We start from the raw sequence: 144,179 nt of genomic DNA on the forward strand, positions 1-144,179 counted from the left end.
AATTTTCCCAGAATCAAACATTTGCGCTGGTTTGAAAATGCAGCACCGTAAACTGGGGTGAATAGGGACAACTTTTTCAGTTTTTCCTATATAGGCCTATCTTAGCAATAAATAACTTAGTACTGAAAGTTATATTTTTATATTTTGTAATGTCCCGTAGTGTGTTCATAACATATAACATAAATCTGCTTTTCTCTTCCCCTGAACATATATATTCATGTCCCTATTCACCCCAAGGTTGGGGTGAAAAGGGACAGGTGTTTATTTTTATTGTAATCCCTATTCAGCCACACAGAGGGGTGAATAGGGACATCATTTACCTCTTTAAAAATAAGTTGTTAACATTTATTACAAAATTAAAAACACAAATATTAATTTTAAACCTTTTGCCATCATTTTAATGGCACCAAGACACAAATTACCGTACAAATTCTAAAAGGACGACTGACCTAAAATTAAAAAAAAAAAAAAAGATTTTCCGAATAAAGCAGTCACTTTGAAAGTTGGTTTGGCTTGAAGTGTAATGTTCTCTTCGCACAGTTGGTGGCTTTAAAAAAGCAAGTTCATCAGCTTTTGAGAATTCGTATTCATCACGCACATCAGGGAACATGAAGACATCTGGACATTTGGTTGAGTGGCGACGAAAAGTCCCAATGCATTTGTCCTTTTCCTTTTAAAGTTCTTGTAGAAGCATTCCAATTAATATCTTCAAACCCTTATCATAAGAAAATTGGACCTTGACCCAGTCTCCTTCCTTCATATCGTTTATTCCTTCACTTGCCTTCTCACCTTCACTTGTTTTCTCCACTTCACAATCTTGTCCTCCATCACTCGAGTCTACTTCATTTCGAACAGATTCTTGTTGTTCTGGATAATCTTCATTAGCTTCCTCAAAATCACCTAGTCACACCTAAATTTTCAGATAAACGTATTAATTTTGTGCATTTTTTATCTGGTCCCTATTCACCCCAATTTAATGGAAAAAATATGCCTTCAACAAAAAAGTAAACAGCTGATTTCAAACTAACGGTACATTAACATCTATTATGTGAAAATACTCACTAAAACACACCCAAATGAGAATAGTATTGCAGTAACATATCAGTCTAGCCACAAGCTGATATCAGACAACATTTTACACAGTATGGAAATTCTAAGGAAATTAACATCCCATTAGCGGGTCTGCCGACACAAAAAATGAAACATTACAATTTTGGTGCCAAAACATATTGTAAACAACAGATTATCCATCTTAAGTGCACTGGTACCATCACCATAGACCAAAACGCAAGCGAGCTGCTTAATTCAATTTAATTTTCCCAGTTTTTGTCCCCATTCACCCCGTGTCTCTATTCACCCCAGTTTATGGCACACTAAAATAACGAGTAGGCTATAGTCAAGAATATTCTTGAGTAAATATTTATACACAGTGGTTTAGTCGAACCGGAACGGGCCGGAACGCCGTTCCGGAAAATATTTTCCCGCTTAAGAATGACGTAACATTTTTACATTGAGTAAGAAAATCTTATAATCTATACATAGCGCTGAAACGTCATGGGTGTACTCTAGCGGACTAATATCGACCCTTAGGGTTTTATGTTCATAAGATACGGTCGCTTTTACACTCCTGGGCGGTTTTCTGGTTCTCTAAGGTTGGCTACACTGCTACTGGATTCGAAGAGCGGGAAGTGAGCACAACTTTCTTCCACTCGTTATGTTTGTGTGAATTCAAGTTTTATTTTATGTTATGCTCAATGTGTTGCTATGAAGCAGATATTATGGAATCTCTCTGCAGTTAATGAACATCAGTAGCCCCGTAGTTCCTTCCAAGTTTTCAGTGGCTGTGAAAGTGAGTTGTGAGTGTGACCTTAAGTTTACCGAAGTGGCTGGGTTCAAAAAGCGTACTGGGGATGAAGATGAAGAATCAAAGAATTCTAAAAACGGTGTGTGATGGCTCAAGTAAAAACGAAACTGAATGGAGTTCCGAGAACATTAGTTTCATTAAAGACGTGAGTTAAATGTTGCTGAAACGTGTGATGCAGATTCAAGGGAGAATCCAGGTTATGGTTCTACACGTTCTACCATCGACTGTGAAATTCAAGGACACAACTACCGAAAACACGATTTTCCAGACTGTTGGAACGATTCTCAGTACCGTTATTTTTTTTTGTCAGAGAACAAGTGATTATTTGCAGAAAATAAAAATTTAGGCTGCAATATATGTTAAGAGGAAAGTAAATTAGGATTAGGAGTTTCTAAAGGGGCGGAACTTAAGCTCATGAAAGTAGGCCTATGGGTAGAATGCGAGGTTCATCCCAACGGAAATAATGTCCGACTCGTTGGCTGAATGGTCGGCGTACTGGCCTTCGGTTTAGAGGGTTCTGGGTTCGATTCCCGGGTGAGCCGGGGATTTTAACCTTAATCGGTTAATTCCAATGGCTCGGGGGATTGCTGTGTGTGGCGAATTCAACATTAGAAATCATCCTAGGTAGACATGTAGGTCGCCTAATAGGCCGTCTACTAGATAAAGACCTGCACCAGGCCTCTCCGGAGGTCATACGCCATTATTATTTATAACGGAAATAATATTAATCAACAACAAACAGGCCTTCGGAAAAAATATTTGAGCAAAAAATTTAGAATCTCACAAAAAACCTATGTTAAAAAATCAGAATCTAATAAAAAGATATTTGAAAGTTGCTTGGACACTATGAATGTCAGACACCGTTCGAGTATTTCGAACAGCATACTTAATTGTGAAGAGAAACAGACCCTTCGTATACCTACAGGCTTATGTTGAACTTCAGCAATTACATGGTTTAGATATGGATGAGTTCTTCATACAAATTTCAGTTGTGCTAATATTATCAAACGCGTTTCACAGGAAATTAGAAATAAAATAGCAAAATCAATAACAGAAAATCAGAGGAGAATCGGTATTATGTCTGACGAATCAACAACAGTTAGTGTAAAATCTGTTTTGGTATTATGTTTGAGATGTGCTCTTTCAGATAATTCTGAAGTTGTTTCCTTTTTCTGGGACTTGATAGAACTTGAATCACCTACAGCAGATGATATTACTCGAGGGATATTGAAGAATCTTTCTTCTTATGGGATGAATGAAAACTAGCATGGTCTAGCATGTGATGGGGCGCCTGTAATGTTAGGTAGAAAAAATGGAGTTGGAGCACAGTTTCAAAAGTTATTTTCAGATATAGTAATCTGGCACTGTTTAAGCCATCGCTTGGAATTGGCCGTTTCCGATACAAGAAATGAAGTTACAGGTGTTAACCATTTCCATTCTTTCTTTGACAAATTGAATTTTTTTATACAGCATGTCTCCCAAAAATCAAAGGGAACTCAATATTTGTGCTGCTTCACTGGAACAAAGAGTTAAGAATATTGGGAAAATATTTGCAATAAGGTGGATAGCATCAAGCCAGAGAACTGTAAAAGCTGTCTGGGAAAACTGTAGTGCACTAGTAAAACATTTTAGTGAGGCCAAAAATGACCACCAGAGTGACTCCAAGGAAAGGGAAAAATTCCAAGGTCTAGAAAACATTTTAACATGTGTAGAATTTCTAGAAAATATTGCAATTATGTATGATGCTCTTGTTGAGTTAGCTGATTTGTCATTAGAGTTGCAGAAAAGAGAGACAAGTCTGACAGAGGCTCAAACTGCAATCAAGTGCACTATAAAAGTGTTTAAATCTGTGTGTAACTCAGCTTCTGTGGAATACAACAGAACAGTTATTAAAGCAGCAGAAAACAAAACGTTTAGGAACATAGTATTACGTGATTCTAAAAAAGGTGTAAAAATTGACAGAAAGCAGTTTTTCAGAAGACTTGCGAACAATTTAAATAACAGGCTTATGGAAAATGTGTCCACATCATCTCATCTTGGTTTCAGCTCTAGTCAGCAGAGACATGAGAGAATGACAAAAGTTATCAGTGATTCAAAGGTATTATACAAAAATAATTGGCCCTCCACTTCTACTTTGGATATCTGCTATGGTGATGAGAGTGTTGGCAACTTTTGTGACATTTTCCACATGTCAGACAAGAGGAGGTACATAAATGCTTTTAGAAAGTATGTCGAGACCAAGGAAATTCCAGTGGAGCTGATGCCTTTAATCAAGACTTTACAGACCATTCCCGTCTCTTCAGCAGAAGCTGAAAGAGCTTTCTGTACCATGAAAGAGATTCACACCGAAAAGAGAAATAGCCTGCTGGTTGCAAGATCAAGCGTACTTATTTTCATAAGCAGCGTTGGACCTCCTGTGCATATATTTAACCCACAACCGTACGTCAAGTCATAGCAACGAAAGGGGAGACGTTCAGCTGATGAAACAACTTGTCGGAAATATGAGGTCGCTGATTTTGACACCCAGTACGAATCCATCTGGAAATTGCTGAATTAATAATGTGAGTTCCTGTAAATATTTTGTTCAAACGAAATCACTGTTTATACATATCCAGACCAGTGCAGAACTAAAATCAAACTATTTTTCTGATTTTTCTGTGTTGGTAGACGAAAGCTGTAGGCTTACAATGGAAAATCTGTATATTAAGGGAGAACGACATGCAATATGGACAAGAAATCAGTCAGGAAAGCAATGGCTAGAGAAGCATTTTCTAGGAGTGTTGCTTTATAGGGGAAGAAAGCTGAACGACGAGGAAAGAGGATGAGAGAAAAATCAAGCATTTAAGATGTGGATGTGGCGAAAAATGGAAAAGATCAATTGAACCTATAAACTGAGGTGTGAAGAGGAGGTGTTAAAGAGAGAGTATTTTTTTTATTTGCTACTTGTTTAACGTCGCACTAACACATCGAACGTTTTCGGCGACGGGAGGATGGGAAAGGGCTACAATTGAGAAGGTAGCGGCCATGGCCTTAGTTAAAGTACAGCCCCAGCATTTGTCTTATGTGAAAATGGGAAACAGCGGAAAACCATTTTCAGGGTTGCCGATGGTGGGATTCGAACCCACTATTTCCCGAATACAAGCTCACAGTTGCGCGACCCTAACCCTAAAGAGAGTTGGGGAGGAAAGAAGCTTGTTACAGATCGTGAAGAATAGAAATAAAAGAAAAGGAAGTGGATAGGACACAATTTAAGATGGGAATGCTAGCTAGTGGAGGTACTCGAAGGATTGGTACCTACTGGGAAAGAGTCAGAGGAAGATATCAGATGTTAGAAGATATAATCAGAACAGAAGGAGTCTATGGACGAATGAAGAGAAAGGCGGAAGATAGAAGAATGGAGGGCGATAAAGTGGAAACCTTCCGCTAGGCAGAACACTAAATTATGATGACTGTTTATTTCAATAGCTCATAATTTCTTCACCTTGTCCCAGTTATTTTTGAGGTAGCTGGAACCACCCAGGCTCATTTTTGGTTATTGCAGGTAGCCCTTCCTGACGCCACATGAATTTGGAGATGAAAATCTCAACCCAGAATCGACTGGATTTCGAAGCCCAGGCTTTCGGGTGAGAAGCTAGCAGCTAAGCCACTGAGCTAATCATTTCCCCCCGTTTGTTTAAATAGCTGGATGTGCACAATATCTTAACCATGTTCACATATTAGGTTAGGTTATTTCAAATTAGGACATGGTGATATAATATCAGAGTTGTGCCTATAATCACCTATGGTCTACAATTCGTCTGGGAATACCTAAACATTAATAGTCTTAAAATTTTAATTTCGTGTGGCTATTTCTAGCCGGGTGCAGCCCTTGTAAGGCGGACCCTCCGATGAGGGTGGGCGGCATCTGCCATGTGTAGGTAACTGCGTGTTATTGTGGTGGAGGATAGTGTTATGTGTGGTGTGTGAGTTGCAGGGATGTTGAAGACAGCACAAACACCCAGCCCCCGGGCTATTGGAATTAACCAATTAAGGTTAATATCCCCGACCCGGCTGGGAATCGAACCCGGGACCCTCTGAACCGAAGGCCAGTACGCTGACCATTCAGCCAACGAGTCACATTAATAGTCTACGACGAATAGAAAAAGTCAAGGCCGCATACTTTAAGAGAGTTCTGGTGCTTTCGAAGTATACACTATCTCGACTTGTGTATGTTCTGACGAGGGAATCTTTCCTGACAATGAGCTACGCTTCAAAATGTTACTACCAACGAGCTGTCCTCTTTCTAGCTCGTTGGTTACTACCATCCACGACAAATTACGATCGACTACTTGCGGAACTGAAGCAGAAAAGAGAAGGCATTTGGTTAGATTTCTATGCAACGGATGCTATGACAACGCGGGGATGGATGGAAGCGAACTACGAATTAAGACATATTGTAATTAGATTGGCTGTTCATGGTTTTCACTTTAAGCTTTGCAAAACCAAAACATTTCATGAACCTGAATTCGGATGCATGTGTAAATTGTGCGATCGTGAATGTGATAGTTACCACGTCTTAACATGTCCTAGAGGAAAAGCTCTTCTGCAAAGAACACAAGCCAAAAATTTGCACTAGGCTGCAAGACAGAACTGGAGTAAGTATACCACGCCGGAACACTTTACTTGGACAAAGAAATCTAAGTTGTCTAGGACCACGGATATACAATGCATTACCTGTGGACGTGATCAGTGGCAATCAGAATACACTGAAGAAAAGGATATTCACATGGCTCATTAACAATTATTACAAAGTAGATCAACTTATAAATTTCCATTATAATATTTAAATCAACTTGCACACTATTCCTCTACTAAGAAACCAACCTTCTCCTTAACCCATGCCCCTCCTTTCCAGCTTCCTGTTTAGGCCTATTACACCAAATGCAGAAAAGCAGTTCATAAAATTACTCTAATTAAATATCACTAAAATGTTAATGGAGTAAATGATATTCACTAGATGCCATGATGTACATAATCTAGCTATTGTATTTTTGAAGCCCACACACAAGTTTACCTTATGTGGGATTCACATTGTATCTTATACTACCTCTGTATGTATATGTAAGATACCGTACTGATTGTGAATAAAAATGTATGTATGTAAAAAATTAAGTTCTGTTCAGAAGAATGAGACGTATGTGGCTTGAAAATGTTAAAATTAATGTACTTTCATGGCCATTTGGCTGTAATAAAACTATTATTAATATCAGAGTTTACACTTAATGCCCATAAAAAAACAACAACAAACAAACACACGTACTAAAATTCAAAGTAGGGGAAAATATAAAATAGTAAGGAAAACGTAGGGACAACTTTTATTGCTCATCTGGCAATACTGATTGATACTTAAGCGACAAGCTGTAAAAAATACAGGACGTCACTATAGCATGAATCCATCCTAGAATAGCATCACTCATATTACAAGTCAACTTGATATTGCCAAAGATCATACCGAGACACATCGACGAAAGTAACAGACGTATTTTAATCTAGGCTTTAACCCGTCAGAAATGGATATGGGCTTACAGAACATATCACAGAAATCTATGGAGCATGCGCTAAATCCAAATTTCATGTCTCATCGAAGGCGCGTATCATTTTGAAAACTTTATTTTGTGTTTTGTCATAATCTATTTACGCACCAGGGTGACATTATGAAATGTGTTCGGAGTTCATATGCTGGATAAGAGCAGTGTATTGCAACAACCAAATAAATATCCCTCTTCATCGCTGAAAGAGATTGCGAATGTTTTCTTTACCTACAATCCGCGAAATCGATGATAATGCTTCCTGAAGCCACAAAAGTAATTTTACCATGCCTTATTGAAGTGACTGTGGATAATTAAACACATTACTAACAGTTCAGAAAAGCCTAACATGAATGACATGAGTATTATATTGGATTGGGGACAAAAAAAAAAAAAAAAAAAAAAAAAAAAGACCGCGCTGGTTGCCAATCTTCCCAGCTGATGCAAAAACAAATGAGGGCATTCGGGAGATAAGAGAAAGTGTGCGTTGATATCCCAATGCATAGCTCAGGCACAGTACTGTTTGTTGTTAAAGCAATGGGATAGTGCAGAGAACCGATACTTTGAAGATTTAATATAAATATATCGGCTGTGATGAGCATTTTGGCTTGGCAGCATTTTTGTATATCAGTCAGAAAGGGATGGCGTTCGCTTTGCGATAGTTTACATGTGAGAAGTGTGTATTTCTCTGTATTACTTTCTCAGTGTACTTGCATGTTGTTTTCAGGGAGCTATACTTATTATTTGACAAGTTGGCTATTGAAGAGGGTTCGTTTCTTTGTTGTTAAGAGCGCAAACGTCACATTCATTGATATTAATTGAAAGCGTGGTTCGTGTGTTCCACATCATGAGCGCTACTGGTGTAGTGATGGGTCGTTCATGAACGAACTGACTCTTTTGAACGACTCATTGGAGAGAGCTAGCTCAGAGCTAGCTCTCTCAATGAGAGTCGACTCTTGTAAGAGCTAGCTCCCTCCTTGCTCCTTGAGAGCTAGCACGAGCCGACTCTTTTATCAACAGCTAGTCGTTCAATTACGAGTCGACTCTTGTATGAGCTAGCTCCCTCCTTGCTCCCTGAGAGCTAGCACGAGCCGACTCTTTTATCAGCAGCGACTCCAAGAAAGAGCTAGCTCGTCACATCGACTCTCGTTCATTTCTAGCCAATGCCATGCCTCAGATAATCACGTGACGTACTGAAGCAGCTTTCTTTTTTATAGGCTGCCCAGTGTAGCCTCTTCCCGCATTCAGTCAGTGCTCTGGCTCTGAGTGCAGTGGTTGTGGGCTGTTTGTTAGGTACGTTTTTGTGCCATGGTTCTGGCAACTTGCAACGTAACGAAACAATGAAATGAAATAAACAACATGTTATTGAGCAATACTTACCTGTTCACTTCCTGTATGCACTCATAATCTATGAAGGATTTAGGGCCTAGTATAGATCCAGTAGGTTAGGAGCAAATAAACGACACGAAGTTCGGGTTAACTAACCTCAACTACGCACGAACGAACAGTCGCTATCCAGAATACTGAATATACCACTCGGCAAGTAGAAACGGCGTAGTTTTATTCTGTCTGAAATAATTAAGAAATACTCTGATAAATCCTCATCTGTTTCTTAAATGAGTTCGTAGTTATGAATTAACATATTGCCAAAATCTTTCGGTTTTACGGTACAGTGGATAAAATAATATACCGTAGTTTTAAATCGAATTAAGGCAAATAGAAACTAGTTTTGGCTTTAACATATAGGCTAAATAACTCATACCAATGTGTATACCGCAGTACATTTTCAAATAATTATTTATTGACGTGTAAGAAGTCCGACTCCTTAGCTGGATGGTCAGCATTGAGGCCCTCGCTGCAGAGGGTCCCGGATTCGATTCTCGGCCAAGTCGGGAATGTAATTCTTCTGGCTCGGGAACTGGGTATTTGTGTTTGTCCCAACACTTTCCTCTTCATATTCAGACAACACACCACAATACCAACCACCATAGAAACACGCAATATTGATTACATCCCTCCGCATAAGGTTAGCGTCAGGAAGGACATCCGGTCATAAAACAGGGCCAGCCGGGCTGAGTGACTCAAACGGTTGAGGCGCTGGCCTACTGACACCAACTTGGCAGGTTCGATCCTGGCTCAGTCCGGTGGTATTTGAAGGTGCTCAAATACGTCAGCCTTGTGTCGGTAGATTTACTGTCACGTAAAAGAACCCCTGCGGGGCTAAATTCTGGCACCTCGGCGTCTCCGAAAACCGTAAATGTAGTTGGTGGGACGTAAAGCCAGTAACATTATTACTTATTATAAAACAGGGCCAAATCCACATTTGCGGAACAGTTCGCACCCGCGAACCCACAAGTGTGGGAAAAGAAGAAGAAGAAGTAAGTTTAGATAGTGTAAGGAATGCCAATATATTGAACATATACGACTCATACGGTTTAATCGTTCTTAAAAAAAAAAAAAAAATAGAAGAGAGTGTGACGATACTGTACACGAAAAATAGGCAAAATGCTATGCGTACTGTAGTATACTTGGTTATATGTACATTTATGCTGATAGTAGTTTCCATTATTTTCGTTAAAGATCGCGTTTAATCAGCTATGTTTCCTACGCTGCATTAATGAATGAAAGAATCTGTTGTCCCAACGCGGAGTGTCAAGTGAAAAAATTTCTGCAGCTCCAGTCGAAAGAGGATATTCTGATGACATCTTTTGAGTGAAATGTAAACTACGTGCACAGGAATAGGAATTCTTCTTATGCTTATCTGGATTGCCGGGGTGGAACGGAAGTATTGCCAATATCTCGAACATACGTCCCGTACGGTGCATTCAATCTTGAAAGACATCATTTTAAGGAGAATGGAAGTTAGGCAAAGTAATATTAGATGTCATCAATCAACACTATATTTGTGACACGTTTCTTCGTTACTGTGTATAAAACTTTATCATCGGATTAATTGCAAATTTTGGCAGCAATGTATACAATGTATACATTTGTTTTATTCCAAGAGTAGCGTACCAAACTGACAAGCGTCTCGGTATAACACTGCGATAATACGACCTGGCCAATCACAACACATTCTCAGAGTCTGTGGCCCTGGCCGCTTTTTATTCCCATAATTCCTTGCTTTGGTGATGGCGACTTCGCGATTAGTTTGTTTACGATGATCAGCTGATCGTCAGTGATCGAATCCAGCCTATTTATGCCACTATATACGTTTGTCTGATAACCTAAAACAGAAGAATTAAATTTAACACACTAATAATTAAAACTCGAATACGAAAGGATACGATTCTTTTTTCGATTTACTATGAATGATTTCAGGTCGAGTTGCTCAGAAAACCGATGCAGTGTTTTTATAGTCCTCGTTAATAATTATGGAATTATTTCAGGTTGTTACACAGAAATCCAAGTTTAGACTTACGTAACCGATAGTTTTGCATAAGGTATTCGACATTTCAAGCTATGTTAGCAGAAAAAAACGAGGTTAGGGGTGTTTCTTATACATGATAATATAACTGATGAATTATGAAGGGTTCTATTAAGCCCATGGTGAATGATCTGCATTTAGAGCTGTAGCCCAATTGGAAGATTCCCTATCATTTTACCTAGTATTTTCTTCAATGATTTCAAAGAACTCGGAAATCTATCAAACATTTCCCATGATAAATTGATCCAATCCTTAACTCGTCGTCTTATAAATTATTTGCCCTAATTTGTCCTCTTGAATTCCAACGTTATCCTCATATTATGATCTATCCTACCTTTAAAAGCTCCTCTCCAAGCTTATTTGTCTACTAATGCCATTACACTCCAGTAGCAGATCAACTTATGGGAGGGGGCTTAAAGTTGCAAAATTATGATAGAACATAATTAAGGTGCTTGTGCATGCTTGAGTGTCATCATAAAGACATTAATACAAATGAATTATGTTGATATTCAGATTGCAGTACACTACAGAATCTTACATTAAAATACAGAAAAAACAATACGATCAAGCTCAGCAGTTTTACAGCGAATGGCATGTTCAGTTTAAATCTAAAATTCAACTTTCGAGGCTTCTTAGAAGACATATTCAAGATATCTGTTGGTTTTACAATTATGTATCTATGATTGTTAAAAAGAGCCACCCCATTGAGTCGACTTTCACGTGTTTACAATCAGTTTCCGTTTATTTTCTTTTATAAAATTTCCATGGGGTTTCTAACCACCAGTAAACCCGTCCCATATGGCTACGCCTGTCACATGCCATCTCTCTGCTGACAGCTCAGAGCATGCCGCTTAGTCGAGCATCTCGTCTCCTTACTCCCAGGTCTTTTCTTTCCAACATATTCAAAAACTACTCCTTTGTCGGAAATCACCAGAAGAAATTATGCTGCTTTCCTCTGGATCTTCTCCAGTTTTTGTATCAAGTAATCCTGGTGGGAGTCTCACACAGTGAAACCATCCTCTGATTGGGGGTGTTACCAGAGACTTATTGTATATGCCCTCTGTTTTACCTCCTTACTATAACCCTTAAATACCCTCATGTGTAACCTTTATGTACTATCTCATTCATGAATGAAGATCTTTCCTTATATTAAGACCTAGACCGTGATCCCCATGAGGTACTGTCACCTGATCAACAGAGTAATTAAATCTGAGAGGACTTTTCCTCTTTGTGAAAATTACAACCAGACTTTTCATCCCATTTACCATCATACCCTTGTCTCCTGTCCATCTCACAACATTGTTGATCTCCTTTTGTAGTCGCTTACAAACCTGCAGCTTATTTAATACATACAGTGTAACGTCATTAGCAAAAAAAGCCTTATCTTTGATTCCAGATAGCCATTTCAGGATCAGGTAATGCTTCAACTACTCTAATTCTGTGAGTTCTTTCTAGAAATTTAGCCACCCATTCAACCACTCTTTTGTCCATTAGCCATCATTTTCGTCAGTAATCTCTAATGATCTACCCTGTCAAAACCCTTGAATCAATACCTCCTGTGGGTGGGGGCAATAGAATGCACCCATGGCATCCCCTGCCTGCCATAAGAGGCAATTAAAAGGAGCCCAGGAACTCTAAACTTGCAAGCACGGGTTGACAACCATGGGGACTTTGGCTGAGTTCTGGCATTGCTTCCCTTTACTTACACACCAAGTTCTTCCCTTTCATTTATCCTATCCAATCTCCCTTGGTCATTTCTTGTTCTTTTCTGACCCAGTGGTATTAGGTTTTTGAGGTCTAGAGAGACTTTCACTTTACCAGTCTTCATGGCCCTCACCTTCCTTTGGCCGCTACCTTCTTTTTTCGAAGTGTCGAATCTCTTCCCTCTGATTCGTGTTAATAGAGGATGGTTGCCCAGTTCCTCTTAAAACAATAAACACCACGACCACGGATGGATACATATAGTCCATTCTACCTGAATCTAAATTATCTGCTATATCATGTTGGAATCCTACAAGTTGAGCCTCACTGGAATAACTTTTCCTAAACGTGTACAGCCTTCTATCAAACCAGAGCTTATATGCAACACATGTTAAGCAGGCCGGCCTGTAATTATCTGCCTTATGTTCATCACCCTTTTCTTTATACAGTGGGGCCAGAACTCCTTCTTACAAACAGTAAACAAATATTTCCGATATGGCAGCATATTTCTAGTAATTACCCTGAATTCTTAATAAAGCCAGCTGCTTTTTTTTTTATTTATTTAGCTTTTGTACCTTTTTTGAAAATGTCTTTATTATAATAGGTAAATTCCACTACTTTGCCTGTATTAGTCACCTCCTCAACCTGGAAATTAATCTTACATCCAACTATCTTTGCATATTGCTAACTGAATTCTTATGCTTTCTCCTAGTTCATTAATTTTCCCTGGAATGTCCATCCTGGAACTTGTGTCTGCCTTAAAGTACCTATACATACCCATCCATTACGGTATGGTACTCACTAAAATTCATATGGCTGTCAATTATGCTTGTCATCATGTTAACCTTAGCTGACTTTTCTTGCTAAATTAAATTTCCTAGTAAGTTCTTTCAGTCTCTCCTTACTTCCTCATATATTCCTATTTCTTTCTAACCTGCACCTCTGTTATAATACAGTGTGTCTATACCATTACTTACCACTTTAGAAAAATACCATACCTGTTTTCAAACTCCCCAACAATTAGTTAAACCCATCCCATAGTCCGTTTATATTTTCATTCACCATTTTTAACTGTTCATAATTTTTTTTTTAACTCCCCTCTGTCTCTCTTATCAACCTTATGATATTGCCTAATAGTCTTGCAGCATTCTATTCTCTCACATTTATTTTCAACTACAACAGAAATGATCTTCATGATCAGTTTTTCTATAGTGCTCATCTGGTTTTATTAGCACTATGTCTAGAATATTTTTCCCTCTATATGGTTTGTTACATCACTTTCTGATTCAGTTGTCCTTCTCAGATTAACTTATTCACCATTTGTCGGTCATGTTTTCTGTCATTCACATCAGTCACCACTGATCTGCATTTAGGGCAGTTGCCCAGGTGGCAGATACTTTGTCTGTTGTTTACTCATCTTCTCTTCAAGAAATACAAAGAATTTTTAAATTTATTAAACATCTCCCATGGTAAATTATTCCAATCACTAACTCCTCTTCTTATAAAATAATATTTGTCCTAGTTTGCCTTCTTGAATTTCAACTTTATCTTCATATTTTGATCTCAAACTTATTCGATTACCAATGTCATTCCACACTATCTCTCCGCTGACAGCTCAGAAAGTACCACTTAGTCTCCTTACACCCAAGTCTTCCCATCCCAAATTCTGCAACATTTTTGTAATGCATCTCTTCTGTCAGAAATCACCCAGAAGAAACCGAGCTGCTTTTCTTTGGATTTCTTCCATTTCTCGAGTCGAGTAATCATGTTGAAGGTCCCATACACTGGAAACTTACTCTTAATTGGGGTAATACCAGACTTATATGCCCTCTCCTTTACATCCTTACTGCAACCCCTCACAACCATGTGCAGAAATCCGTACCCTTTACTTACAATCACATTTATGTGATTACCCCAATGAAGATCTTTACTTATATCAACACGTACATACTTACAATGATCCCCATGAGGAACTTTCACCCCATCAATGCAGTAATGAAAACTGAGTGGACTTTTCCTATTAGTGAAACTCACAACCTGACTTCACACCGTTTATCATGTCCATCTTGCAACATTTTCAGTCTTTTTGCAGTAGCTTACAATCTTGTAACTTATTTATTACTCTATACAGTATGACATCATCTGCAAAAAGCCTTATCTCAGATTCCAGTTGTTTACTCATATTACTGAAGGTCCAATAATATTGCCTTGAGGAATTTCCCTTTTAATGATTGCAGGATCATTATCAGCATTGAAACACTAACTGCATTTTACAGTAATATGTAGGAATTATTTTTTCAATAAATGTCAACTCATTATTTTTATGTACATTCATTTATTAAAATAGTAATACAATGCTACATGAGAAAACACGTAAAAATGATACACTCCTCATCTTGCAGCCATTAAGAACTCATTGGTACTGTTTTACATTAAAGCTAAGCAGGGTATTTCGGAAGGCAAAGAAAGCTACAATGCTATTAAATAATTATGTAGAAGACACATTGAAAAATGAAAAATAATTGCCAACGACAAATTCATTAGTTCCAAAAATAAATGCATGGCAGCTTGTGCTGAAATAATGAAATAGCTAGGAAGGTAACAAAGGAGCCTGTAGCCATTGTGCCAAATATACTGAATGATTCATTTTAAAATACTGTAAAAAACATGTCTAAACTGGAAAATAATCTTGACTCACTCAAGGAGAATGAAGATACATTTACAGATATGTAGAGTAAACTATAAACTACCATGAAAAAGTGAAATAAAATATACATGGTATGAAGTTGCACCTAGGGAAAATTTTCAAAATAATTAAAGAACTCAGGAATTCCAGGACAGATGAGTACAATAGGCTCTCCTCAAAACCAAATGAATATGTTTGTATATTGTAGCTGCAAAGAATAGTCACAGCATGTACATGGATACTGATGAATACATATTTTATATTCAGAGCAAATCAATGGACAGCAGAATGAATGACCTGTTACACATTCTTTCCTGACACTATAAAACTCATCTGTCCTCCTGCTTTCAACCTTACATGAAGTGGAACTTTCCACTGTCACATCATCAATACACATTTGTGGACTGTTTTTGTGTCTCTGCCTTATATGTTGCACAGCTTTGCTAAGTTTTCCTTTATTTACTTTTAGCAACCTATCAAACACTTTGTGTTTTACCACTGACATCACAGCATTTATGCTCTTATCCATCCTACTGACTCGAAGACCTTTCATTACCACTTGTTTCAGGACTTGGTGGAAGACTTCTAAATGCATACTGGTATTAATGTGCATTTCTAATCGGTAACAATAGGCCTACTAGTATATTCCTTTTCGAAGTACACACCAAACTCTCTACATGTGTCATTATTTTCACAAGCATCTAGGAAGTTGTTGAGCTCACTGTGGAATTCAACTACGTTTTCACACTGCAACAACGTCCTTAGGTGTTTGTTACACAATTGCTTTGAATGCCTATGTACCATGAATTTTAAAGGAAATGTTCTTTCTCTAAGCCCTATACATATGCCACATGCATAGAAGTTTCTTCAAAGGGGCACCCGTGACTTCAACCCATGCATTAGAGAATGAAGCCTAATTATCAGTTATCAGTGTCTGCACAGGAAAATCAATTGCAGATATTGATTATTTGACAACATACCAAAAAAAAAACCATTTCAGCACATTGCAGTCTGTTCGATTAGAGTAACAGAATGCAACAGAGAATCTCTCACTGTATTCATCTAACATCAATAATGTTGTAAGTGAGAAGTCACAAGCATTTGTCCCATGAGTACTGTCCATACAAATGATTTATTTCCCAAACTCCACAAGCATTACTTTCTGCATATCAGTCATAATTATTAATACAAAATCATTCTCTGTCAATCCGTATTCTGGGTTGGAAATCCCTTGTAATTTACCAAACCGGACATACTCATTACCTTGTTCTTTTAACCTATCCATCCCAGTGCACACACTTTCTGACTCTGTTTATCACTATCTAATCTAAAATCACAAACAATATTACTCAGGTCATGTCTTTGCAGAAGGTGTAGCCTGGTAATCTGCTTAGTATCTAAATTGTCTGTGATATTTTTCAGAACAGTGTTAAAGGGAATATTCTGAGCCAACTGGCCAGCAATCTGCTCTCTCTCTCTCTTCTTTTGACAGCAGGATATGCCCAACTCCTCTGCAATGTCCAAAATGTACATTATTGTAAATAACATACACACTCGATTTATTTATTTTACACGAACCCTGAAATTTCATATGCCGTATTCCCTTTCCTCTTCTTTTGACCAATCCACTGCGATGACAGAAATAAGTAGATCCTTCAAGGGCTGTAGTGTCGTGGGGTTTGGTTTGGTAGTTGTCGATGTCCTCTTATGTCTTGGTGGACTAGTTAGAAAATATCTGGATTGAGTGGCTTTTTTTCCTTTGATTTCCATACCTTAAATTCTTGAAAAGAATAGAAAAATTGAATTACTAGTTATTAACATTAATAAACTTATTGCACAGCTCAACTTGTATTATGGTAAGGGTCATTACATAAAAACTCACAAACTACAACAAATTAGACATTTACTTTTTTTATTACTAAACTTGTTTGTAGAGTACTCGTTCCCGCCTGGTGTCCATAATTGTTAAGGCGTTGAAGTCTGCATGGTCTAACACCGTGGTTAGCCGGTTCAAGTCCCCTTGATCGAAAACATTTTGGCCATCAGAATCTTTGGCCACCAGGGTAGAGGAGGTGGTGATATACAATTTCTAATCACTAGATTGCGTGCCAAAATCCTGGAATAAATTCCAAACCTCTCCGCAGTGCTCATATAGAGTGAGGGCATATGACGCTGTTGATGGTGATTCGTCCATTGGTTGGAGATGTTAAGCCTTGAGCAGACCCCTTGGTGCTATTCGTCAGGAGTAGGCTATATGTTGGCACAGGGTTTCACCCTCTCCCTTTCTACTATCATATATCACGTCATTCATTTCATCTCATTAACTCCTCTGATGAGGCTGACGCCAGGAAGGGCATCCGGTCATAAAAACCCACCACGACTGATTCATCTCACCGTATTCCTGACCCCGTAGATAAAACGGAACAAGGTTTGGACATTGTTTGTAGAGTACTGTTTTGGTGATCTAATGTTTATTGTAGATAAAACGGAACAAGGTTTGGACATTGTTTGTAGAGTACTGTTTTGGTGATCTAATGTTTATTGTAGATAAAACGGAACAAGGTTTGGACATTGTTTGTAGAGTACTGTTTTGGTGATCTAATGTTTATTGTTGTTTGGCCAACCCTTGTCCCGTTTCTGTACGGGGTCGGGTATGAGGTGAGGTGAGATGAATCTGTCGTGGCGGGTGTTTATGACTGGATGCCCTTCCTGACGTCAACCTCATCAGAGGAGTTAATGAGATGAAATTAATGATGTGATATATGATACTAGGAAGGGAGAGGGTGAAACCCATGCCGGCACGTAGCCTACTCCTGTCGAATAGCACCAAGAGGTCTGCTCAAGGCTTAACGTCCCCGTCCGACGGACAAATCACTATCAACCGCGTCATATGCCCTCACTCCATATGAGCATTGCAGAGAGGTTTGGAATTTAATCCAGGCTTTTGACAAGCAATCTAGTGGTTATAAATTGAATACCACCCCCTCCCCTACCCTGCCAGCCAACATTCTGATGGTGAAATTTTTTTTGACCAACGGGACTCGAACTGGCTAACCTCGGTGTCAGACAGTTTAGACTTCAACGCCTTAATGATCATGGCCACCAGGCAGGCCGATCTAATGTTCATTGTTGTATTTTAAAAATGACTATCTCAACATAAAAATGTGATTTCCGTGCATACTTCTATAAATAAACTTTGAACTTGAGAATTTTAAGTGAGCTTCAGATAATTTTGATAAATACCTCTAAGTATGGTCTGTCTGTTAAGTTGGATCCTCAAAAAGCACCATTAAATTCAAGTACCACTGGACTGGGCTAGGACTGAACATACCAACTTGAGCTCAGAAAGCCAGTGCTCTACTGCCCTAGCTACCCAGCCCAGCCTGAACAGCTGATCAGTATATCCAAGCACTGAATTACTCAGAAAAAAAATACTGGAAATCACTCCCGAGTATGAATATCCACAGCCTGTTTCCAGTCATTCAACCGGGTCAGGAATGGAACACGTGAAGCCCCATCTAGTGGTGAGGATAGGACCTGTGCCGGCTGCCGAAGCCTGTTGCACTTCTCTGGGGCAATGATTAATAACTGACAGATGAAATGATACTGGAAAGTATTGCTGGAATAAAAGATGACAGGGAAAACCGGAGTACCTGGAGAAAACCTCTCCTGCCTCCTTTTTTGTCCAACACAAATCTCCCATGGAGTAACTGGGATTTGAAACACGGAATCCAGCGGTGAGAGGCTGGCGCACTGCCGCCTGAGCCATGGAGGCTAGAAATCACTCTTCAAGTGCTACTATTGACTCCACTCACCAAGACTTGTGCAACTTGATCCAACAACAGGTTTATTTCTTTGGAAAAAAAAAGTAGTGGTTATATATTATTTTCTGGAAAACTATACTTCTATTTTTCAAAATGCAATTCTTTACATCTGGAACAAACCAGTCGCTATTTAATTTCCTTTTCCAGAGTTTCAAGTAAGCTTACTGTATGACAACATAGTAGACATGATGCTGTATAGGCTTTTGGACATATGCCGTGTGAAGAAAATAAGGTGAAATTCTTAACGTTTCGCAGAAAACTGTGCTCTGCATCCTCAGAAGAAATCTCGACTGACCACGAGAAAGGCTTCTTAAACAATGACAATTTCTTTGCAGTTACCTCAAAAGATATTAAAGTACCGTATAAATTTTTTCAGAGAAAGTTCATGAATTACATGAGGATGTAACAAATATTATTTCATAAATTTAGGTAAATACCTCGCAGATTCTGGCAAAGAGATGAGCACTTTTCTTGCACTTCAGAAAGACAAAGATTTAATGGTATCGGTGGTGCTGTCAATGTTTTCTTTGAATCTAAAAGTTGATAAAACAGATCTTTAACTGTCACAGGAACCATATTTGTGGACAAAATAGATTATAGAAGATGTAGCCTAAACATCCAGTTTGTCAAGAACTGTGGAATGGAGAAAATAAGGACAGATTATAGACAAGATTAAGGAAAGTAGGTATTCAATCTTACTATGCAAACATTCCCATCTCTAAGTTATTCCTGAAAATTAAAAATAATTACTTTATCTAAGAATGAAAATAATGATGAAATATTACATAAAATGCAGGTTTCCGTTAGATCAATCGGTGTGACATCAACACACTGACTTCCTATGCTAATTCTAAAATGGAAATCAGAATTCACTCCGGCCACTTCAGCCTTGCAACAATTATATTTCACAGGGGAAAGTAATCATCATGCCTTTGCTGGCGAGATGTAGTGTTTACAGTGCACTATGTCTTCTGGTATGGGCTATATCAAAATTGTTACTTTCATTGACCTGTCTCAGTCTCATCCTTGGCTTTGACAATATGAAAGTGACTGAGGTATGGGTGATGCTAGTAATACCATTGTTTATGCAGCCAGTCCCTGTTATGAATGGTGTGAAAATATCACTCATAGGGTCGGTTGGTGCATGCATTTCAGTAGGCTTGGCAGACTGATATGTAATAGCAACGGCTGGCACGGTCAGGAAAGCAACGGGAAACTACCTCACTCCTCATTTCCCTAGTACGCCTTTTCAGTGACGCCTAGGCCATTTATGACAGCTATTGGCAGAGCTGGAGAGGATCAAACCAGCCTTCAGGCTGAATACCCAACATACAAGTACAAGTAATCATCCTGTATTCAAAACAGACATATAATTTAAAATGTAGGGTTGCATCATGGATTAATATGTTCGGAATTTTGTGCACATTCTTTCCAAGGATATAATGCTGTAACTGCTAGAACTAGATAAGTCTTAACAAAATTTCTTAAAATAATACTTTAACGAATTCAGCAAGAACCACAGGTACCCTTCTTGAGATTTCAAAGAATGGTAAAATGTAGTTAGTGCCAGTATAACAATTTTAATGAAATCTGAGATTTCACCCTCATGCAAATAACTTATTTCAAATAAATACTGAAAATATTAAGGAAAATCTTTCTGAAAGCATGAATTTTGGTTGCGAGTACATTTCGAGCATCATTAGGCCTAATGGAGCTATTAATAGGAACAGAAAATTATACTGATTTAAAGAATATTGGTACTGGTATTTAATGAACATGTGAGGAAAATACATTTTGTGAAGAGCTTGTAGCAGATTGTGATATTTCATGGAATAGGCCTACCCTTAATAAACTTTAATGAACATTTATGCATTCAACTATCTCCATACGGATTGCCTAACTAGATACAGTGAACAAAAATACGAATATGAAGATCCGTTGCATAACTATTATGATACAATGGTTGAACATTCTTCCCACCTTTCTTGTTACTGAAGACATTCCTGTGATAGAACATCCTTCAAGAATTAATTCACTGTGGTCATGCAACACATGCTGACTCAACTCTTGGTGATTCGCAGTGATATACGGACAATTCACCACTGAAATGAAAAAAACAGGCTTTTGAGTAAGAACATACTAATCCATTACCTCTAACCTATTCAACTACTAATATGGAAATCGTCAGCACTTACCAGGACAGTCTATATGAATTTTGAATCTTCTCGCTGACTGTATGACGCTCATATGTCCCCGTAACTCTCGTTCGCTGGATGTGTCCCAGCTACAAAATTTACAAGTAAATCCAGTTTCATTAAGCCGCCCACGCTTTAGTGATTAAGATGACAACTTGTGTAGGCTACTTGTAATTTATGTCTCTTTAATTTTGCATCGTGTAGATAGCAGAAATTATCCGAATGAACGTATTAACCACACTAGAAATGATCCAAATGAACTTATTGACCATGTGTTGACGCAATTCAAACAAATATTAAAAATTATTCACCCGAACGTATTGGCCACATGCTAAACACAATTCAAACAACAACTTTTCCCTCCACTTACGCAAAAACAATTGTTAATCAATTTTCATATTTACTACGATTCATACCAGATGGCAGCACTTTCGTAAAAGGCTGAGGCCACCAGCGGCCATACTTTTCAAGAATGCATTCTGATTGGCCAGGTCGTATTATCGCAGTGTTATACCGAGACGCTTGTCCAAACTGTACATTGTGTTGCTATCTGTTGTGTAAAAGGTGAACTATCTCGCATCATCTCGCTCCTTCAAATAAAGACGGGAGTCATGATTAATCTAGAAGATGTAAAATCACGCTATTTTGGGCGCTTATGAATAAAAAACTCATGGCTTAGTGTATACTATAGTAACTTACATCCCATTACATTCTTAAACAATTATTTATTAACGTGTAAGTATTGCCAATATCATGAACATACGTCTCGTCACGGTGCATTCAGTCTTGAAAAGCATCATTTTAAGAAGAAAGGAACATGGGCAAAGTAATATTAGATGTTATCCATTAATACTGCATATTTGTTAAACATTTCTTCGTTACTGTATATAAAGCTTTATCGTTAGATTATTTGCCAATGTTGCCAGGAGTGCATTTGTTTATTTGTTTTATTTCAAGAGAAGCTTTCTGAACTAGACGTTGTGCTGCCATCTGTTGTGGAAAATATGAACTATTTGCGCTATATCGTTCGTTCCCGGAAGTCATACAGAGCGACCGGAAGTCATAAAGAGCCGTCTGCCCTAAACCGGATGAACGAATGAACGAACGAACCTGGAGCGGAGAGCGGCCTCTGACTTCCTGGCTCGCTCCTACCTTCCCGCTCCCAAGAGTCGACTCTTTTGAACGACTCTCAGTTAGGAGCGGGAGCGAATGAGCTAGCTCCCTCAAAAGAGCTAGTTCGACCCATCACTATACTGGTGTGTTGTAGTAGAAGGTTAAAGGTGTATCGTTTTCGTACATTTCGGGTTTATTTTCTTCCCGAATAAAATGCCAAGTGATGTTCTTTCACAGTTTACGTGTAAGTTATCAGTGGAATCTAAATCACTTGTTAGGATTGTTAGTTTATATGTATGTTGATTAAGTTCATCACGTCTTTGTGTTGTTACAGGAAGGCTGCTGTCAGATAATGCCCGTCAGATTTAGAATGGGAACATATATCATTACGAGATTATGATGGAATCACGTGTGCCTTTTTAGTATATTATTGGAAGATATGTTCAGTTAACATTTAGTTCTACATCTATCATGTGTGAACACTTCTGGGAGCCACTAGCTGAAGTACATCTTGGCTTGACAGGCCATCCTAATGAAGGAAATATTTATTGCCTCTGTAGCAGAGTATTTATACGGTAACAATACAGATAATTTATTCATGAATTAAACGATTGTTTTTTCGAGTTTGCCTTGCGATTAATAAGGTCATAAGTGATTTATTCTGTAATTTTCCCTCAGTAATGGTGAGCAGCTGTATGGGGGAATGGGTGAGAAGGCAGATGGCAGTGAGGAGGAAAATACTTACCTGGAAACCATTCCAACAGAGAAAACTGATTTTCAGTTGTACAGTCCCATTTCTGAGCCACCACCTGTGAAGACTGTTGGAAGACATGATGTGAGTTTAAGGTTCTGCACAGTTGTAGTACACTACCCCTATTTTCTGTCTGTGTGTCAAGTAATTTTGTAATTTATGAATGGATATTGTTTCAGACGTGTTGCAGTTTTCTTTGGTTAAACTGTCAGATTATGTCTTACAAAGGGATTGCATAGGTTATGTATGTTTGTCCCACTATGAAATTTAAATCGTTAACAAATATTTTTCTAGATTGGATTATTTTGAAAATATGGCCTGAATTTCATGTTTGTCAACAAAAAATTCCTAACATTATGTCAATTTTTGTAGTGAATGCTTCAAAAAATTGTATTAATTTAGAGAGATTTGATGCTGAAGCATTTCAGTCTTTTGAAAGTAAATGTGTGATTGTGTTTCATTGCTAGATGTATCAAGACAATTCCACAAAAGTTGTGTCCAACTATTCACAACTTCTCTTAAACGTCATGGTCATACTGCCAGCTAGTTTTAGAAAATTAGTATAAAAATTCCAACATGATAGGCCTACCTAACTGTATTGCCCAATGTTAATATCAGGTGGGTTGAATGGCATATTGTTGTTGATAATCATTCAAGTACTTAGATGATCACATGTATAACTTGTGCATGTCCACATCTTTTGCTGCTTAATTGAAGCATTTTTAGTACCTACAGTTTTGTATCAAATCAAATTAAAAGTTAAAATATATATGTTGTGCCATTGCACATGATCCTTTGAAACAGTTGATAATGTGGAACACACTTGCTGCTCAGCTGTTGATTATGTAAGATTGCACTGTAATTTGATAGTACTTCCGTTGACCCTTCACAGGTTAAAAAGCATACACAAATTATGTGAAACGATACTGGAAGTAGCGTAGAGGAGTGATCTTTCCTTTATGCTTCCCAGGGATCCACCACCCGCCCCTAGAAGCACTCTTACTTATATAGAGGAATTAAGACGAGTGACTGGAAATCTAAGATTTGCGAACATTTTGTGTGTTGCTATTGGCCGGCTCGGGTTAGCTTTCATAAAGACAAGTTTTCCATTGTCTCTGATTAGCTTGCATAATGTGTTTCTGCAAGGCTGCCACCTTAGTTGAAAATAAGAATACCGTGCAGTTTCAGATTGTCACAATGTGCGCCCTTAACTTTACTTTTAGTTACATTTTAGCAGAACTCCAGAGGATACTATTATCTGCGCACTTTTTAGCGATAGATTTACACCCTAGTGCTGAATTGGTCGACTTAAGTTATCTTCAAGATTCGTATTGGCAACCTTTGAAACACAAACTAAGAAACTCTTATGATCGCTGTGCGACATCTGGCGTACACTTTACGTACTTGTACTGTTGTTGTTTACACAGCAAACCCAAACTATAGAATTCATGCTAGGAGCACGTTTCGCATCGAGAAATGTTATATAGTATTATTTATTGTGTGTGTGACACAGTTGTTGGCATAAGATGATAAAGGTTTAGAAAATTCATATCGATCGATCATATTATCGATTCCATTCTGATTTCATTTCCATTCAGTTGGCAGTATTACCGGAACTGGCAGTGCTCCCCCCTTACTCCTCAACCCAGTACAAAAATCTATCACTAAGAAGTGCGCGTACAGTAGAGACCTATTGGCCACTTCGTAACCCTAACCTCTGGCTTACCCCTCCAGCCCTCCTTTGCTTGTCTTCAGCCCAATGGTCTTGTCACTAACCAGGCCTAACCAATCCAGCCGAATGGTCATGCCACTAGACAGACTTAACCAATCTAAACCAATGGTATCCTTCATTAGTGTGCTGTGACGTCTAAACTGCACCATGTTGGATCGGTAACCTGTCTTTCGCGAAGGGTCGGTGGAAGCTTTACCATTCATTTCATACTCTGCCAGCCTTTGGCTAGCACTACATGAAGTATCTTAGTAGGTTAGAGTTCTTAATTACTTCAAACTTCATGATTTAGTGTTATTCTGTTCATGAAATTTTAAGCCTTCTTTCCATATTATTGAGATTGGATTTAAAAAAGAGTTAGTATTCTTGATGGGCCAATGACCTAACTGTTAGGCCCCTTTAAACAGCATGCATCATCATCATCATCATCATCATCGATATTCCTGATGCCAAAGTTTGAGCAGAAGTTGGCAGGTTCAATCCTAGCTTGGTCCATTGTTACTCGAGGGTGCTCAGATAATCGGTTTTGTGTCTATAGATTTATCAGCATGCAAAAGAACATCTTTCCTTGATGTCTCTGATAACCATAACATAAAGCCAATAATATCATTATTCAAATTTTATGGCCTTCAGTGGGCCATTTTAGTCAATTTTATAACAATTTTTTTTTTTTCATTTTCCTGTCAGCCCAGTACTTCTTCATTCTCTCGGATCTCAACTATTTTTCTGAAATCGCCCGTCCCATTGTCTGTCTGTTGATCTTGGTTTGTGGACTGGTTTGTCTGCGAGTCGTGATTGTCTGTTTTGTTTTTAAAATTATTTATTGTAATTTCTAGTTCCATCACATCTTCTTTGATTTCTGTAATCCATCTAATGTTGTCTTACTGTTCCGTAATTTTTCGGTAATTCTCCTGGTGATCCTGTGTGTTCTGGTGTTCTGAGTAGATGTCCAAAAAATGTATTATTCTTTTCTTTCTGATTGTGCCCATTGCTGGTTCCATTTCCTTGCTAGTTTCCAGTGTCCATTTTCTCAGTATTTTTTGTTTATGCACCAACTTGGGTATACTGTCTATTTCTGCAGTGTTGGTTGTTTTGAAAATGGTTTTACTTGCATATGTTATTTCTGGTTGTGTAAGCGTTATGTAATTTTAAATTGTGGCTGTAGAGAGTCCTTTTTTATTGTATTGTTCTTGGTGATATAACGTGCTCTGGTCATTTTTTAAAATTCTGTTATGCCATGTCTGTTTTTCGTTGAGGTTATGTTATTATTTCACCTAATTATTTAAATTTGTTTATGATTTTGATTTCCTGTTCATCTGTTGTGATTTTATTTACGGATGGTGGGTCAGTTAACATGATTTCTGTCTCTTCGAAGGATATTCTGCTGACTGCAATTCCTCATACGTCGGGCAAACAGGACGCAGTTTCATCACTAGATATTCAGAGCACGTCAACGCTATAAGATACAATAGGTTTTCAGCAATAGGTCAACACATCTCTGACTCCAACCACAAGTTTACCGACATTGAACACGATTTAGAGATCCTTCAAATGGCCAATAAAGGGCCTCTCATGAACATAATCGAAAATTGTTTCATCCATTTCGATCAATACTTTAATCCTAACTTCAACTTAAATGAAATCTCTGACAAGCCTAATATCCTTTTCGATTTCTTAATTAACTTGTTTAAAAATATCAGATTTCCAAACACTAGCGCTATCTTTCAAGCCATGTGCAATCCACATCCCCGTCACTTACCCACACTACTTCATCCCTCTGCCCCACCATAGCCGTACTCTTCAGCTTTAGCTCCTCCTTTTCCCCCTTCCCCTCCCCTCACTCTCCCTTCCCTTCCGCTACTCGGCCTCCATTATAGCTCTATTCATTAGCCCAGCTCCCCTCCTTTCAACATCTATGCCATCATGCTACTCAAGGTGAGTTCGCCTCCTTTCCCTTATATTTCTTTTGGCTATGTACGTTTATATGACGCCTAATTTGGCTTTCAATCTTTTCGTCAGGTCTCCACGTTTCCATACTGAACTGGGAAACGTGACATTAATTCAAATTATGATCTTCACAAGACCACATTGTTGGCTTCAAAACCACCTGAATTAAGCCTGTTAATTACTGCAACTTTAGAGAACAAGATTATTCTTCCCACTGATAACATGAGGCCTTATGTTCTACAAACCTCAAGCTGGACTACTTTCTCGTGTATCATACCCTAACTATTGTTACCTTCTCCGTTTTGATTTCATTGTTTTAACTTTTGACAATTTAGCTTTCAACATTAATCCTTATATTTGCTGTCATGTGTTTTATATTTCAACTAGTCGTAGTTTAACATTTGTCTTGTAGGTGCTATCATGTGTTATATATTGCTATTCGATAAGTTGCATTTTGCTCAATTGATTTGTTGGCTGATGATGACGCGCAATGAGCGTCGAAACTAGTACCAACCTTCTCTAGACGTTATGTGATATATATTCACATCAATAAACATTCATGGTATTGAAAAGGTGGACCTTTAACATTTTCATTTTACTGTAACCCCAGTTCAATACGGAACAAAATGAAGTTTCTAACTTTCAAGGATATTCTGCTGTCGATTTTCTGTGCTATTTCCTGTAGTGATTTAACTTGTCAGGCTTCCTGAATGTTGCTGGACAGGAGAGCAAGATCATCAGTGAATCCCAGGCAGTTTAAACTTATGCTGTCTTCCAATTTTGATATTCATCAGGTTATCCTTGTACCATATTCCAAGGCACCGAACGGTGATGATGAGAGGCAATCTTCCTGTCTTAAATCTGTTTTCTTGTGAAGAATGGCTCAGAAAATTCCCCTCTGAAACTTTACTTGAAACTTTGTGTTGGTTAAGGTGAGTTTTATCAGTTTATTGTCCGGCTCCATGGCTAAATGGTTAGCGTACTGGCCTTTGGTCACAGGGGTCCTGGGTTCAATTCCCGGCAGGGTCGGGAATTTTAACCATCATTGGTTAATTTCCCTGGCATGGGGGCTGGGTGTATGTGTTGTCTTAATCATCATTTCATCCTCATCACGCCTATGGGCGTCACATCAAAAGACCTGCACCTGGCGAGCCGAACCCATCCTGCAATCTCCCGGTACTAAAAGCCATACACCATTTCATTTCATCAGTTTATTAACTTAGTTTGATTTTATTACCATAATTTTGGGTGAGAGTCCAAAATTTCTTAAGATTTTCAATATTGAAGATCTATCGATGGATAGTCATAAGCCTTCTTAAGTGTTAAGAGGCTTGTTTTGTTTCCTGAATATGCCATGACTAATTTTAAAATGATGAGAAGCCAAGTGAACATAGACGGAGAACAGTTAGAGAATGTAGAACACTTTACATATCTGGGTAGCATTATTAATGGAAGTAATGAAATCAACCGTGAAATTAACTAAGTAAAGGTACAACATTTTATCCTCAAGTCAGAGAGGTTTTATGGGATGACAAAATACTCAAGAGAAGGAAATTAACATTATATAAACAGTATTTCATACCAATTGTAACATACGGACTAGAAATGCTGGTAACAACTAATAAGAGACAAGATAGTAAGATCCAAGCAGTAGAAATGAAATTTTTAAGAACATTGGTTAAAAGGACAAGAAGAGATAGAATTCAAAATATTAAAATCAAAGAAGAGCTAAATATAGAATCGTTAGGACAACATACAGAAAGCAAGACTGAGATGGTTCGGACATGTAAAAAGAATGGAAAACGAACGGGTAGCAAGAAGGGAATTGGAAAGAGACCAGTTGGAAGACCGAGAAGAAGGTGGATGGATGAGATTTGGAAGGACATTAGAAAAGCTGGATTGGAAGTGGCGGAAGTAATGGAGCAGGAAAAGTGGAAGGACGGAAAGAAGTGGAGGAGGCTGGTTAAACACCCCGGGTGACTGGAGTGGGACATTGATGATGATGATGATGATGATGATGATGATAATGATTTTACCGAGTGAGTTGGCGGTGTGGTTAGAGGTGCGCAGCCGTGATCTTGCATTCGGGATGTAGTGGGTTTGAACCCCAATGTCAGTAGCCCTGAAGCTGGTTTTCTTTGGTTTCCCATTTTCACATCAAGCAAATCCTGGGGCTGTACCTAAATTAAGGCCATGGCCGTTTCCTTCCCACTCCTAGCCCTTTCCCAAACCATCATCGCCATAAGACCTATCTGTGTTGCTGCGACGTAAAGCAAATTGTACAAAAAAAAAAAAAAAATCCTTAGGTTCCTTGCAGTTTAAAAGTACTGTATATTGAAACTTTTGCCATGATTTTGGCATCTTCCTTGTTACTTTGTGCCATTTTTTTTCCATCCACTCACTTTTCAGCGTTAACATAAGCTCACCAAACAAAAAAATTAGTCACCCCTGGAGAAATCATTACAAGCATCATTTAATACCGTGTAATTCCGCCTTTGGACTTGATAACCTCCTGGATTCGGTTAGGAAGTGGGTCCACAAGGTTGTGCTGGTACATCGCATCCAGATTAAGCCACTGGCTGAGGATTTGGTCAAACAATTCCACCAAATTGTGGGGAAGCTGGTGTCAGCATTTTACTTGCTGCTCCAACTGGTCCCACAGATTTTCAATGGGGTTCAGGTCAGGTTCTTTTGCAGGTCATTTGAGAAGTAATAGGTTGAGGGAGTGTTCATAAAACCAGTCACATATGTGTCCAGCTCGATGAACTTTGCTGTTGTCATTTTGAAAAATCCGAGTTTGTTTTGTTTGTCCACTCCTTGTTCCGTTGCTCTACGGGGTCTGGTATGAGGTGAGATGAATCTGTCGTGGCAGGTTTTTATGACCGGATGCCCTTCCTGATGTCAGCCACATCAGAGGAAGTTAATGAGATGAAATGAATAACATGATATATGATAGTAGGAAGAGAGAGGGGGAAACCCAGTGCCGGCACATAGCCTACTCCTCTCAAATAGAACCAAGGGGTCTGTTCAAGGCTTAACGTCTCCGTCCGATGGACGAATCACCGTCAACAGCATCATAGGCCCTCACTCCATATGAGCACTGCAGTGAGGTTTGGAATTTAATCCAGGCTTCTGGCATTCAATCTAGTTATTGGAAATTGTTTAACACCACCTCCCCTACACTGCCAGCCAATATTCTGATGGTGAAATTTTTTTTGACCAACGGGAGTCGAACTGGCTAATCTCGGTGTCAGACCGTTTAGACTTCGATGCCTTAATGATCATGGCCACCAGGCGGGCATTGAAAAATCAGAGTATGAATAGCATATTCATCAAGCAGATGTTGACTGAAAGGCAACATCTGATCATCCAGAATGTTTAAATAAACGTGCTGGTTCATGTTAGTGGTCACTTCAGTGAGCAGGTCCAATCCATGGTACGAAAAACATCACCAAAACATCACAGACCCACATCTGGCTTGAACCTGACTTTGCACACATCCAGGATGAAATGCTTCATTTGTCCATCAGTGCATTCAACGACGTGCATCATTGGAATCCAGGTAGAAACTTAATTCGTCAGACCACATTATGTTCTGCCAGTCAGCTACTGTCCATGTTCTATGATTTCTAGCCCATTGAAGACTTGCAGCTTTATGTGCCTGTGTGAGCAATGGTCTCTTGTGAGGTGACAGACTCCAAATGTCCATTGCATGGCCTCTGTTTGATTCATGGCCAATGAATGTGAGATTTTTGAAATTAAAAGCCATGTCCCTGTGTGTCAGATTCCACACAACACTGCAGGTCCTATGGCTATGATCACAGTGATGTTCACAGTCACATAAAACTACAGGCGTATTTTCCATGCGACTTTGGGCAAGGAGTTAGACCTTCGGAATTGGTGCCATCTAAGTGGCGTACCTGTCAGTTTTGACATTCTGGTTGTGCTGTTGTTCCTTGAGAATGAAACTGGAATATATGGTAGCATGAGTTCTGAGAACTAATAATAATAATAATAATAATAATAATAATAATATGGTCTTGGCTCACAGAGTTGCAGGACTTCTGAAGTGGTGCTATCTAGATGACTGGCTTACCACTTTTGAGATTCTGATTGTGTTGCTATCCAGCAGAGAAAGTGGAACTCCTCTCGATGGTTCCTATAGCTGTGTTAATTTGTTGGCTATTGCCGAATACACCACCAGAGGTCTTTAACTTGCCAGCAACAGTGACATAGTGCCAAAAGTTTTGCCTTCCTGTAAAAAATAAGAGTACCTTGGCTGTTCAAACCCAGGATCTTGTGATTAACAAATTGGACACTCCACCTTCGATCTACTGAGGCAGTCTGAACACAATAAGCTCATATAGATCCAGTAATTTCACGTTTTCTTCCTAACCCCAAAAGGTTTACAAGTAGGCTTGCAGAGTGTAGGAAATCTTATTTTCCTACCTTTCATAGTCCTTCCTTTCTTTTATGGGACTATTCTTAATGTGTTAAATCAATCAACACACTCATCTTATTCTCTGAGTTTGCAGTTCATGGCACTTCATGGCATGTTACAATACATTGCTAATATTCTTTTATTATTTGTCAGCTTAATTTTTTTTCTGTGTGGTTTTCAATTTGTGTTTTCTTTTTCAGGAGGAAAGTGTTAGCTGTTACTGCAGCGCCTCACATACTGACAACAACTATTCAACAGATGAACACGACAGCATTCGAGAAGGACCTGGGGGGGGTGGTGGCGGAGGGATTGGTATACCTCGAGGAGGCCTCCATCTTAGTGACAGTGGAGCTGATCTGTCAGAGTGTGGTGGTGACACACGACATGCGGAATGGGAGCGCTATTGGGCAACCAATGGTGAGAGGCTTATTTGGGAAAGCTGGATTGCTAAATATGGTGAATATATCAATCCAGCATACCTGGAGAATGCTGGTGATCACCGAAACCAAGGCAGTGAGGGTCAGGCTGAGATAACAGAAGATGTTGTCCCACTCTTGCAGGAAAAGGACACATCCAATTCGGCCTCATTATCAAGTCCATTTTTTCCTATTTCTGAAGAGAAAAATAGCTCTGTAGTAAGTGAACGATTAATTTCTTCTAATGAAGAACTTTTGTTATTCCAAAGTCGTTTAGATAGTACCTCAAACAGCACATACCAGAACACGTACGAAAATGTTCAATTGCGATGTGCTAAGAAAGTATCACGCACTCACTTTAGATTCAGTAGTGATGATTCTCCTTGTGCTACCAGTGATGATGTCTTTGTTCAGCAGAGCTCCTGTGATTCTGTTGAGAGATCAAGCTTTAAAGGTGTGAGCTCTGCCTCAGGTGGAATTTCTTTAAGTGGCAAATTAGACGAATGTGAAGAGAAAATGTGTAAACCATCTAGAATTATTTTTGAGGACTCTACAACAAATGATTCCTCACAGTCAGGGCTGATATCTAGTGATAATGTGCTATCGCCTTTAAGCACTGATGAATCTTCGACTGACGGTAGTGTTGAGGGACGGTTTGTTGGCAGTCGCTGTGATTCTATGAACAGCAGTGTAGCCAATACCGCTGTCACTACAGATTCCATGACTAATGTAACAAGGATTACAATCTCATCTTTGGACTTCAGTTGTGATACTGATTCATTACGCAGCAGTACTTTCTCAAGTTCAGAAGACAGCGGAGGAAGTAGTAATGAGGGTGTAGCTGTGACTGAAACTGATCTCTATTGGCAGGAGTTATGGAAACAACATTTCCAGGAACAGTACCAGTTTCACTACAATGCCTTTGTCGCAGTCCGTCACCAAGATGTAGTGGAAGAGGAAAGTGAGAGCAAGTCTTCCAGTAAAGTTGAGATTGAAGTTTGTATGGAAACGCAGGGTTTCCAGGAAGCCCTGCCTGAAATGGAACCATTCCTTGATACTTTTTCTAGTGATCTTACAAAGACTGAAATAAATTTCTGCTCTGAAAATGAGAAATTGGAATCCAGTATTGCTTCAAATCTTCTATATAGATGCGTTGAGGAGATGGAATCTGATGATACCCAGAGTATTGAAAGGAATGCAACACAATCAGGGAAAGATAAAATGGGTTGCGAAGAGGAAAATTCTTCATTTAATATTAGTGAGAGTGATGAGACTGTTCTAACTACAAAGAATTTTGACAGCGAATGTGAAATGTTGTCTCCATGCAAACACCCTAGACATGAAGGAGTAGATAGTTCTGAGTTAGCAGAAAGTGATTCAACTTTTGATGAATCAGATGCCCGAACTGTTCTTTCTAAAGTGTCTTGTTTTGATCTGAAGGTGAGGAGACTGAATGAGTTAATTCAAGAATCATGTAGCAGTGAAGATTCTCTTATTAAATTTAGTAATAGTGGAACAGCTAGTGATGAGTCAATGCTGAACAATGACGTGCCTATTAATGGGTTAATTAAAGTGAAGAATACTCAACCAAGAGCTAGACGCCGGAAAGAAAGGTAGGTTTCTCTTGCCCTTTTATAAATCATCGTGTCAGTTAAACATAGCTAGACCTTGTGAGGGTGTTGTATACAGTATCTGAAAAGTGCATATTTGCCAATTGTATACATTGCTATTATATCGCATAGCTCCCTCTGTGGATCATTGGTTGAGTGTTTGCCTCCAGATCCCAAGATCATGGGCTCAAACCCGGCAGAGGTAGTCGGATTTTTGAATGGCGAAATATAGTCCACTTGGCACTCTTAACGTCATATGATGTCAGCATGTAAAAGATCTCTAGTGACACATCTGGTGTTTTCGTGATAAAGTAAATTAAAAGTTTGTCATAAGTCGCCCAGGGCATATCTGTTTCTCTGTCATTCAATGGAGTAAAACAGAATGTTGAAATGACATGCAGGCAGGCCGGCTGAATAACATTGTATCAAAATACCTGCATACTGGAACTGAGGCCATATTGTTATTATTATTATTATTATTATTATTATTATTATTATTATTATTATTATTATTATTATTATATCAGATTTACTCAATTCATGTACTTTTTTTATTGGATGAGGTACTGCCGGACGTTTCGTGTTCGTCTTTTGTGACTGATAGGTCAAAGTAAGTATGTAAACTATGCAAAATATTCTAGTCAAGAGATATGTCTGATGTAAATTTATTTGAAACACAATACTCACTGTACGACATAGAAAATAAGTGTCGTGAGCTCTATAAGTATTCATCAGTTTGGATAAAAAATATGTTCAACTTTTGGTAACATGCCTGTATAAGGCCTCAAACAGCTGTAAAAGATTGCTGGTTTCTTAGTGTACTATTCTCCTTCAATTTATTTTTGTTACTTGACAACAAACAATATGTCCCCATCTAGGGATTGCCATAAAACAAAGCCTACTGAACACTATAATTTCATAATTAAAACTAGGAGGGTTTGAAAGAAATTAAAAATATATATATATATTTTAGGGTCCATTGAAGTGATTGCATGAGATTGCAGTTGAGCCTTTTAGAGCAGCAATTGCTGTTCTTAGAGAAAAGGCATTGTTCAGATGGAAGTCCTTGCAGAACTTTGTGAAGAAGCTTGGAATTGTACCTCTTGCACCGATCATTAAACCGATATCCTGAAGTTAGCCAAGTTGGTACTTTGATTTGTAATATGGAATGGTAAGAGCATAGGTGGAGCATTTCTCGGTGTGAACATCAGATGGTTGTTCGAGGTATGAGTGTTCTTACAGTTGTGTCTATCTCTTGGATACTGAAAACTTGCACTACGTTGCTCTTTCAGTGCTTCTTGGTGTAATTGATTGCCACAAGTTTGCATGGCCCAGTATCCTAGTACTTGCTTATTAGAGATTTACAAAAATCTCATAAATAGGGCTGGCATATATTGGTTTTGGTTTACATCTATACTTGGCAACTTTCTTGCAACCATTAAAGGCGTTCCAAGTTAAAAGCACAAGTACTGATGGCGATAATCAAAATAATGTAATAATAAACATCTTCTGGCTTCATCTACCTCATTGCAGACCTTCTGCAGTAGGGCCATTAAGATAGCCTGCCTAACAATTTCGACATTCCGACTAGCAAGGAAAGTGGAATTCTTCTGGATGGTTCCTGTGGCTGAGTTAATTTTTATTTTCTCAGATGATGCAGAGGATGCCACCAGAGTTCCTTAACATGTTAGCAACCTCATGGAATGCCAAGATTTTTCACCATCCTTTAAAAATCAAATCTGTGAACTGGGTGTGATGGGTAAGACAATCTACCACTGATCAACCGAGGCAACTTTAAGTTACTGTTAATACAATATACCGTATTTACTCGTGCATTACATACTCCCCCTGGCTTTTCGAGACGAAGAGAATGAAAAAAAAATAAATCTTGCATACAAGACCCCCCCCCCCCCCCCAATGTATTTCGTCAGAGAAGAACAGCGATTCCGCTTTGAAGCGGGTGCAAGCCTTACTGCAGCTCTGATGACACTGCATAAATTTCTGAATATAGTTTCGTACCGTATGACCCACGCAATGAAAACACTCGTCGAAGTTATGCGGTACATCTGTGTTTTGTATTTAAGAAATGTCCACCTCTGTAGCATAGGCCTACTGCAGCTCTGATGGCATCCCACAAATGGGTGAATAGTTTTGTTTCCTACCCGTGCATTGCAAGCACACATCATTCAAGTATATGTGTCTGTGTTTTGTAGTTAAGAATGTTCACCAACATAATGGTTAGCACAATTAGCTGCCGTTCTCGGGAGCCTGAGTTCGATTTCCAGTACCTTATTGCCAGAGATTTACGAAAGGCAGGAAGATTGACATGTGGTAAAAATGGTACATGCAACTCCCTTCCACTGGAGGCCTGTCTAAAAAGAGTTGCACCACCTCGGGATGAGGAAATTAGTTTAGTTACGAAATATTTACTTTTGTTGCTATTAACCCATTAGCACCTGAATTAATTTTTTTCTGAGATTTACATATTTATTGTGTTTTGCCACATGTTTGCTACCAAAATAAACTAATGAAACAAGTTTCCGAATTTTGGGACCACTAGGTCATAAGATATTTGATGTTGCCATATGGCAACACTAGGCGCTTACACTACCTATTTTTTAATGATTACTTTTGGAAGTCGAATTTAGGTAGCAAAGTGTTTTTTTTTTGTTTTTGTACAATGTCAGTGTTTAAGTATGTTGGCATTATTTATTGTAAGAATATGGAATATCCATTTTTATTCAAATCATAGCAAAAAAAAAAAAAAAAGAATTATTGAACAAAGGAGAAAATATTTATTTGCAGTACGGAGACACATGTAGGCTACAGTTCTTTGCCTGTCAAAATGAAACACTCGCTGGAAAAATACAATAAAATAAAAAATAAGAAAACGAAGAATCAAAGAATTTCAGATGCAGTTACATACTATAGTCTATAGAGTAACTACAGTAGTCAGTGTTTTCATAGGCAGGTAAAATACTTGTGCTTTAGTCACAGAGATAGAGAATGGCAGTCTTTCACTGTCTTCATATCATCCTGCGTGTCCCAATAAGAACACTTGGAGTGATCGTTTAACACCTTGTAACTTCGGCCAGTATAGGTTTTTTTTAGAGAGTAGTAGGTTTAAAATGTGAGTATAACTTGGAAACAACTCTCTAACCCATGGGTAAATAATGAAAATATCGACCTTTATTATTATTATTATTATTATTATTATTATTATTATTATTATTATTATTATTATTTACATAGTTATGTACGGACTTTATTTGGTATAAATCGTGGTATTAACGAAACGCGAGGTTATGTCACGACATGTCTGCTATATGTATATTAAAATGAGTTTATTTAATGTAAGAACACATAATTTATTAATAGTTTATAACTGGAATAGCTGGAATTATAAGATTGGCATTCTAATTTGTAAACTCCGGAGTTCACATATCTATTATTAGTGTTGTTGATGTTATTGTTGACAGTGTGTGGATTGAAAATACAGTAGAACCCCGTTTATCCTAAATAAATGTGGCAGAGCCACTTCGGTTGACGCTTTTTTTCGGATGACACATGGTAAATATTTTCGGAAGTTAAATGTCGAAAAAATTCATAAACTCTGTTATGCAAAGGTGAATACTGTATATTAACATTAAAATGTTTACATATCACTTAGGGTTGCCAGATGTACGGTTTTGCCCGGAACAATACGGTTTTTCCTCATTTTGTTCCGCGTACGGTGCACCCTTCAAACCGTACGCCCAATGTTCCGTTTTTTTTAATATCGCGGTTTAGACAATAGTATAGTATCGAAAAAGTGCGCGGTTATGATGAAAATATTCTGTATTCTGATTTCTGACCAATGATCTGCCATCACAGTTGAGAACAGCGCCTCTGGCAGTGTGCTAGCGGTACTAGCGGACATGTAGAGCATGAGTCTCCTGCACTGTGATCGGAAGCAGGACGTGTGCGGTAAACAAGAAATTGCTCTCTCATAGTGTTTCCCATTAACAGTGAGGTATTTCGACGAAAAACTATACATTTGTAACAGACTTATAGACTTATGAAGATGCGGACGAAAGTGCTATAAAAATGTCTCAACAAATTTATAACAGAATTTCGGAAAATGGTTTAATGTTGTCCCATATTTCAAGCTATACTGCTGACAACACAATTTCTAATTTTGGGAAAAACATTCTGTATATGTACACCTAAAGGCAGAAAATCCAACCTTGGTCAAGTCTTAATTGTTGTGCACATGTTGTTCGCAATTCATGTAAAGCTGGGATGAATTCTATGTCAATTGATATTGAAATGTTGATAATTAAAGTACCGGTATTCGATTACTTTTCAAATTCAGCAAAAAGAGTTTTACACTTAAAATAATTATTTCAGTTTCTTAATATTAAATACGCTAATTTGTTAAGACATGTGCCAACAAGATGGCTTTCTATAAAGCCTGTTATTGAAAGACTGCTGAGAAACCTCCCAGCGATAGTATCTTATTTTTCAAGTGTTAAAGACTGCCCAGTATTCATTAAGAAATATTCGTTAGGTTCCTCAGAATCAGATTCTGGTAAGCAAACACTTCTAGTAGAATTGTATCTACATTTTTCGAAACATTTAGCAGATGTTTTCAATAAGGCAGTTCTTAGTCTTGAAAAGAGTGATCTGACAATCTGTGAGGTATATACTGTTAGTCTATTAAAAGTTTGAAAATGCAACAGGAACAGAGAATGGGGGAAATACATTTTTGGTTACAAAGTGACTTGCACATTAAGTAAATTGAATTATTTGTTTACTGGGGAAGTTAAGGTCTGTGAAAATGATTTTATACATGCCTATGAGGTTTGTGTTAAGTATCTATGTAAATGATTTGATTTTAGTGATGATTGTAATGTTTATTCACTGATGAATTGTATAACTCTAAAAAAAACTCACCTCAGTTCAGCAAGATTTTAAAGGTAGTGGAGACACTACTGTAGATTTACAGGAAAATATGAATATTGATGATATGTGTTCAGAATTTGTAGAAATAGTCAATTTGATTTTCTAGTGAGAGTGGTGTTGGTGAAAAGCTAAAACTAGCTATCCTAAGTAAAACAATGCCAGATAGGTGGGTATATATCACCGGTTTAATTGGCCCAGAAAAACTGAAGAACATTTTGATGGTACTTAAGTCTGTCTTAAGTATATTTCTATCGAATGTATATACTGAAAGAGTATTTTCAGTAATGGCAATAAAGTGGAGAGATGAGAAAAACAGATGCTCAGTAGATTTAATAAAAAATGAACTTGTGTACTTCAACTATGATGAGAATTGTAAGGAATTTTTCAAGAAAGTTTTGTTGAATAAGAAATTGTTACAAATTGCTTCTTCAAATGACAAGTACTTGTGAAATGTTAATTTCAATGTAAAGACTAACGCATTATTAGTTTGTAATAAATTAAGTACCTACATATTTCACGCTGACGCTGTTATATTATTGCCGGTATTTATTTGTTGATATAACCCTGGTCTCTTCTCTTAATCATGGCTATGGTGCCTTAATTTAGCGCTATATGGCAAGGAGATGGAAGTGTTCCTTATTTGCTATCTGGAATCGAGCGACTGTTCCTTATTTGCCATCCGGAAATCTGGCAACCCTAATATCACTCATTGTATAAAATCAGTGATTTTCTTCTGAATATTCTTGGTGCAGCACTGTTGTGAAGCTGTCATGCCACCGTTTAATCAACCATACATCAGCTGGTGTAAATTCATTGCTGTGTTCAACAAAGCGCAAAGCAATATGAAAAAATGAAACAATTTTTTGTTACTACTGAACTGAATACTGTATACAGTAATTTTATTACAGTACTGTAATTAAAACGTGTGGTACTGTATTTTAATAAAATTTCAAAATCAATCTTACCTCCTATGCATTAAATCCATCATCTGATGTAACTCAATTCTCAGAACTGCTATTGTCAAGGTCGGAGTCTTCTGCATAATCTTCCTGACGAATAATGCAGTAATAATAATGATAATAATACAGTAATAATAATTCCTGCTTGTTCAAGAAAAGTGTTATCATGGAACGAACTAGAGGGTAAGAAACTGTTTTGTTTTATGGTACACGTGCATTCTGGCATAAGTCATAATATAAAAATAGGGTTTGCCTAGTAGTTCTCAGCACATATAGCAAGAGAATTACTAATATAGACGGCTAAGAACGAGAGGGTAAAAACAAAATATTAAAATACAATTTTCCAAGAGCATTTTGGTTAAGCTGGTTTTCGGTTAAGCTGGGTTCTACTGTAAGTCTGGAATTGGTGTGGGAGGTTCATACTCAAGTCAGTCAAACAGGCCGCAATTTTGTCGTGAGATACGCCGAACATCGCAGCGCTCTCAAATATAATAGTGTTTCATCTAGGAGTGAGCATCATAAATAATCCAGTCACGAATGCACATCAATAGATAAAGATCTTAAGATATTGCATTATGAGCAAAAAGGTGACGTAAAGCCATTAGCAAAAAAAGCCACCTTGCTCAACGTTCTCGAGAGCATCCACATTGATATAGATCAGTTTATGAACCCCTTTCTTAATATAAATGAAATCAACGAAAAAAAGAACATTCTACTTGAAACATTCATTCCATATTCCAACTCTCTATTTGAAACATTCATTCCATATTCCAACTCATCACCACCACCCCCCTCCCCCTCGCAAACACAGCTGAGCCAACAATAGACACGATCGTAAGAACGGGACCATTAAATTTGAGAAGGTCAGGGCGTTTCGAAAGGACAGGACAACTAGGCCTACTTAATAAGTAAGTTTAAAATTTTCTTAACACTTATTTTTTACTTATTAGTCCAAGTTTCTCGTACTACCTCATTTTTTCCATTACAGATTTGAACTTCATTGACGGTTTCCACTATGGGTCACATACAGTTTACCAAGCATCTGTTATCATCTCTAACATAGCTTCTACATTTTTTTGCTGCCCTCCTGACTATTTATGAATAAGGCAACACACCTAGCCAACATTAGACACAATTATTGAGAACGGGACTGCTAAAATTGAGAAGGTCAGGCCTTTCAAGAGTGCAGCTATTAAAAAATTTGAACTTTCCTGGTGGTTTTTCACTGTGTCACATACATTTCACCTGCCATGTGTTTCCTCTCAAACTTAGTTTCTCAAGTTTTTTTGTTCCCCTCTTAACTGTTTGTGATTGTGACTCAACAGACTGTCATTTTGAATTTTTAACACAGTGATTTCGTTCTATTTTTTAAGTATAACACGCTGCAAGTTTTAGACTAAGAGGTCCAACACCTCGCCATAATCACTTATTGTTTCCCTCTTATTTGTTTTCATTCATTTCTTCATCAGGTTTTAGCACATTTTTTAGCATCAATTATGTAATTTTTTTTCACTGAAGATTTCTCAAACGAGTTCATTTTTACTCCACCTAATGATGGAAATACGTGTATATTGAATTGTTTTTTTCATTTCCGACATGTCTCTTTTGTTTTTCATTCTTTCATTATGTTTTTAACACATGTTTTAGCATCTATTATGTATGAAAATAACCTCACTCCTTGTGGGTGGGGTTAACTTCCAATAAGTAACCAGGGGAACCTGACCCTACAGAGCGCGTCCCCAGGTGACGGATAGGGGGCCCCTACAGTATGTAGGGTTGGTTGAAATAACCAATACAACCCGCGGACCAACAGGTAGCCCAATTCCTGGGGTTTTTAAAATACTGGGACACCCTCTCTCCAGGGGTCATAAATATGGAGGCCCCTTGCCCTGCGTTAAGGGTAAAGACCTCAAGGGCATCTACGGCGGAGAAGATGGACTTCGGTACGATGGAGATGGCGGAAGAGGCAACCCATCCTTCTGGGGTGTACAGATGGAACCTACTGCCTTGTAGGATGAGGAAGGCAAAGAAAACCCTCTTATGCCTTAGGCCCAGCAAGTCAGCAGGAGAGTATTGAGTAGTCGCTTTCAATAAGAAAAAGAGCCTCGGAAAGAAGATTATAGACTGGACTGACACGTCCTCTCAGACAATTGTAAAGTATGATGACCCTAAGGCTGATGATATACAATGTTCTGGAAGGAAACCCCAAATAAAATAGAGACCCAAATACTGAATTGGAACTATGAACATTCTATCATTAACTGGAAAGGTAGAAGAACTCCTAGATATGATGGATAGAAGGAAAATATCAATATTGGAATTAAGTGAGACCATATGGAAAGGGATTGGAAGTAAGGCACTTCATGGATGATATAAATTATACTGGAGTGGACAGGAGAAGGTAGCGAAAAAGGGTGTTGGATTCTTAATTAACGAAGGGACTGATGCTACAGCTGAAGTTATCTGCAAAAGTGATAGAATCATTAAAATGTTCATGAAACTGGAGAACACTAAGTACACTGTCATACAAGTGTATGCCCTACAGACAGGCTGCAGTGAGGAAGTCAAAGAGAAATTTTGGCAAGACCTGGAAGATACAGTTAATGAGGAAAATATTATTATTGGAGATCTAAATGCGCAAGTTGAGGTAGACAGACTTGGGTACGAGAGCATCATTGGTCCACATGGATTTGGACAAAGAAACCCAGAAGGAGAACAACTATTAGATCTGTGCAGAAGAAATGATCTTATAATCAAAAATACGTTCTTAAAAAAAAAGAGACTGTCACAGAATAACAAGGTTCAGTTGGGATGGCCAGTATAGAACATTGATTGACTACGTAATCACGAATAAAGATGGTGGCAGGTACATCACAAATGTATAGGTCATCCCTAGTGAAAGCATGGATAGTGACCACAGATTGTTGGTAGTAGACTTCAAACATAAGACTAATGAAATGCAGAAAATTATTATGAAAAAACCAAGGGTTAAAACTTGCAAGTTGCAAGAAGTCCAAATAAAGGAAGAATACAAACTAAGGATTCAACCGAGTTTGCCGAAGGGTGAAGTAACCAGCGTTAATGAAGAGTGAAAGGCCTTCAAAGACACCTTTGTGGGAGAAGCCAAAAACCTATGTGGAGTTACAAGTTCTATCAAAAGAAAAAAGGAGACACCACGGTGGAATGATAGAGTGAAAACAGCGGTGAAAGAAAGAAACCAAATAAAGAAGGCACTGGACAAGGAAAAACAAAAACAGGGACAAGAACGAAATGAACAAGAAATACAAAGACTTCAAGGAGTATACAGGAACAAGAAACTTGCTGTAAAGAACATTGTAAGGGAAGAAAAAGAGAAGAAATGGAATGAGTTTGCAGACAAACTGGAAGAGGACAGTAGAGGAAATATGAAATTGATATACAGAGTAGTGAGAAACAAGCAAAGGGATCAAGAGACCATAAAAGCAATAGAACGTGATGAGGGAACTCTGGCACAAGAAGACGGAGAAATTAAACAAGAACTCAAGATCTATTTCAAGAAGCTGCTGAATGGAGATACAGAAAACATAACGGATAGAGGAGAGCCAAGTCGAGGAACCACAACTGAACCACCAATTACATGGCTTGAGGTTGAAAATGCGCTCAAGAGCATGAAGAAAGGAAAGGCAGTGGGCATAGGTGAACTAAGTGCAGATATGCTGAAAGCAGCAGGAATTCCAGGAATCCAATGGCTCTACAGACTGCTCAACAAGATATGGGAGGAAAATACTATTCGTGAGGACTGGAAGATGGGCATCATTTTACCTCTGTTCAAGAAAGGAAGCCGATGAAAATGTACTAATTACTGTGGTATCACACTACTGCCTCATGTCCTGAAAATATTGGAAAAAATAATAGAGACCAGAATCAGAGATATTGTTGAACCAATTTTGGAAGAAGAGCAGTATGGTTTCAGACCAGGAAGGTCAACTAAAGACCTTATATTTGCAATTAGGGTGCTAATGGAAAAATACTGGGAGAAGAACAAGCCTTTATTTCTAATGTTTTTGGACATTGAGAAAGCAGACGACAGTGTACCAAGGGAAAGAATTTGGCAATGCATGAAAGAACTTCAAGTGCGAGACAGCCTCATAGACAAAGTGAAAATGTTGTATAGTGGGAATAGAAGCTGTATTCAAGTAGGATGTGGTTTGTCGGACTGGTTTGAAACAAAGAGAGGAGTGTAGCAGGGCAGCTCATTGTCACCACTTCTATTTATTATTGTAATGGATGTAGTAATGAAATCTATTAAAAGGAAAGAACATGGAGATATCAAAGCCTTCACATTTGCAGATGATGTTGCGATCTGGAGTGACTCAGAAGAGGAATTGGGAGAGAGAATGCAAAGCTTGAGGAGTTAAAGAAATATGGTTTAAACATCAGCAAGACCAAGACGGTGGTGATACAAGTGTATGGGGAAGGAGCAGAACCAATAGTCATGTTAAATGAAGCCCAACTGGACAGTGTTCCAGTTTTCAAATACTTGGGTAGTGTTATATCAAATGACAACCTAGCAAAACATGAGGTGAACAATCGAATCAATAAGGCAACACAATTTTACCACCAGGTATGACATCTGCTGTGGGATGAGCAAATACCCATGAAAACAAAAATGACATTGTACAAGTCCTATTTTACACCAATTCTTACATACAGTTTCGAAACCACAACATTGACCAATAGAGATAATTCCAAACTTCAGGCAGCTGAAATGAAATTCCTACGCACTATGATCCAGAAAACGAGGAAAGACAAGATTAGGAATTAGAGAAGTAGGAATAGATGATTCTCTCCTCATTAAGATTCAGATATCAAGACTGAAGTGGTTTGGTCACATGAAGAGGATGCCAGTAAACAGAACTGCAAGGAAGGAATTTGACAGAAAAGTAGAAGGAAGACGACCCGTGGGAAGGCCACGAAGGAAATGGATAGATTTAGTTAAGAACGATGTGCTGCTGAGAGGTCATGATTGGGACAAGTTGGTGGAGGAGGAATGGTACAAGGACAGGATGAGATGGAGGAGGCTCATATACCACACCCAGGAAAGTGGAGATGGTTTAGGATGATGATATGTATGAAACTTGAACATTTTTTTTTTTTTCACTAAAGATAGCTCAAACTAGTTCAAACATGGTTGATTATTATTACTCCATATAATGATGTAGATGTGTATGTATCGAGTAGGAGAACATATTATATTTTCTTTGTAAAGCTGTTGGTTTGGCACACTTTCTGCAGCACGTCTTTATTTGGAAGGAGTGGCTTCTGCTACACATACACAAACTCTCCAGAAACCATTGGGAATAGGTTCTCGCTCTTTGGACTCTATAGTCAGGAACAAAATTATTTTTAAAAGCCACAAAAAGACGGGACCTCAAATGCTCTCGGTGCATGGCTGACGAGATGGCAGTGAAGAGGACGTCATTTGGAATGACGGCATGCCGGTAGCAGGGAAGTTGGCAACACAAGACGATAATTGAAATGAAAGCAGTGATTAGATTTACTCAGGTTTACTGTGCGGTAGGCCTACTGCTCAACTGACGGAGAGTAGGCCTAAAAGTCGTGTTCACCATTTGTCTTTTTTTACGTTTAGAAGTACTGCTTTCCAATGAAAATATCCAGTATAACTCAAATACATTCGTAAGTTTGTTGAAGAATAGTGTAGAATTTTACATGCATAATTTATAGCCTCCTTACAGCCTACAAACCATGTGTTCAGTGCACAAAATTTGAGGTTATCGCATATTGACCCCCCCAATTACTATTTTTGGTTGTAAAAGTGGAAGAAAAAGGGGTTTAATTCGCGAGTAAATACGGTACATATATCTATCTTACTGCTCAGGGAAAAGAGTACCTATAAGTTATAGAATGGCAAACATAAGATATGTTTATGTTATGAAGGTCGATCAAATATAAACAGGATTTTTGTTCCTGAACATCAGCAGTTGGTAGGACTGGCCCCGCACTTCTGCTATGCTTAGATGGGACCGTTGGGAGTGGGGAGAGTGTGCTGTTAGATATTTCCCTCAGTTTCGTCAGTAACGCTCATGATGTCGGAGCAACACACGATTATAAAATTTCTTGCTCGTGAAGGAGTTACAGCGGCGGAAATTTGCCAGAGATTGACTGCACAGTTTGCATTGTCAAGGATGCATGTATTTGGCCTGCATAAAAAGTTCAAGGAAGAACGAGAACGTGTGAAAAATCAGCAACACGATCGCCGTCCTCGGACCAGCATTACAAACGAAAACATTTGTGCGGTTAAAGACATTATTGACAACGATCGACGGGTGACAGTATCAGAAATTGCAGAACAAGTCTGAATCAGTTATGGGAGCTGTCAGGCAATTATCACAAATGACCTGCAGTTCCATAAATTGTGTTCCAGATGGGTCCCTCGCCTTTTGACCGAAAATCTGAAGTTGAAACGTTTGGAGGTCTATCAGAGACTTTACAGCAAGGTTTGCAGAAGAAGGTGATCTGTTTGAGTCGGATCGTCGCCTGCGATGAAACATGGGTCCACCACTACGCTCCCAAATCCAAGGAAGCCAGTAAGGAGTAGCGGAGGAAAGGGAAGGCAGCACGAGTGAAAGTCAAAACTTGACTATCAGCTGGCAAAGTTCTTGCAATTTTTTCGATTGGCGAGGAATTTTGCCGATTGATTTTTTGCATGAGTGACGCACAATCAATGCTGCTTACTGCTGCAAGCTGTTGAACAAGGTGAGGGTTGCATATCGCTGCAAAGGCAGGACCAACCGATTCGACAGGTCATCCTCCTCCACGACAATGTGCGGTCCCATAGTGCAGCTCTGTCTCCAAGCTACAGGAAATGCACTGGACTACACTTGATCATCCTCCTTACAGCCCGGACTTATCGTCCTGCGATTGCCATTTGTTTGGACCACTTAAATAAGCTCTAGGGGGGCAACGATTTGAAGATGAGAGTGTGGAAGACTTCGTGCGCAATTGGCTGGTGACACGACCCTGTTCTTTTGATGATGGGGGCATCAAAAAGCTGCCCATACGCTGGGACCAATGCATTTCCAAAGCAGGAAACTATGTGGAAAAATAAATTTTGTGTTTTTCAATAAATGAATTTAAATGAAAAGTAAAATCCTGTTTATATTTGATCCGTCCATGTATGCTATTCCAAGGTGTGTTCTGCAATTTTGTATTGGAGATGCGTGTAAAATTGCAGTCAGTTCGTTGTTGTTTTAATAGAACTCATTTAAAATTGTTCAGATTTTGTTAGTTCAAATAATTACATGTATAATTTAAAGGATCAATTTCTGTGTGTTCAACGAAGTTCGGGAGTAATTGAGTAAAAGTAATAAAATTAATTGTAACAAATTCTTCAATTAATTTTTACTTGTAATTTTTATCTTTTACCAAATGTAATTTTCTTCATAATTTACGGCTTGAGACAAAATTATCATTACATTCTACTAACTAGTAATCATTGCAATCTAGCAAATCAATTACATCACATCGAGAGTTCATAAACATTGGACCGAGCTCTATGGCTACAGTCGCTTAAGTACGGCCAGTATCCAGTAATCAGGAGATAGTGGGTTCGAACCCCACTGTTGGCAGCCCTGAAGATGGTTTTCTGTGGTTTTCCATTTTCACACCAGGCAAATGCTGGGGCTGTACCTTAATTAAGGCCACGGCCGCTTCCTTCCCATTCCCAGGCCTTTCCTATCCCATCGTCGCCATAAGACCTATCTGTGTCAGTGCGATGTAAAGCAAATAGCATAAACATTGGAGCCCCAGCTCTCGCAAGGTATCGTGCCTGTAAAGCTAAGGATATGTAGGGACATGGTTATGAGTGTATTTAGGTGTTGTAGTAAGGATGTAAAGGAGACGGCAAGACCCCAACTAGAGTATGGTTCCAGTGTATGGGATCCTCACCAGGATTACTTAATTCGAGAACTGGAAAAAAATCCAAAGAAAAGGAGCTTGATTTGTACTGGGTGTTTTCTGACAAAAGAGTAACTTTACAATAATGTTGCGAAGTTTGGGCTGGGAAGACTTGAAAGAAAGGAGACGCGTTACTCAGCTAAGTGGTATATTGTGAGCTGTCAGTGGAGAGATGGCGTGGAATGGCATTAGTAGACGAATAAGTTTGAATGGTGTTTTAAAAAGTAGGAAAGGTCACAACATGAAGATAAAGTTGGAATTGAAGAGAACAAATTGGGGCAAACATGTGTTTATAGGAAGGGGAGTTAGGGATTGGAATAATTTCCCAAGGGAAATGTTCAATAAATTTTCAAATTCTTGCAATCGTGAAAAGACTAGGAAAACAACAGATAGGGTATCTCTACCTGGGCGACTGCCCTAAATGCAGATCAGTGGTGGTGATTAGTGATTAGATTCTATTCTAGGGACACTGCGATACCACATTTAATGCAAAGTTCGATATAGATACTCAGGTCACCAGAATGCTGACACTCCAATGATACTGGGAACAATAAAGGCAACAACAAATTAAAGATCAATAAAACCTTCAAAACTCTTTTATTATAGACGATTACATTTTGTGAATATTACAGAGAATTATGAAAATATAAGGAAACTAGCAGAACATACCTGTCATTGACACTTAATAAGCTGCTAGTTGGCTATGTCACCGACTTCTGTTTGTACCCAACGTTAACGTGTATGCTGTTATGTTGAAAGTAACAAAATGAGTTAATAAATCTGTGAATTAACCAGTCATATACAGAGAGAGAGAGAGAAGCAAGAAAAGGAATACGTAATAGAACAAATGCAATGACAGGTCAGTGTAGGCAGAGGGAGGAACAGAAAAAGGACTCTAGGGCAAACACAAAAGGACAAAGACAATCTCCACATCCTTATACACTGCTCTCCTCAGACCGACAGGCTCCCTCCTCATCAATCCCAGCTCCTCCATCTCTTTGCAGCCCCCCAATGAGCTTCTTTCTGCCTCCCAGTCTCACCAAGAGGGCAGGCACCAACACTTGTTGAGGCCATCCTGTCAGATCCTCAATCCTCATGTGGGAGATGTAGGATGAGGAGAAAGCTTTATAAGTATAGGAAAAGGGAAGAAACATAAGAAAAACTCTGTGAATTAATTTCCAAAGGCCTCTTTGTTCACTATACAGGATGTATCAAAACTATGCCGAAAAAAATATCAGGGATGCTTTTTTGCGTTGTGTTAAGAACAAAGGTGCAATCGTATTGGCAGAAAATTTTCGAGAAAATGAGGCTACTCTTTTACTTGCAGGTGTGTGATTCAAATTGACGAACTCTCCGTATTTGCTGTGCCAGAGCACAAGCTGCTGCTGTGCTTCAGAGAAGAGAAGGGGAGGAAGGGGAAGTGGGGTGTATAATGGAGACGGAGATAATGCTTTGCGTGTATGCACAAATTTCCTCGCTCGACTCGTACAGGATTGTCCTTGTCTCTTAGAGGCAGTATCCACAGTTCATTTATTAAACAGCCGTAACTGCACACGCAGTACAAGAACACACTGTAATCAAGACAGGCTTGTACTGGGCGAGTTGGCCATGCGGTCAGGGGCGCGCAGCTGTGAGCTTGCCTCCGGGTGATAGTGGGTTTGAACCCCACTGTCGGCAGCCCTGAAGATGGTTTTCCATGCTTTCCCATTTTCACATCGGGCAAATGCTGGGGCTGTAACTTAATTAAGGCCAAGGATGCTTCCTTCCCATTCCTAAGCCTTTCCTATCCCATCGTCGCCATAAAACCTATCTGTGTCAGTGCGACGTAAAAAAAAAAAAAAAAAAAAAAAAAAAAAAAACGACATGCTTGTCAGTCGAGGAGTTCTCCAGATCGTTTCTCCTCTCATGTGTTGGTCGCAGTAACGTTCTTTATTATTTAACATGCTCGAAGATTAATACTGCCGCCCCACACTTGTGTATTCCTTACCAGTATAGTTGGTCCGTTATTGGGCATAATAAATTTTCCAGCTAACTCATTCCTGGTTGCCAGTGTTTCACCCCAGTGTGCTAAGTTGGGCTCATCAGTTGGTCAATAGCACACCTACCAAGACGCATGTCTAGGGAATACCGTGGAGGCCACTGTGTAGGTTACTTGGAGCTACTGGCAGTGCCAAAGTACTATGAGAGACTTTGTCCCATTTTCAAAAATTGATGCCTGTCTGGTCATCAGATGATAAAGATGTTGATTCCCATAGGGAACTTGAAATATTTGTTCCGAACGAATAAATTTATAATACTGTTATTGGACATTGTAAATTTTCCAGCTAACTTATTCCTGGTTGCCAAGCGTTTCGCCCCAGTGTGCTAAGTTGGACTCATCAGTTGGTAAATTTGCCTTGGGCCACAGGGGGTCCCGGGTTCGATTCCCGGCAGGGTCAGGAATTTTAACCATAATTGGTTATTTCCGCTGGCACTGGGACTGGGTGTATGTGTCGTCTTCATCACAATTTCATCTTCATCACGACGCAGGTCGCCTTCGGGAGTCAAATCAAAAGACCTGCATCTGGCGAGCCGAACTTGTCCTTGGGCACTCGTGGCACTAAAAGCCATACGCCATTTCATTTCAGCACACCTACCAAGACGCATGGCTAGTGCATACCATGGAGTCCACTGCATAGGCTACTTGGAGCCACCGGCAGTGCCAATGCATTATGAGAGACTGTCTCATTTTCAGAAATTGATGCCTGCCTGGCCATCAGATGATAAAGATGTTGATTCCCACAGGGAACCTGAAATATTTGTTCCGAATGAGTAAATTTATAATACCAATATAGTTGGTCCGTTATTGGACATTAAAAATTTTCCAGCTAACTCATTCCCAGTTGCTAGTGTTTCGCCCAAGTGCGATAAGTTCTGGTCATCAGCTGGTAAATAGCACACCTACCAAGACTATCTTGGTATTATAAATTTACTCATTCGGAACAGATTTTTCAGGTTTTTCTATGAGAATCAACATCTTTATCAGTATCACGTGTATTCCTTCACTCATAACATTGTAAATCAAATGAAATAACGAATGAAGGAAACAATACACCTAATGTTCAATATGCCACCCTCGTAGTTCAATCCACAGTTCACAATGGTGTAGTAGTAACCTTTGGACTCTGTTCAGGATGGGTGGTGTGTGTCACAAACGACTTGGAAAGCTGCTTGCATTCTTGGTACAAGTTCATTTTCTCTTTCTACAGGGTTCGTATAGTAGTCAGTTTGTGCAGAACGAACTGTACACTGCCTGCTGGGGCTGGGAATCGACTATGCGAAACATACGAGAAACTTGTGCATTTGCACCAAGCATTACCCCTGTCTTCCACTTCCCCTCCCTTCCCTCCTCTGACACACAGCAGCAGGCAGCAGCTGGCTCTCTGGCATACCAAATATGGTAAGTTCATCAATTGGAACCTCATTTTCTTGAAAGAGAAATTTTCTCTGCCAATCCAATTGCACAATCATTCTTGACATACCACAAAGAGCATGCCTGAATTTTGGGTCGGTATAGTTCTGATACACCCTGTATTAGTGATCAGCTCACTGCCAGTGGTTGCTCTGCAACGTGTGCTTTGAAGAGTAATTTCATGGAGAACCGTTATAGTTACCAGAAAATTGCTTTTTTTTTTTCTTTTCTTTTTTTTTTTTTTTTAGAAAACTGAATTTTACATAACCGATCTGTTTTGTAATAGGACATCTATTCACACATTATTCTGCTTTTTAGTGGATAAAGCAATATTTTCTCTGTTTGTTTGTGGTGTATTCAGCCCAAAGGATGGGTTGATCGTCAACAATTCTCCAGAGTTTTGTTTAATTTGCCGATAATTCATGCAATAGTGAGGCATGTATCTGGTGGTGGTGGTGATTTTTATTTTAAGAGGAAGTACAACAAGGTAATCATCCTTTCTGAACAAATAAGTGGAAAAGAAATTTAAAATATAAAACAAAATTATTTATTCAACAAAGGACTTTGGAAACGCAGTACAAAATAAAACAAAAAACAATTATAGAATTAGGCCGAAAGGATTACTAACGTACGTTCCCGGAGTAACAGTACACTTGTAATTTATATACCCTTGATAAGTCCACTGTCGCACATAAAGCGGATGACAAGATCAGCAGTAGTCGCGTCATCGACTAGTATGCGTTCGAGTGTTGCCTGCAGGCCGAGGCTCCGTCGTAGGCCAGAGAGATCGGCGCATTCTGTGAGGATGTGGGCCACGGTGAAGTCGGCACCACAAGAACACACGGGGGGGGTCTTCCCTCTTTAGGACATAAGAGTGCGTGGATCGTAAATAACCTATCCTCATCCTGCATAGTACTATGACCTCTCTCCATGAAGGTCGGAAAGAGGACTGCCACACGGTAGTTGTCTTCTTAATTGTTCTCAGCTTGTTGGGAGTTCGGATATCTAGCCACTCCGATTCTCAGGACGCCAAGATGGTTCGACGTAGCTGAGAAGAAATATCCTTAGCAGGTACATTGAGTGGTCTCGGAGGTAAAAGTACAGCTTCCTTTGCAGCTTCATCCGCAAGTTCGTTTCCCGCAATCCCAACGTAGCTTGGAAGCCACACGAAAGTGATTCTGGTGCCAGCATCCCCTAACCTGGGTGTTGCGAGAAACAGGTTTCAATAGACTGCAGAGAACTTAACAAATCGGTACAGATAAGAAAGTGGTTTCTTTCGTCACGCAACACAAACTGCAGAGCCTCTAAGATGGTGTAAAGCTCTGCAGTATACACGCTACATACTTTAGGGAGCGAGATCTTCGTGCTTATATCATCAATGATGAAAGAGCAACATTATCTCCGATTTTAGAACCATCCGTGAAGATAAGTCTCGCAGCCGGATATTGGTGAATGAAGTCCTGGAAATACCTCCGATAAACAGAGGAATCCGTGTTCACCTTGGGTCCACGGAGCAGATCTAGACGTATATCCGGTCGCGGAACCGACCACGGAGGTACCTCGCTAAGAGTTCATTCAAGACAACCACTGATATCAATATTCAAATCATGACACAAGCTATCAGTCTGAAACCCAACCGGCATTTCACGAATTTTGGCAGCGTACATGAGGAGTAACTCCTGCCTCCTTATTCGTAAAGGCGGAACTCCCTCTTCAGTGAGTAGGCTGGGAATGGGGCTAGTACGGAAAGCACCCGTTGCCAGCCTTACTCCACTATGGTGAATACTGTCTAAAAGGCTCAGCGTAGATTTTGATGCTGAGCCATAAGCCGCACTTCCATAGTCAATCCGGGTGAGGACCGTAGCTGTGTAAAATCACAGCAGTACCGCACGGTCAGCCCCCCACGAAGTGCCGCTGAGAAACTTAAGCATGTTAAGTCTCTTCATGCAGGTAACCTTATCAAAATGGAGACCCAGAAATCTGCAGGTGTCAACCACTGGTAAGACACTGTTTCGCAAGCGGAGCTCTGGTTCGGGATGCACAGGCCGACGTTGACAGAAGTGTACAACAGAGGTTTTCGCTGCTGAAAATCGAAAACCGTGTTGCAGGGCCCATCTGTCGACTCGGTTAATAGCTTGCTGTAGCTGTCTTTCAGCAAACGCCACCCTTCCGGAGCTGTAATGTAGAGCTAAGTCGTCTACATACAGCGAAGGAACGACTGCGGGCCCAGCAGCGGCAACGATGCCGTTGATGGTGATTGCGAATAGCGTGACACTCGGTACCGATCCCTGAGGTACTCCGTTTTCCTGAACATAATATTGAGAAAATAATTCCCTACTCGGACTCTTAAGAATGGCGCTCTCCAGTCTGACCAGATGATCATTGGCAGACCGATGAGAGCAAAAACCACACTGGTAGTTGGACAAGAGACCCTCCTTTTCCATGGCTCACACAAGACGCCGGTTAACCATCCTTTCAAATAGCTTACAGAGGCCATTTGTAAGGCATATTGGCCTATAACTATCCAGAAGTTTTGGATCTTTACCTGGCTTGGGAATTGGTATCACAATTCCCTCACACCATTGAGATGGAAACATTCCCTCACTCCATATTCTGTTGAATAGGGTGAGGATATCCTTCACTCAAATGCTTAAGCATTTGAAGCATTTGATTATGGATTTTGTCCGGTCCAGGAGCCGTATCTCTGCATAGCGCGAGTGCACTCCGCAACTCCCATTCCGTGAAGGGCACGTTGTAGGGATGCAAAGCACTAGAGGTGAAAGAGAGATGGTGTGCCTCTGCTTCGCGCTTATTTGGAAGAAATGCAGGGTCGTATCTCCTAGAGCTGGACGTATCTGCGAAATGTGACGAAATGTGGTCTGCAATGACTGAAGGAATCGTAACTATATCTCCATTAATGGAGATTCCGGGTACTGAGGGCACATTCTGTACTCCGACAATACACTTGTGATGACGGAGTATGTGCCGTGATGGATGACACCCACGTAGATTTCTTACTTTCTCGAATCAAAAAACGGGCCTTTGCACGCAGACGCTTCAATGTGATATGATTGGCCATCGTAGGATTCCGACGATAATGCTTAAAAGCCCATCGGTGATCACGTATGGCTGCTGCAATTTTGTTCGTCCACCATGGGACCTGTTTCCGGCGACGAATACTGGACGAGGAAGGAATAGTTTCCTCTGCAGCAGCCAAAATTCCAGTAGTAATGGAAGAAACGTGGTCGTCAACAGACTCCAGCATATTATTATCAGCTATCACTGCGTGTTTTGTAAATTCTGGCCAGTTTGCCCGCCAAAGTAACCAGCGCTTGGGTACTTTGGACTGTCTTTGATTCAAGAGAGACAGAATTATCGGGAAGTGGTCACTATCACAGAGGTCATCGTGTATTTGCCACCGTAGCAGGGGAACTAGCGCATGGCTGCACAGAGTGACATCCAGGTGTGAGAATGTACCATGTGCGTTGCTGAAATGTGTCGGTTCCCCTGTATTAAGCACGCAAAGATCAAATAGGTTGATCATTCGCTCAAGCATCCTCTCCCTAGAACAGGAGGACGGGGAACCCCATAGTATGTTACGGGCGTTCACATCTCCCAGCATGAGGAAAGGAGGAGGCAGCTGACTGATCAAATCTTGTAGTGCACGAATGTCAAGGTTATAATCCGGTGTAAAGTACACTTTGCAAACCGTTGTCGTTACTGGCAACGGAGTGCAAACTGCAACTGCATCTAGCTGAGTACGGAGCAGTACTTCTTCGCTGAAGATGTCGGAGCGAACTAGGGTACAAATGCCCCCAGTTGCCGCGCCATCCATAGCTACTCTGTCTTTGGAAAAAGGACGGCATCCTCTCATAGTCGTGTCGTGTCCAGGTCTCAAACGAGATTCCTATAGACAGACTATGGAGGCCGCATAGACGGATATCAATTGACGTAACTCAGCTAGGTGACAGTGGTAACTACTGCAGTTCCACTGCAATAGTGCCATTGTGTGGATTGGTAGTGTTGCGTAATTAGGACAATTGCTTGCCCTTCTTTTTGTCAACTACCTGCCATTTTCCGCCGTTCTTGTCGGTATTGTTTCCATCGTCTCCTCAGAAGGAGGAGGCGCGGTGACTGGACACTCCGCGGATGGTGATCTCATTGATCGGGGACAGTGGGCCTTCTTCCTGGGAGAACTAGGTTCTCCAGAAAGAGATCGAACAAGAGGGCGTCGGGGCCTCTCGCTCTTATCCACCGTTTTCGAACACTTCGGAGGAGGACTGGCAGATGACTTGCCAGGCTTTTTTGGAGATCCTGGGACCCCCAGTCTCGTTGGAGAAGGTTTTTTCTCCAAACGTGTAGGGGAGCATTTAGGCTTCCCTTTCTCCTCCTTTCTTGGGCCAGTTGAAGGATGGCTGGAAGGTGATTTTCCAGCCTTTGTTGGGGAAGTCTTTTCCCCCGCCCTTGCGAGGGAGGACTTCCCAGCCGAATGTATCTGGGTTCATTGTTTTTTTGGAGGACAAACCCACGTTGCCGCCCAGGTGGAAGAGCATAACGAGATAGGATGGAATGGTAGCCGTTTTTGTCCAGTGTTCCTTGAATTTGGTCCCTGTTGGTCTATCAACTCCACTGAATGTGAAAAAAAAAAAAAAAAAAACCATCACAGAGCCCCCTCCATGTTTCACTGTAGGTGTTACACAGTAGGATGAATTTTTTCCGATGCTGAACGTCGAACATAAACTCTATTACATACTATCCACTTCATTCTGTATCGATATTTTAATCAAGATAACAATCGATCAGGTGGAACCTTTTACTTAATTGTTATCGTGAACATAAACTCGTCGCCGTTGCCCAAAAACCTTCAAAACTTGGTTACGGTAATATATTCTGTCATTAAACAATCATTAAACATATTCGTGCGGGTATATGTTTTGTCCAAAAACTTTAGGCCAGCAGTGTGTAATAATAAAAAAAGTTTAGAGGAACTAGCTTTTCATTTCACTTTCATTGCAACACAATAGAACTGCCAGTCTCTTTTTACATAGTCTCCCACTGTGACATTTCTCACTCTTAAATGCCAAGGTTTCTTCAAGTAGAAGGTGAAACAAATAGCCCCTTTTCTTTCACATTGAAAACATTTAGTCTGTAATACTCTGGAGAAGTGATTGCAGTGGAATCTCTGTCCAAATTCTACGGTCCCTGGGTTCACGCTAGCACCTTCATCACGCACACATCTATATGCTGGATTATGCCTGTTCTTAGCCGAAGGGGTAGTATGTGGTCCTGTGGGTTCACTTTTTGCTGGTGGAAGTGTACTAATAAAACACAGGAAGTGCCATTTATTCCTACCAAGTCCGATACATGCATGTTCACGCCGTGGCCTCTGGGCAACGGATACACCGCGTGTACACGGCTAAGTCATGTAAGGGCGAAGAAGCGAGTTCCCGATGCTTCAAAACGGGGACCTACCAGCTAAGGGAGACAACCCCGAAAGAAAACATCGGCCCTCCAGGATTGCTGGGGGTTGGCGTTTGGCTGACAACCCAATCTGTAAAAAAACTCGCGTTATGAAATCTGAAGAAGAAATAGCCGGCCTGACCTTTTTACGACGACCTCGCAAACGTGTAAAGGACTTGAGAATTGGTTCGTGGAATGTTTTAACTCTTTACCAAGCTGGAAATCTCAGAAAGTTGCTCGATCAGCTGGATGAGTATCAACTAGATATTACTGCTATTCAAGAAGTGAGATGGATTGGTGAAGGAGTGATACAGAGGAAAAATCACATGGTATTCTATAGTTGCCACATGAAGGATCACATGTTTGGTACTGGTTTTATTGTCAATAAGCAGATAAAACACCTTATCATGGATTTTCGGGCAAAATCGCATCGATTGTGCAGACTTAGAATTAGAGGGAAGTTCTTCAATTACAGCCTTATCTGTGCACATGCTCCAACTGAAGAGAAGGGTGACGAAGATAAAGATTCATTGTATGATGAATTGGATGAAATTTATAATGAGTGCCCAAGAGCAGACTCTAAAATAATCATCGGTGATTTGAATGCGAAGATAGGAAAGGAAGACGAGTACAGATCTTGTATTGGAAAATATAGCTTGCATGATATTTCTAATGATAATGAAATCAGACTTATACATTTTGCGTCCTTGAGAAATATGGTAGTGGGAAGTACAACTTTTAATCACGACGACATACATAAAATGACATGGAAGTCTCCAAATGGAAGTACTTTTAACCAAATTGACCATCTCCTACTAGATGCAAGACACTTCTCTAACTTGATGGATGTTAGAAGTTATAGGGGGGCCAATATTGACTCTGACCACTACCTTGTGGTAGCAGCTATTAGAAGCCGAATATCTAATGCAAGAAAGGTGCATGGATCCAATGCAAGAAAGTTCAACAGTGCTCGGCTGAAGGAGCCCGAAACTGCTCTCAGATATGCTAGCTTGCTTAATGGGGCCCTGACCAATATGCCTAATAGTCAGAGTATTGATGAAATCTGGAAAAATCTTAAAGACGCACTATCAAAAACTGCAAATGAAGTTTTAGGAAGGGAAGAGAAAGTCTGGCACAACGATCGGTTTGATGAAGAGTGTGCACGAGCAACAACCTTAAAAAATGAAGCATACAAGAGAATGCAACAGAGGAACCACACCCGAAATGCAGTGGAAGAGTATAGAACTTCCAGAAGAGAAGAAAAGAGATTACACAAGAAGAAAAAGACACTATGAGAGGAAAGAATTAAAAGAAATGGAATGGTTGAAAGGGATGAATGATGTGAGAGCTTTCCATCAGAAGTTAAATAAGAGTCGTAAGGATTTCCAGCCTAGAACAAATTTTTGTGTAAAGATAAAGATGGTATAATATTGGGCAGTGAGGAAGCAATACTAGAAAGATGGACCCAATATTTTGACGAACTGTTGAATGAAAGTCCAGGTGATAACCCAGTAACCTTACCTCCTGTAAATACAAGAAAACCAGACATAGAAGTACCGATACCTACTGTTGAGGAAGTTGAGCTTGGCATTAAGAAGTTAAAGAATAACAAAGACCCGGGAATGGATTTAATACAATCAGAGCTTGTAAAAAATGCTGGAAAAGAATTTGTTAAACACTTTCACAAACTAGTGGCCAAGATATGGGTAGCTGAAACAATCCCTGATGAATGGAACGTAGGTACCATCTGCCCGATACATAAGAAAGGTGATATCATGATCAACTATAGAGGTATCTGCTTATTATCCATTGCTTATAAAATATTTTCCAATATTCTCTTTAGCAGATTGGTGCCTTACGTGGAAAATGCGGTTGGTGACTATCAATGCGGATTTCGCCAAGGAAGATCTACTATTGATCAGATCTTCACAATTCGCCAGATACTTGAAAAATGTGAAGAATTTGGAATTGATACACACCATCTCTTCATTGACTTCAGATCAGCCTATGACAGCATTGTTAGAAGTAACCTCTCTGTAGCAATGGAGGAGTTTGAGATCCCGAAGAAATTGATCGCCCTTGTGAAAGCTACCATGGAAAATACTCGGAATCAAATTAAGATCCAGAATATGTTTTCAAGTGCTGTAACGACCAAGAACGGAGTTAGGCAAGGAGATTCATTAACATGCCTTTTGTTCAATATAGCTCTGGAGAAAGTTGTTAGAGATGCAAGTATCAACACAAGGGGAACCATCTTATATAAATCAGTTCAAATTTTGGCATATTTAGATGATATTGATTTAATCGCAAGAACACCAAAAGCATTGAAAGAAGCTTTCACAAGCCTCGAAAAAGCAGCAAGAAAGATGAATTTACAGATTAATGAAGGGAAAACTAAGTATATGCCCGTAACCAAGAAAGACTACCTGAGTGGGTCTACATTCATAGAAATTGGCTTGTATATGTTCGATGTTGTGCATAGCTTTACCTACCTTGGATCAGAAGTTAATTCCAAGAACAATGTTAGTTCTGAAATCCAAAAACTTATACTGTTGGCCTCAGAAAACATCTGAAGTCGAAGTTGCTGTTTAGGAAAACTAAAGTCCTGATGTATAAAGTTTTAGTAAGTATTAACATATGGTGCTGAGACCTGGACACTCTCAAAATCTGATGAAAGACAGCTTGGTGTATTTGAAAGAAGGATTTTGAGGCAAATTTTTGGGCCAGTGGAAGAAAATGGTGTCTGGAGAAGAAGATATAATCATGAATTGTATAATTTATATAACGAACCAAACGTTGTTAACTGTATAAAGATCAGAAGGTTGAAGTGGGCGGGGCATGTGCTGCGTGCTAATGACAGAATGATAAAGAAGATATTTAATGCAGTACCAGAAGGAATCAGGAAAGTTGGCAGACCAAAGTTAAGGTGGGAAGAAGGGGTGAGAGAGGATGTAAAGATAATTGGAGTCAAGAATTGGAGGAGCTCTGCACTTAACAGGAAAGAATGGGGAAAACTTCTTCAGAAGACCAAGGCCCACAAAGGGCTGTCGTGCCAGTAATGATGATGATGATGATGATGCCTGTTCTTAAGTCTCTTGATCCAACTGTTGGAAATTTGAAAGTCTGAAGAGTCCCCACTACTCAAAAGCTAACAGCAGTTTGCATCACAAAATATGTCATTTGCCATAAATTTGATGATTTTGATTGAATCTACCAATACATATCCACAAATGAGTACCAGTTCTCACTCATCCAAACAAAATTTCTTTAAAAGTTTATAGACAGTATCTGAAATTGTTCCTCTCAATCTAAAAAGACCCTGTATCTTGAACTTCTGGGGTCCCTTGCTTTTGGGAGAATTTGGTGTTACAATATTCTGCATACTCTCCATATATGGCTTGCTTCTCTCCTTGAACCAAAGTAGACTGGTCCAGATCGTTGTTTTCGAACTGAATAGTCGGGTCAACAATAATGGCTAGGGAATCGTGCATGTTAAATGCCTTGATGTCACTGAACCGGTGGGATCCATGACTGCTAATAGCAAACGCTTCTTCATAGCAGTCAAAAACTTTCTTGGCTAGCAGATTTCAGCCAAGTTTAAATGTATGGTGGTGTGAATTCATCAGTATCAGTCATCATTGATCTGCATTTAGGGTGATTGCCCAGGTGGCAGATTCTCTGTCTTGAATGTTTTCAAAGAACTTGGAAATTTATTGAGCATTTAGCTTGAAAAATTATTTCAATTCCTTACTCATCCTATACATTAATATTTGTCCCAATTTGTCCTCTTGAATTCCAACTTTATCTTCATATTATGATCTATCCTACTTTTAAAAGTTCCACTCATGGTTATTTGTCTACTAATGTTATAATAATCACTTGTAAATTATTTTGTATGTTGTAGTAAGCCATATGGTAGTTGTTATAACTATTCAGAATTGGGTAGTGTATTATTATTACCGAGCTCGATAGCTGCAGTCGCTTAAGCGCGGCCAGTATCCAGTATTCGGGAGATAGTAGGTTCGAGCCCCACTGTCGACAGCCCTGAAAATGGTTTTCCGTGGTTTCCCATTTTCACACCAAGCAAATGCTGGGGCTGTACCTTAATTAAGGCCACGGCCGCTTCCTTCCCACTCCTAGCCCTTCCCTGTCCCATCGTCACCATAAGACCTGTCTGTGTCGGTGCGACGTAAAGCAAGTAGCAAAAAAAAAAAAAAAAAGTATTATTATTATTATTATTATTATTATTATTATTATTATTATTATTATTATTATTATTATTATTATTATTACTACAAGCAGATTAAAGCAGATATAGGATGCAGCAGTTATGTAGAAATGAAAAGGTTAGCACAGGATAGGGTGGCATGGAGGGCTGCATCACACCAGTCTATGGACTGATGACTTTTGATTGATGTTATTATTATTTAAACATTTTTAGCATGTGTGTAATGCTTATACAGAAAACAAATTCAAATTTATAAGCCCCAAAGAGCCTTGGACTACTAAGTGACCGCTGCTCAGCCTGAAGGCCTGCGGATTGAGGTGTCGTATGGTCAGCATGGCGAATCCTCTCGACTGTTATTCTTAGCTTTCTAGATTGGGACTGCCATCTCACTGTTAGATAGCTCCTTAATTGTAATCACGTAGGCTGAGTAGACCTCGAACCAGCCCACAGATCTAGGTAAAAATCCTTGAGCTGGCCGGGAATCGAACCCGGGGCCTCCGGGTAAGAGGCACGCATTCTACACCTACACCGCGGAGCCAGCATTCCAATTTATAGTATTAACTATTAGTATTAATACTATATTTACTTGCGTATATCTCACACTTTTCCTCTAAATATTTTAGTTTTAAAATCCTGGTGCAAGATATATGTGGGGAATAGGAAATCAAACTTAATTTTAACTAATCGATATTTAAAAGTAAGAAAGCTTTGGACTTTCATGGCCCACCTTCCATTTTGTACAGCTAATGCCCTGCTTTATCGCTTTCTCGCTTGTTTTAAAGCCTGACTGAAGCAATTTATTTTCAACCTCAGGAAACTTTCCACTTTTCAGTAGAGTTGGGCAGACCGGAACAGTCGGTTGTTCCGGAACATTAGGAGCTTCAGGTGGAGTGTTTCGGTACAGTGTGCCAGCACACGGGACTGTAACTGCGTGGTAGAGAGAACTTCGTGAGGTAACATGACATGCTCCGTGTCAGCAGGAATGTGTTGCTGTACCAGACGTGCTGTGTGTAGTTCTTAACATTAAATAGTTACGGCCAGCGTAAAGCTGCATGGAACGTGAAGGAACAGTTGGAACACTGAAATTCGTGCCCAATAATAACGTTTAAAGGCTGCTTTTAGGTGAAGATTTCTTTGGTCAATATGAAATACACATAATACGGTTACAAAAGCAGTACAGGTGTTTAAAAGTAACTAATCCAAGGATATTTTCACCAGTTGAATGTATCAGCCTATATTGTGAGCAATTAGGGCCAGGATAAAACTTTACGGCACGTGAAAAAGCAGTCGGAACTCTTAAATAGGCGCCCAGAAAATCATGTCTAAATATTGTTTTTAGGATAATGTTTTCATTCATTCTGAAATACACTGACTTAGCAAATGTCATGGGATAGTCGCCTAATAGCGTGTGGGGCCTCCTCTGGCCCTGCGAACTGCAGTGAGACGCCGTGGAAGTGAGTTAAGTCCCTGGTAGACCTCTGGACGCAGTTGTCACCAAATCGTTTGCAGAGCGGCCGCCAATGCTGGTCTGCTCATGGGTGCAAGATCTATGGCACGGAGCCTGCGTTCCAGGACATCCCAGATATGCTCGATAGGGTTCATATTGGGGCTCCTGGGTGGCCATGACAGTCGTTGGACCTCCTCTGCATGTTCCTGGAACCATTCCCGGGCGACGTGGGAGCGATGTAGCGGCGCGTTATCATCTTGAAACACCGCAGAACCGTCTGGGCGCTGGAAGGCCAAAAATGGGTGGAGATGGTCTCCGAGCAACTCAACATACCGCGTATCATTCAAAATCTCTTCCAGAACAACTAGGGGGACCATTCCATATCAGAAAAATGCACCCCAGACCATAACAGAGACAACAGCGCCCTGGACCACACTTTCGAGGCAGGTGGGATCCATCGCTTCATGTGGTCTGCGCCATACTTGGTGCCTCCCATCAGCATGGTGCAGTTGAAATCGTGATTCGTCTGACCATATCATGTTACGCCATTGTTCCAGTGTCCATCCCTGGTGACTGGCGACAAATGCGCGTCGTTGTGCCCGATGACGTTGGGTTAACTGTGGCACCTGTTTGCGGCGCCGGCTCCCATACCCCATAGAACCCGTGTTCCTACGGATTGTCCACTGGGAGATGTGTCTAACACGGCCTGTGTTAAACTGAGCCGTGATTTGTTGCACGGTTGCCCGTCTGTCACTATTGACAATCCGTCTCAGATGTCGCCGGTCACGGTCATCGAGGGTGGCTGGACGGCCGGTCATTCGTCTGTTGTGGACGGTGACACCCGCATTCAACCATTCACGATACACCCTAGACACGGTTGATCATGTGAAGCCGAATTCCTGCACCACTTCCGAAATCGCACTGCCCATCCATCGGGCACCGACCACCATACCCCGTTCGAACGGTGTCAGCTCACGACGTCGTTCCATGTTACACCTGTCACATGCACAGCCACGGTTCACAAGGTCTCCTATACAACTGCCACTGGCACAGGGTGCGTGTGATGCGCAGACAACACACCTGCGCATCAGTGCTCTACTATCCTATGACATTTGCTCAGCCAGTGTACACCTGTCACAATATTACACTGGCAGTAGATGTGTTTACAAATGTCACAGTGTTATTTCCACTAATTAAAAATATACTCGCACAGTTGAAGAAACATTTGCCAGTACTTTATTTACATATAAAATATACAAGTGGAACACAAAAATTAAAAAAGAAAAACATACAAAAAACACTATATACAAGTGAAACAGGAGATTAAAAATAAAACTATACAAGCAGAACACAAAAATAAAAATTGTGGGATGTTTAAGTTTCAAATGTCTCGTCATTGTGCCAGTTGAAGATCCCTTTACAGACAAAATAGAACAACATAAATTGCATTTCACTCTGTCTGGTTTTATTCTAGTAAAAAAGTCATAAACAGGACTCCTGTGCGACATTATTTAAAGTTTACAGTCTTTCGTACAGTATATATTACTATGCTTCAGTGAAAACGCTCTTACAAAACAGAACACATTAAGTTATCCGCATGTACTGAAGGCCAGTTGCTGGTGCAACGGAACTCGCAGAACAAAGAGGATATGACGGAATACAGAACATTCCACCACATGGTGGCACACTGCCGGTATCGACAGTCTGCTAGTGGGTGAAGGGCAGTGCATATTGGCGCTTCTGACGATATAGCAAGTCACTGTCTCGATCTCGCTTGAGAATGTTTCGGAGCAACTGACACTCCGTGTTCCGGAACAGCGGACATAACTGTGCACCGGCACAGTGTGCCGAAATAGGGACATAGTGCCCAACCCTACTTTTTGGCCTCTGGAATGTTTTTTTTTTTTTTTTTTTTTCAGGAGCAGCTTTCTGTTTTTGCCAAGAGCATACCTTAAACTAGGTCACATTAAATTCTCAGCCCGTGGCATGATTACTGTTTCTTCGCAAATTGAATCACTCAAATTTTAAAACGTGTTAATACTTGAATGCTTCTCCATAACTCACCTATAAGTGGAATTCTGCTTGAAAGCAAATTTCTGTATCATAAAACACTGGACTTGTTCTTATACCTTAAGCTCGCATTTGCTGTATACTTGTATCATAGTGAGTAGAAGAGAAAGTGTTCTCTCTCCCCTAGTTCATCGGTCTCACCGCCAGGCGGTTCTTCCTCTGCTAATTGAGCTTTAGCTTGTAAGTCAGCATATGAAAATTATTGCATGCACAATACTATGCTTTTGCTTAGCATTCCAAAAGTCATTTGTCAGATAGTTTAGATAGCTTCTGCGTAAACTTTGTTGTCTTGGAAGTTTTCAGTTTCTTTCTAATCGGTATTGTTCCAAATTAATGAGATATTACATTCACTGCTGGCCAAAAGTTTCCGGACAAGCATTGAATTGTTAAAGAATGGACTGAGATTAAAAGAATACAACATACCTATACAAGGAATTGACAAATATATATTCTAAAACTAATATTTTATAATAAAAGTACGTTTTTACATTACGTCTGAGCAAGAAATAAATAATATGTACACATTTACTCCCACATGTCACCAGAATACATCAATCTCTTTTCTCATCAGAGAAACCCCGCTTTGCTGCAAGTACAGTTTTAACTATTAGCGGCATTCTCAGAACAAGTTTTTCTAACTGATGCAGGTATACTTTGCCTCGCATTCTGCAGGATGTCCCACAGCTTTTCCGATGAAGGAGGACACTGTTTTCGAACTTGCCAATCCAACTCCTCCCACAGTATCTCAATTGAATTTAAGTCCGGGAATTGGCGGGGGGCCATTCCATTAAAACAATTCTCCAGAGTTTTGTTTAATTTGCAGATAATTCATGCAATAGTGAGGCATGTATCTGGGTTCATTGTCTTGTTGGAGGTCAAACCCACGTTGCCGCCCATATGGAAGAGCATATCGAGATAGGATGGAATGGTAGCCGTTTTTGTCCAGTGTTCCTTGAATTTGGTGCAGTCTATAAACTCCACTGAATGTGGAGAAAAAAAAAACCAAACCAAACCATCACAGAGCCCCCTCCATGTTTCACTGTAGGTGTTACACAGTAGGATGAATTTTTTCCGATGCTGAACGTCGAACATAAACTCATCTCTGTTGTCCAAAAACCTTCAAAACTTGGTTACGGTAATATATTCTGTCATTAAGCAGTCATTAAACATATTCGTGTGGGTACACATGTTTTGTCCAAAAACTTTAGGCCGGCAGTGTGTAATAATAAAAAAAGTTTAGGAATAATATTCACTACATGGTCATTACAGCTCCGTAATTCTTTGGAATTAATTGCAATACTATATAAATTGTCCGAACACACGTAAATATATATATCAGCCTATATACTAGGTTCTCAGGAGAGTTTTTGTTCCACTACATTTTTAACTTGCACGAACACATTAAAAATGATTCTTAAAGAATGGGTGAGGAAAATGCTGTCATTACTATATTTATTGCTGTAGTTCTTTATGGATATGAAGGCTTCAGCAGGTATTCCTTCTGTAGGCTTTTCGTGAAGCAGGCTGATACTTTGACATTTTGTCGTTCTCTATATGCGATTTTCTATTTTACGCAATAAAAATATCACACGAACACTTTTACGTATTTCTAAAAGAAACAACTTTATTATCGCTACGAACTTATCCTGTCAGATGAAGAAAAAAAACAATCTACAAAGAAAAAATATACATGTTTCACATCAGAGACCTAATGGTGCTGTTCCCTGACGCCATATTGGAAGTCTGTGTGTCCGTACGTCCGCACGTTATACGTCCATGGACATGAAACATAAATATAATAACATAATACTTTCGGCTCATCATAAAACTTCAAAATACGAGTATTGAAGGTTTTATCATAATTAGGATACCTGTCCTACGACAATTATCCCCCCCTAAAACCTTCAATACTGATTCCGGACCTTTCTGTTTCTAGGTCTTAAATTATACCTAGAGATTCCGATCTCCATGTCTTCAGTTCTCTCATCCTCCAAGGTCGGTACCGACACATGTTGATCCTCTCTGGAGTTCGTGTCCTTCTGGGGTCCTTTAGAGAGTTCCCACTCACCGGTCCCTCCGCCTTCTGTTAGGGTTTGAGGCAATACCTTTAATTCTGACGTATGCACCTTCGTCGCCGGCATAGTTTTCAGAAGATACACACCATTTCCCAACTTTTTCTCCACCTCAAAAGGTCCGAGCCATTTTGGGGCCATCCCAGCGTGGAACTTTTGAGGCTTGTTGCTGAGGGGATGGTTTCGACGAAGAACTAGTGTTCCCGGTCTGAGCTCCGTTTCTTCCGGTGTATCGTTGTTCTCGGCTTCTCTCCTGGAATGCTGTTCGGCTTGGCTATGTGCCTGTTGCATTCGCTGCTGGTTATGTACATACCATGTATCAAGACCCTCCGGTTCCTCCTCTCGTCTATGTATGAAGTCCCAGTCACCGGTTCTCTTAATTGGACGTCCAAGAAAAAGTTCTGCGGGCGAGAAACCTGTGACGCGATTAATCCGCTGTCTGATGGCCAAAAGGGACTCATGTAGCTGTTGGTCCCACTTGGTATGTTCTTTGTCAACCAAGTGAATTCGGAACATCTTCTTCAGCTCCTGATTTCTCCGTTCGGTTGGATTGGCTTGTGGGTGGTAGATTGGTGTCGTCCAGTGTTCGATTCCCCATTCTAACAAAGTTTGCAACCACTGTCTCGAAGTGAATTGACTACCATTGTCTGTGAGTATACACCGAGGATATCCATAACGACTGAAGACTTCTGTCCTTAAGAGGTGTATGATTCGTCCCGATGTAGCTTCGGGGATGGCGAATGCTTCCACCCATCTGGTGAATAGGTCAGTCACCATGACTATTCTCGTTTTTCCCCGAGATGTCCTAGGGTAGGGTCCCATAAGGTCAATAGCGAGTACCTCCCAAGGTTGATGGGGTCTTCGTCCTCTCATGCTGGTACTCGCCTTCTGATTGTTCGCCTTAGTGCGAGCACAGATAACACATGCTTGGACGTAGCTCTTAATTTCTTGACGCATGTGTATCCAGAAGAAACGTCGCCGAATCGAAGAATATGTTTCCTCTTGACCAGGATGCCCTGCTTCTGGATCATCATGATATTTATTCAGAATCCTCGTGGTTTGCGACTTCGGGATGACGATGACCGGGGAAGATCCAGGCAGATGTGAAATGTATTTGAGTATGCCGTCTTCGAGTCGGAAGTTCTTATAGCACATCTTAAACTGGACTGGGACAGATTGATGATTAGTGCTGCGTTTGCTGATCCAGGATTTCATTCGGTTACAGGACATGTCCTCAGTTTGCCATTTCCTTATTAATTCCAAATCGATCTCATTATTCCTTCGATGGATAGCAAGAAGCACATGATCGGTTTGAGGCCTCTTAGTTGGCAGAGGGATCTCTCTCTCTAATAAATTCGTCGCTGATACCTGCCCGTCCTCAGGATTTCTTGATAGGCTATCCGCCGCTTGATTGGTCACCCCAGGCACGTGACAAATCTCGAAGTCAAAGTCGGCAAGGATCAAGGCCCATCGCATGAGTTTGGACTTCGATCCAGATACTTGGTTCAACCACTGAAGTGAAGAGTTATCCGTAAATAGCCTGAACTTCCTTCCCTCTAGGTAACCTCTAAACTTCCCAACAGCCCACACCACTGCTAATGCTTCCTTCTCGGCTGTACAATAGTTTCTTTCGGAAGCAGAAAGTTTCCTACTGGCATACTCAATTATATCCTTGCTTCCTCCTTCTTTCTCGTGAAACAGTACAGCCCCAAGACCGACGTCACTCGCATCCGTCTGTAAGCAGACTTCCCGGTTTGTATCCAGATAGGCTAGATTTGGAGCATCACAAATAGCTCTTTTTATCTCCTGGAAGGCTGTTTCTTCCCTCTGAGTCCATTTAAATAGTATGTTCTTGTTGAGGAGGTCGGTTAACGGAGCAGCTTTCGTCTCAAAGTGCGGTACAAAACTACTGTACCACCCGCAGAGGCCTAAAAATTGACGTACCTGGCGTTTCGTTCGAGGTCTTTCTTGTTCTTGAATGGCCCTATTCTTCTCAATTTGTCTCTCTAATCCCCTGTCCGTCACTACATGACCTAAGTACTCAACCGAGTTTGATGCGAATTGACACTTCTTGACTTGGCAAGTAAGTCCGTGGATCTTCAGTCTTTCTAATATTCTAGCTAGGTGTTCCAAATGGTCCGAAAATGTCTTGCTATATACGAGGATGTCATCCAAATAGACCTGACAGAATTCCCCTGTGTATCCTGATAAGACTTCGTCCATCAGACGCATAAAGGTGGCCGGAGCATTCTTAAGACCAAATGGCATGATTCTGAATTGATAAAGTCCTCTTGGGGTAGAAAAAGCAGTCATCGGTCGAGATTCTTCTTCGACTTCGACTTGCCAGTAGCCAGAGTTCAAATCGAGGGTACTGAAGACTTTTGCCCCACTAACTTGCTTTATCAGGTGGCGTAGATCCGGCATGGGGTAAGCATCTGATATAGTCTTGTTATTAACTTGACGTAAATCTACACACAGTCGGTAATCCCCACTTTTTTTCTTAGGTAATACTATCGGAGAAGCCCATCTTGATACCGAAGGCTCAATTAAACCTTGGTTCTCCATTTCCTTGACCTTCCTTATTACAAATTTTCGCTTATCTGGGTTCAGTGGGTAGGGCCTTTGTTTGACTGGTGTATTATCCTTGCATGTTATTTTATGTTTTACCGTTGTAGTAAACCCGATTTTATCAGTGATGACCTCCGGGAACTTATTCAGTAATTTCTCAAGATATTCCTTCTCCTCCACCTTCAACGGTCCTGTTTTCAGTTCCGCCCATACCTTGGGTTCTACTGTTTGTGACTCGAGAGCTTTATTTTCAACCCATGCCAGTCTACATCTTTTCCTATTACCAAGGAATATTTCATTAGCTGTGTAATCTATCACTACCCCATATTTAGTTAAGAAGTCATGTCCTAAGATTATATCAGGTATCAAATCCTTGATAACCTTTACTGGTATGTCTATGACTTCAGGGGAGCATTTGGCTCGAAGGAAAGTACAACCATCAATCTGATAATGTGTGTGACGAACTGCCCCTCTGACTGTTTCCACCTTATCAGGACGCATAGGTTCTAAAAATTTAGCCACATTCATGCTCACAAACGAGTGTGAAGCTTGAGTGTCAAGGATAGCGATTACCAGCTTATCATCAATCGTCAAATTAATAGCCGGGTGGGGTGAACTAGGCTCATCACTACAAATTTGACCAATATATTTACCTTCCAGCCAGGTGTCATGTATCTGGGGCTGCTTCATTCCGGAACCCTCCTTCCCCCAGCTCGGACGGTCCCAAGCTAGTTATCCGGACATTGTCCCTTAAAATGTCGGATCTGCCCGCAACGGTAACATTTCTTGGGTGTCTCCGCTGTTGAGATTTTCGTTCTCGAGGAATGGTAACTGGTTTCCTCGTCCAGTTTTGCTACGATGTGACGGAGATCTTCAAAAGTTCTTGGTTGTGCCACTTTAACAAGTGATCGTACCTTATCATGTAGCAGCTCGATTATATAAGGAACGCTCGTGTCAATATTTTCTTTTTCATGAACTCGTTTAAACAGTTGGAGTTTTTGAATTATGAAAGCTCCTGCTCTCATCCCACTGGGTTGTGTTTCAGTAAGGAACTTCTTTTGGACCGACGCTTGAACAAACTCTGAGTCAAATCTCTGGACGAATTCCTTCTTAAATTCCTCCCAGTCGAGGCTGAGCCCTTTTATATTCTGCCACCAAGTCCCTGCTGATGCTTTTAGTTGTTGACTGACAAGCTGTAAGTATATCTCCGTAGGTATATTCGTCCTACCTAGTAGATATTCTGATGTCTTTAAGAATACTTTAGGACACTCTTCCAATCTCCCATGAAATTCTGGTAGGCTATCTCTGATTACCCTGGGATCGACCGGTATCCCAAGGGAAAGGTCCTTACCTCTGTTAGGTTGACCATTGCCTACGGAAATGTTTTCTTCCAGGGTTGAAATTTTTCTCTTAACCTCAGATTCAAACTTCGTAAGTTTCTGGCCTACTTCGGTTTTAAACTGGTTGGATTCCCGCTCGATTTCGCCAATCTTTTCTTCGACTTTGTTTTCCAAGGTATGCATTTCATTTACTACTTTGTTTACATCTAATTCTACGTTGTTGATTTTAACATTAATTTTTGTAATATCTTCTTTCAGATCTCTTACCAAGGAATTGATTCGGCCTTTTATCTCTAGAGCCTGAGTCTTGATTTTCCCTTCGAGTTTTTCAGATTGTGTCCCGATCAAAGTAGTTAGTTGTGTAAGCATCCGGTCGTTGGCTTCCTTCTCCGAAGCGACTTCAAAATCGAAGCTACCTGGGTCTTCTTCATTTTCTATCAGATCCTGGCGTAGTCTCTCTTGTAGTTCCGACTTGCTCCCAGCCGTCGGTAACCCTCGGGATATCAGCGCCTTTCGTAAAATCACGACGGTCATTTGATCAATCTTCATCATTAAACTTCGAAAATCTTGTCACGGTCGCCAATTTGTCGTTCTCTATATGCGATTTTCTATTTTACGCAATAAAAATATCACACGAGAACACTTTTACGTATTTCTAAAAGAAACAACTTTATTATCGCTACGAACTTATCCTGTCAGATGAAGAAAAAAACAATCACTCGTCACAAAAACAATCTACAAAGAAAAAATATACATGTTTCACATCAGAGACCTAATGGTGCTGTTCCCTGACGCCATATTGGAAGTCTGTGTGTCCGTACGTCCGCACGTTATACGTCCATGGACACGAAACATAAATATAATAACATAATACTTTCGGCTCATCATAAAACTTCAAAATACGAGTATTGAAGGTTTTATCATAATTAGGATACCTGTCCTACGACAATTTTGTGATCTTGAATGCATTGCTTACTGTATTATATCCTCCTAGATAATAAATCACACTCTTTAGCAAAACTGTGGCTATCAGTATTAAGTAAGACTAAATTGTTCTCCCAGTCCAGTAAGAGGCCATCCATATTCTCTATAAAATGGTAGTACTTGCATTATTTTATTTTGTACTTTTGCTACTACAGCCCTATTTGTCTCTTCTGTCTTCTGAGCCAGTATTCTTATTTGATTGATGAATGATGTCGATGGCAATTCAAATTTGGGCTGACGCCGGGCTGAATAGCTCAGATGTTTGAGGCGCTGGCCTTGTGACCCCTACTTGGCAGGTTCGATCCTGGCTCACTGTGGTGGTATTTGAAGGTGCTCAGATACTTCAGCCTCGTGTCGGTAGATTGACTGGCACATAAAAGAACTCCTGCAGTACTAAATTCAGACACCTCGGCGTCTCTGAAAACTGCAAAAGTAGTTAGTGGGATGTAAAGACAAGAACATTATTATTATTATTTAATTTGGGCTGACAGTTACTACCTGATGGGAAGAAAGGTTTTGTTGGAATATAAAGAGACTGCAACAAGTTTAAATTTAGAAAATATTGTTCAAGGGTGATCATTACAACTGAGTGTAATACCGAAGTGTCGTTCTAGTGGATCTTGATTAAATTTTGCTGTGATGTGTGAGCACTATCAGAATCAATTATTCCGTAAATACTCAGACACCTGTGTGGTGCTCTCAATTGTTACTCTAATGGATTCAAGAATTCTGAAGCACAAATATTCTTGTTCCTACTGAGTTTATTTCTCCATTTAATTAAGTTTTAATTTCCTCCTATTGAATCTTTACAAAGAGCTTCTGCTGGTGTAGAAGTCTTTATAACATCTATTGATTTAATTCCCGAGTGAAAGTTTGTCAGTTCACTCTCTTCAAATCCCTCAGACCTTCCTACCGCTGGATAATAGGAGGATTGCGGGAGATAGTTCAGACTTGAGCTGAGAACAAGCATGTGTGCCGCGTGCATATTTATACTGGCACATAAAGAAAAACTGATGCGAGATATAAGCAATAAATTCCAATTTAAAAATTAGTGTGTGTGTGTGATACGCAATGGCAAGATATACATGATTAAATACAGTATGTGAATTGTTCAGAGATCTAGTACAAGTTTCTGGACCTTTTATATATTTTTAGTACCTACACAATTTACTTGTTACTTGCTCTGGTATTGATAGTAATATATTGGACTGCTGGTGAGTCAAGAGTATAACTGGGCCTGTATATTAATCAGCTGATCTTGAAGATTAATATTGGTAGATTGGAGGAGAATGCCACATGTCTCCTCGCTTGTAATTCACCCATGTTTAGGTCCATCCGTCCTGTTGTACATCATACGTACTTCAGGAGCTTTGCTCGCAGGAGTGATAGTTTTCTTACAGTACTTGTACCTCCCAAAACATATTGACTGCTAAGGAGCATTACCTCATAACTAAAAGGAGAGCCTAAAAATGTTCTTACCGAGCTCGATAGCTGCAGTCGCTTAAGTGCGGCCAATATCCAGTATTCGGGAGATAGTAGGTTCGAACCCCACTGTCGGCAGCCCTGAAGATGGTTTTCCGTGGTTTCCCATTTTCACACCAGGCAAATGCTGGAGCTGTACCTTAATTAAGGCCACGGCCGCTTCCTTCCCACTCTTAGACCTTTCCTGTCCCATTGTCGCCATAAGACCTATCTGTGTCGGTGCGACGTAAAGCAACTAGCAAAAAAAAAAAAAAAAAAAAAAGTTCTTAAGTCATAAATTTCGGCCAGGTGAACTTGATATTTTTTCTGCAGCTTGTATGGCCTTCAATTATACCATAATATATTTTATTAAAATAAGAGTTTTGTCTGTACATTGCTCAGAATTTGAAAAGAATTGTATTCATGTATCGGTCATGTCCACAGTAACAAGGAAATGCACTTTTTACTTTTCCGTAATTTCTGTCTGTCTGTCTGTCTGTGCGCGCGCGCACGTGTGTGTGTATGTATGTATGTATGTACATGCATCACGAGAAAACGGCTGAAGAGAATTTAATGAAAATCGATGTGCAAAGTCGGGGGATGAGCCACTACAATCTAAGCTATAAATCATTTTATTCACGCTGAGTGAAATGGTAGTTTAGAGAAAGGCCTAAAATTTAAGTCTCAAATATATATATTATTAGTGGTCCTGTCGATAAATACTATGTAACTAAAGTTGTGTATGTTTAGTCCTCAGCCCGAAGGCTGGTTGGATCCTCAACAGCTCCGCCATCAGCTGTCATAGATGGCCTAGGCATCACTGAAGAGGCGTACTAGGGAAATGAGGAGTGAGGTAGTTTCCCGTTGCTTTCCTCACCGAGCCAGAAGTTGCTATTACATATCAGTCTGCCAAGCCCACTGAAATGCATGCAACAACCTACCCTATGAGCAATATTTTCACACCATTCATAGCAGGGACTGGCTGCAGAAGGAATGGCATTACTAGCATCACTCATACCTCAGTCACTTTCATTTTGTCAAAGCCAAGGATAAAGCTGAGACAGATCAATGAAAGTAACAAGATTGCTTTAGCCCATACCAGAAGACGTAGTGCACTGTAAACACTAGGTCCCGCCAGCAAAGGCATAACTAAAGTTATATAGAATTAAATTTCCGATCATTTATGTTTCACACATTTTTACCGTACTGGCTATGATAACACAGATATTCATGAATTAGTATTTTTGTTGTTAAGTCCATATCAATGCCGAGACACGAGAAAATGGGTTAACAGAATTTAATGAAAATCGGTATATAGAGTCAGGGAATAAGGAACTACAGTCTAAGCTATAAATAATTTTATTCACTCTCGATGAAATTGTATTTTAGGGGAAGGTGCCTATAATTAAATTTTTAAATACCTGTGTTATTGGTCCTATCGAGAAGTACTACATAACAAAACTTAGACTCTACATTTCCGATCATTTATGTTTTGTTATGTTTGTTGTGATGTTCTTTGTCTCTTAATGCTGCCACTCAACTCCGATATATGAGATTACCATACTGCTGCGTACCAAGTATAACAGCCTGACTGAATATTGGTGGGAAATAGCTGGGGGGTTAGAAAACTTTCTCCTTTAGTGTGCCATTTCTCTGGTTCATACATTTTCTGATACTGCTGGTACGTAACACAATGGTTCATCATAGTATTCCAGCTATTTGATCCCTACTCTGTTTTGAATGAGCAGTGTGCACACTTAAGGCAGAGGCTCACTTAGTAGTAGTAGTAGTAGTAGTAGTAGTAGTAGTAGTAGTAGTAGTAGTAGTAGTAGTAGTAGTAGTAGTAGGGTCTAGAATGATCATTTAGGCCTATTACAAATTACAGCATCACAATTCACTAAATAACTCAAAATTCAGCCCTGAAAAGAGCCGTTTCCTAAGAAAAGCTTCTTGCTTTTCACTTTCATTAAATTCTACAGTCATTTTATTCCAAATTAGCAGTGAAGAGGGGGTTTCTCCTGGCTTGTGGGAAAAAATTGCCTCCAACTCAGATAGATTTTCCTGCCGCCAATGTAGTGATTTGAGATTTTCCGACTCATCGGGTACTCTTAGGAAACAGATTAATAAAAGGGCATAGCTTTTGCCCTGGCACTGTCCACTATTCGACCCCCCCCTCCACTGAAAAAAGACGAACAGTGTACACGGATCACGGCTGGCTTGGTCATTCTAGCTCTGGAACTTTGGACTGTTAGATTGGCAGTGTAGTACTGTTTATTAAAAGTGAGAAAATGTCTGGTTTTTCATTTATTTCATGTGAAAGCATTGCTTTTAATCGCACCATTATTACTGACGTCATTGCAATGACCTATGTTCATTTCAGTTGGGAAAACCACTGAGACAGTCTTTCTGAGGATGTAAAAAGGCAGGTGGTGAGTTAGTGAGTGCCATTATGATGAAAACTCCCCAACCTGATTGTGACTGATGGTACCATTACAATGAACATTCCCTAACCCAGTCTTCGTTCGAGAAAAGACATTTGGTCACTTCCCCGTCGCATTTTTAGGGTAACGTTAAGGACTATGCAATTTAATACAATCTTGCTCACAGCGTGTACACTACCTAACCTAGAATTATGTATACAATGTAGAATTCCGTAGCAAAGCACGGGTACATCAGCTAGTTAAGAAATAAAAATTTGAAAGGAAAAAATTTGACTTATGAGGTATCATCACAAATAATATTCTCAGACATGGAGAGGTTTTAGAATGGATTATAAAATACTGAAATGCTATGGTATGTAGAAATTAAATTTTCACCAAAGGCACGGTAATTGCTTGAAATCATTATTGTTTATGAACATGGAAAATCAATACATAATATGAGAAGTGTAAATTATTTATAAATAACCTTGTTAGAAATGCCCATTCAATTACTTCTTCAAAATAAATCACCAAATAACTTGATGTTCTGACAAGTCTTCCTCCAATCTAATGTGGTAAGTTGTCAAAGGAATGTGCATCTTTTGGCAAAACTTCCTTTAACTGTTAAAGATGATGGATATTCAAACTCAGAATTTTCACGAAAATACAGTGGTGCAATATAATCCACTGGTGATTTTCTTTGGTTGTCATTGGTAGATTGCAGAGTTGTTCAGAAAAATGTTAGTTGCGTATGATTCCCAAGATACTAAAATTTAGAACCTTCAGTTCTCTACCAATGGGACAGATACACAAAGTCCAGGTCGAATAGAGGAGTATCATAGAAGCTCTGGATCTGCGTAGTTCAAACAGAAATCATTCAAAATAAATTTTCCTTAAAGATGGAAAAGGTTTCCTTTGGGCCTCTTGGAAGGTCAGTGTCTATTTCTTAGCTTGAGTTGTCATACAGTCTACTTCCATTTGAGTGTGTCCTTTCACTAAATACTTGTTCTCTGTTTTGGTATTATGTTTCAGTTCAAACTTGAATAAGGCATTTGCAAGCACAGTGTTTTTGTTTTGATATCCACAGCCATCACTGCAGATTACATATTTCTTTTTTTGGACTTCATACAATTTTTATTCAAATAGAAAATCAAGCAAGAAGCAGAATTTGATGCAAGAATTTACGTTCACACTCAAAACTAAAAACCAAACCCCATGTCACTTAACGCCCTTGAAAGGGCTCTGGCCTGCCCAGCAACCGCTGCTCAGCCCGAAGGCCTTCAGTTTTCGAGGGGCCGTGTGGTCAGCACGACACATCCTCTCGGCCGTTATTCTGGGCTTTCGAGACTGGGGCCGCCATCTCACCGTCGGATAGCTCCTCAATTCTAATCACGTAGGCTGAGTGGACCTCGAACTAGCCCTCACATCGAGAGAAAAATCCCTGACCTGGCTGGGAATCAAACTCGGGGCCTCTGGGCGAGAGGCAGGCACGCTACCCCTACACCACGAGGCCGGCACCTTCACTCTCAGCCCACTATTAACAAGTACAGTGGCTGAAAGTTAAATAATAATTTGTGTAATTGTGCACACACAGCTTTGTCTTATACTACAGTGCACCAGCCTTTAGATTGACACAATTTTACAGACTGTAGGTTCATTGTAAGCACTTTCATATTTCAGTCTTCAATTTCTCACAATTCCTTGTCCCTTTTCTTTTCCTTTGTGTCTTCTTTTTCGAAAATTTACATTTTCTTTCCATTCTACTTCCCCTAAATTGCCTGCTTTGCAAGAACAGCATACATCTTTTGTTCGTTTGATCATCTGCTAAGATGTAAAATGTATGAAATTTAATTTTCACTAAAAACACAGTAATTGCTTGAAATTATATTTGTTTAAGAACATGGAAAATCAGTACATTTTATCTTTGTAAATATCTAATAGCCATTGATTGCTATTAATAACTGTTTCAAGATACAACTATATGGTATTTTTTCTGGAATAATGAGCTGGAAGTTTTGGGAGATCCTTCAGAAAACTAACTGCATACATCTTGGTAAATTTCTTTCAGTTATAATTGGTACTGTATGTCTTAATACGATTTCCATCCTTAGAAGTCGCTGACCAATTACGAACACACCATTTCTTCGGAGAGAATATTTGTAGAAACATTTCCTTGCACACACGATGTTGCTCTTCTCCAGTTTTAATCAAGTTTTTCAAAGTACGTTGTCTTCTGATGTACAGTTTCTTTTCACTGAGGCTGAATTCTTTCCAGAAATTGGAATGCAACTCTTCCTGGCATCCTCAGGAATGACAGTGTACAGGGTCTTTCATATAAACCCAGGCAGAGTGCACGGTGTTTGTGCTCTGCGCTACGGTAGCTGCCTCATCCGAACTTACGTCGCGCATGACCGACCCGCTTTAAGCGTGTATACAATCTTATATGAAATTTTACCTTATAAAAGATGCAGGAAGTGTCGTCCTTCCTGGGTTATACAGCCATTGTATCTGGTAACCTCATTCTGGCTAAGGTGAGTGAGTTCTGTCACTGTAATGTTTCTGATTTCATTCATAATATTTTCTTTCAGTTCCTCCAATGTGGAGGATTTGTTCGATACACTTTTTCTTTCAGTTTACCCCACAAGTAAGTCACACACTGCATTTACTGTTGTCTCGAAAAAATTATTCGTCTTGCACTAACAACACACCAAACACCACTCTTCTTATCATAATGAGGGATTTCATAAACACCATTAGGATTTTCTGCACACCAATAGCAGGAGTTATAACTGTTCACACAATCATTAAGATAAAACCAGGCCTCATCTGAAAAGAACACAAGCTGTGGGTCAAATAAACGATCATTGAATGATGCAAGATACCACTCACAGTATCTCACTCTTGTGGCTGGATCAGCAGGTTTTAAACAATGTTAAAACTGTTCGTGTGCGCACATGTTTTTTATTGAGCAGTGAGCCAGTAAGTTCAAATTTATTTACAATTTATTTATTTACAGTTACGTGAATCTGTGCTCCTGTTGATGGCAGGAAATTGCTGAACAAATGCCTTGCGTCCCCGTCGAGCCGACTCATACTTAAAATAACTTTTACATACGAAAATACAGTGTTGCAATGATAACTGTCTCACCATGTTAACAGCTGAGATTCAGACTAGTGACTGCTAGGTCGAACACGTGCATACTCCTTGCAAGGCAGTAACTATGCGCGCACCTCCCGTACTGCTGCTTACGTCTTGGAGACCGCTGGGCTGTCTGGGTTTATACGAGAGACCCTATCTCCATTTTGACTTTTCACTGGGGAATTTGGTGCATCTTGGACCAATTTTTATGGCAAGTCTTGGCATGTCTTGAATTGATTTGTAGCCCATACTAAAGTTTCTTCAGTAGCAAACATTTATTACCTGAAATATCTGCTTTCTTCCTTCGTTTCCTTACTTCACTGATTGATTCATTCAATATATTGGCTTCCTTATATCCCTCACGAGAGGTGGAATAGAAGTTATATTTGGTCACTCTGAATGTATTTGTTGGTAGGAAAGTAATCAAGTGTTAGAGAGATCTTTTTGAAAATAAATCCACCTTTACAGTACTGGAAATTATTTATTCCTCTTACAGTAACATCAGTGGGACAGTTTCATCTCTAAGAGACATCTTCAGCCATTCAAGGAGCAAAAATAAATAGCAAAGATACATATGCATTCCTAGAAAAACACTAAATTATTTCTTAAATAACATGTCTTAGTCTTCTTGATTTACATTGTATAGACTCTAGTCAAATTGCCACTGTTATAGACAAACACTTCAAAACATACATGCAATTAAAAATGTGTCAATAAGCATTTATGTAAGTGAGTACTTAATTAATTATGTAAGACATGGATTTTGGATCTTCAGAAAAGATCATATGAATATTCTTTTTGAGGAGATCATTATTACATTTTTCGTAAAATCTACCACAACAAATAAGCACAGGCTCCCTACTCCCCCTCTCCTCTCCGCTTATACACTCGCTACTTCTAGCAGACAATCAGCTGTCCGTAGGCCGCACGCTGGCTGGCTGGGCCAAAGAAAGACAGGCGAGGAAGGTAAGTACTCAGATACACACAGTATTCATTCTTAATCGCATAACTTTGATCAGTTGTCCCTCGGATCCCCTCGTATTTCACTATTCTTTTTCTTTTAGACTTCTACCCTTTACCTTCTCCATTCAGCATTGACGTTATCAGTTAGATCAAGCCTGGCAATTCATCTCTTAATCACAATATTTTGAGAGATGTTTCCCTCTGAATCAGTAAAGTGTTGGAGCTATTATTTAAATATTAACTTAGCAATTACAGAACCTTAGAAGAACCATGAATTTAAAGACAGTACAAACAATTTTATAACTTGTCACATTTTAGTACTTCGGGATCTTTTCTGAAGATCCAAAAACCATGTCTTCATAATTAACTTTTTCATTTATATAAATGCTTATTGACACATTTAAAATTATATATATATTTTTGAAGTGTATGTTTATAACAATGGCAATTTGACTAGAGTCAAGACTAAGACATGTTATTCAAGAAATAACATAGTGGTTTTTAGGACTGTGTATATATCTTTGCTATTTATTTTTGTTCCTTAAATGGCTGAAGATGTTTCTTAGAGAGAGATGAAACATGTTCCGCTGATTTTATTCTAAGAAGAAATAAATAATCTTCAGTATTGTAATCCACTGATTCGACAGTTTCTACATTCAGGCCATCTCCTTTTATTTACTCCTAAGATGTTTATTTTTAGTCTTTCCATTTCCATGGTTGTCTTACATATTCCTCCTTCACAAGCACTCATACACTTTTATATATTCTCTGGAAATTTGAATAATATCTTTGATAAATTGAAACTAATTTTATTGGTTCCAGAGGGAAAAATCTTCATGAATCACATTATTATTTTTTGTTCACATTCCTGACAATTTTTAATTATATCTACTTGGAGCTAGGCTGGATTTGAGGCAGTTAACTGCTCATTGGTATAAATGTTGTAAAATTGTCATTAATACTTTCTGATGCAGGAGAGTCATCGATTCTGTTGGGTTCCTTCTGCAACGTTTGAATGTTGTCGACGCTACTGCTGCACGATGTGAATCTGAATTAAGTAAAATCAGAGAATCTGGAGATGCTGTGGACGAAGATGGTAACAAAGAAAATAAGGATAATAGTACTGGTTCAGCTCCTGCTGCATCAGATAATTCTCAAACTCAGCTGAACTCCAGTACTCAGACGACAGATGGGGATTCTAACATTGGAGGAGGAGGAGGAGGAGGAGAGGGTGATGGTGGCCAACCGCCAGAGAGAAAGCCAACTACTCTGAAACGGAGGTAAGGCAATCACAATAATGCAACTATTCCTTATGTTGTTTGCAATATACTGAAAATGTTGTAATCTTAATATATACTGTGTAGTAAGCTGTTTAGCCTGTGCTGTCGACTTGACAAAAGCCTGCAATCTAATATCTTGGAACTTGAAAATAGGTGAAATGAGTATGATATGAAAAATTGCCTTTTCAAGACTAAAGTGGTGTCATTAGGGAACAAACCTAAGAGAATTTAATGTCAGATAAGGAATGCAAAACTGAAACATATAGATTATTGCAAGTATTTAGGATTTGTATTCTCCCAGGATGTAGTATAGCAAGTGAAATTAAATCAAGGTGGTGCAAAGCTAATGCAGTGAGGTCGCAGTTGCAATCAATAGTGTTCTTTAAGAAAAGTCAGCTCCCAGACGAAACTATCTTTACACCGGTCTGTTTTTAGACTTTTTTTTTTGCTAGTTGCTTTATGTCGCACCGACACAGATAGGTCTTATGGCGACGATGGGACAGGAAAGGGCTAGGATTAGGAAGGAAGCGGCCGTGGCCTTAATTAAGGTACAGCCCCAGCATTTGCCTGGTGCGAAAATGGGAAACCACAGAAAACCATTTTCAGGACTGCCGACAGTGGGGTTCGAACCTACTATATCTCCCGAATACTGGATACTGGCCGCACTTAAGCGACTGCAGCTATCGAGCTCGGTAGTTTTTAGACTAACTTTACTATACGGTAGTGAAAGCTGGGTGGACTCAGGATATACAGTCTATACATTTTTTGCTAGTGGTTTAACGTCACACTAACACATCAAAGGTTTTCGGCAATGCAAGGATGGGAAAGGGCTATTATTGGGAAGGTAGTGGCCATGACTTTAGTTAAGGTACAGCCCCAGCATTTTCCTGGTGTGAAAATGGGAAATTATGAAAAACAATCTTCAGGGCTGCCGACGATGGTTGGCAGTGTTCTCCCCAGAAATTTTCGTAGCCGGGTGTCAGGATTGAGTAGCCAGGTGGGAAATAGGGCGCAAAAAATGGATATGATAAAATTACAGTTTATTCCCCTGAGGGCATTAATAATATCGGACAGGTAAACATTAACTTCAAAAGTGAACTGTTTTAGTGTTATTATCACGAACAAGACATAACGGAGTATTTTGAACTTCTATTGTTCTACTGTTCATTCATAATCACGTAACAGAGCGGCTTACCATTTCGTTGCTGTGGAGTGCCATACGGGTTTGTGATGTCATGTGGGATCGCATGCGATTCCACGCTTATTTAGACACTGCCCGCGCACTACAGTATGTAGTAGTCAAGTTAAACATTTAAACTCCGATGTAATTGATGCAGTTATTCTGACCGTAATGAAAATTTAAATTTGGAACACCCAGCGACTCAAATATATATTAATATTATGGAACTAGCACATATCTAGGTTATGTTAGCCGGGCGGTCTGCCCATAAGAAAGGTTCTAGGGAGAACACTGGGTGGGATTCGAACCCACCATCTCCTGAATGCAAACTCGCAGCTGTGCAACCCTAATGGCATGGTCAGCTTGCTCAGTCAGGATATCTTGTTCATAAGTTGGAAGTGACAGACATGAAAGTAGCGAGAATGTTTGCTGGAACAGGTGGAACAATGGAATGAGAAGATAAAGGCTAAGTTAGGAATGAACTTGATTGATGAAGCTGTACGCATGAACTGGCTTTGCTGGTGGGGTCATGCGTGAGGCTAATGGAGGAGGATAGGTTAGCTAGCAGAATAATGGAGTCTGTCATGGAGGGTAAGAGAAGTAGAGGGAGACCAGGATGATGATGGTGTAGACTGAGTTTCTAATGATCTAAAGGTAAGAGGTATGGAACTAAACGAGGCCACAGAACTGATTACAAATAGAGGATTGTGGAGACATTTCGTTAATTCACAGATGCTTACAGACTGAATGCTGAAAGGCATAACTGTCTCTAATGAATATATATCTATTATATGCTGTCATCAGTAGATCATCAAACTTTGTATATTGTTTTCCTTTCAATGTGCTGTGGTGACTAGTGAATTCTGCTGTCTACATATCTTGTACTTCTAGTCTTTAATTTGATTTCACCAACATATAATTTCTAAGCTAGAGCAGTAGTTCTCAAATTATAGTACCGTCATGGAACCATGTTCAATAAAAATGGAAAACTGTGGAACCCTCCTTACAAATCTTTCACTCTTGAGTTCTGTTGGAAATTGATGGATGCCATATTTACTCTTTATTTAGTAAAACGAAACACATTGTACATTAGGAGGAGTAGTCAACTCATCCAGACCCATAAATCCGAATGATAAATTGAGTCTTATTTTCTGATTTGTTTGGTGCAACTTTTTGTCCAACTGTGAGTCTGTCCAAGGATTTTTACTAACTTGTGGATAAGCTATTGCTCTCCAGTGTCTCCAGAAATTTGTCCATATCTTCTTCTTTGCATCCAGTCTGCAGTGCGTACACTTGGATGAAATCCTTTACTCTGTTCTGTCATTAACTGAATATTATTCTGTCACTTACCTAAGGTGCTGTTGCTTATTATCCCCACTCCATTCTTTGCCTTATGTCCTCCACTCTAGTAGTAGAGAATTTATACCTTCATCAACTTCTTCTTTCCTTTTCCTCTCCACTTAACCTCACTCACTCCCATCATAGCTACATTCTCCTTGTACATAAAGTAAGTCACCTCTTCTGACTTTCTAATCAGAGAGATGAGGTTGATTATTACCACCTTCATAATATTTTAAGAGGGATATGCTTTAGAAATATTTCCAATATAATGAGAAGTTAAGCAGATAAGCTGTGGCTTGTGGTTGCGTGAGTTTAAATGATCTGATAAAATCCAGTAGTAGCAATAACATTAGTTAGGTTATTCATTTGAAGACTGCTGTATATCTACTTGTTATCGCAGTTAAAGTGTTGTTGTACTTCAATCTTGGCTCGTAAAAATGTGTCTCCACTCATGATGAAACTCGCTCAACATTTAGAGACAAGCTATTATCAATGTATGTTTGATGATTTAAGTATGGCACTATTTTCAGAAACTCTGTGAACAGGAAAACATTATAGCACTATGAAAAATTGAGCTTCAGACTTGTTGAAGTACAGTATGTAAATATATAACATTTTACTGAATGCATGACAGAATTTTTGCTTTTCTTAATAGAAATTCTGTCATTCCCATCCAGAAAACTGTAACTTATAACATGTCAATTTTCCTGTTACGATGTACACTTCTCCTGTGCCATCCCAAGTGTGCTCGCTATCTTGATTATGACGTACACTTGACACATAAACTGCCTGCATTTCAGTCAAGCATTTCAGTCAAGCCAGCCCAGCTGCACTGGCCTGGTCTAATAGGCGCCAGCTGCGTAACTCTGCTCTGGCTGAAACGAGTAGCTCGTGGTGTAGTGGTATTTATTCTCCTTGCCTTATTGATGTTTATTGAGTTTGAGGCTGTAATTCTTGTTCTTTGCAGTTCTGGTTACATACAGAATTAATGTTTGACACTTTGTGGTACCATATTCATTCTCTTGAAGAGGATATTGTCACCTAAATTGAGCTCTTAGCTATAATTCTTATCCTTTATAGTTTGTATTATGTACATATTTTGTCCAGAATTGAAAGTTAACACTGTGCGTTATTAATTTTCTTTGGGATTTAGGGAGGCATTTATTCTGGAAGTACTTCCTGATGTAAACAGGCTTGCAGCTAGGGCATACATAATGATTTAAACTTGTATTTAAATGTTTTTTTTTTAAGTGAAGGGTGAATACCCTGAAACACAGCTTTGCTAAGCAGTTTGAATTTATTCCCTTTTTCCCTTGAACGTAGATATACGCTTCATTATTGGTACTCTGACTATTATTAAGTGCAGTTTTATGTGCAGAGGTGCTAAAAGAATTTTAACTACACCATCTTTGGTTGGCAGACTGAGAAATGTAAAGAGCAGGGACTGATGACCTAGATGTTAGGTTCCTTTAACTGAGCATTATCGTCATCAATTGAAAGGTTTATTTTAACTAAGTTGATGCTGAAAAGCAAGAAATAATACAAAAAATATCATCTTCAGTATTTAATTCACAGTAATAAATATTTAGCTGAGCTTTCTTGTATCAACAGGAAAACGTATTTTGGGGAGCTCAGATGCACAGTTTAATCAGTACCAAAGAAATCAGGTGACAAGAGGAAATGTAGGAATCACACTCGTATCTTGGGTAACAAAAATTTGAAAGGGTTCTAGAAAAGAGAACGAATGGGCGAGTTGGCCGTGCGGTGAAGATGGGTTTTTGTGGTTTCCCATTTTCACACCAGGCAAATGCTGGGGCTGTACCTTTATTAAGGCCACGGCCGCTTCCTTCCAACTCCTAGGCCTTCCCTATCCCATTTTCGCCATAAGACCTACCTGTGTCGGTGCGACGTAAAGCCACTAGCAAAAAAAGAAAAAAGAAAGAAAAATGAAAAGAGAACGAGAAGAACGGTAGAACATCAATTATAAGAAGATAAATATGACGAGCAATATGGCTTTCGAATTGGAAGATAAACACTAGACCCAATCTTTTGTTATTAAGTATGTTTTGAGTACTTTGGGATTAACCATTTTACATAATTGGGTTATAATATTAATTTAAAATGAGTGGAAACCCTGAATTGCCTATATTCTAATTTTACCACTTTATTATAAATTGTATTTTTTGTTTCAGTCATGAAAGTGATTCTGATGAAGCTGGCCTGGATCGTGTGAAGGGAGCTTTCTCTCTGATGGGCTATGCCTTTTCACCCAGTCGTCATAACAGTCAGAGCACATTACCTCGTTTTCATCAAGGATCTGTCTTTTATCGCAAGAAGAACATACGGTTTCAAAATCGGTATCTAAAAATGAACACATACAAGTACCCACCTTCCTACATGTCAGCTGATAGTGACAGCAGGCTAGTTTCAACTTTGGAAAAGGTAATGTACTTTTCTTATATTAAGGTAGCAGCTTGCTGTGGTTTTGCATGGGAGAAATGTTAAATTTATGGTGATGGACCTTGTAAGATTTCCTTCTAGACTAGTAAGTTGTTTTTCTCCTAGTGTGTTGTTTTTTCCGAGGCTCTTCCGGTCACCTGCTTGTCCATTCTTGCACTTTCACTAAAATGACGATAACTCTTAAACTATTTATGCAAATTATATACTGTAAAGAGTATTTTTAACTTATTAAGATTGGAACGAACTAAGCCATCACTTTACTGATAGCTTGGAACATACCGCTTACCTTTCTAATTTTTTTTTTTTGAGAGTCCACCTTTTCAATACGATGTTTTTATTGATTTACATAAGAAATGAACATTATTATGTCTAAGCAGGACATGTTTCGCGTATATTTTTAGGCATCTTCAGCTGCTCTTCCTACACTCTAAGATAAACGATCCTGGGTATTTGTTTATTGATAAATTACTTAAAATTGTCAAGCTAACATGGATTCTTTTTAACTAATATATATTTTTGTGTAAATGTGTGTTCTGTAGAAACACCTGGCTGATTTGAATTATTTTACTGGTGAAATGTGCTATATATAAAAAAAAAATTAATTACATACAGTTATTCTGTTTAAAAAAGTGAGTCTACACTTGTTGAAAAAACTAATTGTTATGCTTTATAACTTGTGAATGACATTAGTTGGTTTGAATTATTCAGTCTTTAATATCCAGTGAGCGTGTTCTCCTGGTTGGTTGGGTTATTTGATCTTGAATGTCCAATTTGCATGCTCTCACTGGAATGTTCGCGAACTTGAGTGTCACATTTGGACTTAAATTTTGTTGGCGTATTTGTAAGTTGTTATATAATCCATTGGCTGAATGTTACTTGTGGTGCTTAAAATTATGAACAATATGTCACTATGTAGGTATGGAGAAATGGTGTAAGGCTTTTAGTGCCAGGAGGTGTCCGAGGACTTCGGCTCGCCAGATGCAGGTCTTTTGATTTGACTCCCGTAGGCGACCTGCGCGTCGTAGTATGTAGGTTCGAAGAGGGGACTTCTCAAAGTCGTTATAACAAAGTGTTGTAGTTTTGTTGCTTCAATTTAGTGGTTAATGTTCGTTGATTGAGATTCTGTAACAAAAAGAAAAGTGTCTTATTAAAAATTGTGTCAGCCGTTAAATTGAAGCAACAAGACTACAACACTTTGTCATAACGACTTTGAGAAGTCCTCTTTGAACCTTTTTTAAACAGATTAATTGTATGTAATCTAAATGTTTTTTATATACAGTGCATTTCACCAGTCAAAATAATTCAAATCAGCTAGATGTTTCTACAGACCACACATTTACACAAAAAAATATTTTAGTTAAAAAGAATCCATGTTAACTTATCAATTTTAAGTATTTTATCTGTAAACAAATACCCAGGATCTTAGAGTGTAGAAACAGCGGCTAAAGATGCCTAAAAATATAGGCGAAACTTGTCCCGCTTAAGACATAATAATGTAAATTTTTTATTTTAAATCAATAAAAAACATATTGTATTGAAAAGGTGGACTCTCGAAACAACCTTTATTTAGAAAGGTGTACGTTACTCAATATAGACCCAAAGATGAGATATATAACTTGTAACATACCGCTTAGTCGAGTGGCTAGTTCTTTTAACCACAAGTCTTCCCAGCCCAAAGCTAGCAAAATTCTCGTAACACCACTCTTTTGTCAGAAATCACCCAGAACAAATTGTGGTGCTTTCCTTTGGATTATTTCCAGTTCTCAAATCAAGTAATCATGGTAAAAATCCCATGCACTGGAACTATACTCTAATTGGTGTCTTACCAGTGACTTAAGCACAGTCTCCTTTATATCCTTACTATAATTCCTAAGTACCTTCATAACCATATTAAGAGATTTATTACCCTTTCTTACAATCTTCTTATTAATTATCACAGTGAAGATAGGTATTTACAGTGATCTCCATAAGGCACTTTCACCGCATCAACACAGTACTTAAAACTGAGAGGAGGATGATGATGAAATTTACAACCTGACTTTTCACTTCATTTACCATCTCCTATCCTACTGCTATGTGATTTCCCATAGAGTTCATTGCATAGGAAACCACATAACAAATTGAAAATATTCACACAAAAATAATTGCAAAATTGGATTTTAGTATTCCTGTCTAATCTTGGACTGTTACAATGAAGGTTACTGGGGATGTTTACAATGACTGTGATTGGAAATACAGTGACTTCTCAATAATTTGCAGTAATTAATGCATAAATATGTGCAAATTATCGTAAAATGGGGAAACTTTGGACACTTTTACATTTTAAAGGTACATAACACTGCTAGAATAAATGCTACAACAAAACTTTCATTTTGTTAACCTTTAATGAGATTGTAATGAATATGTTTTGAGCATACTTTGACAAAAAATTAATAAAACCACTTCAGAGTTAAATAAAATGATGCTGTCCAAAGTTAAACCTATAACTGGTCAACATTGGACACCTACATATTTTCAGTGAATAAAATTGGTTAGTCCAATGTTGGCCCTGGAAATGTTGATGTTGGATACAAGATGTTCATGTTTACCCACGTGAAGAGGTGACGGAAAACTGTATTTGCACCAGTCTTTTGTGTCGACCACTTTTGGGGTTGGAAGAACAGTCATTATGCCATCCATAGATATTTCAAATGTTTCTTCAGCATTTTTGACAAACACATCTCTGTCACTTGTTACACACTTAAGCCCTACTGCTTCAAATTAATCTTCACTGAGTTGTGATTTAACTTGACATGCATAATGGTACACCTTCTTACCATGGAATCTGGCAATTATAAAAGTCCCAGTAGTCACCTTTGGGACTGCATTATCTTCAATACTGCATTCCTCTGAACTTCCTTCACAGCTCTCAAAATCTGCTTCAGTTATGCTTCTTCCAGGGTCAATTCTTATCTTCTTGTGGCTAGGCTGTTTAGATGTTCCTTCCCCATACCTCGTACTTTTCAGCATTTCCAGAAGTGAATCTGAAAGGATTTGACTAGCTCTGCTGTGTTCTGATGTTTAAGAAGAGGATGATATGGGTAATTTCCGTAACACAACTTCTTTATCAAAGAGAGAAATCCCACAAGCAGCAAATCTGTTTCTCATTGAGTTCTGGAGTTTCTCTGACAAGTTCTCAAAGCTTTCTCAGTAATGGTGGAAAAAGATTCTTTGGGATCCCTCACAGATACGAATTTTTCACTTTCCACTCCTCCACTTCACTTTAACAGATCTAAACACTGCAACATCCAGGGGTTGACAAATATGTGTAGAGTTTGGAACTAAATGCACAAAATGAATATTATTCTCCTGCCAAGCTTTGAATAATGCTTGGGACAAAGTGAGATGCAAGGTAGTCCCCTATCAGCACCTTTGTACCTTGTAGAGCTTTGGCATGGGGAAGGAAGAGGTTGAAAAATCAGTTCTCAAATGTGTTGTAGTCAAATCAGCCATGTATCGTCCTTCCGTATCGTGTTCCCTCCTTGCAACAGATCAGTGCAGAATGGTAAACCGCCTTTAGGCCCACCAAGCGTCCACACATTCCAAAGTTCCTTAGCCTTGTAGACAACATAGGGCAGAAGCATTGTGCCATCAGCTGCTCCGCAAAACATAATCGTAGTGCTGGACTTGAAGTTGATGACCTGCTCCGGTTACTTTATTCCCCTTCGATGGATTCCTTTCTTCTGTCCTGGATTGTCCTGCAGATTAGTCTCATTCATTCATTCATATCCTAAAGGCAAGGCCTTGTTGCTGCAACAACATTTGTCTCTCCTCTGCTGAGCTTTTGAGGTCAACATATTTTTTCAAATTTAGCCTTTCCATGATGGAATCCAGATAATTCTTCCTCGGCCTTCCTCTTCCCTTCTTACCCAGAACTTTTCCTTCCAGTAGAGTCATGAGAAATGTGTTATGTTGAAGTGTGTGGCCAAGGAATTTAGTTTTCCTCTTTTCTATAGTGTTGATCAATTCCCTTGTTTCGTCTATTTCCTTAAGGACCCTATTGTTTGACTTTTTCTCTGTCCAACTAATTTTCAGCATCCTCCTCCATATCCACATTTCCGTTGCTTCCAGGTGTTTTATATCCTGTTTTGCTCAGACCCATGTTTTGCAACCATACAACAAAACACTCCACACAAACATTTTGGCAAATTCTTTCCTAACTTTAATGTTAATGTTCCTGCTTGTCAGAAGCTGTTTCTTGTTACTGAAGGCTTGTTTAGCTAGAGCAATCCTCCTCCTGATTTCTGTGGTGTACCTGTTGTCCTGAGTGATAATGCTTCCCAAGTAGCAAAATTGACTTACTTGTACATTTTCATCACCTGTCTTAATGTTTATTGGTATTTCCTCAGTTGATTTCTTGACAACTAATACTTTTGTTTTCAAAGTGTTCAGTTTCAATTTGGATTCTTGGAGTGTTGATGTTAAAACTTGTAGCATTTTATTTATTTCCCTCTCTGGATCTGGAATCAATGCAATGTCATCAGCAAACCTTATATAGTGGATTTGTTGTCCGTTAATTTTAATTCCTTTGGTTTTTTGCTTAAGTTTTGATATGGCCTCCTCAATTAACATGTTGCAAACAAAAATGGAGATAGCACACAACCTTGTCTCACTCCCCTTCTGATGGATGCTGTCTTAACATTACCATTGATTTCAATTGTTGTGCTTTGATTTTTGTACAGGAATAAAATGAGTCTTCTGTCCCTCCAGTGCAGTCCTGTATTCTCCATGTTCCTAAAGAGTTGTTTCCAGTTTACTTTGTCAAAGGCTTTCTCTGTATCCATAAATACAATGTGTGTTTTCCTGTTAACACTCAGTCTTCTTTCTAGAATAGTTCTTAATGCTAGAAGAGGGTTTTCTTGTTCCCTTCCCTGTTGTAAAACCAAACTGATCCTGCAATGTATATTGTTCAATTTTCTTTTTAATTCTGTTCTTAATTAAGCAGTATTTTGGATGCGTGCGATAGCAGTGTTAGTGTTCTGTAGTTGGAACAGTCAGTAGCATTTCTTATCTTTGGTAAGGTAACTGTCCTTTGAGTAAAGTCTCCAGGATTTTCACCATTGTAATAGCATCTTACAACAATATTATACAGTTGTTGTTTCATTCTTTCTCCTATTCCCTTGAGAAGTTCTGCTGGTATGTCGTCTGGTCCAGTTGCTTTCTTGTCCTTTAATTGTTTTAGTGCTAGGTCAAATTCTTCCCATGTGATTATTGGGCCTATATTGTCTTCTTCCACCGTCTGTTCAGGTTCAAGATAGTCTGGAATTGCCATTACAGGTCTTCAAGATATTCCTTCCAGCATTCTGAGAGATCTTCACTATCAATAAGTAGCTGCCCATTCTTATCCTTTATAATTGAACTTCTTGTTTTGGGTTTATGCTGGAGTGATTTGATCATGCCATATGCTCTATCTGTTCTTCCTCCTATAATATCACTCTATAGTTTGTGTAATTTCCTTCATCCATACTTCTTTTGCCTGCCTACATTTTGTCACGATGAGATTCTTTGTTTTTCTGTACTGATCATGGCTTAATGCTGTTTTTATCTTCTTGTACTGGTTTCGTTTCTGAATGAGGTCTAATATCTCTTCGGTAATCCATGGCTTTCTTGGTTCTAGTCTTGTATTCCCTAAAGTTCTACGTGCTATCTCGGAGATTCCTTGTTTCATCATTTCCCAGTCCATCTCACAATTATTTTATTCCATGAATGCATTTGTATCCTCTGCATATTTCTGTTTAATTTGTTCGCTTGGCAATCTGTTTAAATCCCATCTAACTTTCTTCCTTATGATTATCTTTTTAAGTCTGAAATTGCACTTGCCATCACAAGTGTGCGATCACTGTCCACTTCAGCGCCAGGATAGCTGTGGCTAGATTTGATTTGATTTCTATACCTAGCTTTAACTAATATGAAATCAATTTGGTATCTTTGCATGTCTCTGGGACTTTTCCAGGTGTATCATCTTCTCAAAGCCACTTCAAACATGGTGTTAGTCTCATCATAATTAAAGATGTTGCTTGGAGATAACTGTCAATTGAGGAGTTCAAATTGTTAAAATACTTCTTTAGGGCATCTACAGAAAGATTAGCACGAGATCTGGATATATTACTCGATATCCGTTGGCGTATAACTTGTGAATGTCTTTTGTAGAAACCTTCGCGCCAGTCAGGCCTTGGCAAGTTTTCCTAAAAAATGTTTACTTTTCAACCAGAACAATCTAGATATGTTTTGACCAGCTACGAGAGATCATTGCCATCAAATGGGTAACCCCAATCTGAGCATACAAGGAAGCTCTCAACAACAGTTTGTTCTTCCTCATCTGTTAAAACTTTTGGATGACCAACTCTGTTCATATGATGTCCGAGAATTCGATTATTTAATGTGCTCTTGGTCACTCCGTACTTTTCAGCAGCTCTTCTTAAGCTTAATGAACCGTCCTTAACTTCCTGAACTGCTTTCTCTAAATTTTCAGCAGATAGTTGCGATAATTTCTTGTTCCAGGTAGTCTGGATCTTTTTCTGGCCATGTCCAGAGTTACCCCATTTCTACCTGTAATTAATTAATGTTTAATTCCATTAATTTGTGATCTTAACCTCAAACTGGAAGGTTTGTCATTCAGTAACAACATATTCTTATACTTAATACACCAGAAAGCATTTCAGTCCTTCTAATACTAAAAGAAATATTCACACCTTTGAATGGGCTTCGAAAAAAGCAATAAATTGGCAAAATTATATCACTACAATGTTAAGAGACAGTTATGAATCCAACAGAAGCTTCACATGTGTTTCAATACATTCTGTAGCAAAAGGAAGCTACTACACAGTTTAAAACAAAGTCAAAAGAGAGGGAAATTCAGACATGCTTATCGGTATCCAAAGTTGCCCCATTTTACAGTACTGAAACCACAAATTATTCTACAGTTTTTCTTTTAAGCCTAGTAAAAACAAAGTCATTGGTTAAAATATTGAAATGTACGAACAAACAAAGAAGTAATGATAATATTTTATGTTATATTGCAAGACATATTAAAGGAAAATTAATATGCAACAAACAAATACTAGTTTTACAAAATTTATGTGGATTATGCTGCCTACAATAACTATTATTTTCAGTTTTTCACTTACGGTTAACCTTTTATATTTCATTTTACGACCACTCATATTGAAAACTTACACAATCACAAATCACAGTTGAGAACTCTCGCAACTAAGTTATTTGAAAATTTAAAAAGACGTTCACACTTCTCAACTACTGTATGAGTAGGCCGAATTGTTTGCACATCCAGCCTTCGCAACTAAGTTGAGAACAGCTCAGCGACCTTAGGACATAAGTTAGGTAGGCTAGGCTCCGAGTGAGAGTGCATTCCTCTTGTATTATCTTGGCTTCAAAGACGAGGAAATTGGTGCTATAACACTTGCGGCAACATCCTCTAATGTTTCCAAGTTTGCAGCATTCTTGTTGCAGTATGTGTTGTGGTGTCCTCCGTCTTGCAGCTATGCAACCTGCTCACGCATCGAAGCTCCTGAAATGTGCGTGTGTGTCCAGCTAGCGCACTGACTCATGACTTGTGACGTCAGCCAGCCAGCCAGTATAAATTGGAGCTCCGATTCTGCCGCTGTAGGCAGTCAGCTGTGTCCAGCGATCAGCTCTATGCCGTAAGTCAGACACGGAGGTACCCCTCTTGAAAATGTGGACTGAATAGGCGGACTGAACTCTGATCGAGAGGTCTCACCTCTGGACTAACTACCGCCTCAAGATTCCCGCCTTCCTTATAACTTAGCCTACGCCATTATAGTATTCTGCTAGAAAGACCTTTGCATTACGTTCAGGCCAGACTTCCAGACATTAGAGAGCCATCAACTATCAGAGACTTTCACATGATAGTGACACTGTATATCATCAGAATAGATCCAATTGTACATATAGGACCAAAGTTGTATAAATGTAAATACGTCTTGTTCAAACAGCAAACTTACTCATGGTATTATTTAGTGTGTGCTCCACAATAAGAAGCAAGCCTCAAGTTCCTTTAATTTGTGTATTGTATGAAAGATTGCAAGAAAATAAACTTTTAAGTTGTGTTATATATATTGTGCAGATCCAATTGTACATATAGGACCAAAGTTGTATAAATGTAAATACGTCTTGTTCAAACAGCAAACTTACTCATGGTATTATTTAGTGTGTGCTCCACAATAAGAAGCAAGCCTCAAGTTCCTTTAATTTGTGTATTGTATGAAAGATTGCAAGAAAATAAACTTTTAAGTTGTGTTATATATATTGTGCTTCTTGTATACAACGCAAGTTGGCCTACTGTAACACTGAGAAAAACTTCTCTATGCATCGTTCACAAGATATAAGGATGGCACGTTACCTCCTAATCAATACATTATACATACAAAGATATGCATTTATATTTCTTGTCACATAACAGTTAGTTTTGACCTTTTTATGGGCCATCTTCAGCTAAATGTATAATTATAATTCTATGTTCTAAAATGGCACAGTTTACTGTTATCTTAAAATATTTTTTTGTAGTAAAATGTATGCATCATCATATCACAATAAAATTCCTTTAAACAACACAGAGATATTATTTTACTACATGCGATGATTAGCTGCTCTTAAATTTAAAAAAAAACTGTCTTCGAGACCTGCAAATTAACTGCAAAGTGAATTACTGGGAGTCCATTGTTAGTTGGTTCTTATGGTGTGAAGGTTTCTTATGGAGCTCACTAGTTGCTTCACATGCAGTATGTCTCTTTCTGAAATGGTTTCATTTTTCTTGCACTGGAGATTGAATAGAATACTATGTTACTTCTGGGACTTGAAAAAATGCTCTCTTTTAAAATGTAATTAAGGGATATTCTGTAATGTTGAGGAATCCTGTGTACATCATATTGACAGGAAATTTTTACCAACTAGATACGTTATTTTCTACATGCAAAATGTATATTTATTACTCCATTCATTGCTACAATCCTGTGTGACAAAATTTTGAGAATTCTTTGTAATTTTTGTCATTAGTGAGATGTCTTCCGGGCTCATTTAATCTCTTGATGTGGCCCCTCCTACGAAACGATTTCTTATAGAGCTCATTGTCTAGGAAACTATGTCCAATGTTGAAAATATTAATTTCAAAAGTGAAAAATTGGATTTTAAAAGTTTTTAGCTTTTAGAAATTAGAGTTTTTGCCAAAAATGTTATTTTTATGATTTTTTTTCTGACCTATAAAATTATACCTCATGATGTTGGGTATAGTTTTCTGAAGAGTTGACACATTTGTGTAAAAACACATGTTTATTCTTATAATATGTTCCATACTTAACCCACTTGACTCGTATGACATTCACACAAGCATTGGCCAGGCCTTCAACTCAAATGAGGAGACATTCACACAGCAATAAATTATGGTGCAAGTTCTTAGAAGGAGAGCTGTAAACAGGCTACATTCCTGTTCTGTTTATAGAAGTCGCAGAAGGGAAACCCTTGCAGGGGTGATCAAATATAAGTTGAGAACAGCTCAGCGACCTTGGGACATAAGTTAGGTAGGCTAGGCTCCAAGTGAGAGTGCATTCCTCTTGTATTATCTTGGCTTCGAAGACTAGGAAATTGGTGCTATAACACTTGCGGCAACATCCTCTAATGTTTCCAAGTTTGCAGCATTCTTGTTGCAGTATGCGCACCTCTGAAAGCACAAACATTTCATCAGATGTCAGTCAGTCTCCTAGCCATGGCTCTGGGCGTAGTAAAGGCCAATGTCAGCATTGCAAATGCTGAGTTAATTTAAAGTGTTTAGATTTGGAGGACAGTAATGGCAATTATGATAATATTGAAGAAAGGATTTCAAGTGAAAGTGACAGTTTTATCTGATACGAGTGACTGTGAAATCATACCTAATGCCCTGCGCGCGAAAGCAAACATATTGATTGTGTGTGGGTTCGTACTAGTGATAACCAACTAATTATTCATCACTTTACAGGCTCTCCAGGGGCGTCAGGAGAACCAAGAGACATATTTAGATAATTCTGTATCGGAGTTCCCTCTGTTTTTGGAGTTTATGAACCCGTTGTTTTCCCACATTGCATACGAAACAAATATTTACGCTACAGAACAATTGTCGGACCCCGATAGGAAAAAAGAATCGACGATGACAAGTGATTTGACACTAATGAGGACGAAATAAAGGCCTACTTTGCCCTCTGCATTCTGATATCCCAGGTTCGTAAGCCTCGCATTCAATTATATTGGAGCAATGATAAATATATTGAGACACCAAAAAGTGTGTGGTGCCTCTACATATACCCAAATGTTTCGAGATTTACCACATAAAATCTTCGTTTAGACACCATTGTTAACGAGTACAATTATTTTGAGTGCTTCACTGAAAACTATTCATGAAAATTCTGGTTGCTACTCCATTTATGGTATTTATTTCAGAGTGGTGCACAGTGGTTCTGACCAGGTGGCTTATTCATATTGGGGGTGATTTAAATCTGATTTCTAAGTGAGCACGGGGGACTGTTAAACTTGAAGCGATTGGGTTAATGCACTCTCAAATGATTTAGATAATAACCATTTAGAGGTATCAGAGCAGTGTGTTATGATGGTTTTTATTTTGTTTTAGGTAAAACAGTTGTTAAATGCTGCTAAATCTTCAGATGAAACTGGTAATTCTCTTCAGAACGAGACATGTCGCTCGTTGGACAGCAGTCATCTTGCTTATGATGCTCACTCAAGTTCGGATGAGGAAATGTCTCCCAGTCAGAGATCTAAGATAATGCTAAAGAAAGAAAAAAGGCTACAATCGTCTCCCTGTGATTGTGATAGCAACGTAGTAGGGAGTGCTCCCTTGGAAGAATCCACTGTCATTAATAGTGAACCAGAAGTATATAAGGAAATGGATTTAGACAGTGATCAAAATGAGGATATGAACTCAAAACTCCCTCCATTTGAAGAAAGTAACATTCTTATGGATGTTAATAGAGAAGAAGTTACTGATAAAGGCAGTGGTGATGAACAGTTATTTGTAAAGAAACCTCAGCAAAAGAAAAAGAAGAAAAAAAGTAAAAAGAACATGTCTAAAATTCCTGAAGAAATTGCTTCAAATCCTAGTTTAATGAAGTACTGGATTCGTCGATATCAGTTATTTTCTAAGTTTGACGAAGGGATCATGATGGATACTGGTAAGTATCAGTTCTTTACACAAAACATTAAAAAAAACTGCACTAGTGCTGTCATATAAGATAACATAATATAGTTTAACTCTATTCGGGTGAACAACAGTGAGGGATTGCCCCAAACACAGCGAAAATCATGGCACACTCCCATATTCTATTCAGTTGCTTGATTTTACGAGTCACATTCAACCTGGGTACCAAACCCAGTACCTGTATCATCCGGGCTTCTATAAAATCAATCCCATTTTACAACAAGCATTCAGTCTTCTCTCATCTTCACTACATTCCCGTGATCTTCTTCCAAGAATCCCCATTGTCACTTTCAAAAGCCACCGGACCTCAAAAACATTCTCACTCTCTACGAATCACACCAACCCCCACTCCTTTCTGTCTCTTTTCCTTGTGAACACAACTGCTGCAAGACCTGCTGTCTACATACACCTACCACCACTTTCATCTGTAGCATACTGGGCGAGTTGGCCGTGCGGTTAGGAGCACGCAGCTGTGACCTCGCATCCGGGAGATAGTGGGTTCGAACCCCACTGTCAGCAGCCCTGAAAATGGTTTTACGTGGTTTTCCATTTTCACACCAGGCAAATGCTGGGCCTGTACCTTAATTAAGGCCACGGCCGCTTCCTTCCCATTCATAGGCCTATCCTGTTCCATCGTCACCATAAGACCTATCTGTGTCGGTGTGACGTAAAGCAACTAGCAAAAATAAAGAAAAAAAAAGAAACTAGCATCTGTAGCATTTAATCAACTCTCCCAAAATAAAGAAGCCAAGGAGCCTTCCACGAATTCACCCTCACTCAGTTCCTTCAGAGATGGCTATTTCTTCTGATGCGCTGTAAGAGAACTCTCTCTTGTCTATATTATGTTCCGAGGGTTGAAAAGGAAACCACATTGTTCCAGTATATATTTTGCTGAATATTTGGCAAGAGGTTCCTTCATTTTGCAGAAACACAACTACACTGTTTTCTAAACATTGATGTTTACTCCCCACATTTCAGTGGTAAACTGGCGACAGTGTTGTAAGTATGGTTTTCCGTTCTACAGAATAAACTCCATGTGACAGCAGCTGTAGCTTCTTGAGCAAGTCACGTAATTTGGCAAGTAGCAGATGAATGGTGGGATAGGAAAAGCATTTTAAGAAATGTTTCACCCCAATTTTTGCACAGCAATTGGAGACAAACATTGCTTGCACTTTGAACAGCATTTCCTTCCTTCTCAGCCATATTTTTCAGGATTTTCACTCCTGAGTTTCCTTCTCCCAATTCTTCAAAGAACTTCCAAGATATCCTGGAGATATTTATTGACATACAAAACAGATTTAAACCATCTGTTCAGTCTTATTACAGTTGTAATTTTGAACAACTTCACTTTATCAAAATTATTCCCATACTTTCCTTCTAGGAAATGATAAATATATGTATCATAGTTTTCTTGTATTTAGGAAGCTAGCCTTCACTTTAGATACAGGATTGTTTAGCTCATCTAATTCATTTCGGAGGAAAGAACCAATGTTATTTACTTTACAGGTCCAACATTGAATAAATGAGACCTTCATTAATTAAACCATGCAGAGTGTTGGCAGATTTGGTTATGTATCTTGCACTGTCTGTAACATACCCAGTCACCTTGTCAAAATTAACACTGTACTTGTGTAATGTATCAACAGTGGCTCTCTGACATGACGCAGTATTTGAATTGTCTACCCCCACAGAAGTTATCAATGTTACTGTAGGTTCAGCAGACAGTTTCTGGATAGAGAACAATATGTTGAACATGCAGTAATTCATCTTGTTTCATCAGTCACCACAACAATGTATTGATCCTTCAGAAGCTCTTTGATTTCATCTCCTTGTCCTTCAGTAACGGAATGCTCTTATTTTTTGTAGCCGATCAGCTGAAGGAAAGTCACTGCTGCCCTTAACGTATTTATTCATCCACGTGCAAAGTTTTGAATTATCCAGCTTTTCCAAGGAATGCTTCTGTTCAAACAACAGTAAAACAGCAATAAAGCCATCAGTTTTTTTTGCCATCTTCAATGCTGCTCATTGTCTTCATTGTCTTTTTGGTGCGGCTGATTGGGCTCAGTATTTTCAAACTTCGTGTTTTTTGCTCTCCAAGTGTTTTGTACATGTCTCTCCCTTCGTGCTCTTCATGGCAGTTGCAGAACTTGCCCTACAATTGATTAATTCATTTATGTAAAATCCTTTGTTTTTAAATTTGGGTGCTTGAGTTTTAACACGGACACTTGGTTTCAGCATCTCATTCTACTGTATCACTATCAAAGTATTCAACGCGACTCATGTTGCATCAGCCCGTGTGCCGGATCCCCTTTCTGCACCACTCGCTCAATTGTAATTTAATGGAAACTTAAAGTTCAAACACACTGTTACCAAAGAAAGTAATGATGTAGAAACTGTAACTACAAAGTCTTTGAGTATGAAAAATACTTTGCATAACTTTAATTTTATAAAGACTCGTGATGCAGAAATAGCAGGGCCACGGCAAGCACTCACACTGATATTACAGTTGAAGCATGAAGAGATACCAGTATCGATTGTATTCATGTTAATAGATTCCTAATGAAAAATAATTTATTTTTTGAGGCAGCTGACATCTAGCGATAAATGCATGATATCTGAGTAGGTTGAACTTTACAAAAATAAAGGGAAAAATGTACAAGCAAACTACATAAAATCCATTAATCACTCAAACAGAATGAAAAGTATTTGGATTCATATATTAGCGATATAAATTAATTTCACATTATTTTGCTATTCCATTCTTTGAGATTTAACATCTGTATGAAATGAAGGGGTTAGTTATCCAGGGTAAACACGCAGTGGAATTAAATCGCGTTATCGCACTTCGGAAAATAATCTTGCCTCTATTTACAAATAATTTTGTTTACAAAGGTGAAATAGTAGTTTAGGAGTAGGTCTCAAAAATAATTCTGAAATATCTCCATTGATATTGCTTGTATCGAGAAATGCTATATAACAAAAGTTCTAGAAAATAAAATGTTTCATCTTATGTACAAATTTATACTTTCTGACATATAATAATGGAAATATTTATGATTTTATATTCCTTATTAATTTCCTGCATTGTTAATCTTGCTGAAGAATCCTTTGGTAACAGAGATAGAAGGAATGGTCAGTTTTGATGTTTCATGCTTCACACATTATCATACTAGAAAGGTTACTGCCAATACTTCAATGTCTTGTCTGTCCCAAAGCAGGCTGTGAGTGGATGTCATGACACTCACGATCTAGGGATGCTACCTTGCCGAGTAAAACAGCCTGTGTACTGTGTATGAATATTGATGGGGAGGAGCCGGGGAGTTGAATAGTGTATTTTTGTTTTGTTTGTTTGCCATTCCTTTGGATCCTGATAACTTGGTTCATCATAGTATTCGACCTGTTTGTGCTATGGATGCACTGATAGGATTGGGAGTTCACACTCTGAACAGAATAAACAGGTCTGTCTTTCACTCTTGTCTGTGGGTGGGTCATTCCAGCACTGAAACTTGGCATTGATAGATCACTAACATACTCTGAAATGTTTGTGAGAATGTGTGCACTTCACGTTTCATTGAATATTCCTTCACTCCAACCATGAATCAGATTGCTTTTCTCCATTTCTGAGCTCAATAGCTGCAGTTGCTTAAGTGCAGCCAGTATCCAGTATTCAGAAGATAGTGGGTTTGAACCCCACTGTCGGCAGCCCTGAAGATGGTTTTCCGTGTTTCCCATTTTCACACCAGGCAGATCCTGGGGCTGTACCTTAAGGCCACAGCTGCTTCTTTCCCACTCTTAGCCCTTTTCTGCCCCATTGTCACCATAAGACCTATCTGTATCGGTGCGACGTAAAGCAACTTGTAAAAGAAAAACATTTTTTCTCCATTTATCTGAACCTAATTTTCTGTAAATCTGCATAACGAGAAGTTCATACTGAGTCCTTGGGCACAATGCATTCATGCTCTCTATTTTAAGTCTGGGAGCCATGTACACTATGACAGTGTTGTCCATTGCTTAGACTGCAGTTCATTTGAAGGGTAGGATCAAACCCTTTTTGATAATGCTAACATTTTTATGATTGGTACTTTCCTTAGAATTATTCTTTGAAAAGATTAATGTTTATTATGGTTCATGGTGTGGGTTATTGTACTCGCATCCTAGTTCGTGAACCATGGGCAACGGCTGAGTGGCCTAGTAAGTGGTCCTGAGAGTTGGGATGCCAGTTGCTATGGAATGGGAGTGGGCATCTCGGACACATTCCGAGTCATGGCCTTCCATGTGCTGAGGCTATACAATCCACCGCTGGTCCCTAACCCGTTGCATGAGAGATCCTCACTTGGACTATGCGTAAGTAGGGTAGCATCCTGCTTCATGAATTTACAGAGCTCAGAACATTTTAAGCAAGCCTCGGATCTATGGGAGTAACGGAGTCCCACTCCCATTTGATAGGCGAGGGACACCTTCGTGAACAAAGTGGAATTCTATGGGGAGCTATCAATATTAATGGGGCTTATGGAAGAAAGAAAGTAGAACTGGCTGAGTCAACAAAGAGGATGCACCTGGATGTGCTAGGAGCAAGTGATATTCGGGTAAGGGGAGATAACGAGGAAGAGCTAGGAGATTGTAAAGTGTACTGACAGGTGTTGAAAAGGGAAGGCCAGAGTCTGAGGTAGGGCTATTCATCAGGAATACCATCACGCAACATAGTTTCTGTTAGGCACGTAAACAAGCGAATGATGATGTTAGATTTGGCAGTTGGAGAAATTAGGACGAGAACTGTCTCAGTGTATTCACCATGTGAGGGTGCATATGAGGATGAAATTGACAAGTTTTCTGAAGCATTAAGTCAGGGTCAACAGCAAGCATAGGATAGTGTTAATGGGCGATTTCAATGCGAGAGTTGGAAATAGAACTGAAGGATACGAAAGGGTGATTGGTAAATGTGGGGAAGATGTGGACGCTAATGGGAGTGGGAAGCGTTTGCTGGACTTCTGTGCTAGTATGGGTTTAGCAGTTACAAATACATTCTTCAAGCATAAGGCTATTCACCGCTACACATGGGAGGCTAGGGGTACCAGATCCATAATAAGACTATATCTTAACCAACTTCGAATTGAGGAAATCTGTTAGGAATGTATGGGTATTTTGGGATTTTTCGATGAAGCAGACCATTATCTGATCTGTAGTGAACTAAGTATCTCTAGGCCTAGGATAGAGAAGGTGAAATCTGTCTGTAAACGATTAAGTGTAGAAAATCTCCAGGATGAGGAAATTAGGCAGAAGTACATGGATATAATTAGTAGGAAGTTCCGAACAGTGGATAGTAAGCAGGTTCAAGATATAGAAAGAGAATGGGTGGCATACAGGGATGCTGTAGTAGCAACGGCAAGGGAATGCCTGGGAACATCTGTGTGTAAAGATGGTAAAAAGCGGACATTTTGGTGCAATGATGAAATGAGAGCAGCTTGTAAAAGGCTTAGCAGAAATGGCTTCAAACAAGGGCTGATGCAGACAGGGAATTTTACATAGATGAAAGAAACAGAGCGAAACAAATAGTTGCTGAATCCAAAAAGAAGTTGTGGGAAGGTTTTGGTAATAACCTGGAAAGGCTAGGTCAAGGAGCAGGGAAACGTTTCTGGACAGTAATAAAGAATCTTAGGAAGGGAAGGAAAAAGGAAATGAACAGTGTTTTGGGTAATTCAGGTGAACTCACAATAATAATAATAATAATAATAATAATAATAATAATAATAATAATAATAATAGATCCCAGGGAATCACTGGATAGGTGGAGGGAATATTTTGAAAATCTTCTCAATGTAAAAGGAAATCTTCATGGTGGTGTTGCGAACAACGGAACTCATGGGATGGAGTGAAATGATGTAGGTGAAATTATGCTTGAGGAAGTGGAAAGTATGGTAAATAAACTCCATTGTCACAAAGCAGCAGGAATAAATGAAATTAGACCTAAGTATAGTGGGAAGGCAGGGATGAAATGGCTTCATAGAATAAGATTAGCATGGAGTGTTGGTAAGGTACCTTTAGGTTGGACAAAAGCAGTAATTGCACCTATCTATAAGCAAGGGAACAGGAAGGATTGCAACAACTATCGAGGTATCTCGTTGATTAGTGTACCAGGCAAAGTATTCACTGGCATCTTGAAAGGGAGGGTGCAATCAGTCGTTGAGAGGAGGTTGGATGAAAACCAGTGTGGTTTCAGACCACAGAGAGGCTGTCAGGATCAGATTTTCAATATGTGACAGGTAATTGAAAAATGCTATGAGAGGAATAGACATTTGTGTTATGTTTCATAGATCTAGAGAAAGCATATGACAAAGTACCGAGGGAAAAGATGTTCACCATACCGGGGGACTATGGGATTAAGGGTAGATTATTAAAATCAATCAAAGGCATTTAAGTTGATAATGGGGATGCAGTGAGAATTGATGGTAGAATGAGTTCTTGGATTAGGGTACTTACAGGGGTTAGACAAGGCTGTAATATTTCACCTTTGTTGTTCGTAGTTTACATGGATCATCTGCTGAAAGGTATAAAGTGGCAGGGAGGGATTCAGTTAGGTCTAAATGTAGTAAGCAGTCTGGCCTATTCTGACGACTTGGTCTTAATGGCAGATTGTGCCGAAAGCCTGCAATTTGAAAATAGGTGCATTGAGTATGGTATGAAAATTAGTCTTTTGAAGACTAAAATGATGTCAATAGGTAAGAAATTCAACAGAATTGAATGTCAGATTGGTGATACAGAGCTGGAACAAGTAGATAATTTCAAGTATTTAGGACATGTGTTTTTTCAGGATGGTAATATAGTGAGATTGAATCAGGGTGCATTAAAGCTAATGCATTGAGCTTGTAGTTGCAATCAACAGTATTCTGTAAGAAGGAAGTCAGTTCCCAGACCAATTTATCTTTACATCAGTCTGTTTTCCAACCAACTTTGCTTTACAGGAGCGAAAGCTGGGTGGATTCAGGATATTCACAAGTTAGAAGTAACAGACATGAAAGTAGCGAGAATGATTGCTGGTACAAACATGTGGGAACAATGGTAGGAGGGTACTAGGAATGAGGAGATAAAGGCTAAGTTAGGACTGAACTCGATGGATGAAGCTGTACGCATAAACCGGCTTCGGTGGTGGGGTCATGTGAGGCGGATGGAGGAGGATAGGTTACCTAGGAGAATAATGGACTCTGTTGTGGAAGATAAGAGAAGTAGAGGGAGAACAAGACGACAGTGGTTAGACTCAGTTTCTAATGTTTTAGAGATAGGAGGTATGGAACTAAATGAGACCACAGCTCTAGTTGCAAATAGAGGATTGTGGCCAGTGTTGCCAACTTATATTTTCAAGATCCACTAAATACTACTAAAAAATCTGCTAAAATTCCACCAAGAAATCCGATCTCAAATAATGAGCAATAAAAACGAGCACTACTATTACTAATAATAATAATAATAATAATAATAATAATAATAATAATAATAAAAGTAAATATCTGCACTCATCTGATCTGTGAGTTTCACTGGGATTAACCCCCCTGCCTGCGAGTCGGCGAGCTAAAACTTGTAGGCGTTTTAGTGCCAGGTGCAAACTAGGTGAATCCCCTACCCCAAGGGCCACACACAGAACAGGCCAGTCATTAAACGGTCTTCCTTCATAGCATAAATACAAATGCTACTCTCTCACAGTTTCATTATCTGTTGTCATTCGTCAACTAAGAGAATAAGTACCCTTTCCCAACGCATTACAAATTTATGATACCACGATCTCATACATCAAATCCAAATAACTTTTCTTCAAGTGACTGCTAGCTCCTGACAAGAAATACGGAGTAGCTCGGAGACAGACTGGAGTACGATTTAAAAAAAAAAATGAAATGGATAAAACACTAAATTCCGCTATAATAAATCTAGAATTCTGCCAAAATTCTGCTGTCCGCTAAATGATATATTTATCCGCCGACAGTCTTATAATTCCGCCAAATTTAGCGGAAAATCCGCTAAGTTGGCAACACTGATTGTGGCGACATTTAGTAAATTCACAGAGGCTTGCACACTGAATGCTGTAAAGCATAATGGTCTGTAATGATGATGGATGTATGAATGTATGTATGTATGATGTAAAGATTAATCTTTTGCTTTCAGAGAGTTGGTTCTCAGTAACACCTGAACGCGTTGCTGAACACATTGCTGAAAGATGCCAATGTGATGTTGTTATTGATGCTTTCTGCGGTTCAGGAGGAAATACTATTCAATTTGCTTTTGCATGTGAAAGAGGTAAGTACGTATAACTTCACTTAGTTGTATTGAGTGATGAATCATGTCCAGACTTTGAAATGGACTGGTACTATATTATGGTTCACTGATTTAGACAGTTGTGTGAAACATGTTAAGTGATTTCCTCATATTATTGTTGAAGAATACGTTTTAAATATTTGCATAAAAGATTTTTATCTCCTACCAAAAAGAAAAGTTGATTAATTGGTATGCCCAGCTTTCTTGAAAATTGTTAAGGATGTTCTAGTGGTTTAGTGGTTTAGCTACTGGCTTTCCACTCAGATGGCTAAGGCTCAAATACTGGAATGGAATATGACTATGAAGTTCACATAGTGCCAGAAAGGCGGGTAACATCAATATATTATATTTTCTATTCTTATATTGAGGAATATGAACCAATGGGAAATTCCTACCTTCTTTTGCCTAAAGATTCTCTGCTCTTATCACCATCATTTTCCCTTCTCTAGCTCCAGCTGGGTTGGGACATAAATGGCACCTTTCCATCTTCCTCTGTCCAACTATCATTGCTGCTCCTTAACTGTGTCCCAATCCAGGTCCGTTGTTATACTGCTTGGATCTACCTTTTGTTCTCCTTCCTTCAGCCCTTATTGGTGTACTTCCCTTTTTCATCTCTTAAAATTCCCAAATCATCACACTTTATTTCCATTTTGTTGGAAAGGTTTTCCACATCAATTTCCTTTCTGACTTCCTCATTTCTTACTATCTCCTTTCTTGTCTTTCCTATACTACTGTACTATTTAAAAATGTCATCTCACTGGTCTGGATTTTATTTTCCTGACTTTTTTTGTCGACGTCCAAGTCTCTGCTGCTGGGACAATCATACATCTTATACATCACCCTTCTTACATTTCCTGCTTCCATATAAAGTTCCTCACATTCTGGTAAAATGCATTTTCCTGCTGTATTCTTTTACTGATTTCTATGTCCAGTCTTGTATCCTGCATCAGTTCGCTTCCCAAGTTCTTGGGGCTGTTAAGAATTTCAGAGTCATTGTCCTCGTTTTTTCAGGACCTGTCCCTTCTCTTTTGCTTCTAGGAAACACAGTTTCCTTGCTTTTCTCCATACTTATTTTAATTTTATAATAATGAATATACAGTACTTATTCAACATTTATAGTTGACTTTGTACTTCCTCTCTGTTTGCTCCCTACACCACAATGTCATTGCCCTTTTTTTATTTATTTATTGGATATGTAAAGAAGAATGTGTATGTAAATGAGTTAAGAGTCTTTTTTGTTGGAAAGTTTGAAATTAACATATACATGGACAAAATGCAAATACAGGCATAATCTGAGAAATAACTTAAAGATGACAAGCTCTCTATATACAGGGTGATTCAGCTAAGTTGTCCACCTCAAATATCTCCTGATTTGTTAAAGATATAATAGACATTCTGTTTTCAAATTCTTAAATTGTATTAAGCGGCTCATAAAATACTGTCCAATTCCTCTCGATCACATACGTAATTACAGAGAAACCGGTAGCAAATTTGCTTTTTATTTTGAATAAGCTTTTATTTCATTGTCGTTGAATCAGAAAAAGACCAGATAATGCAGTGGAATTGTAATAATTTTATTGTCCTTCTCAGGAGTACATAGTACACGAGTTCAAAATCCAGTGAATGACATGGTCATTGGAAATGATGGATGCAAATTTAATGGACAACATTATTGTTGGGCTCTTTGGTCCTCCTTAAAGCCAACATGTAAGATCGATGTACGTTAGCAACAGGCAGGGGTCGAGTTGGGAAAATATTACTGTTGGTATGCTAGCATACACCGCTGTTCAGCCAAAAAGTTCAGGTATTTTTAGGAGCATTGTTTCATTCTGCCTCGTTTCAAACACATGCATCACACAGAGAATTGTGCAGTCGTTCAGAAAGTCCTTGAGTGTATGGTATTAATATAAGTCTCTTCCAGGCACATCCACACTTGCATACTACCTTGCTTGGTTTACTATTCATGAAAAACAAAACAACAACAAACAAACATGTTCGAATAAACCGAGTGAAATGGTTTAACACAAGCGCAAATGTGCTGAGAGAGATAAAATACCATGTACTCAACTTTTTTGAGGGATTGTAGAAATTCCTTCTGGTGATGGTCCTTGTGGTTGTTAATTTAAGGTGGAAGCTGTTCGTAACAAAATACATTGGAAGAGAAAAAATGAAGAGTTGGTGCCCTTGAAAACTAAAGATATCGATAAGAAAGGGAAGGGTCATGTAAAGCAGAAAAATGGAAGACAATCTATGCAACCCACATTTTATAAAATTACCTGTGGAGGGTAAATTCCTTCTGAAGAAAGGAATACAGTTTCGTTGAAAGGATTTATTTTAAATATTGTCTATATTGGACAGTTTGGCCATTGCTAAAGGTGAATTTCGAACACTTACTGTGAACGTGTACATTTTCAATGGTAATAAATAGGAAAGTCTCCAGAAATGTGTTTGTCTAGTACTGTTGCTCCTGGAAATGGAAAGGTGATGCTTGTTTTGCATTTTCTTATTAGTATTCTCATTAGTATAGCATGTGCTCACAAACACAATCAACCGAAATGCACATCTGCAATATTTTGGTGAGAGATGCATGCACGGACTGAAGTATTTCCATCGATATCATACGGCATGCTGCAACGATTGCGGTGCTTGAGGTTATCTGGAGGAGTCAGATTGGGCGAACGTGCTGGTCACTTAATTGTTCCTCCATGCTTAATCCACCAGTCGTGGAAAGATCTGTTAACGGCTTCCCTAGTAATGAGTGCGAAGTGAGCAGGACACCCGTTTTGTTGGAACCACATGCACGTACATATGTTGAGTGGAACATCTTCGAGAACAGGTAGTACATCAAGAAAGTCTGCATATCTGTGACTTGGGAATGTACGTTCCATGAAGTATGGACAGATCACAAAAGTCCCCCAGTATCCCATACTACACACTAACACTTCACTGCCTCTGGTGTTCCACCAGCCTCAGCAAGCACGGGTTCTCTGTAGCCCAGTAATGCACGTTCTTCAGGTTTACGTTGCCATGGTTGCTGAACATGGCTTCGTTGGTGAAAAGAACCCGTTGGAGGAATTGTCTGTTGTCTTGTACTTGCACAAGACCGACAGAATTCCACCCTCCTTTCATAATACATACCTGCCAACCCTTCTGATTTACCCGGAAATTTTCCTATTTTTTAACTCTTCTCTCGATTTAACTTCCTATTTTTGACCAATATAACCTCCAGTACAGTCAATATTCTTCCTCTAGGATAAAGGACAAATTCTTACGTGCTTGTGTAATTTACGAAACCTCATTTTCAAGTGTATTTATTTGATGCTTTTTTTTCGCGAATAGGCTGTGACAAAAGTTCTCCGCTAGATGGCTGGCATAGACGCACAAAGTTCTTAACGTGTTATTATGACGACAGCCTACAAAATACTATATAGTATAGTCATATGTTCACTGAATCTCGTAAATTACATCAGTAATATTGAATATCGATAATATTACCTGTATGAAGTCGTAGTTGACCTCTTCATGTCACAATTTAAAGATTTTCATGGACGAAGGCTTGGAGTGATACACCAGGCGGCTAACATTTTGTGTTCTTGCCAACGCAGTATCAGTTAACACTGTAACAGAACACATTCTGAAAGGAAAGTAGTAGCTAGTCCTCGTATTACGCCCATAAGTTTGAAGGACTTCCAACAGTAGGGAATACCAGCTTCAACAAACTTCTGCAGGTGCTTCATCAGAGCAACAAGGTTTTGGGTATCAAAGTCCTCCTCTGTCTTGATGCTTAATCAGTCCCATTTAGTGATGTCGAAGCTCTAGGCAGTGAGATGTTGCTGACGCAAATGTCACACTCCATTCTCTCTTCAATAACATGAAGCAAGTACTCTCAAATTAGAACTTGATTTTGTGTTTCTAGATTGATTGGCACATTATCATTTCGATATTGGAGGTTGTCCAAAATGTCTAAACATGAAGAAGTTTGTTATGTGACTGTCCGTCACAATTCTTATCACAAAGAATCCACTATCTTTCACGGCTTTAATCACCTTCTGAAAAAAAGGTGTAAAGGCTACAGATGCAAGAGTAATCTGAGGATATCCTTTGTTAGGACCTTGCCTAGATATAGCTGACTGCCACTTTTCTGTTAATTCCCTTTTAGACGCTATTTCATGGAATCGTATCTCTTCTGGCTGTGTACCACCTTGCTGGAATTTGCAGAATGGTGCTCAACAGTTGAATATTTTGGGGGAAAATCTAGTTTCAGTTTAAAAAAAAACCCAACCCCACCTTGCACAAAAAGGAAGAAAACAAGTACACTTTAAAGTAACTGTTAAAATATCTATACACACGTGATAATTCATGTTGCCATTGATGCTTTCACGGTCTGTACTTATAGACATGATACTGTGTAGGCTTTTGGGCTTATGCCGTGTCAAGAAAATTAGGTGAAATACTTCATGTTTAGCAGAGAACTGTGCTCTGCGTCCTCAGAAGAAATCTTGACTGTCCACGAGAAAGGCTTCTTAACAATGACTTTTAAAATTTAGACGTTATAATAGAAGTGGAAATGATACGTTCATTCGCCACCAGATGGCTCCCTGGACGTGACACAACGCTAGCATTCCAAACCATCAGAATCAGTCTAAGTGGTTCATATAACGTGTGTACGTAACATATGACATTGACAGGTGTATGACATAGACACAAGCCTGAAATGAAACATGTGGCGACGACATTACATACACACGTTATGTGAACCCCTTAGACTGATTCTGATGGTTCGGTCAGCTTCCGCTTCGAACGCTAGCGCTGTGATAGCCCTGTGTGGTTCGCGTGCTATTAACATTGTTTATGTGCGTAGTTACATCGGAGTTGTAGGCCACGTGTTTTTTCTTGCGTTTCTATGCCCCCCATCTCCCCTGTCAAAGTCGTATGTTAATAATGTATGAGACATATTGAATTGTTTTGTATGTGGCAGCTTCGCATATTTAAGTGCATAATTTTAATGAGTTGAATGTACTATATTTAAGGTGGCTGTGAAGGTGACAGTTTCTAGTATTTTCTCTTCTTGTTATGGCCAAAAAATTTAACAAAACGTTATCTCCAAGTGTTCAGAGATACCTATAAATTTCCATTAATTTTACCGTCTGCTAAAGGAAACTATTATACATTTCGTCACGTGTGTCGGTGTGACATAAATATTATTATTCGTATGTGTCATAAATGGAAATGATTAGGTACATTTTCTTGTAACCATTTTTATGTTTTCTTAGTTTAAGATTTCAAATGTAATGGCCAATTTGCATTGTAACTGTATATATGTATGCCTTTTATCCTGACCTGTTTTTTTTTCACCTAGACTGTGGTACAATATATGTGATAAAATCCAAGAATTAAAAAATCTTCCTATTTTTTATTTCTAAAAGTTGGCAGTTATGATAATGATCATGCAGTTGCTGGTGAAGTGATGTTGTATGGATGGTATTTGTGCCGCTGCAAATATGAACGACACGTGGCTGGCTTATTCCTGCGCTCCTCATAATGTCCCTTGTGCTCATCTGTGGATTGTGCGCAACTGCTGCAAGAATGTCTGTTGTCATTGATTCGCATGTTGTTTGTTTCTGTTTCTCTCACAAGGCGTTCAATTTCCGTCAGATAACAATTTCCTACACAATCTCCGAAGGGTAGTTTGTGACGTGCACTGTCGCAAAGGATGCCTCTCTGCGTATAACGTTACCGCTGACATTTCGTTTCTTTTACATTCGCCGTAAATAAAAGCATGTCAAAGTTTTCCTCCTTGCTATAGTACATTTCCCTCCATTCCAGCAGTAGTCTATTTAAAACAATCGTACAAGGGTGACATGTGCAGAATGCCGTCTCTTATGTTTGTAAACATTTCTCCCACTCCACCTCGTCTTGTATCCCAGCAGAAATATATGAAACCACCTTAATGCATAGGATAAATAATAAGTACTTTACTCTTTCAGTACTGGCAAATCTGAGAAAATTGAGTTGATTTAAACATTAAAATTTAAAGCAAAACAAAACTCACCCATTTAGTTTCTTGTGAATGTCTATTCTAATTTTATTCTGATGAGTGTGGCTGACCATCAAACATTTTGACAATTGTATTGAATAGGTGGACATTTATAACCTTAATTTACTGTAATCCCACTTCAATACGGACCACAATGAAATTTATAACTATTAGCACAATATCATCAGAATATGTTCGGTAAATATGTTTATCAACAAAGCGTGAGTCATGCAGGAGAACAATACACAGACATCAGTGCGAGTGGAACCTCGCTTTCTGTCTTAATACCCACACATATGAAACCCTTTAATATCTCCAAAAGTACTGGTGTGATTTGCAAAATATTCACATCACTGAATTTGTCGCTCGATTCTTAATTGTTCTATTGGGTGAAATTAGTATGGTCTTTTAAAACACAAATTTACTACTGGTTTCTTGATAATTACATGTGTGATCAAGAGGAATAGGACAGTATTTTATGAGCCCCTTAATACAATTTAAGAATTTGAAAACAGAATATTTATATCTTTTTTTTTTTTTTTTATGGATCAGAAGATATTTGAGGTATATATAAATGTATGTATATTGAGCCTCCGTGGCTTAGACGACAGCGCGTCGGCCTCTCACCGCTGGATACCGTGGTTCAAATCCCGGTCGTTCTATGTGAGATTTGTGCTGGACAAGGCGGAGGCGGGACAGGTTTTTCTCCGGGTACTCCGGTTTTCCCTGTCATCTTTCATTCCAACAACACTCTCCATTCTCATTTCATAGCATCTATCATTCATTAATAATCACTTTGGGAGTGGCGACCCCATCGTACTAACAGCCTATATCTGCTTCATTCATTCCATACCTGACCTGGTCAATGACTGGAAAACAGGTTGTAGGTTTTCATTTTTCATATATGTATATAATAAGACACAGAAACTAATTAAGATTTAAATGTTTCTTTGATAATGTGGAGAAAAAGAAATTGACTGATGGTTTTGGACTATTTATCACACAAGTTAATTAAAAGAGAATACCTAAATATTACTTCTGCCACTTTTAACCCACTGGTGGGATCACGGGTGTTAGCTGTGTCGTACATGTGAACTTTTATGGCCGGATGTCCTTCCTGACACCAAACCTATGTGGAGGGATGCATTCACTGGTACGTGTTTTGTGGTTGTTAGTAGTATACTGTAGTGTGTGAATGTGAAGAGAGAGAATACTTAACAATTTATGGAATTAGAAATGAAAGGGAAGGAAGGCCATTAAAGACCTAGTTTAATAGAGGAGTTTGGTTAAGAATGGCATAAAACTGCATATGGAGTCGGGAAGGGGGTAGAGAGTGGGTAGAATGGAGAGGAACTATATACTCTTGAGTGATTAAAAGGGTATTATGAGAGTAGAAATCATTGTGGAAGGAGGAGCTTTGTTTAAGATTGATTAGTCAAAACTGTTATTATTGTTTATTTATTTACTATTCGCTTATCGGCCAACTAAGGACCACAATAAATTTCATTGTACATTCTGGCGTTTACTCAATTTTCGATCGATCCAATAGGTTTTCATGAGCTCATTGTGTCAAGCACGACGTTCATCCGACCACTTTGCACCAGTTGTCCACTTCGCATCCCAGAAAGTCCCAAAAGTCATGATGCTTGTTCTGAAAAGGTCTAGCTTTTGCGCGTCACCTGGTCGTAGGCCCATTCTGCGAGGTCTTTCTTGATGTTAACGTACCAGAAAATTGTTGTTTTTGGTTTTGAGTCAAAATGATTAAAAATATGTTTTTTTTTTTCCTAGTTGCTTTACGTCGCACCGATACGGATAGGTCTTAATGGCGACGATGGGACGGGCAAGGGCTAGGAGGAAGGAAGCGGCCGTGGTGTTAATTAAGGTACAGCCGCAGCATTTGCCTGGTGTGAAAATGGGAAACCACGGAAAACCATTTTCAGGGCTGCCGACAGTGGGGTTCGAACCCATATCTGCCGAATACTGGATACTGGCCGCACTTAAGCGACTGATGAAGGGAATGGTTGAGATTTCCCGAAACATGTATGGTTTAATAAATAATGTTTCTTTCATTTAATGAGTGTATTGATCAAGGCGGATTTAAATAAACTATTATAAATAGTTATATTGTACATGCAGCTATCAAGCTCGGTAAAAAATATGTTTTATCCGACGAGAGTTGTCCATCCATCGTAGATGACTGTAGAAGTGAGCCTTGCGTTTGCACATTGTGTCCGTGATGTTCTCTATCTTAGAGTAGATTTCTTGTCTGGATTTTCTTATGTACATACCATTTTTGTAGTTTGGGTCAAGAATGTTGTGGAGAATCTTTCTCTGTTTTTGATCTAACTTAGCGAGCACACATTTCTGAGAGAGGATATTTGAGGATATGGCATCCTGATGCATAGAGATACCAGCTTGACGGCAGTATTATAGTGGTGAATTTTGGTATTTATAGAAAAGCACCTTTTGTTAAATATGTTCCGGGTGGTTTGGAAAGCTACCTCCATTATTATTATTATTATTATTATTATTATTACTACTACTACTACTATTAGACTAGAGTCCCGTTAATCCGAACTGAAATATTTTTAAAAAATTCTCCTTATTGAAATGAAAGAACATATTATAGAATGAAGATTTACTTACAATTTGTTAGTCATATTTTACTAGAATAACTTAATGTAAACATAATTACACATAAACTATCAATCACTGGTCGTTTATCTTTAAAAAGTCTGTTAGTTTCTTTTGCCGTAGTGATTGGAACCTACTCAAAAATGCAGTGTTAAACTAGCATCTCATAAACATCACATCAGTGGGCGTAGCAGCGGAGTGTTTCTCGACGTAGCATATGGCAAGTTCTAAGGCGGCCACGGCATCTGAATGTGACACTAGTTGTTCATTGTGGTCTTCTTCGTCGTCACTCTGTTCTCATCAACTCCAGATTCGTTCTCCACCATAGCTACAATTTCTTGGTCTCTTTGTAATTGATGACAGTCAGCTTCCATCCACTCGCTAATGTCATTTTCATTGTTGTTTTCTCCTCTACGGGTTCTTAACTACCCTACTGTAATTTTATACAGTATTTTATTAATGTAACTGCTAAAGAATGGACATTTCAAATTACAGTATGTACTGTACTGTATTGTAGTAATTATTTTCCTCAGATGGTTGAGGCGCTGGCCTTCTGACCCCAACTTGGCAGGTTCAATCCTGGCTCAGTCCGGTTGTATTTGAAGGTGCTCAAATACGTCACTCTCGTGTAAGTAGATTTACTGGCACGTAAAAGAAATCCGGCACCTAGAAGTCTCAGGAAACCAGTAAAAGTAGTTAGCGGGATGTAAAGCAAATAACATATAGAAAAGAAAATATTTTCCGGTTAATCCGAACAGACTCTGGTCCCAATTAGTTCGGATTAACGAGACTCTACTTATTATTATTAATTTTTGCCCTGTAACGAAATAACATAATTGGAATGAAATTACTCTCCACAATCATCTTTCAGTTAAATTATTAAATGTAATGTTATTACAGTCATACCACCCAGTTACACGATTAAATCTGTACGGACATGGGGCCAATGACCTTGATGTTTGGCCTCATAAAACTGATCATTGTATGGATTTTCTGTGGGTTAATTAAGACCCTATTATTTCAAATACCTTTGTTAAGTCATAAGTAACACTAGATGTGAATAATTTACAGAGTAGAACCTCCTTTCTGTAACATTTATCCTTGCCCTCTTTTGTCATTGTTTTCATCTACTACATTTATTACCATTGTCAACAAGCTCCAATGTTTTGTGTTCTGGTCCATTCATTGTTTTTCTGTGAGGATAGTCCTTAAGAATATTTGTAGAGGATGAGGATAAACCTTTGTTTCCATATTCATTTAAAGTATTTCTTTTCTGTTGCCAGTCATATAACAAATCATCATCTTCCGCACCCTCTGTCCGATTGCTTGCTGGGTGGGGTAATAGACCCATGACCACTATTTCTGCCTGTTCTTCCCCCATTCTTCTCCAAATTCACACCTCTACTCTCCACTGCTTCCTCTACTTTATTCACCTCTACCTTCCATTCCATCATTATTTTAGGGGTTCTCATTATTTCCATCCTACCAACGTGGCCAAACTCCATCAGTCTACTGGTCCCTGTTCTGTTTGTAGCTTTTCTGTCACCAGCCTTTCCTGTATCTCTGTGCTCCTTGTACGGTCCTTCTTCGTCTTCACGAGCATGCTTCAAAGGAACTTCATTTCCATTCCCTGGATCCTCCACTTCCACGTTTCTGCTCCATATATCAGAATGAAAGCAGATTCCAAGCGTAAGTCTGGAGCAGAGATGTGATAGAAAAAGGGCAAGAGGGAGACTGAGAATGAGATGGGCGGACAAGATTAAGGAGGATATTGGAAGACGATAAGTAGAGATGGAAACCATGTAGAAAGAAGAGCAGTGGAAGGAGAGGATGAAATGGAGGTCAATGATCCACTGCCCAGCCCATGATCTCTCTGGACAAGGTTGATGGAAGATGGTGTTAGAATAGGGACAACCTAGGTCTTATATAATACATCTTTGCATTATCATGAGACCTTTTCATTACTATAGCACATGACTTTGTTTAAAATATTTAAGGTAAAATTATATTTGTAAAAGAATGACAATATTTAATATATTTTAGTAATGTACCATACTCAGTTTCATGAATGTTCAAGCATTTATTTACTGTCCATATTAATAAGGATTTATTTGTTTCAGTAATTGCCATTGATATTGATCCAAATAAAGTTGCTCTTGCTCAACATAATGCTGCAGTATATGGAGTAGCAGACCGTGTGGAGTTTATTGTTGGAGACTTTCTGCAGCTAGCACCATCACTAAAGGGTGATGTAGTATTCCTCAGTCCACCGTGGGGCGGGCCGGACTATCTTGATGTTGAGGCATATGATATTGAAACTATCATGGAACCAATTGGAGGCAGCAAATTGTATAATGTCAGCAGAAATATAACTGAAAATATTGCTTATTATGTGCCAAGGAATGTCAACACTGATCAGGTAAGTTCATTCTTACAACTCAAGAAATATTTAAGCACAGCACTAATAATTGTTTACATATATCCATCATCTGTGGTGAAGGATAGGCACACAGGCAAAACAAACACAGTAGTAGTCCATCTAGGAAGGGGTGGGATTTGCTTTTGTCTGTGAGTGTGACCCCGGTCACTCCTTTAGATTGCTCTCTTTGCCACTACCAATCTTATTATTTGTATTCATTTGTGTGTGTGTGTGTGGGTGGTTTTTTCCCTATAGCTCCTCATCTGTTGGTGCTTATCATTGCTCTTCTGGATTCTCTAATTAAAACTGTATTACATTTATCAAATTTGAATTGAAGATAAGTAATCTAACAGAGTGCCATAAGGTTATCTGCTGTTGTGAATATTTGTCTCTTAAATTTTCCTAAATCCTATGGTCTCTCATGATTGATATACACCACTCCTAATTTATTATGTACTTCTGTATCTTTTGGGGCCTTTGTTCACTAAATCTGGGTAGTTCCAAATTATGTGTGTTCTAAAGCCCAGGCACATGGACACAAGTTCATTTGCTGTGACGATCTTAGTTTATTTGGTCAGTGCATTGGTGGTGGTGGCTGGGAGAGGATGAAACTTGGTGTCGGTGCATAGCTTAGAAAGTCCTGTGGGTGGAACAAATGTTCATGGTCAGAATGTTGGCCGGCAGGATAGGATAGGAGAGGTAACGGTGTACAATTTTTAAATCACTAGATGGCGTCCCAAAAGCCTAGGTTCAATTCCAGACCTCTTTGCAGTGCTCACATGGAGTGAGGGCATGTGATGGTGATTCATCTTTTGGATAGGGACATTAAGCCTTGAGTGTACACCTGATGGTATTCGGCAGGAGTAAGTTACAGGTTATAAACTTCATTTTCTTTATCCGTATTGAAGATCTACTTGTGATACAATTCCTTTAGTTTTGCCAATTGCCACCTTTTCAATACAATAAAAATATATTACAAACTTACATATTTATTATGATGTTTATATGTAAGTGGCAATTGGCAAAACTAAAGGAATTGTATCACAAGGAGTAAGTTATGCGCCAACACTGGATTGCATCCTCCCTTTACTGCTTCGTCGTCATCATTACACTCTATACAACACATAACATGCACTATTAAGTTGAAAGAAGATATATTTATATTTCTTAAAATGTAAGTTTTACATTTCGTATTTTAATAGTATTGAAAGGTTGAACCATCACATATCTTCTTTCATCTCAATAGTGAATTCACTACAATACGAACACTATGAAATTCTTATCTCTTGACATAACATGCAGTCGCACACTGGACACAGGAATGCATACACTCGTGTAATGATCTTTGCCTCTGAAGTAAGGAGTTACCATCTCCTTGACCGAAGTTCGTGCTCACAGATAAACAAAGATTGCAAACCACACATCATCATGGCCAACGGACTCCTATCCAAATGCCTGGGCATTAATTAGAACAAGCTAGTTGGGAGGACATTTCAAAGGAAATTTCATCCAAGAGAAAGGGATTACTGTCAGTGGACTAGGAGGGAATGAAGCTCATTTACCATCAGTTTATCAAGCGTTCGGTAAAATTTGTACCTGTTCTAATTATTTGAATTATTCTTTCCTGTTCGCAGTTGGTAATCCTAGCTGGACCTGGTGGCCAAGTTGAAATTGAGCAGAATTTTTTGGATAAGAAGCTGGTGGCAGTTACTGCTTATTTTGGAGAACTTATACATGAATGAGTTTTAGAATGTCAAGCTAAGCTTTTTACTACTATATATTTCTGGTTCATTGAGAATGCATCCGTTTTGCCTTCATCTGTGTGTGAATGTTTGTAAGTTGCCATCAGTAAGATAATGGTTGAGATTCGTTGTATATGAATGACCAGCGGTGAGCATTGTAAAGAGTCAGTTGGTCCATGACTAGAATTTTTTTAAAAACTTAACAAGTTACCAAACATCCTACAAAAGGAGTTTGGTATCTGTCATCACATATCTTGATGCATTTCATTGATGTGCATACACAAACTTGATCATTGTCAGATTAAAAGCTGTGTAGGTAGTGTAAAATACAATTTCATATGCAACCTCTGCAATGTGTCCTAGGGTTTCTGTCTGTGTCAGATTAATTACTTTTTTTTTCTTTTCAATTTTAGATACTGGAATATAATGGTATATGATTTACTGTCCTTGTATAATCCATTGTCTTGATGTATTATGCTATCTCTGCTCAGGGAAAAGTACCTGTACTACAGCGTTACGTTATAATGTAACTGAAAGAATGATCTCAGGAAGTGTGTGCCAGTGAATGTTATCTGTCGTAACTGATGTAACCAGGACTTTGGGGTATGAGGAAATATATTTCTTGGACAAATATTGTGGAGTATGAGGAAATATATTTCATGGACAAATATCTTATTCATCTGGCTCCTTGGCTGTATGGTAGAAGTACCGGCCTACAGTTCAAAGGGCACCGGGTCGAGGATTACAACTTCTGTGGTTAATTCCTCTAACTTGGGGGCTGGGTGTTTGTGTTTGTCTTGATACGCATCTTCATTCACGTGCAGCACATTGCACTACAAACCAGTACAGAAACACACAAAAGTGAATACATCCCTCCACATAGGATTGGCGTCAGTAAAGGTATCCGGCCATTAAAACTGGACAAAACCCATACAAAGTGACATAGAATACACATTGCTTGATAGATATTGTTGAAATAAAATATCTAGTCAGTATGGGTTTGAAATTTTATTGTTGACATTTTACTTCTTAATTCTAAACAAATTTGGGGCAAAGATGTGCCCAGCTGGGGCTCCAGTTGCGTGAAGCTCTCCTCACAATGCTCGGCTGCTTTAACTCCAAGATGCTCCAGTTAACCTTTTGATAGATAGTGGGTTCGAACCCCACTGTTGGCAGCCCTGAAGATGGTTTTCTGTGGTTTCCCATTTTCACAGGCAAATGGTGGGGCTGTATCTGAATTAAGGCCTCAGTCGCTTCCTTTCCACTCGTAGGCCTTTCACATCGTTGCCATAAGACCTATCTGTGTCGGTGCGATGTAAAGCAAATAAAATAAAATAAAAACCCTTTTGATGCTTGTTATTCGTGATTTTGGACTTTCTGGAATTGTAACAAGCTCTCCTACCTTCTTGAATGTTTGTGATAATTTTAAAGCCATTGTTGCCCATATGTCACAATATTTTGCAAAAGAAAGAAACTTTGTACACTTTTTCACAGCACAATTTTCTCAGATGTTCACTACTTAATTTCTGTTTGCAGTAGGCTTGTAGAACTCACTGTTACAAATCAAACATCTCCTTTCACATTGGGCTATCACACTGGAGTCTAGAGCGACACTATTTGTTACCAGCATGGCAACACTCACTGGCCCAAGTACAGTTACAAAACTATAAACTTATTCTACATCAAAAGCTTAAATATGCTGTAAACTGATTAACTCGGTGAATTATGTTTACTGTCGCATTTCTAATTACTTCAAAATTCCTCCTGTGTTTTTGTGGTTATTTGTTGCACCCTGAAATAGTGTATGATTATACATATTTAAGTGTTCAAACTTTCTTAGGTGAAAGAATATGTAGAAATAATAATAATCATCATCATCATCATTTTCAAGGACATCTTCCCATCTGAGATCTCTCTCCTTGGATAGTAAAGTTGAAGTATTTTCTGTCGGGTCTGTAGAAATGGATGTAGTTGTTTTTGCTCTCTTCAAAAGATATATGTTCATAGTTTTAATTTATTTTATGACGGTTTGAATTGCCTTAGGTTTATGTAACATGTGCTATTTAATGAAAAGAAATAGGCAAATATACAGTTTAGTTGTTGAAGAAAGTCATTATCACAAACGTTATGAAGGACATTTTTTATGGCTGGATATACTATTTTGTTACAAACCTTGCATGCCTTTACGTGCTAGATATAGTGAAGTACTCCCGTACTAGTTACTGATTGAGGAAGCATAATGACACTTTATTTTCATAGGAATACTATACTTAGACCCAAATTTTTATCAAAGCTTTATTGAAGCTGAAAATAATACACAAGAAATATTTTATCTGTTTTAAATACTGTTAAAACAAAGTAATAGTATATTTGAGTTATTGGTACTATTCTTGCAGATACTCGCACCTTTAGGGTCTTGTGGCAGTCGCCAGCCCCCAGCTTAATCTGTTAGTTCTTCCATACTCTTTATCTCGTACATGTTAGTCAAAATTTTGTATTCTTTTTTTTTTTTTCCCCCCCTGATGTTCTTGAGTGTGCAACCCCCTGGAGTCATCCATATATTTCCATCTTTTGTGATTGTTCTTTTTATTAGCTTGATTCTGTCCTTCGAGTAATTACAACTTTTGTGTTTGATTAATATTACAAGAAATTTGTAATCTCTTTTATTTTATAGTAACAATATTATATATATACACACACATATATGTTATGTTTTGATTAAGTATTTTATATTTGGCAAGCTATTATAGGTTTATTCCTTGATAAGCATTATACAGTTCCTGAATATAGACATTTGTTTAAAGGACTACTCTTCACAATCACTACTGTTGCAATGATATGAGTGAAACTTGAAAAACGTAGAGTAGGTATAGTTCACCAAATAATCTGCCATTCTGTTGGGATTGATCAGGCCATCTCAACATGTTGTTTATGGTTGTGGGTATTGTGAGTTCACAACTAGTGGATTTTGATCTCGGTATCAACCTACCTCAGAATGTTTTTCGATTGGTTTCTTACTCAGGAAAATACTAGCATGTCCTAGACTATTCTTACCTCATGTAAAAACATCAAATCTTTGGTACTACAGCTCATGAAGGGCTTTGGCCAGCCAGGATGGCTGATGCCCATTCATATGGCCTGCAGATTTGGAGTGCTACAGGGTCACTGTGGTGACATCCTTGGATGTATTGTTTGGCTTTTGTGACTGGGTTGTAACTCATAGCCTAAGCAAATTTTGAAACACTAGTTAGCACAGGCAACATAGTAGGATAGATTATCCAACGGAACTCTCAAACTCTGTTGACAAAAAAAAAAAAAAAAAAAAAAAAAAGTTTGCCAATTTCACCAGTCTGGTTACTACATTTTGTCCAATGTTTTCATTTTTTATGTCTCCCCAATGCATTCCTACAAAATACCCTCAAGTCCTTGAAAATATTGAATTTTCCATTTTCTCATGTCAGAAAATTGTTAGCCCTTCACATTTAATTTCTAACAGCTTCTGTCTTCCTTGAGGAAATGAGTTTCATTTGCCCATCTTGACTTCATAGACAATTTCTTAGCAAGTAGTGTCAAAGACAGCCAACTGATGAGACGTACTTAATTTACAGAAAACAGCAGCATTAAATTCAAACTTCTTGGCGTTTTTTACCAATGAAGTGACAATAGGTAGGTGAAATAGGAGTTTTGTGCAGTATATTGCTTATACTTATTTATGAATCTGAAATTTTAACTGTAGAAGTCAGGGCTATCACAGATCTTCCAGAATTCTATAGTTGGGCCCACGAGAGTTGAAGTCTGACATTTGAGCGGTGAAAGCAGTAACTACGAAATACGCTGCGTTGTCATAGTTACCTCGATCTGCGGCATATCTCCCTTTCATACAGGCTGAATATTGTATCAACTATGTTGGCCTAATGCAATTCAATAACCTTTGATCAGTTCCTAAGCTCGTGCTAATAATTCCGACATTTAAGACGGAACACGTCATTGCTGATAAATATGAGATTTCATATTCACTAAACTGACAATAATCTCAACAAATGCACATGTTAAATAGAAGATAGAACTATACAACTAGCCACTGATTTATTTACAAAAAAATAACTAACAGCAAAAAATAATATTCAGGAAACAAACACTTAAATTATTACATAAACCAGCAACAATTAACACAGTATTACTCTGAATAATATCACAAAAGCGACTGAGAGCAAACCAACCCACGTGGCGATAACATCATTAAATGTGGCATCTCTGTTAACGTTGCCATAGCAACTGACAATTTTCGAGCAGCGTTAGTCAATTGTTTCTCGCCGGTGGCGCTAAACGTCAGACTTCAACTCTCGTGGGCCCAACTGTAACCATGTGAGTGTGAGAAGGAAGCTCAGTTAGCTGCCTAAATGAAATACACTGTTTTTTTTTATAACCTTTCTCACTCACTTTTGGGTGGGTACGATTCCAACTTGTCTGGGAGCTGAACAGTTTTATTTTGTTGGGGACATACAAGAATCAAAGGTGAAAAATGTATAAAACTTACCTTGGTATATACATATACTTACAAACCATATCCATGTATTATTGTAAAAAGATTCTGCAATCATTTGTTGTTGTCGTTGTTGACGTTGAAATGTTTTATATAATAGGTTCATATTAATGTTTTACCCTCGAGTATCTAAGGCATTTTCAAAGCAGGATTACAGTAAAACTTCGTTAGACGTTTCTGCAGGGAACAACAAAAATGAACGTGTTAAGCGAGAAAACGTACTACTGAATATACCAATAAAAAGTATCTGACAGAGATATGGAAACACTAGATACAATTTTTTCCGACATAAGGCATTTTACGTCGTGTATCCGCAGGTACAGTGGAAACTATATCTACCATTTCTCAAGATGAGAGGAAAGTATTAAAAGGTGTGAAAAGCACGAGGGAACAAATATTAAAACCTTTTCTGCTGGGGCTTATAAAATAACAAGTGCACTGAATGGTGTGAAAAACACCAAACATGAAAACATATGCATGGAGGCCAATGAAAATATCCATGTATTACTGCAGATCACACTATTTCTAAAACAAATGTTAGTAGAAGCCTTTTATTTCAGAGCAGTGGGTTATACTTGGCCACGTGCCACCCCGACAGAATGACTTTGGCTGCCATTTTGAAAACTTCAACCAAGTCGAATTGATGACAGTCGAAATTTGAACGTGCGAGTTCAGCGTTCGTGATCTCTGCACGCTTGAAGATGTGAATGCCAGTCTACTTTCTGAAAGATTTCAATGTTTTCTTCATTAGAAAGGAATTTAACTTTTTCCATATCCATACCTAGGCTATCGCAAGACAAATATGCACCACGCTAGGCAATTTCACACGATTATATTCCTGATAATGATGATTGTTATTTATATTTTTCCATAATCACGCAACTGTGGCGACGGCTCTTACCCGAGTTGTAAATCCTGTTTCTTTCACAAGGGATGACAAACATTTTCAGGACTGGAAAAAATGTGATCATACTCATAAGCGGTAATAGCGAAAATTCATGATGCGGTAGGTACCTATGTTTGTATGTTCCTAATGCAGATATAGGCTTCCATATCACGCGACAAATATTCGCTACACTTCACTGTACCACTCTATACAAAATCAATTTCTAACTTCTGAATGAAATACAAAATACAAGCATAAATAGACTCTCTGTATTATTCAGCAATCTTGCTGCTAACCGGCAAGCAAAATTGAACAATCTTGAGGCTGACAGCTTGCTCCTCGAATGTGCAACTTTTCCTGTGAAGTTCAGGATTTTAAGGCGACAGACTAACCCGAGTTGGAAAGCACATTTGTTTCACAACGGATGGTAAATAACATTTTCAGGGCTACGAAAAATGTGACCGTACTAAGCGGTAATAGCGAAAATTCATTACGCGATAAGTGAGATATTTTTATATAGATTTAATACGATGAGAATCGGAACTTCAAATTTACGACGTGCTAAGCGGGAAAACATGTTAATGAAGAACATACTAATGAGGTTTCACTGTACAGTAATCTACGAGAAACATGTTTTGATGACTCACTTCAGTACTGCTACAAGTCTAAAATTCTCTCTCACGTTTTTTCCTCCCTTCCCCAGAACCCAAACTCTATATATTTTCATGTGGGGGGGGCTCAAGAGTTTAATTTGAAAACAAATTTTATTTTAATTTGAATGGCTGCTGACACTGTGAAAACCCTTGCACTGGACAATCCTCATTTGTGAGTCATCTGCCATTGAACTGAACCTTCAAAATACATGGGCGTATTCAGATGATGTGGTAGCTCTAATAGTCGTGAGCTTAACCTAAGGTAACAGAAAATGGTGGACAACTCGTTAAGAAAGCTTTATTAATCAGCAATTAGAGAATTACTGTGATGAAATGAGCTGGATGGTTAGTGGTGAGGAATTGATACTAATTCCCCTTATAAAAGAAATTGTACATTGCAACTTTGAAAATATAGCATCAAGTGAATGAGAATTAGCTCTCATTGGTTAACAGTGATAAAAAGAATATGGTGGTTCTTAAATGGAACAAACAATTGTCAAAGTTGGTCATCTTCACTTTACGTTTCTTTTTTTTGAGTATGGAGCCAAAAACTGATTTCCTGTACTTTTGTACACTTGCCTTAATTTGAATCTTCTGTAGTAGGATTCAATTGCGACTGCATTACACATTGTGGAATAATAATGACAACAAGCAATGAAAAATTGGACCATTTGCCACCTTGGTGGCTAGTGTGGAGTTCGTTCAAATTTTAAAACTTAAGATCAACCTTTTGCAGTTCAACAGTCTCTTATTTAAATTTAGCACTTCCTATACTATTAGAGTGGTTCATAGCCTGATACCAAAAAAGTAGATGGTTGTCTATCTTTGTTTCACTCTTTGATTTTAATATGAAATGGTTTTGTGGAACCTTTAGCTGCAACTTTTACACGAATCCTTACTTCTATTGTGAAAATATCCCCCTTGAAAATGCCCTGAATAAGGAGTTCAACATTAGTGTCTTAATAGCCGAACATTACATATTAATGTTGATAATTGCTAATAGAAATTCATATGAAAGATAATTGTCTGCGATTCTTTGGCCGGACTTTAACGGTGCGACAATAGTGTTATAGTCTCAGTTTGTGTCCTATTATTTGCTTGTTTCAGAAGGAACTCTGTGCAGGTATTTACTTCATTATGGGATGTTGGTATCAAATGTATATAAATTATACAGTACGCGAGGGAAGTTTCTCCACAACGGTTCCATGCCACAGAGAATGATAGTAGCAGCAGTTTTATTGGTAGTTCAGAATGATAGTAACAGCAGTTGTACTGGAAGTACAAACTTGTGTTTGTAACCCAACAAAATGTAATTTGTGTACTCACCACAATGAAGCCTGTGTCAATTTCTGAATCTCTGGAACCATTCACAATACAGCAACCTATTTGCATGTTTTTTTTTTTTTGATTCTCGAACCATGATAATTTTACAGGGGTACAGTTGAAATTATTTTCTTGCAGCGTAGAGATCCCAGACCCTTGCGTTAACTTGTGCGTTGATTTTGTAGGACTACATAACATTACTGTATATTGTCGTTGCCGGGACAAAACCTCGCATGTGGTAATATTTTTGGAGATATACTGACCCACAGCACATACGTTATGAAGAGCGAGAATGCACAATTTTGCACCTTAGATGACAGAACCTTACCGGCCAAAGTTCTAAGCAAAATATTTCCCATAGGAGGTTTTGTCCCAGCAGCAACGATATCCAAGATTTGATCAAGTTCAAAATTGCACACTGCACTGTTCACTGACCTTGAGATTTCTGTCCTTTGTATTTGCCATTCAGGGCCATTGTCAATAACCCAGCCTGGCTATTGCTGCCAACATAATGCTTTCTCGAAGAGCAGACCATGAGTAGGCTTGCTGATGTGAAAATTCCCTGGCACACTGTACTTATGAGTTTGTAATGTAGCAGTGAAACATTAACTTGTTTTGAAAAAAAAAATATAACTATTGTTTAATACTTTAACCAAGGACAGGGATACTTTCACTTTTCAAATTAAACTGTTGGGCTAGAAGTGTCTTGGTATATTTTTGTAAGATTACATAAAATTAACAGTGCATTTAAGACTGTATCTTAAGAAGTCCAATAAGTTTTAATAGAGGAGGTTGTATCTTTCATAGCTCTGAGTTGCAATTAATGAGATTCAGGTTTGTGTATGAACTCAAGAACAGATAAAATCATTCCCACTTTCTTATATCATTTTGTCCCAGTGCTGGTCACTGAGCACTACAAAGCATTTTCATAATACACGAAACACAAAGTTGTAATGACAGAACTGCCAAATAAAGAAAATTGACAGACGAAATTATTTGTATTTCTTGTAAAATTATTACCTTTTACTACTATCATTATTATTGTAAATTAGATATCGCATTTCCTTTTCTGAGGCTGTCAACACAATAGTGGCCTAGATGTATCAAGATAGCTTATTTATGTACATTTATCATATATTTTGTCTTCTCCATGAGTGAACAAGCCTTCGCTGAGCTTCCCATATATCCCCGTGTGATCGTCTAAACAAGCTATATTTAGAAGCTTGTGAAGTGATTTTATGGTTTATTAATGTCATTTACTGTATATTGGATGGTGTTATCTTCAGGTCCTGTATTTTGATATTAAGATTCTTGAAATGCAGATGAGGTTTGGATTGTGCCCTACGTGAATGCCACCTTGTTTATTCGTACTATTATCCTTTCTCTGTCTGGTGGCTGTCAGCCAGAAAAAAAAGGACATAAGCAACGACACCTGGGTGGTGTTTCACGCCAACTATTCCATTGCCCTGTATTTATAAAAATACTAGCTGATGTACCCGTGCTTCGCTACGGCATTCTCCATCGCATACAGAATTCTAGGTTAGGTAGTGTACACGTTGTGAATAAGATTGTATTAAACTGCATAGCTCTTAACGTTACCCTAGAAACGTGATGGGGAAGTCTCCAAATGTTTTTTATACGAAGACTGGGTTAGGGAATTTTCATTGTAACAGTAGGCCCTCTTGCCTACTATCAGTCACAATCAAGTTAATTTTCATTATAATGGCTGACTCTCCCTCTCTACCTGCATTTCCACATCCTCAAAAAGAATGCCATAATGGTTTTCCCAACTGAAATCAACACAGGCCATTACAATGACGCCAGTACGAATTTTGCGATTAAAAGCAATTCTCTCATATGAAAAACCACACATTTTCTCACTTTTAACGGACAGTATTACGCTGCCGATCTAACAGTCCAAAGTTGCAGAGCTGGATTGACCAGGCCGCAGACAGCCGTGATCTGTGAACACTCTTCTTTTTTTTTTTCAGCTGGGGTGGGTAGGGGGGTCGAATAGTGGAAAGTCCCAGAGCAAAAAGGATGCCCTTTTACTAATCTGTTTTCTAGGAGTACCCAATGAGTCAGAAAATCTCAATTCACTACACTGGTGGCAGAAAAATCTTGACTTGGAGGCAAATTTTTCCTCCAAGCCAGAGGAGAAACACCCTCTTCACTGCTAATTTGGAATAAAATGAATGTAGATTTTAATAAAAGTGAAGAGGAAGAAGCTTTTCTTAAGAAACGGCTCTTTTCAGGGTAGAATTTTGAGTTATTTAGTGAATTGTGGTGCTATAATTTGGAATAGGCCTCAATTATAATTCTAGACCAAGTCCTATTACTAAGTGAGCCTCTGCCTTAAAGGTGCACACTGCTCATTCAAAACAGCGTGTCAGAGTAGGGATTGAATAGCTGGAATACTATGATGAAACAGTGTGTTTCGTACCAGCAGTATCAGAAAATGTATGAACAAGAGGAATGGCATGCTAAAGAAGAAAGTTTTCTAACTCCCCAGCTATTTCCCGACAATATTCAGTCAGGCTGTTAAAACTCGGTATGCAGCAGTAATCCCATCTATCGGAGTTGAGTGGCAGCATAAGAGACAAATAACATCTCAACAAACATTGGTCAACGTAATGTTATTGTTGATCAATGTTATGCGCTTTTGATATTGTAGGCCTTCACATCTAGTTTTTTTCCGACTCTGAAATACCACTCTTATCACAGTCGGTAGTGTAAAACAGAATAAAAAACGAATGATCGGAAATTATATTCTCTATAACTTTTATTATGTAGTATTCGATAGGACCATTAATAATATAAATATTTGAGAATTTTAGGTCTTCCCCTAAACTACCATTTCACTCAGCCTGAATAAAATGATTTATAGCCTAGATTGTAGTGGCTCATCACCCGACTTTACATACCAATTTTCATTAAATTCTCTTCAGCTGTTTTCTCGTGATGCATGTACATACAGACAGACAGACAGACAGACAGAAATTAAGGAAAAGTAAAAGGTGCATTTCGTTGTTACTGTGGACATGAACGATACAGAAATACCATTCTTTTAAAATTCGGAGCAATGTACAGACAAAACTGTTATTTTATATACTGTATATAGATATATTTTGTTATACAGAAGCAGCTCTACCCTTGACTCAGCCCAGCCGGTTGAACAAGCAGGATTCCGCAGCAGCTTCAGCACAATGGACCACATTCTGGCTCTGCGTGAAGTGATTAGCAAAGCAAATGAATACCAGATGCCTCTGTGCATAGCATTTGTCGATTTGATTTGATTCAATCAGCCATTCAGCTATCTTATAAGCCTTAGATGAGCAGGGCGATGAAGTGGCTTATATGAGTTCTCAATAACATCTACAAGACCTCTTCAGCCTTTTTTAACGTCGGTGAAGCATCTTCAGAATTCCCTGTCTGAAGAGGTGTTAAACAAGGTGATCCAATCTCTCCAAAGCTGTTCTCAGCTGTATTGGAGATGGCAATGTCGAAGTTAAATTGGGAAGGAAAGCGTATAAGGATCAACGGCAGAAGGCTTAACAACTTGAGATTTGCTGACATTGCATTACTGGCAAATGACAATGACTAACTCCAGGCATTAGTTACTGATCTTGCAATGGAATGTGAGTCAGTCGGCTTGAAGATGAACCTTTCTAAAACAAAAGTCATGTCCAACAAGTGGGTCACAGCAGGAAATGTGAACATCAACAAATCTCCGTTAGAGGTCAATGAATATATCTGAGCCAGTTGATGAATATGAAAGGTGATATAAGACCAGAAATTTTTTGACACATTAAGCTAGGATGGCAGGCGTATGGAAGAAACTCAACTGTCTTTAGATCAAATATGCCAGTAAATCTGAAGAAAATAGTATGATCAGTGCATTCTACCTGTGCTGACTTATGGCTGTGAGACCTGGACACTGAACGAATTCACGAAAGGGAAAATTAGGACAGCGCAGAGAGGCATGGAAAGGTCAATGCTGGATTTTACAAGGAAAGATAAGAAGAGAGCAAATGACATGAGATCAGTGACATTTTCTAGGCAAGATTTGTAGATGATACCATAGTAATCAAGGATGAGAGCATTACAAATGCAGCTACCACTCTCATTAATCTAAATAACATTGACCCACATATAAAATTCACACTTGAATCCGAAACTGAACAGAAAATAAATTTTTTAGATTTAACTATTATCAGACACCCAAGCTACTTAAGATATAAGATTTTCAGAAAACCCACCCAAACAGTCATCACAATCCGTCAAGATTCTTCACACCCCCAAATTCACAAATGAGTAGCATACAACAGCATGGTATACCGAGCCTTCAGTGTTCCAATGTCTAAAAGAGACCTTAAAAATGAGTTGTACACTATTCGTAATATAGCTAAATCCAATGGATACAACAGTTTCTTTATAGAAAAAATAATAAATATAAATACCGCCCTTCTAGCACCTTGAAAAAAGATAAGAAAAACACCACCTCTCTTTCTACCTTTACCTTCAACGAACAAATCTACCAAGTCACCAACATCTTTAAAAAGCACAATGTAAAAGTAGCTTTGAAAACAAACGATAGAAACGCACAAATCTTACGTAATGCCACATCCATAAACAAGTTCAGTAGTTATTCAAAATCAGGAGTATACAGGATCATTTGCAGTTGTAATTCTTGCGTAGGACAGACCGGGAGAAATTTTAATATAAGGTATTCGGAACACGTCAATGCCTTAAAATACAATAAATTTTCAGCTGTAGGACAGCACATGCATGACTATAATCACAAATTCACAGACATAAAACAAGATACGGAAATTCTCAAAATCATCAACAAAGGACCCCTCCTTAACATTACCGAAAGCTGCTTCATACATTTAGATCAATATTTCAACCCAAATCATAATGAAATTTCAGAAAAGCCAAATATCCTTTTTGGCCTTCTAATTCCCATTTTCAGTAATGTCAAACCAACCAGTCATAATTCAGTTTTTCATAATATTCACAGCACCTTTCCTCAACACCCATCCTTCAGCCCCACCTTTATGCCCACTTCCCCTCCCCCCTTCTTCCTTTTCATTTAATAATAATAATGCAAATTGCTTAACGTCCCACTAACTACTTTTACGGTTTTCGGAGACGCCGAGGTGCCGGAATTTTGTCCCGCAGGAGTTCTTTTACGTGCCAGTAAATCTACCGACACGAGGCTGACATATTTGAGCACCTTCAAATATCGCCGGACTGAGCCAGGATCGAACCTGCCAAGTTGGGGTCAGAAGGCCAGCGCCTCAACCGTCTGAGCCACTCAGCCCGGCTCCTTTTCATTTGAATCTCCCAACAGTTAGTCTGAAGCGCACACAACAATAGGCCACACACCTCAAGCTGTATTGAGAGGTAAGTTTCATATAACCTATGCCATCTAACACATTCTCTCATTCAATTCATTAATTTAATTCCATCTAATTTATTCAGGTTAACTTCATGGGCACCGCAATGAATTGCAAATTTTATACCGAGCACAATGTATCTGTGTTAACCACATCTTCATGTGCCGTCCTGACAATGTCCAACAACATTTCAGCATGATTCAACAAGCACCACGAGAGCATCTCATTTTATTACCTTGATTGATGATGAAACAACATCGAACAGATCTCTGTCAGCTAATGGTTATTTACAGTGTTGTCCAATGGCTTGCATATGACTAACACCACTCAAATAGATTGGGTGATGAACTATGGGATCAACTTTTACCAGTTCCCATTTACTATTGAATTATTAATGATTAGATGTTCTGTGTATATAAATTAATGCTTGAAATATTCTCAATGATGAGCATACTCAAGAAGTTAGAACCTAGTTTATTTTCAAATTTAATCATAATTTCATCCCAGTTTTTTAATGTCAATTTGTATATATTTGTTTCATTTGTTTTATGTCAATTGTGTGCATGTACATTTGTTTAGTTATTAGATGTTTTACATTAAGGCTGAAGATGGCCAGCCCCGGCCGAAACTAGTCCCTAATTAATTAATTAATTAATTAATGTAATTTAGAATATTACATATTATAGTATTGAAAGGTGGATCATTACTACATTATTTTAATAATTATATTGTACATTCTTGAGAGAATAGCCACCTTAAAATGGCAATGGGCTGGACACATTGCTCGAAGGAAAGATGCCAGATGGACGAAGCTAGTGTTAGAATGGAGCCCAAGAGATCATCAAAAGCCCAGAGCAGTGTGCGAAATTGCACGGGGAGGGGAGAGAGAGGGATTTTCCCCCACCGACGATTTTACCTCAAACGTCGTCCCCCCCACTAAAATTGCCCGGGAGGATTCTTTCATTACAAAATGAGAAAAATGTAGAAAACATACAATTTATTACTGAAATTAATGATTTTTACCATACATATTTTCATAAAAACATCAGCAATAGTTCATATGACTGCCAGATCTTGAACAATAAACAATGCAGCAGTGGCAATCCGGACCTGTAGCCAATTATGCATGTTTCACTCTGACAAGTCCATCTGAAACCCGGGCAAAAATGTAAATTACTTGAAGCTCTCCTCCCTTGTCATTGCTCTAAGTAGCTCGAGCTTACACCCTCTCCATGAACTACAGGAGTGGTGTGTTTCCGATAGGTATCAATAAGACAGTGTTCACTTAAAGTGTGTACCAACTGACAAATTTGTTCAGTCAGCACTTAGCCCTGGTAGAGGAAGGTTCTACTAATAAAGCAATAAATTACGACAAATCGCAGCTCATCTGGCCTTTCTTAAGAAAGCGACTGTCTCTCATAAACTTCTCAGCTGATTGGGATAACGTTCTAATGTTTATCATTCTCATTATAACAACAAAATTCAAACAAAAAGATCTAAAATTTAGGTTTTTCTGGGGGAGGGAGTAATTAAATTACAAAGGAAATTTACCCCCCCCCCTCCCACAAAATACTGCCTGAAATAAACACTAGTAGTTAAGCCCTACGTTCCTTCTCCCCCCACCATTTCTTTCTGATTTTGCACCCTGGCCCAGAGGAAGACTGCCAGACAGATGGGACAAAGACATCAAGAGAATAGCTGGTGCTACATGGCAGAGAACTTGGAGACCATTCCACCTGGAGAGTTCCACATCATGTAATGATAGAATTGGCTGATGATATCTGCAGTGTCTATACCTTACACATTTAACATATAAACTAGGTTACGTTCCTTAATAGCTATATAGCTATATATATATAAATCCCCAATCCATCATCAAAACAGGTGTGGTGATTAAACTTCAAACCTTGAAGTCAAGATGAATGATGAGCGACATTAAAGTTACATTTTCTGGAGATAAAATAGCCCCACAACCAGATCTCCAGGTGGGGTCTAGTTTGATGCCTCAATACATGTCAAACACGGTCAAGAACCAATCCTTACTAGTGTGTACCTACAACTGTCGTTCATTGTTGGGTAATGGAAGGCTTGAAGACATTGAGGAGAAATGAAAAAAATCATCAATTGGAATATAGTGGGTTTAAGCCAAGTTTGTTGCAAAGGTGAAAACTGCTTGCAACTGAAGTCCTAGTAACTTGTTCCATTACTGCGGAGAACTAGATGGAAAAATGATCGAGCTGCCCATGCGGTTAGAGGCGCGTGGCTGTGAGCTTGCATTCAGAAGATAGTGGGTTCAAACCCCACTGTTGGCAGCCCTGAAGATAGTTTTTCATGGTTTCCCATTTTCACACCAGGCAAATGTTGGGACTTTACCTTAATCAAGACCACGGCAGATTCCTTCCCACTCCTAGCCCTTTCCTATGCCATCGTCGCCATAAGACCAACCTGTGTTGGTGCATCGTAAAGCAAATTGCTTTAAAAAAAAAAAAAAAGAGAGAAAGAAAGAAATGGAATTCTGTGTATGATTAACAAAAGCATCACTGGCAAAGTCATTATTTGAAGGAACTTCCAGTAGAGTTGCTTGTTTAATTCTAAGCCTTCATCGCCATAAGACCTATCTGTGTCTGTGAGACGTAAAGCCACTAGCAAAAACAAAAATCCTAAGCCTGTCAAATATGTACAAAATCCACATGATTGAAGTTCATGCACTCACATCAAGCCACTGAATGATGAGTTTGAGTTCTTCTATGAAGACCTCTATAAGGAAGGACTGTCTCTTCAAATTGGTAATGGGCAATTTTAATGCTAAGGTTGGTACATATGAACAAGGCAATACCATTGTGGGAAAGTATGGTAGTGATGTCAGGAATGAAAGAGTGAATGACTGGTCCAGTTTGCAGAGTGTGTGAAGATGCCCATCATGAACACCTACTTCTAGCTGGTAATGGACATAGAGGCCAAACGTTTTGAAGTTACCAAAGAAATTGATTTCATTCTCTCACTCCTCATACCGTGAAAGTGTACTGAAAATGTTCAACTCTGGCAGTGACCACTGTCTGGTCTGAAGCCATACTGCACTTCTCTCAGACCTCCTACTTTAGCTTGAATCAGTTTCTCTAGAATATTTTCAAAAATCTCTGCACGGCGCATTAGAGGGACTCCCTGATAGTCTTTACGCTCCCTTCTACTCTCTTTCATGTAGATAAGTACAATTACAGGTATTCTCTTATCCCAGTGTTCTAGCGAAAGAGAGGAGTACAGCAATTGATCTTAAAAACCTGTAAACAAACAGAGAATAATTCCAACAGGCTCTTAAGAGAAAACTGAATGATATCAAAGATGATCTAGCTGAAGTGTTAACTACAGACTGCCAGTTTCTTAAATGGTTCATGAATTATTAGAGGTGGACATTGTCGGTGAATAAACCTGTATGATTTGTTAACTGTAGACAGGATGTACACCTACCTGGATACCTCGCAATTGTTGTCGACATGGTAGCTTCTTGTGATGCAGATTGGACCAGAAGTGTTCCTTGTGACTTCCCCTTCAGTTTTTAGGTGCTGTATTTCTGCCAACGTATTTTACCTCTTTTGAACAAGCAACACAACACACTGCTATATGGCATGTTGTGTTTCGGACATAGTCTTAAAGTTGCTGCGTACTATTAGACAATTACACGTTGCACCATCATATACCGAAGTACCTAATTGCACGACACAAATACTCTATATAATATTCTGAGGAATTATTTCCTTCATCACCATAATGCACTGGTCAAACTGATACTAAATATGGGGTCTGATAAATTATGAGTGATGACCTTGTACACCCATAATAGCCATTAATTTCTGTACTCGTTCAAGTACAATGCAAGAATGCGTATCCTTTATAATTATGTTATACTGCATCAGTAAAAGACCTCAGTAGAAATGAATAGCCTAGTCACTTGCTGACACACATTTACGGAATGGAGAAGGCCTAGATTTGGTTATTCGCATAACTGGCACAAACAACATTCAGCTTCGTCTACCTTATACCTGTAGACCTACAACATGCTGTTCGCCGCACAATGCGGAGACAACGCTTTTGAGAAACAGGTGCTCAAGACCCCATCTCCGACTGCCCATCACTCACTACATCATGTGCCTTTTCAATATCCAAGGACCCCATCAGTAGCTGTTTACCGTAAATGCAGTCCGGCTCCATGGCTAAATGGTTAGCGTGCTGGCCTTTGGTCTCACGGGTCCCGGGTTCGATTCCCGGCAGGGTAGGGAATTTTAACCATAATTGGTTAATTTCGCTGGCACGGGGGCTGGGTGTATGTGTCGTCTTCATCATCATTTCATCCTCATCACGATGCGCAGGTCGCCTACGGGTGTCAAATCAAAAGACCTGCACCTGGCGAGCCGAACTTGTCCTTGGACACTCCCGGCACTAAAAGCCATACGCCATTTCCATTTCATTACCGTAAATGCAATTCTTGCAGCTGCCTTACTACAAAGATGAGCTCTACTGTGGATCTTCCTGGTCTGAAGCCATACTGCACTCTCTCAGACCTCCTACTTTAGCTTGAATCAGTTTCTCTAGAATATTTTCAAAAATCTCTGCACGGCGCATTAGAGGGACTCCCTGATAGTCTTTAAGCTCCCTTCTACTCTCTTTCTTGAAGATTACAGGTATTCTCTTATCCCAGTGTTCTGGTTCTGCCATAAAAAAGAAACACTTTGCATTGACCTAAAAAAGCAGTTATAGATTTTTTTAGGCAATTGATAAATAGGCCAATAGTAAGTGGAGTGATTCATTTGTAACTAGTGTAGTGTATTTTATATTCCGATGGAGTAAAGTGTATAGCTGGTAAGTATTCTTATTTTAGTCTTGCCCCGCGGTGTAGGGGGCAATGCGTCCGCCTGTCACCTGGTAGCCCCGGGTTTGATTTCGAGCTGGGTCAGGGATTTTTAATTGTAAATGATTAATATCCCTGGCCTGGGTGTTTGTGTCGTCCTCAACGTCCCTTTCCTTGCATTCAACACTTTACACTTCCGCCATTTACAAAAACACACGCAGGGTCCTCACATATGGTGCAAGTAGGGGCAAAAGATCTTTCCAGGTCGATCCCCCGAATAGCATAAAACAAATTCTTAGTTCAACATTTCTACACCTGGCAAAGTAATTTAGATATACAGTAAAACCTTGTTAACAAATCTAAGGGAACAAAAAATCAAGAGTTCGTATTAAACAAATATCTTTTTTTGCTATTTTGCTTTACGTCACACCAGCACACATGTCTTACAGCGACGATGGAATAGGAAAGGCCTAGGAAGTGGAAGGAAGCGGCCGTGGCCTTAATTAAAGTACAGCCCTGGCATTTGCCTGGTGTGAAAATGGGAAACCACGGAAAACCATCTTCAGGGCTGCCGACAGTGGGGCTCGAACCCACTATCTCCTGATTACTGGATACTGGCCGCACTTAAGAGACTGCAGCTATCGAGCTCGGTTAAACAAATATCACTTTACAGTACATTATTATAGAGTAGCCTACTGGTGAATTGTATGGCAGATGACACTACATAAATAACTGTTAAGGTACTCAATTAAGTTTTGGGAGAAAAATTCAAGTGTGCATTGCTGTTGCTCACAGTAATGAAAGTGCCTTGCTGCTCATGGACAGCTGTAATCCTAGCTTCAGTAAACTCAGCCGTGACTAGATATCACAGTAAACTATTTTAAAATATTCAAGGTGGCTGAAGTTCCCTAGGTGGAATTAAATCGTCCTGATCACTACTACTATCTCAAACAATATCAACTGTTTATCTTCATTAATATCTGGCTCCATGGCTAAATGGTTAGCGTGTTGGCCTTTGGCTCAGGGGGTCCCGTATTTGATTCCCGGCTGGGTCGGGGATTTTAACTTTCATTGGTTAATTTGGATAGGGGGCTGGGTGTGTGTGCCGTTTTCAGTATTAGAATTCATCGTAGGTAGGGCCCCATTCTGAGACGCGCAGAACGTGTATACGGCGTAAACTCAAAGGACCTGTATCAGGCCTCTTTGGAGGCCACACGCATTAATTAATTCAATACTGTAGTGTTTTCCTTACATTTAATGTGCACATTATTGAAATGAGATTTTAGGGTAAGAATACAGGCTGATCTTTTACTAATGTTCATTGCACAAAGAAATGTTGATGTTAACCTACTTGCCTGTAGCTAAACATCCAAATAAACAATTATTTACTTTCAACTATATGCATTCCTGACAGAAACAATTTAACATGAACCACCAACACTATTTATTGTGTTTGAGATATAATGATGCAGTGAGCTAAAGAAAGAGTTCATAGCTCATTTTAACCAAAATTATTGTAAACCAAGGAAATCTTCCACAAGAAGAAATAAATTCTCTGTTGGGACCAAAATGTTGTTCATGTTAACCAACTTCTCCATTTTTTTATTTTAAAAATTTACAATTGCCTTTATATCAAACTGACACAGATATGTCTTATGGTGACGATGGGATAGGAGTGGAAAGGAAGAAACCGTGGCCTTAATTAAGGTACAGCCCCAACATTTGCCTGGTGTTAAAATGGGAAACCATGGAAAACCATCTTCACGGCTACCAACAGTGGGGTTTGAACCTACTATTCGCAAATGCAAGCTCACAGCCGTGTGCCCTTAAATGCACGGCCAACTTGCTCGATCCAAATTTTCATCTTAGGCGAATTTGTGTTCATGCATGTTACGTTATAGTATATCTTCTTGTTCTCCTGCCCAGTCATTTGTCACTGGCTACTTCCGATGTACCACGGTTAAGCTAGTGGGGAGAAGTATGTGCCCCACCAACAACCGCAGTATACTGGCACGAGTCACTTCCCCTAATATACAATGCAACCATTAAGACAAAGATTGTTCCAAGTGTCCATTGCCTTGTTCAATACATTTCACACAACGAATTACAAGATATACAAATATGGAACAATAAAGATTTATCTTTGATAATAGGATGAAGTGTATTTTGAATGGATATTCTCAGTTCATCTAAATTTCTTGGCAATATGGAAAACACCACATTCTTCCAGTGACTAAAATCACGAGTCTGGCGGCTTCTGCTCTACTCCACAAGTGTTGTCCAAAAGGTTGCAGACGTTCAGTTCAGAGTGGGGTGCAACTCCATCTTGTTGCTAATGAAATGCTGAATGTGGATGGTTTGCAGTTTAAGTACTACGAAGTTTTGCAGCATTTCTATATAAGCTACTGAAGTAACTATTTCTTGAAAAAAAAAAAAAAAGAGGTCCTCTTAACCCAATTTCTCCATTATCGAACAGGGGTTTTTTTCAGACCAATAAACACAATTATGGTAATGAACACGTCCAGTTAGTTTGAAGATTGTTTCATTCTGGATTACAAACAACTCGCAGAACTCAAGTCTTCTGCCTTGATCATCTTCATGCAATGCGTGAAGTAATTTTGGGCAAAAAAAAAAAAAAGCTTGAATTTTATATCTTTCAGGATTCCCTGCAGGCTCCTTACAGATATGCCTAACTGAACTGATGCCTTCCTCGTTGACTAATGAGGACTTTCTACTTTCTCTTTGTCATACTTCAATCATAATTTAAACATGTAAACTTGAGTGCCATTGTAAAGATTATTTCAATATACAACAGAACAAAACATGGATTCCACTCAATAACAACAGCTGACTCACGACTGACAAATGAATGTGTTTAAATACTGTTGCCAACTATTTAGGTTTAATTCGGTAACAATGTCTCATCTCCATACTAATTACTGTGTAAGGGGAAACTGACCTTAGTACAACCTTTTACATACATACAAGTAAAAACCATCTTGCTCAAGATCTTCTGGTGTTTGAGAATTTTGGCCCAAGAAAGTACTCGTCTTAACCCTCCAATACTCACATGGGTTAATAAATTATCCCAACCCTTGGAAAACGAATGCTTTTTCTCTCATGGACTGTACCCTGTGCTGCTGTGTACCTTTCAAGGACTCTGTGCAGCGACTCCTGAGCTGTGTGTCATAAATCTTCATGCATAAGTACATTTCCGGCAGTGAGACAGAGCTGACTGGGGGTAACATCTTGCCCGATGCAAGCACTGGCGAAAGTAAATGTGCAGACTCAGGTTTTGTAAATTTTCATTCTTGCATGTGTTTTTGTTGTGAGAACGTTTAGTTGCTTCAGTGTAAACAGTAAATATGAGTCATGATATAACCAGGAACATTAGCAAGGACCAGGAACAAATTCATCAACTCCTTTCTGAATTATCTGATGAAGAATTAGTGGATCCAGAAGACTACAGCAAAGAGGACAACATAGAAATATCAGAGCATAATTCACTTTCAGAACAGGACATTAGTGACTTACCTAAGGAGGACTGTGCCAATACATCAGGGAGTAAAAATGATGTATCAAACAGGCCCTGCCACAATTATGTTTATGGACATGATGGCATGACCAAATGGAGCACCATAGTGTCTCTTAAAAACACTCGTACCTACAACAAAGTTTCATTTTACTTGCCTGGTTCCAGGCTGAAAACACGTGGCATTACGAATCCGATGACTATTTTTTTATTGATGAAAGCATTATATGAATAGTAGTTTTTCCTACGAACATTTTCATATAAAGAATGGTAATGAGGTTTACAAGAGACAGAGATGCCAAACCAACCTAAGGAGAAGTAGTATAGGCTTTAATTGGTCTACTATTATTAGCCAGTGTAAACAAGTCAGGCTCTCAAAAGATAGTTGATTTGTGGGACACTAATGGGTTTGGTGTGGAAATTTTCCACACTACATCTTACAACCTATTCCGCTTTTTGGCAAGATATCTGAGATTTGACGAGATCGAGATGATCGATGTCAAACTGACTGCAATTAGGGAAATATTTCTAGAAAACCCCACGCGAGTACTGGAGGGTTATGACCAGGAGTACATTTTTAGCCTAAAACTCTTAAAACACCAGAAGCTACGAATCTCGAGCAAGATATTTACATGTGTGTGTACAAGATAGATCAGTGGTGTACGGGTAGCATGTCTGCCTCTTACTCGGAGACCCCGGGTTAGATTCTGAGGGCTGATTCCAGGTCCACTCAGCCTATGTGATTACAACTGAGGAGCCATCGGAGAAAGCCAAGAATACTGGCCGAGAGGATCCGTTGTGCTGACCACACGACACCTTGTAATCTGTAAGCCTTCAGGCTGAGCAGCGGTCACTTCGTAGGCCAATGCCCTTCCAGGGCTGTTGCGCCATGGGGTTTGCTTTGGTATGTACAAGATTGTGCAAAGGTCAGTTTCCCTGTATGCAGTAACTGGTATGGAGACAAGACATCCACACCATTCAAACACCGCTCGCGCACAACAATGTGATAAGCGAAACATTTAAACTCTGAAGTAACTCGTGCAATTATGGTGACAATGAAGATTTTTCATTTAGCGGTAAATAATTTACAGTATTTACATTTTAATTTGGAACACACAACAACTCAAACATTAATATTACATAAACTAAGCAAGTTGGTCATGCGGTTAGGAACACAGCTGTGAGCTTGCATTCGGGAGATAGTGAGTTCAAACACCAGTCGGCAGCCCTGATGATGGTTTTCCGTGGTTTCCCATTTTTACACCAGGTAAATGCTGGGGCTATACCGTAAGACCATGGCCGCTTCCTTCTTACTCCTAGCCCTTTCCTATCCCATCATCGTCACAAGACCTATGTCAGTGCGACGTAAAGTAACTTGAAATATTATGTAACTAGCACATATCTAGGTTATGATACTGGAGCGGCCAGCAAAAACGGCCAGGCGGTGCAGCCATTAGAAAGGTCCTAGGGAGAACACTGCATTGCCATTGGCTGAAATTTATACAATGTGGCATCTCTCCCAGAATTGAATACAGATAGATGTCATAGATGTTGCCATCAGATTACTGGAGCTGCTTTTTTGTACAAGTCGCAATCTTACATGTGACAACTGGTGATGTTCTGTGAAAAGGATTAACCATTTTTAGAACACTCAGGAAAAATAAGAGGGGAATTCCACCTGATCTTCTACAGAAAGAGTAGCAAGTTTTGTATTTTGTGATGAAAGCACTCTCGTAGCATACGCACCCAAGAAAAACACTTTCTACAGACAGCATGATGAAGATGAATGCCACAGAGAAGAGTAGCGTCTGCAGAGAAACAGTCGCCATAGTTACGTATCTATTTCTCTAGTAATAATGGTATTTATCAATTTACCACTATTTTACTGTTGATCTGCGGGAAAGCAATTATTTTCCTCCATTCAGGACAAAAATTACAATGAAATTTCATGGATACGATTTGTTCACATAACCCCCTAGCATTCATAATGGACATCTCTTTTCTACCAACATTTTAAGGTAACATTTATATATATTTACTGGTGAAGTGATGTGTTTGTATGCTGGAGTGTGTTAACTAGAGGGCTACTTTTTGCTGCCTTTGACTCTAGGGGATGCTAGAGGCCTGTTGGCTGCTTTGCGGCCCTAACCTGGGGGCTACCCCTATGACCCTTCTTTGCCTGCCACATCCAGCCCGATCTTTCGTGAAGACTCAATGGAAGGAATGGAAGCTTTACTCCTTTCTCCTAGTAGTCATATGAGTTAAAGATTGTTATAATTCACCTTTCCAAATAGTGTGATGGTGAAACTTCCATACCTGGTGGGCAAGAGATCGGTCAGAGATTAAACATGGCATGTTTGGTCAGTATCACTGGTAATAAACAGGGTTACCAACGTCTGAGAGAAGACCACTGGTGTGGATGGGTTAGAATATGGACCGGACAAGACTAATGGTCTGGGAGCAAACAATGGAGGTGTGGGGAGCAAAAGCCCACAAGCGTCTGTCATCGATAGAGCACTTGCAAACAGTACATGCTACGACAGTTTTGCAGTTCTCTAAGTTTTACCTAATGTGGCAACCCTGTACCTGGACATAATGCAAGCTCTATCAGAGATGGTACTAAATCTGGCCAGCCAATGGGAACACAGCAAACGATTGCATTTAGCTGATTTATACAGTCTGTTTTAATTCTTCTATATCAGCAAAAATACTTCCATGGGTGGGATGGTGGGTCCCTGGCAAGCATGAAGGATCTCTCCTATCTAATATTTAAGGTATCACTGCATATCATTTTTATGTGCTTTTTTCTTCTTCCTAAATATGCTTGCCGGTTAGAGAAGCACCACTAACATCATTTACAGTGGGAAGCAATTTGTTAAATTTAGCCGCCTTTCCTAAAGCACTTTAAAAATTTAGACGACATAGAAGGCATTTTCAAAATGGATATGGTAAATATTCAGCTTTGGACTTTGTTAGACTTCTGGCACTTCTACACAGTTATCTGGCTACCAGAAGACATGTTTAGTAGCGGTGATTACTGTCCATAAAAACTACAAAGAACAGTGAAAACTAGTAGAACGCCTTCCATCTGTTTGGAAATCCATATAACTTTACATCCCGCAGCCCAACGTTGGAATTCCTTTTAGAGGAGAGATGTGTTCATTGCAATGTCCAGGAACCCACCATCCCGCCCCCACAAGTATATTTACTTTTATAACCTAATAAAGAGCAGCAGCTGCCATCGTCCATGGCTAACGTAGCTTCTTGCGTTCTCATTGGTCAACGGTGAACGGAATGTGACGTCATTGCCATCAATGCTGATAAATACATTGCGTTACCAACCCCGGCTGAATAAAAGCACAAACAAAAAACACCATGTAAAGTAACAATGCGGCTTGTAACAATGGTCTTGTCCAGATCCTATCCTAACCGTCCGCATGGCAAGAAAAGTCCAGACCAATGGTCTTGACCAGGTCTTAATCCTAACCGTCCACACAGCAAGAACCAGTCCAGACAAATCGTGTTTCCACACGAAACTAGGGGCCTAGGGCCGCTTCTAATGGTCCAGACCAAGGGTCTTGTCCATGGCAAGAATCCTAACCAATCGTCTTCCGTCCAGACCAATCGTGTTCCCTCATGAAACTAGGGGCCTAGGGCCGCTTCTAACCGTCCAGACCAAGGGTCTTGTCCAGATCCTATCCTAACCGTCTGCACAGCAAGAACCACTACCAGCTATTGAAGCACCTCACTCATTAGTTCCTCAGTAGAGGTTAGCAGCTCTGTGCACCGCTTCACAACATCCCTTCCGAGAAGGCCGCGAGCGTGTAAACAAACGACAGTCGTTCTGCACGCAGCTGAATGTAGCGAGTACCGGTACTGGGCTGCGAGAAGTAATGATTGGAGATCAACTTATGAACACAAGGTGATACTTAAAATGCCTTGAACTATGGATAAAAACATATTCTACCTACAATAAAACCATCCAACCTGATGTCTTTTGTGTTATGCCGGAATGTTATCCTTGAATATACTGGCAAGTAAACGTTGCAAATACTTCGATGATTAAATAAACAATCATATTACACACAACATAGCCTGTAAATCCTTGAATGAATGATGATAATTAGAATAAATGTGATTTACTGAACAGCATACGTAATACCTGCAAGTTACATTGAGTAGGAAGGAGTCGACAATTCAGATTATGTTCGCACATATCACAAGAAGAAATATCACAGGTTATCGTACATATAGCTTTTAAATCAGTTGTCTGTTCACTTCTCAACTGGATAATATTTAACGTCCACTACCTGTTTCTCACAACATATAAAACCACAGAACATAGCTTCATGGAATATGATACTCAATCTTTCATTTCACCCTCCTCATCCTCCTCTTCAACTCCGCGAATGTAAAGGACGTTGTTACACCTTATTAAAACCTCTCCCAAATTCCCCGTCGGCGAACCATCGATGTGTTCCTCTGTGTTTGCTAGCTGCAGGTTCATATATCCATCAACTGAAACCAGGTAGCCTTTATACTCGTGCCCCCATTTCAATTTAACCATAACTGGCTTCCCAGTCAAACTATTCAGGAAAGGTTTAGGGTTAATGGGCATCGCCGCAGCCATGGTGAAACTGCAATCAAAATTATTACACATGTAATTATTATTTCACTAAATTCAGAAATATATCAATAAATCTCAATTAGAAAAGGTCTTCGTTCAACTTACGTCAAATATTATAGCAAACGTAGATAAAATAAAACACGAATTCACGACAAATCACCAGTACGAACGCGTTCGGAGAAGCCAAGCGTGTACCTGCTTGCCAAAGACCGCCAAAGACAATCAAAATACATGATTTTTTGCCAAAGAGTTTACAAAGGAGATGACACGCTTCTCGCAATTTATTTGCAGTCCCTGTAACATAATGTTATCAAATAGCCCAATTCTCAGAAGTTTGGTTATCTTTTGTCATGAAGGAATGTATTCTATGGAGATGCTTCTGCCTTGCAAATTTGAAATCGCCATGAAAACGCCTTGTGATGGAGCTTAGCCAACAAGTAATGAACAGCCTGACCAATAGCAATAGCACCCTGCAGCTACTGCCCTGTTATACTGTTATGTTTTCCGCTAGAGGCGCTGCAATACAACCTCGCGTTACAGTGAATCTATATGTACATACAGTGCGGCCAAGTCCAGTCCAGCCGCCATGTTTTAGCCATGTACTCAATCAGCTGATAGATGAAGGAGAGTGATATTATTACTGTTTCAATAAAGAATGGACTAGTTCAATGTTTCAAGATGTTATTTATTTTGCTGATACTATGTGTATATAGGTCTATCAGTATTTGTCATATTCAGAGTCTGACTAGATTAGATTTTGCAAGTTGCTTTACGTCGCACCGACACAGATAAGTCTTACGGCGACGATGGATAGGAAAGGGCTAGAAGTGGGAAGGACACGGCCGTGGCCTTAATTAAGGTACAGCCCCAGAATTTGCCTGGTGTGAAAATGGGAAAAAAGGGAAAACCATCTTCAGGGCTGCCGACAGTGGGATTTAAACATGGTATATAACTCACAATTAATTAAGAGGTTAGAAATTCTGTGTTGTA

The 144,179-nt window shown here is 39.0% G+C and overlaps 2 protein-coding genes across 2 annotated transcripts; one reads left to right on the top strand and one right to left on the bottom strand.

Annotated features, from left to right (window-relative positions):
- Nucleotides 1-22,521: 22,521 nt before the first annotated feature.
- Nucleotides 22,522-118,317, top strand: Tgs1 (Trimethylguanosine synthase 1). The gene is made up of 10 exons (XM_067135869.2): nt 22,522-22,621; nt 22,712-22,952; nt 23,056-23,212; nt 31,446-33,274; nt 79,707-80,012; nt 84,726-84,975; nt 95,663-96,221; nt 104,399-104,530; nt 115,340-115,638; nt 117,273-118,317. Exons 2-10 carry the CDS (start codon nt 22,849-22,851, stop codon nt 117,378-117,380), a joined length of 3,744 nt encoding a protein of 1,247 aa, XP_066991970.2. The 5' UTR covers nt 22,522-22,621; nt 22,712-22,848; the 3' UTR covers nt 117,381-118,317.
- Nucleotides 118,318-142,685: 24,368 nt separating this feature from the next.
- Nucleotides 142,686-143,419, bottom strand: SmF (small ribonucleoprotein particle protein SmF). Its single transcript, XM_067145485.2, has 2 exons — nt 143,295-143,419; nt 142,686-143,199 (listed from the first exon to the last, which is right to left on the bottom strand). The coding sequence occupies exon 2, from the start codon at nt 143,190-143,192 to the stop codon at nt 142,926-142,928; it is 267 nt and encodes an 88-aa protein (XP_067001586.1). The 5' UTR covers nt 143,193-143,199; nt 143,295-143,419; the 3' UTR covers nt 142,686-142,925.
- Nucleotides 143,420-144,179: the final 760 nt, after the last annotated feature.

The sequence above is a fragment of the Anabrus simplex genome, chromosome 1, assembly GCF_040414725.1.
Source record: "Anabrus simplex isolate iqAnaSimp1 chromosome 1, ASM4041472v1, whole genome shotgun sequence".
Lineage (NCBI taxonomy): Eukaryota > Metazoa > Arthropoda > Insecta > Orthoptera > Tettigoniidae > Anabrus > Anabrus simplex.

Bases quoted from the DNA above. Each gene is read 5' to 3' on its own strand.
- SmF (XM_067145485.2), bottom strand. From the start codon at position 143,192: ATGGCTGCGGCGATGCCCATTAACCCTAAACCTTTCCTGAATAGTTTG.
- Tgs1 (XM_067135869.2), top strand. From the start codon at position 22,849: ATGTGTGAACACTTCTGGGAGCCACTAGCTGAAGTACATCTTGGCTTG. The intron at 80,013-84,725 runs GTAAGGCAATCA...TTTTTGTTTCAG, and splicing joins CCAACTACTCTGAAACGGAG to TCATGAAAGTGATTCTGATG. The intron at 115,639-117,272 runs GTAAGTTCATTC...TCCTGTTCGCAG, and splicing joins GGAATGTCAACACTGATCAG to TTGGTAATCCTAGCTGGACC.